The sequence below is a fragment of the Schistocerca americana genome, chromosome 1 (assembly GCF_021461395.2).
Source record: "Schistocerca americana isolate TAMUIC-IGC-003095 chromosome 1, iqSchAmer2.1, whole genome shotgun sequence".
Classification (NCBI taxonomy): domain Eukaryota; kingdom Metazoa; phylum Arthropoda; class Insecta; order Orthoptera; family Acrididae; genus Schistocerca; species Schistocerca americana.
The window spans coordinates 622,556,282-622,700,460 of record NC_060119.1 but is presented as its reverse complement, the minus strand read 5'-3'; the positions used below and the strand labels follow the sequence as shown (position 1 = coordinate 622,700,460).

At 42.2% G+C, this 144,179-nt stretch overlaps 2 protein-coding genes and 1 non-coding gene across 3 annotated transcripts; all 3 read right to left on the bottom strand.

The window, feature by feature from the left end:
- Positions 1–58,265: 58,265 nt before the first annotated feature.
- LOC124582888 lies at positions 58,266–90,448 on the bottom strand. Its single transcript, XM_047131326.1, has 3 exons — positions 90,123–90,448; positions 85,668–85,911; positions 58,266–58,559 (listed from the first exon to the last, which is right to left on the bottom strand). The coding sequence occupies exons 1-3, from the start codon at positions 90,446–90,448 to the stop codon at positions 58,266–58,268; spliced, it is 864 nt and encodes a 287-aa protein (XP_046987282.1).
- On the bottom strand, positions 90,445–91,515 carry LOC124582722. The gene has a single exon (XM_047131319.1). It carries the CDS (start codon positions 91,513–91,515, stop codon positions 90,445–90,447), a length of 1,071 nt encoding a protein of 356 aa, XP_046987275.1.
- Positions 91,516–143,429: 51,914 nt separating this feature from the next.
- Trnat-ugu lies at positions 143,430–143,504 on the bottom strand. Its single transcript has one exon. It is a non-coding gene; the product is annotated as a tRNA-Thr (tRNA).
- Positions 143,505–144,179: the final 675 nt, after the last annotated feature.

The window sequence follows — 144,179 nt, the reverse complement described above, 5'->3', positions numbered from 1 at the left end:
TTAGTTAGGTTTAAGTAGTTCCAAGTTCTAGGGGACTGATGACCTCAGATGTTAAGTCCCATAGTGCTCAGAGCCGTTTGAACCATTTTTTTTTTTGTAGTTTGTTGTACAAGCCCTACCGGTTGCAACTTGTGCTGCCTCTCAACCCCAATGACAAAGAGAAGCATCTCGCATTTTGTGGTTATGTGCTAGCAAAGATGGAGAATGACGCATTTCAACAGCGTGTAACTTTTAGCGACGAAGCGACGTTCCACATTAGTGGAAAAGTCAACAGACACAATATTCGCATATGGGGTTTGAAAAATCCACATTAACCATTGAAACACGAAAGAGACTCACCAAAGATCAACGTGTTTTGTGCCGTATCCCGTACAAAGGCTCATGGACCATTTTTCATTGCGGAAAGAACTGTAACGGTAATAACGTACCTGGACATGTTGGAACAATGGCTGTTTCCTCAAGTCATGGAAGATTCCCAGGGCTTCATTTTCCAACAGGACGGAGCTCCGCCCCATTGGCACCGTGATGTACGAGGCTTTTTGAATGACACCCTTCCTCAGCACTGGGTCGGTGGCAGGAGACTTGAGGACCTGGCTTTGCACTTCTGGCCACCGAGATCTCCTCATCTCACACCCTGCGACTATATCTTATAGGGTTATGTGAAGGAAGCTGTTTAAGTCCCGCCTCTGTCAACCACTCTGAACGATCTGCGGAACCGGATCACTGCTGCCGTTCACACAGTAACAGCAAATACGCTTTCGCGTGTGTGGGATGAGTTTGGCTACCGCGTCGATGTTTGCCGTGCAGCCAACGGTGGCCACATGAAACATTTATAACATTCATCACATTTATAATTATTAAAAACTAATTAATTGGCTCTGAGCACCATGGGACTTAACATCTGTGGTCATCAGTCCCCTAGAACTTAGAACTACTTAAACCTAACTAACCTAAGGACATCACACACATCCATGCCCGAGGCAGGATTCGAACCTGTGACCGTAGCGGTCTCGCGGTTCCAGACTGAAGCGCCTAGAAATTAATTAAGTAAAATGAAAAAAATGCTGTCTTCATTAGCTTACACATACCAAACGTAATTTGATATGCAAATTTGGTGAGTTGGTGTATTGCCTAGCAAATTAGTAAACAACGAAAAGCAGTTTGTCTGTGAGATTTTATATATTGGGTGTCACAGCCACAAAATTGTTGAAAGTAAATTCCATTTTCCACTAAGGATGTATTCTGATAACGTCATTTATTTCGTATGCTGAGGTGACATCGGAGACCTGCCACTTTTATGAGCTTACACCTATCCTGGAAATATCACACTCAACCTGTGTAAATGACAGCTGTACATTAAAGACAGCCGCATGGGAGGAGTGTGTGAAATTACGAGTAATTAGTAAGGACCTGAAAATGACACATCATCTAAATCTGGTGATCTTACGAAATAAATGAATGTCATCATAAGACACCCAAGCAATATGATAAATGGACCTGACTTTTTCATTGAGTTTAGTAGTTTTAGAGATATGGAGTTTGAAGATAATTTCCGGATGGAAAATGTCGCACATTTCAAAGAAAAAAGTGAAGATTTTTTATACGCTTCGATACACTAGAGAAAAGTACCACACACAAAAATTTCAGGTTATGTACGAGATGTCTGTAAGAGACGAAGACTTTAAAGGTGGTTTCCTATCGCAGCGGGAAACGGAGCGCTGAACCCGCTGCCCCCAGAAGGCGCTTGTGCCATAACGTCGCTACGCAGGGCCTTAAATGTCAGACGCCAAGTAATTCAAATGAGACTATATAGGAGGTGACCCGCAGATATTCCACTCTGCATGATTCGATCAGGTATCAATGTTGTGCATCCACTCGAGCTTCCATTCACGAAAGTCAGCAGAAAACAAGCATAATAACACAAGCTGCAGTATATCTCAACCCACTTGGCTCATCAGGCGAGGCAAACTGCTTACTGGTACATCTACGTCTCCTTTGGCAGTGGCTCATTTTCAAAGTCTTGAACAGTGTGCTTCAACTAGACTTAAGTGTCCAGCTACACTTGTCCAGTTTTGCACAATAATTAGTAGTGAACTTGAGGACTGCTTTCGTAAAGAGGATTATGTGAAATAACGTCCTTCCCTTCTAGCAGTAATTCATCGTATGTTATTGGGCCAACGAAGAGTGCTTAGGTATTGAGAAAAAGCGTCCGCCATTCCTATTTTCAAGAATGGTCGTCCAGAGATGGGCGTAATTATACGGCTATAACGCTGACATCTATCTGTTGCTGAATTACGGAGCATATTTTATGCTCACGCTCTAGATATTCGATCTGAGTTCACTTTTCTTGTTACATAACGACCTTAAAGAACGAAAATTTCCTTTATAAAAATCATCTTATATTCTGCAAGGAGCTCGCTTTGTTCGTCCATGAGATTTAGGGGGCCATAGACGTGCACTATTTGAAGCCGAATTTCTTGACTTTGGGAATGCCCTTAATACAGTCCCAAACTAGTTTAGTGAACAAAATACGAGCTTATCGAACATCGGTCCAGATTTGTGATTCGATGTACTACTTCCTCTCAGACGGAACTCAACACATCATTCTCAACAGAACAAAATCGAGGTTTACCAAGAGAGTACTACAAGAACGCTATATTTACAATTTATATAAATTATCTATAGTCCGATTAAAATTACTTGACAGTTGACGTCCGTCATTTACCGCTGCAGTATTGCCGCGTCTGCTGCTGGCTGCCGCTCGGTTTTAGGTGACACATAAACAAGGCGGATCACTTCACAAATGCTGTTAATGTTGGAAGCGGCCGCCGCGAGGTGTGACCGAAATGTGAGATGCTCTGTCGACAGCTGGTTTTAAGTGATCAGTGACTGAACTGCAGCGACGGCGCCTTTTGTAGCTCTGAATCCAAACTCATGTCCTAACCTAACCTCAACCTCAGGATGTGCAATATGTCTGAAAAAACAGTTGCAGCAGAACTAAAATGGCGATCGATTTGTTCAAGCCGATTAAAGCTAAACTCCACGAACAAACTAAAGACAGAAAAATTTCAGCAATTTCTAAAAGCAAACAGTAAGTTCTCGCCATCATTGGTTAGTTTAAGCTATCCGCACAATGAGTGCACGAAGTATTGCGTTAGCAGTCGATGAGCAATCCGGGTTGCCCCATGGTTGCAGATTATTCACGACACAGACAGATTATAAACGAAAACTGAATGATAGGAAAAAAATAAGATCAAATAAAAAAGTACGGAGATGAAAATGACACGCCAAGTATTAGAAATTAAAAAGATTTAAATATAAACCAGTTAACTGAATAAAAATGATAATCAAAGTCTTTTGATTAGTCAACGTAGCCAACATAATCGCCTTGAGTCATTCAGCATCTGTATTTTTACTTGAGATAAGTCCCTCTTATTTTTCCGGCGGCCGGTTGGCCGAGCGGTTCTAGGCGCTACAGTCTGGAAGCGCGCAACCTTTACGGTCGCAGGTTCGAATCCTGCCTTGGGGATGGATGTGTGTGATGTCCTTAGGTTAGTTAGGTTTAAGTAGTTCTAAGTTCCAGGGGACTGATGACCTCAGAAGTTAAGTCTCATAGTGCTCAGATCCATTTGAACCATTTTTTATTTTTCCGTCACAGCTGCACATTTTTAATTTGGTTACATATTTCGAACACTCTAGACCATCTTCAGATCTAAGTAGTACTCCGATTTGTGATTCTGAGAAGACAAGAAGGGTTGCTGAATCAACTACTTAGATCTGAAGGTGATCCAAAGTAATCGAAACGTGTAAGCTAACTACAATGTGCATCTGAGATGGAAAAATAAATGTGAATTGTCTTAAATCTTTTGATTAAATTTAAAAATTAAAAATAAGTCGGTACATTTGACGACATTCAAATCTATGACCTTCTACACACCGGGTTTATATGTAAGTTACCCGGTCACCCATTGCGCTACGCCACTACGTGCATAAGGTTATTGTATTTATTACCCTAATAACTCACTCCCCACGATAAATTGCACCACTGTAAAATTCGGCTTCACGCAATGTCGTGCAAAGCTTTCTGATGTATACCGATCTGGGTGATTATAATAACTGCGTATGTGACGCTGTATCGCGTCTTGTGCGGAAGGATGTAGTAGGGTTTGGCCAGTGCTGTGTATGAAAGGCATGTATATAGTTACCATAGTTATGCGTGTGTATTGTGAAATACGAAATGAAAGGCCCAGACCAGGATTCGGGGTCCAAACAAATCAATAAAGAAAGACGGACAATCAATCGGAAGTGAACTGAACAATTGTTGTGGCAGTTTGACAACGATGAACGATTCGGGCGTGACGTTGAGAGCTCTGACTGAAGGAAACCTGCTACAGCACTCGGTCAGCCATCAAGTAATTTTGATCGGACTGTAGTCACTAACACTGGAGGCTATGTGAGACTATTCGTGGACGATGATGTTGTCTGTAGGAAGGATACACTGCAATGAAATGTAGGGTCGACGACTGGTGCAGGGTCTTCCAGTTAACCCTGAACGTAAATAAATGTAACGGATTAGCTGGCCAGGGTGGTCGAGCGGTTCTATACGTTATCGTCTGGAACCGCGCGACCGCTACGGTCGCAGGTTCGAATCCTGCCTCGGGCATGGATGTGTGTGATGTCCTTATGTTAGTTAGAGTTAAGTAGTTCTAAGTTCCACGGGACTGATGACCTCAGAAGTTAAGTCCCATAGTGCTCAGAGCCATTTTTTGTAACGGACTGTGCATAAATAACCGATGAGTTCCACTACTGTTCGATTACACTACTGGCAACAAAACAACGGAAGCAGTACCTGCTATAAAGTACGTAAGAGTAACCATCTGGAGTAGCATAAAATGGAACAGCTATGTAAAGCAAATAGCAGGATAAGCACACGCGAGACTGAGATTCGTTGGGCGAATCTGAAGGAGATGTAATAAATCAATGTGTCTCACAAATCTCTCTTTCGATTCTTGAGTACTGTTCTGTTCATCAACCTGGGACCCTTATCAAGTTACATTAATAGAAGAGATATGGAAGACCCAACGAAGAGCGGCGCATATCGTCACGGGATCTTTTACTCGGAGCGGGAGCGTTATGGAGATGCTCAGCAAACTCAAGGGGAAAATGCTGCAAGAGGGGCATTGCCATCACGAAGAGGTTTTCTGTTGAAATTCCGAGGTTGTACGCTCCAAGAATAGTCGGGTACCATATTACTTCCTCTCAAGTGCATCTCGCCAAATGGTGATGAGCAGAAAATTACAGAAATTAGGTGTCACGCTTTTTTTTGCGTCATCAGTCATCTGGTTTAATATGTCCCTCCACGAATTCATCTCTTGTGTAACTTATTCGCCTCCGACTAGCTCTTGCACCCGACGCCAATTAGTCTGATGTATTCCAAACTCTGTTTCCATATACTTTGTATCTCTACCGGCCCTTCTAGTATCACGGAAATTATTACTTGACATCTTAACAAATCTTCTACCGTCATATCCCTTCTTGTCAGTGTTTTCGGTATCTTCATTTACTCGCCGGTTCTGCGGAGAACCTCACCTTTCTTTGCTTCATAAGACAACCTAAATTTTGTATAATCTGCTCTTGCACCATATCACAAACGCTTCTATTCTGTTCTTTTCGGGTTTTCCTACAGTCCACGATTCACTACCATACAACGCTGTACTCCAAACTTACATTTTCAGAAATTTCTTCCCCAGATTATGGTCTGTGTTTGATACAAACATCTTCTTCCCTCTTTGCCTGTGCTGTTCGCTTTTTATGTCCTCTTTGCTCCTCCCGTCCTGTGCTATTTCGTTTCCAGGATAGCAGAATTCCTTAACTTCGTCTAATTCGTGATCACCAGTTCTTTTCTTAAAATTTCTCGCTACTCTCATTCATACTACTTATCATTACTTTCGTCTTACTCTGACTTACTCCCAAGCCGTATTTTGCACTCACTACACTGATCATTCCAATGGGTTTTGTAGTTCTTCTTCATCTTCACTGAGGAGCAATGTAATGAACGAATCTTATCATTGATATCTATTCTCTCTGAATTTTAATCCCACTGTTGAACCTTTCTTTTGTTTCCATCATTGCTTCTTCTATGCACAGATTGAAAAGTAGGGGCGAATGACTGCATTCTGGTCTTACACATTTTTTAACTCCAGCAGTTCCCCCTTGCTCTTTAAGTCTTACTTTTCCCTCTCGATTCTTGTACATACTGTATATTACCCATCGCTTCCTATCGCCACTCCTATTTTACTCAGGATTTCAGTTATTTTGCACGATTTCGCATTGTCGAATGCTTTTTTCCATTATCAAGCGCAGCGTCACGACTGCCTCTGATGTCTTTACCTTTCCTGAAGCCCAGCTGAGCGTCAACTAACATATACTCAATTTTCTTTTCCATTCTTCTGTATACTAATCTTGTCAGCTCATATAGGGCATTAACAGAACGTCATTCTCCAACGCGGCATTCGTGAATGGAACAGGAAACCGGAGATAATTTATATCTACATCTACATAGATACTCTGCAAATCACAGAGCGTTCATCGATCCACCGTCCAATAATTCTCTACTATTCCAATCACCAACAGCGAGCGGAAGAAACGAACACTTATATCTTTCTGTGCGAGCTCTGTTTTCCTTTATTTTATGATCATGATCGTGTCTCCCTTTGTAGATCGGGGTTAACAATGTATTTTCGGAGTAGAAAGCTGGTGATTGAAATTTCATGAGAAGATTCCGCCGCAACGAAAAACGCCTTTGTTTTAATGATGTCCACCCTAAATCCACGTCAGTGACACTCTTTCCCGTATTTCGCGATAATACAAAACGTGATGATCTTAGAACTTTCCCGATGTACTCCGTTGATGCTACGTGGTAAGGATGACGGACAAGCGTAGTGTAGGCAGTCTCTTTAGCAGATCTGTTATATTTTCTAAGTGTTCTGGCAATAAAACGCAGTCTTTGGTGTGCCGTCCCCGCAACATTTCCTATGTGTTCTTTCCAATTTAAGTTGTTCGTAACTGTAATTCCTAGGTATTTAGTTAAATTGAAGTTAGATCTGACTGATTTATTGTGTAATCTAAGTTTAAGGATTCCTTTTAGCAGTCGTGTGGATGACTTCACACATTTCATTATTTAGCGTCAACTGCCAGTTTCCGCATCATACAGACATCTTCTCCAAATAGTTTTGTAATTTGTTTTGATCTTCTGATGACTTTACTAGACGACAAACGACAGCATCATCTGCAAACACCCTAAGACGGATGCTCAGACTATCTCCTAAGTCGTTTATATAGACAAGGAACAGCAGAGGGTCTATAATACTACCTAGGGGGACGCCAGAAATCACTTCTGTTTCACTCGATGACTTCCCGTCAGTTACTACGAACTGTGACAGGAAATCTCGAATCCAGTCACAAAACTGGGACGGTAGCTCATAAGCATGCAATTTCATTACAAGCCGCTTGTATGGTACAGTGTCAAAAGCCTTCTGGAAATCAAGAAATACGGAATCAGTTTGAAATCCCTTGTCAATATGACCCAACACTTTGTGTGAGTAAAGAGCTAGCTGTGTTTCACAAGAACGATGTTTTGTAAATCCATGTTGACTGTATGTCAATAGGCTGTTCTCTTCGAGGTAATTCAGAATGTTCGAACACAATATATGTTCCAGAAACCTGCTGCATAGTGACGTTAATGATATGGTCCTGTAATTTAGTGGATTGCTCTTGCTATCTTTCTTGAATATTCGTGTGACCTGCACAACTCTCCAGTCTTTGCGTACGGAGCTTCCGTCCTGCGAGCGTTTGTATGTGATTGTTAAGTATGGAGCTATTGTACCAGCATACTCTGTAAGGAACCTAACTGGTATATATTCTGTACCCTAAGACTCACATTTATTATGCGGTTCAAGTTGCTTCACTGCTCCGAGGATATCTACTTCTAAGTTACTCATGTTGGTGGCAATTCTTGATTCGAATTCTGGAATATTTACTTCGTCTTTTTTGGTGAAGAAATTTCGCAGGGTTGTGTTTAGCAGCTCTACTTTGGCAGAACTGTCGTCGACAGTATTTCTCGGGGTCAGGGATTTTCACTGTCTCGTGATGACTGGGTGTTGTGTGATGTCCTTAGGTTAGTTAGGTTTAAGTAGTTCTAAGTTCTAGGGGACTGATGACCGTGGATGCTAAGTCCCATAGTGCTCAGAGCCATTTGAACCATTTGACAGTATTTCTATTGCTGTCGTGCAGAGAAGGCATTGATTGTTTCCTACCGCTAACATGCTTTACATACGACCAGGATCTTTTTGCATTTTCTACCAGGTTTGGAGACAAAATTTAACTGTAGAAACTGTTATAAGCTTCTCGCATTTCTGTCCGCGTTAAATTTCCAGCTTCTGTAAAAGATCGCCTATCTTGGTACAATAAATATCGCCCGCAATACACCCTAAAGTGGGTGCGGAGTGTAGATGTAGATGCGCCAGTATTCAATTGCGGGTTGGAGTTACTCTAATCACCATTTTTAATTTGTTCCTGAGGTAGTTAGCATTAGCGATTTGGATGTGCAAAGCCTAGTTACAACTAAAATTGTTGCTTCGTGGTACGACAATGGCGTTTTATGGAGTGAACCTGTTGGCTCTTACCTCTCAGTCCTACAGTAAAGTCACGCAAGTGGCAAGAAAGTAGTTTTCGTGTTGTAATTATAAAATTCCACGGAGTATCCGCAGCAGAATTACCGGTGGAGGCCCGAGGTCTCGGGTAGCGGCGCCCGCGTCCCCTCCTTTAGCCGCGCGCGCCGCATAAACAAGTAGGCGGACGGCGGGGCGGGCGCTGCGGATGCAGGCGGAGGCGCGGCGCCTGGTTGGCCGGCTACACCGCAGCGCAGGTTTCCGCGCCAGCGGCCGTCCTCTCGCCTCGCTGCGGCGGGCGGCGTGCGGTCGCACACACGCGTAGCACGCACACAGCCGAGCGGCCACGCATAATGCGAGCCGTGCTGGGGCAGGGGAGGAGGGAGGCGACGGCAGCGTACGTGCAGCTTCCGCCGGCCGCCGCCCTAACGAACGTCGGTGAGCGCCGCCCTGCCGCATGCGCCTCAAAGGGTGTCAGCTGGGCCCAATACCACACGCACTTGACGGATTCGCTTGGCTCGCGAGAATCGTTTCGCAGCTGTAACTATTCGTTTCTTTTCCTGCGACTTTACAAGCACGTGACTTGTGCATCATCTTGCGAATAGTGGATCCACATTCCTAGCTATATGGCTTGGAAACAGATATCCACTACCCTATTCCCTACGCTGATGTGCCTACAGCACCGCATCCATCTCCTACTGCATGCGTGATTCAAAAATAGCCCTGGAGTAGGTCAGGCGTGATGACGGATTAAGGGAGGCAGGTGCTAACATGTATACTTGAGTAAGAGTCAATTACAGACTGAATTAAATGTGTATATTTCGCTAAAGACCAAGAAAAGTATAATCATAATAAACTAGCTTAGCGCTTGCTGAATCGCTTGTGTAGACTGTACGGTGTGTACAATTTTTTGTTTTACTTTAATTGAATTTTTATGTTGCTAACAAATTGTAACACCTTCTAAACTTTCCATACTAATTGAGGCCATAGACACATGGCCTTTTCGGACTATACCTCTGACCAAAATTGATTCTGATAGTTGGGAGTCCAAGGGTTTTGTTAATCATGCCTTTTGTATTATTTGCATGATATTTCCATTGGAACTACCATCCCCTAACACAGATTCCCTTAAATCTAACCAAGAAGTGAAGTACCAATTTTCATACACTCAGCTTTAAAAATTTGTTAATTTAACGAATATTTTCTTAAAAATTTTCAATCCCTGTTTCATCCCTTAAGGGTTTGAATTTTTAAGAACTGTGAAAACTGTTTTTAAATTTCTAATAGAGAAACCAAATACAAATTTTCATAGATTTAACTTTGAAAATGTTTTCATAAAGAAATAATTTCATAAAAATATTTGTAGTCTATTTCACTCCCTTTATAGGGCTGAATTTCCAAAACTACTGAAACACATATTTTTTAAAGTTTCTAAACAAAATACTTTAGTAGTTCTGTAATAATGATTGATTTCCAAAAAATCTTTCATCCACTATTTTACCTCTTAATGGCTGAATTTCCAAAAAATGCTGAAACATGTATTTTACGTTTAAGACTGAGAAACCAAATACCAGTTTTTGTAGTTCTGTCTTCAGAATTACCTTTACATTTTCAAAAAGCTTATCATGCTCTATTCCACGCCTCAGTGGAATTTCGATCAGTCGCTTCTTAAATAATACTTGAAGTATAGGTCCTTAGAGGTTTAGGTTGGGCAATGATGAATCAGTGAATCATTCTGGCGCTATTTCACCCTCTTTGTGTTTGAATGACAAAATGCAGTGATATGGATATTTATTTATTTCTGAGAAAAAAGCCAAATGCAAAATATAATAGATTTAGCTTCAAAAATGCTCGCATAATAAAATATTTCCACAAAGACCTTCATCCTCTATTTCACCCCCATAGCGGTTGAATTTCCGAAAATAATGACATGCATGTATTTTATTTCTGACCGAGAGGCCTGTAATATCCTGCCCACCCGCCTAATATAGGGTGCCTAGGAACCTCTTTTCTAGGATCGCTAGACAACAGTTCAAGCAAATCAAATTAATGGAGTTTATTATAGTAAGTTAAATTGACAATACTTAACTCTGCGTATTCACAAAGGTGTGCCGCAAGCAAATGGCGACATGTAAATAATCAGTGTCCTTCAGTATACACAATTTCAATGCAAGCAAAACAAAACAGTTCGTAAGTCACTGCTATAGCGTTTGTATGACGACTCGTATTTCACTCCGGCCATGGCTATATGGCACGGCACTTATATTCTTTTCGTATAGATGGCGCTCCTGTCTTGGTGTCGTCCTACTCAGCGTACTATTGGTAGACACCGTCTCACAGACCTCTCTGCTCTTCTTTTCTTCATATTCATGCCGGCGCTTGTAGTTACGCCGGAACATTCCCCCCCCCCCCCTCCCCCCTCCCCCCCCTCCAAAGCGACGGACCGTCGTCGTGTAGGGAGCTCGGAAACGGCAGCAGAGGCAGGAGGGTGGGTGCTTCGCTGGGCCGGAAGTTGTGGCTGCAGGGGACAGCAAGCTTCCGGTCGTACCCCTCCATCCGGCCTTCGCTCTGGTGGATACGCCCCTCGGAAAACGACCAGAAGGGTACGGGTCCACCTCCTGATGGCAATAACCAGATGTAGAAGGCACAGGCTGCTGTGATGTTGGGCCGGCCGGGGTGGCCGAGCGATTCTAGGCGCTACAGTCTGGAACTGCGCGAGCGCTACGGTCGCAGGTTCGAATCCTGCCTCGGGTATGGATGTGTGTGATGTCCTTAGGTTAGTTAGGTTTAAGTAGTTCTAAGTTATAGGGGACTGATGACCTCAGAAGTTAAGTCCCATAGTGCTCAGAGCCATTTTCCTGTGGTGTTCGTGGATCCAACTCCATTGGCAGGATGAGAGGAGGCAGAGGAGGCGAAGGCTCCGTTTCCATGGGGTTGTGCCACGATGTCCTGATGACACCTTTTGGCGGCTGCTGTGGCCGCGGCGCCCTCGGGATCCATGAATCTGGAGAAAGAGACAAAGAAGCATTACTGTGCACATGAAGTTGGCGAAGTTGATTATGAAGCCGGCGCTGCATTCCGTCCAGCGTACTACTGGCTGACGTCGTCTCACAGCCCTTTCTGCTCTTCCTTTCTTGAATTTCGTAGAGGCGCTTGTTGTTACGCCAGAACAAAGCCAAATATAAATGTTCATAGATTTACCTTTCAAAATGCGTTCATAATCAAATATTTCACAAAATATTTCATGTCCTATTTACCCACTTAGAGGTTGAATTTCCAAAAACACTGAAACATGTATTTTTTACTTGTTTCCAAGAAGTCAAATACCGATTTTTATAGACGTAGATACCGAGCGAGGTGGCGCAGTGGCTGGCCCACTGGAGTCGCATTCAAGAGGACGACGGTTCAATACCGCGTCCGGCTATCCTGATTTAGGTTTTCCGTGATTTCCCTAAATCGCCCCAGGCAGATGCTGGGATGGTTCCTTTGAAAGGGCACTGCCGACTTCCTTCCCTGTCCTTCTCTAATCCGACGATACCGATGACCTTACTGCCTGGTCTTCTCCCCCAAACAACGCAATCATAGACACAGATTTAAAAAAAACTTCAATAGTTCTTTAATAACGATTTATTTAAAAAAAACTTTCACCATAATTTCACCCCAACAGGGAGTAAGCGCCCAAAAATGCTGAAACATGGATTTGTTTACTTCTGACAGAGAAACCAAATAGCAGGCTTTTTTTTGGATGTGTGGCTTCAAAATTGTCTTAAGAGTGACATAGTTTCAGAGAAACATTTCATCTCCTATTTCTCCCCCTGAGGGCTGGAATTTCGAAGACTCCCTTCTTAAACGATGGCCACAGTACAAGAGCAATCTCCAAATTTTAAGTTTCTAGCCTTAGCGGATTGGGCTAGGCGTTGATGAGTCAATAAGTGAGTCAGTCAGTCGGAACATTGCTTTTTATATAGAGAGATAATGTAGCTGACACAATATAAAAAGGTAGAAAGGGACTGAAATAGGTGGCAAAAGTACCTGGGTAGTAAGTAGTCATTATTATACCAGTAGACAATGCTCAGTCAGTGAACAGTAATCAGAGGAAACTATATATAATAAATATAAACCTGTTTGCCTGTGCATGCCGCTATAACTCCACAACCACTCCCACATCTCTGTAGGGTTTACATAGTACGCCAGTTTCTTTATTCCACATCCGCGGAAAAAGTTTCGATTTGGAAATGCAGAGGTTGGATTCTAAGACATGTGTGTCAAAAGAGGGCATTGCACCACTGGATGTCCTCTGGGAAGTTAGTGAAGCAGTGGGAACCCAGTGCGGAACTGGCTGAGATTGGTTAGAATGCTCCTTTTAGAATATTCGACAATGTTTAAGATTGTAGTAGAATGTTTCAGAATTTTGTAATATCTTCCAGAAGATTCAAGAATGTTCTACAATGTTTCAGAATATTTTGGAATTTTTCGGAATGTCTGTGAGTGCTCAAGAATTTTAAAGATGTTCGAGAATGTTCTCGAATTTTTAATTATCCTGTTGTGGTAGGGATATGTTTCAGCTCATGAGGGTATATATAGGCAAAGGCGAGACGCATCCGTCAGTAAACTTTTAGAAATCAATTACAGAGGATCAATGAAAAGTGAAAGCGACAGGAAAGTGAAATGAATTGTAGTGAAAGGATGTCAACAGCATATTAAGTGCAATTTTAGGGTGTTAGGTAATAAATTAACATTGAGTGTAGTCCATCGAATCCATTTAGTTGTGGGAAAAATTCAAAGACAGAATGAATGATGTTGTCTTGAGTCAGATGTAAAAGTTCTTCTGGAATTAAATATCGAGTCCGTTGGAGAGATGTATAATTAAGCGCTTATTCGTTTGGAAGGTAAGTACTTAACAATAAGCAGTCAAACTTCAGCTGAACTAAGAAGCACCACGAAGATCGTAACATTGAATTCCGAAATATTGAAAGAGAAAAATTTTAATGTGCTGAACTACTGCAATACACCGCTCGAAACAGAACATTGTTAACAGAACATCAAAACACCTTATGATTTCGTCGTGGAACATGTGAACAGAGGTACCACAATGACATTTTGAAGTGTCAGTTAATGGTTCAAATACGTGCTAGAAGTGAGACTACTCTTACATTGACATATTTAGAATTGCGGCATCATTAATGCAATGAGGACGAACTGTTATTCTGCTTTGAAACTGCCGTTAACGTTTGCAAAACTGGAATTTCCATTCTGCAAAGTATTAAGAGAATATGGACGAGGTCAGCTTTTAAAACAGTGTGTATTGATCATTTGGTACGAATGTACAATGGAATATAAAAATTAATTTTTAGCGTTAGATAGAACACTACAAGATCTACGACGTAATTCAGAATTATTATGAAGGGCAGTTTTCCCAACATAATTTTTGAATTCGATACAAGGTCCAGGAAGGCCTTTACGTGATTTAAGATTAAAAATACATCACCAAATACTTTGCTGAGAAATTTAGATCCACCAAGATTATGTACTCGAAAAAGAATGGCCGCGATAATTATCAAACAATATAACTGAAGCAACAATAACAGCAGGAAAAGATACAGGAAAAAGGTATTTATCCTGAGGATTCTCCTCATACCTAGCGAAGTGCCATTTCAAAAGACTGTAATTTCCAGTAACGTTAGCATTTTGTACCACTATAAATAAGGTACAAGTATAAGCATTAAAATATTGTGGTGTTGTTAAAAAGAATAATGTGTTTCCCGAGGTTATATGTAGCCCCAAAGAATTTATGTATTTGCTCACCAAATAATAAAACGACAGATATAATTCATAAGCAGGTATGGTAACGGAGTAAGTTCTTTAAGTATGAAATAAAGTGAAAGGGAAGCCGAGCTCTCTTGCAGTGAATTAAATACGACTGTATCGAGAATATGATCATTTAGTTTAGCCATATAAGTACTGTATTTATTGGTTTGTAGGTAGTGAAGCATGGACTGTGAGAAAACCGAAACAGAAGAGAATCGAAGCATTTGAGATGAGGTACTACAGAGACGAATGTTGAAAATTAGGTGACCTGATACGGTGAGGAATGAGGAGGTGCTGCGCAGAACTGGGGAGGAAAGGAATATATGGGAAAAAATGACAAGAAAAAGGGACAGAATGGTAGGCCATCTGTTAAAACATCAGGGAATAACTTTGATGGTACTAGAGGGAGCTGTAGAGGATAAAATCTGTGTAGGAAGACACAGACCGGAATACATCTGGCAAATAATTGAGGACGTAGGTTGCACGTGCTACTCTGAGATGAAGAGGTCGTTTTCGGCCGCTTCAAACCACTCAAAAGACTGGTGAGCAAAAGAAAGTTTAGTTTTTTTAAGTCCCGTTGTCGACTTTTTACAAATATTCTAGAATTTTAATGAATGCTTTCAAATGTTCTAAAGGAATCTCGAATGTTCTAGAATACTACAGAGTACTTTAGATTATCCCAGAGGATTCTTTAACATTTTAGAGTGTTCTTGAATATTTTAGAATGATCTGAAATGTTCCAGAAAGTTCCAGGTTATCCAATATTTAAATGATTTGGACTGTTCTCGAAAGTTTTGTAATGTTCTCCGTCTTCTATAAGGAAACGAATATCTGAGTAACGCAGTATTTTATTTCGCATTAGGACATTGTTGACTACTTAAGTGGATTTAAGAGTACTTAAAAGCATTTTTGAGCATTCAAGAGTAATTTTGAGCGTGAAATGCTAAAATTTTTAAGATTTTTGAAAGTTAAATTGTATGGTGTAGTGAAATGCTCTCAACTGATCCGGTATGTTCTCAGGAAACAAATGAAAACAAAGACCAAACGAAGCGTATCTTTCATATCTAATAAAGAGATAAAACAGGTAACAGAGTGAACGAGAGAGATAACTGTTTAATGAAGATGCATAGCAGTTGAAAGCGGGGCGACGTTGGTCCGGATACGATAATAACCCCGAGTGACCATCATAATTCCGGGTGGTCTGATTGTCCCAACTAGCAAGCAACAAGATCATTAGCAGTTCATTCGGTAAACTTTGATCGACCCCACTAATGCCTGTAACACTCAATTAAACTGTCTCATCATGACGCCTAAACCCACTGAATCAAATTTTAACCGCAGAAGAGCTTAGGATCTCAGTGAGTCAGAACTCTCGCCATGGGGATTAGTCCATACCTCAAGATTCGAAGAAAACGATACATGTGCAGGGGTTCTACTTTTCAGTCAACGCAACTCTGCTCATTTGCACATTTTTGGCACGTTGCTTGCTTGCGTCAGGTTGCCAGAAACCGAATTCATGTAAAGCCAAGAACACTTCTCTGGTACCGTTCTGGAGTGTTCATGAGCGATGGATCGTTGAAATTTGGCTTAAACAGGTCCCTTACAAAACAAAACGCTATATTGGCAAAATTTTCCAACTTCTCAATTACTTGCAATTATATCCAGCAGAAATTGTGACAAACGGAGTCCCTCACAACAGAAAATTACATCTGGGCAAAATTTTGGGGAACTACCTATTTGTGTTGCAGTAATTCTGTTTAAATGAAGTTATTGAATTTATTGACTTTTGTGGAAAAACTCTGATGTCGGATTCTATCCCTCTGTAGTTCACCCACTTTTTCTCTTATCTGTATACTTTCGTGGTATAGGATTAAGATCCAAAAGGTTTTAGAATCTCTATGGGTGTTTGATTGTGTGTATAAAAAACTGAGTTATTCTCGTTTTTGTCAAGGTTTTTAGATTCATATCCAGTACCTCAGAAACCACATACGCCAGCGTTCACGCTGCGTCTTGGCAGAGTGTAAGCTTTACATCTGTTAAGGGACCATAGTTCTTTCAATATCGACTCAATAACTTTGCTTGGATATTCAGATAGCTGCAGTAAACTCCTATTTTTATCGTAATTGACCAGTGAGTATTAAAAACCATCACACATTTTTGTTCTACGTAATCTCAGGAATGGTCAGTAACTGTTTTCAAGAAACGACAGAATATATTCTCAAATATTTCTCAACGTGAATAAAACAGATTATTTCATGAGAATTGCGCCTACATGTGTTCGTACAATAACAATAGCATCACTCCGTTGGACGATTTAAATTCAGGGCTTAAAGAATATCTGCTACCAGGAATGAACGACATTGAACACATGGTAGAAGAGTGTGGTAAGCAAGAAATAAGTGAATTACTAGTTTCTCCATCTTTTGACTCTGGAAAGAACAGAAAAGCAAAAAGTGGATCTAGTAATGTCTACTAACGCAAATTAGATAATTAAAACTGGTAGAAAACAATCTGAGAAGTACACAGAGAATTTTTACTTTAAAATGCCTATTAGGAATACTAAAGATCAAATCTAGTAGGCAGCTTGTAACATCGGTTTCAAACGAAAACAGTCGGTAAACCTTAGTGGCACTAACTTTTATGGCCAGTCTAACGTGTCTAATGAAATTTAACGTTATTAAATTGTGACTTCAGTGACCAATATGGAAAACATGAGGAGCACTATACGACAGGTTGACATGTTACTTGCGTAGTATGATGCTGTTTCTAAACCATTTAACTGCCGTAAATCCACTGCATGTGGACAAGAACTTTGTGAATAAACGAGTCGCTAAGTGTGTGTTTACAGCAATTATGGAGCGTTAGCTTTCTAGACACTGGCGTCTTCTAGTGATCAACTTTACCTTACAGGTTCATCCCCGTGCATGCTCACGCAAAGACTTGGTTGTACTGGAAATCACCATTTTCAGGGTAACGAGTAACTTTTTCATACAACTAGGTATCGACTAGCAAGATTCAGAGGTAAATATCTCTGTCGTGTCATGAATATTTTCTGTTCGCTATCTATCAGCCGCTGTCAAATCGCACATAAAATTTATATGCAGATTTACAAATATAAGTGCTTCTTTTTCTTAAATCCGTGGCTCAATCAACAGCGAAAAAGAAAAGTGGATGGGAGTTTGTAACACGCCCGAGGGTACTAATGGCGAGGGTCCCTTAAACTGGAATTTTTCGCTTCTAACCGCTTTCTGGCCGTGCGCCCTGTCCACACCATGTACCTGATAATACGGCGGCGGTCGTATTCTTCTGCTCCACACTGCTGACCGACTTGCCTGAAATTATGAATCTAAATATGCAAGCGGGTTAGGGGTTCCACTGAACATCAAACACAACACTGTCCTATATCTGGTACGAACAACTATATTCTGAGACGATAATAGAAATCACAGGTTGCACTGTTTACATTCTAAGTTATAACTTCTTATCCCAGTTAACATTCTTGATGATTATCTGTCTACAATATCACTTGGACGAGCGTACGTGTAACCCACTCGACGCGGGTGATTGTTCATGATGCGGAAGCCGAATGATCGAACGAAAGTTCTTACGCTCGTCACACATACATATATCTGGTGCCAGTCCTCCTTGACACTAGTAATAATATAAAACTGCTCATAAAATTAATTTACAGTTCACAGTTCTGAATTGTACGAGCATGCGCGTAACCGTCACGGCGCGGTTGATTGTTGATGATGCGGAAACAAGATGATCGAACGCACATTCTCATGCTCGCTACAAGACACTGGCACTTAAATGCTCTCTTTTGTGGTAAATAGTATTACTGATTCATATTAGTTCATCTGGGAGACCGAACACGGCGCGGATGATTGATGCTGTGCGACACGCAACGAGAGAATACACAAATACGTTATCGGTGGCACTGCTCATTTTTAAATGCATCATTACGCACTTTTCTCTGAATCACTTCCACGTTCAACTTTACTGTATTAGCACTTGCAGCAACACTTGCATTTCCATAATAACAATTCCTGTCACATGGAGAGCTACCCACAAAACAACATAACAGTTCCGTGTGCCGTGCTCGACGCTGCAGACACGGCTGCCCGCAAAGATACTCCACAACTAAGCCAGCGATATGACACTACGCTTACAGGTTGCGTGGGTGCAAATCATTGACAGTATTTAAAATTAACCGAACAATTTCTATAACTCCTAGAGCATAATGAAAATGACCCAGGTAAGACATTCAATGTTTAGTTTACCAAAACACGAAACTTCGTATCTAACTCAATAGACCACACGATTAAAGCATCTGCTCCCTTCAATTTCAACTATTTTAAGATAAAAGGGCAAGAAATATTATACCAAAATTAATAACATAACAGTACAAGACGAATAAGTAAACATACAATAATCAGTCTTAGCACAGAATACCAAAACCTAAAATATAACCAATTAAAATCTGACTCCCTAACTACATTAAATAAACAATCAAAAAGAGAGCAAAAATTAGGAATAGAAAAACACTAGTCCACGATACCCTCTGCTCTGCAGAATAAATGAGAACAACAAACCAGTGAATGCCAGCAACATGGAGAGAATGAAATAATGAAATAAAATCTTCGAACTTTAGTGTACTGTACAGCAGCATCGCCATAGGCGAAAATGGTGGTGTCTTGGTGACTTAATTTGGCCAACCCAGATACACTCGACTGCACTACAGGAGTTAACTCATCACAACCGGCACAATTTCCTTTAACTGTCGTAGCTGAAAAGACACTACACTAACAGCTCCTTATTATCTTGTGTATATTGAAGTTCTTCTTTCTGTGCTTGCTAAGAATATTGCAGATTGGAGAGGAATTCTGTCTTGTACAAGACATCTTTATTGTTTAGTTTCCACCCAGACATGTTTCGGCGTCTTTTGTGCAATCTTCAGTGGGTTTATTTCTTTATTTTTCTTCTTCAAAACTGTGATATATTAACATTTAAAGGAACCTTTTGTAAAAATGTTTGCCGGCCAGAGTGGTCGAGCGGTTCTAGGCGCTACAGTCTGGAACCGCGCGACTGTTACGGTCGCAGGTGTGAATCCTGCCTCGGGCATGGATGTGTGTGATGTCCTTAGGTTAGTTAGGTTTAAGTGGTTGTAAGTTCTAGGGGACTGATGACCTCAGAAGTTAAGTCCCATAGTGCTCAGAGTCATTTGACCCATTTTTTTGTAAAAATGTGTACATTTGTATAATGAGCGATTACTGTCAAATATTTTTACATTAGTTTGCATACAATACGGAGTAGACACATGCGTCACTGAGTTGAGGCATACTAAGTTGTTTATTTACGCTGTGTGAAGTTTCTAGTTTTATAGCACGTTTGGCAACAAAGTGGATGTATGCATTTGTTTATACACCTCACATGAAGTTGTTGGATATTTATGCTAGTAGCTTTGGGCCTACAACGCAACCTACTGCTTGTCATCTACAAATAGTAAAACGTTGCTATTGCAGTGAGATATATACTATTTGATCGTCGGTGGATGTGGAGGAAGAAGTACAATCCTGACGTAGCTATATTGAAGAAAGAAATAGCTCAAGTAGAAAAAGGCCGTTGGTACGTCTGTCAGTGGTACTGCAGCAACGAATGAGCTCGGGGTAAGGGCCCTCATCAATTGGTTGCTGATGCATATCAAATGTGTCGCCACATCTGAACGTGTGTACTTACAAAGAGGGCTGTTGCTCGATGGTGAACGTGAGAGACTCAGGCCTCCTTTGTCCTTCAGGCGGGCGAGGGACTCATAGATGACTGTAAATAACAAGCCTTGAGTGACAAAATAAACCACTGCAGCCACCATGCGTCTGGCCATTGACGGAGGTATGGGGAAAGTCTGGGCCAAGTGCAGGATTCGCGATACTATGTAGACAGCAAAACGGTCCGTTGCAGTTAATCTAGGGATCGGAGTCGATGGTCAAGAATCTCTGCTCGGATACGGCGTCATAAGCGCCTACTGTTAAGCGCTACGGATCACTGCAACTAGGTTGTAAATTCAATACCCAGACATCGTACCATGTCGCAGATCCGCAGGGGAGCGACGCATTCACCGGGCAACCCACGGCCTATACGCAATGCGCGAGATTTGCGAATATTAAAGACGCCACCAGAAGCAGCGCTGTAGGGCTCCACTCACTCCAGCATTGCCTGTACGTCGTTGCCGTTGCGCAGGAGGAGGCCCAGGTCATCTGCATAGGCCATGCAACAAAAAGTGTGTCCGCCAAGAGTAATCCCGGTGAGACGTTGACGATGGCTGCAAAGTAGCAGTTCCATAGAGAGAGTGTACAGGATCTCAGAAAGAGGACATCTTGCTGCACGGATCGTTGTATCAGAATGGACGGCGTAAGACAGCCACTGCGCAGGATCCTTTTATGTCGCGCTCCAGAGGAGATGCATTATGACCTCCACGAAGCTGTCTGGGAGTCCTATATTCCGCATCACCGCTGTCAGACAGGAGTGATCAATAATCCTATCGAAGGCCTGACTGAAATCCAGGGAGGCCATGACCCCTGTGATGCGCCACAACTGCACATGCGCGATCATTTCACGGTACCGACATAAGGCACTCTGGATGTTCTGATCGCCTCCTAAAAAGGGCTGATCATGGGGCACCACATGCTAAGTGTTACTATCTTTTATGACCAGTTTAACGCGTCTAATGAATTTTGACATTCACAAATTGTGACTTTAGTGAACAATATTGTGATCATGAGGAGAGCTATATGACGGGTTGACATGTTACTTTAGTAGCACGACGCTGTTTCTGATGACTCACTGGTTTCGAAACAGTTAACTGTCATAAGTGCACTGCATGTGGACAGAAACTTTGTGAATAATCGAGTGGCTAATTTTGTGTTTTGCAGCAGTTCTACAACGATAGTTTGCCAGGCACTGGCATTGCTTCGTATCACAGTTTACGGGCGATAGTCACCGATGGAGGTTCCACCGCTTGGTTTATGCGTAGGAACGAGCAATCCCTCGAGGAAAGCAACAGGAAGCTGTACTTCAGTGGACAGCAAGTCGTGGCATACGTCCGTCAAGGCAGGGTCAGTAATCGGCAGTAGGTCCTGTAAAACTCTAACGGGAGACCGTCGGATGCTGGCGATCTGTGAGGCGTGCTGGCCAGTTTAGCTGCAGTGACCTCCTCCTTAGTCACGACCTCAAGTAAAGTCATCAGCGCATCGAGCGGTAGTGTGACATTTTTAAGGCATCTGGAGGATGATGGTGGTGTGGCGGTACGCCACGTGACGTGAAAAAACAATATTGAAGAATTTCACAAATATAACAAAACTGACGTTGTAATGAAATAAATATTATCGCAGAAAAATCGAAAGACTACGTAATCAACCAATATGATCGGTTCCGTTTGATAAAGGATCACACAGATTTCCCTTTTGTTTCTTGGTCGTGTAAGAAGCCATTTTGTAACGAGGCACGAAAACGTGTAAGTTTCATGTTATATCTAGACTAAATATAATCAAATGTTACTTAAAAGTGTCGCTAATGTTTTACTGTAACAGATCCTACACTCATGAAGTGAGTGACTTAAATAATTTATGCAAATTATATAGGGAACGCTAGCGCAGAGGTCAACGCCATTGTTCAAATGATAACGGCCTAGAGTCGTAAAAAATATTTTAATATTTGCTAATTTTGACAAATAATAAAAAGAAATGTAAATGTAGGCAATTTCTCTTGATTAGTGGTTCCTCCTTTGAAGCAGTATCAGTACTCAATTCTCTTTTAGTACATGAAACATATTCATATATAACGTGACTTCTGAATATTTTTATGATCTACGCTTAGTGGATATCACGAGACTCTTCTCAGTTTTGCATATACACAAAAAAATAATTGCCATAACTCAATTCTCTTTTAATACATGAAACATATTCATATATAACGTGACTTCTGAATATTTTTATGATCTATGCTTAGTGGATATCACGAGACTCTTCTCAGTTTTGCATATGCACAAAAAATAATTGCCATAACGAATGAGCAACTGCAGATCATGAACATCTTATACTGGCCGTGTTTTTTTGATATAAAAATAGCTTGTCGGACAAACTAACTGCGAGAACTACCATAACTAAGTCCATGACGTAAATAATTCCAGTTGTGAAGCAGGCAGAATAATACTAACTTCAACTTTACATAACAAACAAATACCAACGAAATACAATACGTAAAAAGAACCACGAACAGTTGACTGCAGTGAGCGTGGAGAGCACTGTGTTGTAACACAGTTATGTCACCTAAAGATAGAGCATGGAACAGCACCCGTTGCCGACGGAGGCGTTCCTCGATGACGTCATATACTGGCGGCAATTCATGGTCCATTCTATCCATGATATACACACAAACAATCATTCCTTCGAAGTGCTCTGATCCATGCCTTTGCGCGATTCTTGCTGACGGGCAGATAAGTGAGGCATTGCAGAAAAATCATGCATGCGGTAGTAAAAATCTAGTGAGTGCCGCCTCTAGAAGGCGATCTCCCTGCCACGACCAATCAATGATTTCTTAAGAGCCGGTTTGGCACATGGCAGCCACAATCAGAATGTGGTCGGGTAAGCCCCTTCCCGATGGTGGCATAACGTCCATGTTGCCTACACGAGCTGTCGGCATTCAGACTAATGTAGATGCCCCCCTTTCAATTTCCAGGCCCTCGCCCATGCCATACCATAAGGCGGCGCAAGGTGACTGTGCATCATAGCCTGCATGGTCGGAAAAAGGTGCAGGCCATATTTCAACGGCTCATGTGCCCAGAATAAGAGATAGATACGGAGGAGTGGCTGCTATAGTGCGTGAAACCAGCTCTGTCGCCGTATACATACTTCACGTGTCCACAAGTCGGAGGTTGGTTATAATGGTGGGGAGCCCCAGACATGGAACCTAGTGTGCCAGTTAGTCCTTCCGCACCTGGGTAGAGTTAAAATCCTCCACGAAGATTAAGGCACGCTGGCGTCCCACAATGAGGGGTGCGACCGCATCTGTGAAGAAAGTGCACCGTTCACGGCATCGTAACAATGTGGAGGGCGCTTAGATATTAAAGATTCTGACGCCATGGAGAACGAGCACCATTCATCTCTTGTCAGGGAGGAAAGTGACGTGCTCGGCTATTAGGACATCACGGAGAAAGATTGCCATGTCACTGCCATTGGCAGAAGCGTAAGAGATGTGTACAGTGTATTCGGAAGCGCCGACGAAATCCCGGACATAGACTTTCTGGAGGAGGACAATGTCTAATCCGCCGCATTCAGCATATCTTGTAACATTGTCAGTTTAAGGTGCGCATGGATGGGATAGATGTTGAGAGTATTGTTGGGTCTCCATATCCACCAGGAAGGTGATGTCCTCTCTGGCGGCGGCCATCAGGGGCCGACCAGCTGCAGCATCCATCACGTGTTCAGTTGCTGTGTCGTAGCTGTTCCGACACCTCCATCAGGACATGCCCTTCCACGGCACCAGGCAGTAGCATCCCGATGTCATTAGCTTAGCAGCTCGTCAGAATAGATGTGGTGTCCATCAATGGGTCGTCTGGTGTGCATGCAGGAGGAGTTGGCACAGCAGAAGGGACGTCCCCAGGACACTCGTGTGAGGGTTCCGCGCCGCCGCGTCATACGACGTGAAGCTGTTGTGGGGTCAGGTGGCGGAGCATTACCGTCCAACATTTGCGTGTCACAGGACTTCTCATCATCGGACATGTTATTGTCATCTTGTCGTCCCGTTCCTTGAAAATAATCATTTGAGGGCGCACAGTGTCGCTTCCAGCACTTCTGTGGGGCATTTTGCTTATATATATGTTGTTCTGTGTCGGAATGGGAGCGGTTGTTCGTCGCCGCCTTACCATATGGAAGGTAGGCAGAAGTCGATACATCGCCAGGCGTCAGATCCATCTCTGTGTCACAGTTAGCGGTATTAGGCAGGCCTCTGGTTGCAGTGAGGTGAAAAATGTCCGTCTAGTCTCCATGATAGTAGTCATCACCTGCGGCGGGTCACATGGGTCGTGAAGAAGATCGGCAGCTGGTGCGGTGACCATGCCGTAGGCGAAATGAAGAACCGTGGACGGCGCAGTGGAGGCGTCGTTTATGAGTGGTGTCTATACAAGCTGGCACTGCTGACAGTTTTGGCAGACGTGCCCTACCTGGTCACTGTCCGTCATACATAATGATGGCACTGCATCCCCATACAGCCAAGTAAGATGGCACATGCTTCACCAATTCCGTTTTCACTTGACGGACGCTTTTGAGTTGAGGGTAGCTCTCAAAGGTTTTCTATTTTTCGGCCAGGTGACTGAGTACAATGCCATATGATTTAAAAGCCAACCTGACGACGTTCGGCAGGATCTCGAACGGGAGTTCGAAAACCCTGGCTGTACGAAGTCCGAAACCCGCATGGTCAACCACTGCATTAGTTAATTGTCCATCAGGGTGCTTAAACTTGTGTTTTAGCGTTTTGCGGCTCCAATTTCGTTACACATTTCTTCGGTGCGCATCTTGATATATACCATTTTCCCAGAGATGGAAAAGTAAATGCCAATGACAGCTATCAGATCCAGGTGAAGAACATCCCATATAAAGGTCTCAGTTTCGTAAGGTCTTGGACATGCATATTCTGCATGGAACGCAATCTTGATCGTTGTCCAGCGGTAAGACTGTGCCGTGACTCGCTCATAAAAGGGCCACAGTACACGAAACAACGGCGAGAAGTAAACAACGCGGGCTCGAGCTCCACAACAGGCGGGACGCAGCGGACGTCTGCGCCTCATGCCTGCGCGAGACGAACTGCGTTATGTATCCATGCCCGAAGGAACTTTGCATCGTAATCAGAATAACACTGGCACTACAATATCGTATTTCTCCGTCGATACCGTGCAAGCGACTTCAAGTAAAACGTCTCACTTGTACAGGAATATACATAACAAATGTATGAGCACAGGTCGTAGATGCATGGTTGACGACATATGATAGTTTGGGTGTGGCAGTGAGTCATGCACGGATAGCCAAGGCGACCGCTCACGATAAGCGGGTAATCCGAGTTCGAGTCCTGGTCCGGCACAAATTTTCCTTGTCGTCATTCCATTCTAAAGCTGATGGTTGTCGGTATTCACAATTGCGAATAGAATGAATGTATTGCAAAGACATTACTCTCACCCTGTTGTACATCAGCGCAAAGATAGTCACAAGATATTTCGTCTGAGCTGAGACGGCTGTAATGTTGGCGGGCGTGCCACTCCACTGGCGCTAATAACTACTTGTACAGCCGATGTCAGTCCTGGTCGTATGCCAGGTCTAGGGTCTTTGGTCGAAGAATGCGTTGTGGCGTTTGGTGCGTCGTGGTACCGGCAATTTTCGGGAGTCCACGTGACTAGCGAGTTGGTTTCTGTGACACTCCTGCTGCCCGGGCGTGGAGCTCATGAGGCCGCGAGTTGTTAAGTTCGTCGCAGCCAATGTTTTCCGGCTGGATTAGGTATTGATAGCAGCTACATGCGGGAGGGGCAGCTGACGCTGCTTGCAACCTGTTCAGCAAGTACTGGGCAACTCTGGAGGCTTAAATATTATGGCAACTGTAGATCACCTGAACGGATTGGAGGCAGCAACGCCCATGTTTGTAATCCTGGAAGTCATGACTTCTTCGCACTTGAGTGGAGTCAAGTTGTAACCGAACCTGCCGATTCCTCAATGAAAAATTCGTCTTTGTGTTTCAAATGTCCGAATCGTGTTTAATCGAACCGTTTTTAACGTTACGTGGCAGGGCAAAGATTGCTTTTTAACTACTAACGTGATAATATTTAGCTGGCTGACTCGCTGATATTGCTTAATATGAAAGTAATAATGTGCAGAGTAATTTCAGTATCGTTCTGTAGCGTTGGCCGCGCTACGGAAAGTGAATCCTTTTAGCGGTCGGGCTTACTCACCCCCCCCCCCCCCCCCCCCGCCACCCCTCACGTGTACCGCTATCTGCCGAGACAGCCTTAAAAAAAGAAAAGAAGATACTTCATCCCTCCCTAACTACGCGTCGCTTCTCAGAAAAATACAGATTTTAGTTCCCACAGTAGAGCATTTTCACTAAACTGCACAACATTATACTGTTTTTATTAACATTAACAACAGTCTCTAACACAAATTTAGACATGTGTTACCTAACAGAATGCTATTATTAGCAAGAGACCTATTTATGTTTCAAACTTCTCTGCAAAGCTAGGTGCGGACAATGGGGTTCGATTTTCAGGACAGGTATGCCACACAATTTATTACACACACAAAACTTTATACAGCCTTCCTGGATTTGGTTTTATCTGCACCCAAGTAGCAAAGAGCTTGCAGCTATGTAGCCTTACCTTACGACAGATCCACTGAAAGAAAAGTATAACTACGAAGATTGCTTAGGTCGCCAGCTGTGGAGCAATTTCAATACTTTATTTGAATTTATCTTTAAAGACGTCAGAAGTAAATTTACTTTAACGACTTTAGTGGCAACAATTTTACTTGGAAACAGGATGGAGGCAGACTGAGACATTCTTACGTGACTTAAGGGCTACCATCTTTACTTTGAATAATTATGTAAAGTTAATTATTCAGATAAAGCAAAAAATTTAAAGTTAATAAATCTCACTAAATTGAACTTTACAATGATGTACCAAAGAGACCACACTTCCCGTCTCTTCAGTTTGAAATTAAACGATTGTTATTGTAAGTTACTTTTATATGACACAGCAAAAATGTTGTAACACCAATCACTACGATTATTTGACCGTAAAAAGTAACACAAAACTGAGATTTAACAAGATGGACAGGGAACTTTGGATTGGTATGTGACTTTGGGACAATGATTCTAACAAATATTTGTAACAAAACTATATTAGAACTTTGGAAAATCATGGGGGCTGACTGTAACATGGTGATACACTGCTATAGACTGTTAACATGAAAATGTGTTGCCTGGTTCGTTGCAGTCTTATCGTTTTTGAGGTTGGTGCTTGCTGTATGAAAATCTGGACAGGCTCTACACGTCTCCAGTGATGGAATTAATCAATAACTACCACCCACTTGCAGTAGCCATATTAACTTGCTCTATCATTGGGTCCATATTACGTCATATAAAACTAGTAGAATGTTCTTGCTTTTCGACAAAAAATAAACTGGAAATGACTTCAGGAACTGTAAACTACTGCCACAACAAGTATCAAACACTTTCACTCTTATAAGGTTCACATCGCTAGACATGGCACGCAACAATACATACGCTGTCAAGACTGGGCTGCACCTGCTCTGGTTCTCCATTGTTTCTCCCCTTTCGGTGCTCGCACCAATGTCATCCAAAAGACTGGTGGTCGAAAACCCGTAGTGGATTCACTACCTTTGTGATTTAATTTGGTTTAACTGAATTACATGTTCTAACGCCCTCTGAATGTAAAAATCTGTACATCTATAACTTACATTTATTTATATTTTATTTTTCATAAAATTTCTAATTTTTCACAAAATACTCTTTCTTTCCAACAGACATTTATGACAGGCACTACACTTATGCTTTTTGACATAGTTATAGAGGCTTCCTTAACACTAATCTGTTGTACAAGATCGATTATTTTACTCTGTCAATTATCGCTCGATATTGTATAAGTAAATAAACTTTTTTAGACATTGCGATTTGAATTACACTGTAGCATCACAAAGTGTTAATCTTTTGTTGGTACTTGTTATTGTAAGCCCACATCTCTGCCAATGTTCATTAAACCTCCAAGGGATTGTGTGGATGGCAACTAGTCAGTGTAACTGATTTTAATCTGTTTGTTCCATATCATATTCAATGCTTATGTATGAAGACTCTCTGTTGTAAACTGAGTTCTTGTATCCAGAATGAGATTTTCTCTCTGCAGCGGAGTGTGCGCTGATATGAAACTTCCTGGCAGATTAAAATTGTGTGCCAGACCGAGACTCGAACTCTTGTAATTGGGGCTAAAATATAGTCTGCGTCGAAGGCAATGCGCTGTTAAAAGAGGATGTACCCTATTATTTGGATTTGCAGGTGGTTGCAGTACACATCGTCAATTCTCATGTAATATTAAGGTGCATCATGTTAAAGACTTGTACATGTAGCAATTTCTGCAATAAGTTAATTTTTTCTACATCTTAGAATTTGTTACCTGTAGCCTTATTTGGGAAGATTTCTGTTTCCTTTCTGATGCATGTTGGCACGGTAGTAGCGGCAGTGGTCAACGACACATTCCTGTTCCTGGGCCTGCAGCAGAGACCCCTGCTGCAGTGACACTTCCGTCATCACATGACATCTAGGTATGCACGCTGCCTGGTGCCTCAGACATCTCCCTTGTGAGTAGACAAAAAGTACAGGTCCTAGCTCACTTAGCTCAGTACTGGCTAACACCTTGACTGACTCAAGTTACCCAGGACTGTAATATTAGTAATTTTCGCCTCACAAACATTAATACACGCTCAATAGTAAATGCCTGACGACCTAAAGTTATCGAACAATTGTAAAGTAAAAGAAATGAACCATCGCATAGCAGCGACAGACTATTATTATTCTTTATCTTTGGCATTCTTGTGCGGTGCCTGTAAATCTCTATGTACAGGTATCGATTAATGGTATAAAAAAGAATTCTGTTGTTTCAAGACAAATGAGGCTTTCGGTGCCTCACCTTTTGCTGTTGGTATTCTATGAAAGGAGGACGTGGACTTGCTGCGTTCCGCAACTGTATTTTATATTTTATGTGAGAATATTGAGTGAATATGCTAATTGTTATTTTTTTTCAATCAGAAAACATATAGTTTCTTGTAACTGATTACGAACAGACAGCATCAAGAGGACATTTTGACTGTTTTGTATAAAGTATTTAACCACAATGGTCATCTATTGTAATTTAATATGAAAAGGTACGTAGCATTAAAAAAACAGATGTGTTACAGATAAGTGTGCTTATTTTAGTAAATTAACCTTGATGATTTCCATTTCCTTATTTACCTGAAGGATAATTGTTTTGTGTTACTTCATCACCAGAAATTACGATCACGCTGATGGGCCGAACGCAGCATAAGGCAGAAGGAACATTATAGTTTTCCTATTATTTCTGAACCAACTTTTTTGTGTAGTGTTGCATTTCTTTTAAAGTCTATAAATCTTCTGGCCCCTTAGTGTTGATCCGGGTATGACTACATCGCGACTATAAAAATGCGCAGAAATGATAATGTTTCTTCCGAACGATCTCAAATCTATATATCAATATGCTCTCTTATTCAGGTATTTAATGCTCAACGTATGCTATTATAATAGTGTAATCAATCCCTGATTCTGTTGCCAAGTGGCCCACCAAAATATTCACTTTTTCGACATTTAAAAAAAAATATATAAAATAACAATTCTTTTTCTTTTCGTCCCCCAAGAGCAACGCTACACTTGGCGGCCGAACAGGGACTTGGTCAGAAATCATTTCATGTATGTGTTTAAGAATTTTTGAGTTCTTGTTCTAATAATTGTTTCATTTTTTCATGTGGATGCAATTCAACCGAGAAAGAGAAGTGGGAAAACCTTTTAATTAATTCAGAAGAACGATTGATGAAATTACGAAAAAACACGAGTATCCAGCCGTATCACCATCAAGACAGCCATAGTAAGTCAAATTTTTATACGCAGTAGGCAAGCTTTCGTAGTGACGTTGCATCTTTCGAGTTGATCAGAACGTAAACCTGTCTTTCCTCGCCTTGAAACAGCTTTATTTCAATTTGTCCATAGTCCATTCTTATGTAGTTAAATTCAGTGAAAGTGTACCATTGTTGTCAGTGCATAAAAAAATTACAATATGGCGGATAATTACGCTCAAAACTGGTAAAACGTGTAATATTTCACTTGTTTGTAATTAGTAGAAACCATCTTGTCTTCTTGGCGTACATGAACGTCAGTTGTCACCCAGAGTTAAAATTTCATCTTAGGTTCCAGTAAGCCATAGATCTACGTCACAGACAAACGACTGACGGCAGTGACAATATCTGTAGCATTTTGACGTTTGACAAATAATTCATGAACATGGCTGACGGTCAACAGCGGACACAAACAAAAGCAGACGACAGCGGTGATGCGAATGGACCTCACTATCCATTACGATCACGCGCGATAGGTACACGAGCGGAGGCAGATGCAGCCTCCAGCGAAGTTTTAGAAGCCGGTCCTAGTGTGAAAACTATTCTCGGTTTTGAAAAAAATGACTTGGCCGCAATGATCGAAGCAATAATGGAACGCAAGTTCGAAAGTCAAAGACAGAGAGAAGCGCAAAGACAGGAACGCGAAAAGCAGGAAAAATTAGATGAAAAGGGCCGCGAAGAAAAAGAGAAGGCCGAAAGACGGCATAATAAAAATCAGGCCCTTACAAATCTGTGCAATTCAGTAAAAGCAGACATAAATTCAGTAAAAGCAGATCTGCAAACGGAGATAAATGTTCTAAATACTCGGTTAAATTCGGTAAAGGCCGAACTAAAGGCAGACACAACAGCTGATTTAAATACCCTGTTGGGTAAAGTCCAAAGCCAAATCAGTAGTCAGATCACGACCATGAGGCTAGAAATTGACACACAAGTAGAATCAAAAACAGAGGATATTTGAAAACGGTTAGATGAAAAAATCGAAGCAGCCAAGGGAAAGATAAATTCAAGAGTGATGGAATATCAAAAACAAGCTGCAACCTTAAAAGAAGATTATACTGCAATCTCTGATGAGGAGTTAAAACCGCAGTAGACACGATCGAGAATGTTGTTGATGATCTTTCCAAACAGATTGAGACTCTTAATGTAGAGGATCAAATAAAGAATACTGTTAAGGCACATGCTGAAGCATTGTCTGACCACTGCCAAGAGTGGATTAAAATCAAAGACGGATTCATAGAAAACAAGGTGGAGAACGAACTCAGGGAAACTGTCAAAAACGTGACTTTTGAAATAGTGGCAGCCCCTTGAAAAACAGGAGACACGGTGATGTCAGAATTAGGCCAGATAAGACGAACGTTAGCTCAAGATTTACCTGAATGGCGTCAACTGATAGTTGATGAAGTTCGTACACTAAAATGTCAAGTTGAAAATTCTCCACCTCCCGTGTCAGGAGAGTGGAATAATTCACCACGATGTAATGAACAACAGCTGGTACATTACCGTTCACCATTTGATAACGCTCAAACTCATAGTTCTATAGAAGCACAATTTAACCAGAGTACCAGCCACCCACTTTTGTCAGTTTGATGCAGGAGGACAATATAATGAATACAGTCAAAACAGAAAGTTGTGTACCAGTTGTGATAGTCAAATTACTTTTGCAACAATGAAAATTGAAGTGTGACTATTTCCTTATAAATTTTGTAAGTATGTGTACTTATAGTCTTAATATTAAGAATCAACAAGAAAGACTGAATCCATGCAAACACTGATAGAAACACAGAACAAATCCACAAGGATCCACCGTCAGTAATTACAAATTGAAACGTTAATTCTTTTATTATGGAATGAATGTGAATTGAAACTTTTAATAACCTGTATGTTACACCTGAAAATTACAAATATTCCAATGGGCATGAGGATGAAAGTAATACCTTCGGTATTTCTTCCCTCCTCATGGGAGGCAGTGTAATATTAGTAATTTTCGCCTCACAAACATTAATATACGCTCAACAGTAAATGTCTTATGGCCTAAAGTTATCGAACAATTGTAAAGTAAAAGAAATAAGCCATCGCACAGCAGCGACAGAGACTATTATTCTTTATCTTTGCCGTTCTTGCGCGGTGCCTGTAAATCTCTATGTACATGTATCGATTAATGGTATAAAAAAGAATTCTGTTGTTTCAAGACAAATGAGGCTTTTGACGCCTCACCTTTTACTGTTGGTATTCTATGAAAGGAGGACGCGGACTTGCTGCGTTCCAAAACTGTATTTTATATTTTATGTGAGAATATTGAGTGAATATGCTAATTGTTATTTTTTTCAATCAGAAAACATATAGTTTCTTGTAACTGATTACAAACAGACAGCTTCAAGAGGACATTTTGACTGTTATGTATAAAGTATTTAACCACAATGGTCATCTATTGTAATTTAATATGAAAAGGTATGTAGCATTAAAAAACAGGTGTGTTACAGATAAGTGTGCTTATTTTAGTAAATTAATCTTGATGATTTCCATCTCCTTATTTACCTGAAGGATAATTATTTTGTCTTACTTCATCACCAGAAATTACGATCACACTGATGGGCCGAACGCAGCTTGAGGCAGAAGGAACGTTATCGTTTTCCTATTATTTCTGAACCAACTTTTTTGTGTAGTGTTGCATTTCTTTTTAAGTCTATAAATCTTCTGGTCCCTTAGTGTTGATCCAGGTATGACTACATCACAACTATAAAAATGCACAGAAATGATAATGTTTCTTCCGAACGATCTCAAATCTATATATCAATATGCTGCTCTTATTCAGGTATTTAATGCTCAACATATGTTAATATAATAGCGTAATCAATCCCTGATTCTGTTGCCAAGTGGCCCACCAAAATATTCAGTTTTTCAACATTAAAAAAAATATATAAAATAACAATTCTTTTTCTTTTCATCCCCCAAGAGCAACGCTACAGGACCCATAGATTTATCTACTATACTCACAATTATAGATCAAAAATCAAATGTTTTCATTTAAAAATCTCCCATTATAGTATAAGTTATGCAGAAAATTAATAGAAATGTTAATTTTTCTTATCACTTTCACATATTATAAAATAATTATTTTTTCTTACAAAAGATGAGGGTAATAAAATAAATTAAAATTTTTTATAAATGGTGCACATATGAAAAAAGTTTAATTCATTCTAATGAAGAATAATTCATATTAAAAATTTACCAGCTCTCCAGTTCAATGTATTTTATTATTTAACTGGGCAGTTAGAATTAATTTAAATAAAAAATTCGTTCTCAAAAAGTCCAGAAACCTTCGGCGCCACATGAAGAAAGCCCAGAGGACTTTTTCTTGATGTTTTCTTTTTATTTCTTTCCACCCTCTGTGTTTTTTCCAAGTCCAGGTAGCTGTCCTTCTTTGCATCTGTTCCTATCATCTTTAATAGAGGGGGCAGAGCTAGAACAGCAGCGATTTGATGACTAATGATTCCCACTGCTTGGGCAGTCAGCCCACTCCCAGCCTGGGGCATTCTGAGAGCAAATGTTTTCGATAGCAGGTTGTATATATAGTCGGTACGCGAGTGGCAGAGTACATTCTAGAAATGCTAATTTCATCAGTTTATTTCGGATGTAAATAAATTATTTTATTTATTTTAAGATATGAAGTGTAAATAACAAGTAATGTTTCTTTGGAACATCCAAGATAAGATTTAAAAAGAATATTATGCTTTAAAATCGAATTATATTGCCATACCGTTTTAAAGGGCGACAGCCTTAGCGCCATCTCTGAATGAAATTATGGACTACTTAGTGAACAGCATGAGAGAATGTGTGTGTGAGGCAGATGTACTGCTTCTCCTGGATGGTCTTGGGTTTAAAAAATGTGAACTAAATATTATGATAAATTTTATAAAGAACAGACAAGTTACGCCAAGGAAGAAGAAATAGAACTACAATGGACATAATATTCCATGGATTCTCGTGCTTCTGTGCATGAACTATCTTTCCTTTGTCATTCGCTAATCTTATCTGCTTGGATTTGGACCTAAGAGGACGTTCTTGTGTACCAGCTGTACCAGCTAATAATGGAAGTTGTACTTAAAACCAGAAAAATATAATGGTTATTTTGTCAAAAGAATTTGTATATGCGGTCAATCAATTTATAAAATGATACCTGAATTGTCTTAAGTAGATATGGGCCTTAACAAAGAATTTTCATTGTTAGGCGCCATCTTAGAAAATCTTTAACATTTTTCTTTTAGCTCATCTACGAGATGTGCCGTTGGTTAGGACAATTAACTTTCTTGCAAATCCTACAAGCCCAGTGGCCTTTGATAATTTAACGATTTTTACTTACAGCTTTTGTTTATATGACGAGATAACATCACAGACAGAAAAAGTCTGGTCAGACGATTCCAGTTCCATTATAGGTTTCATTTGTAGATGCTGCTCTTGTTATCTTATATTGGGGAATTGAGAAGAAACCACGATATTAAGTTATGTACTGCAGTAGTTTACATCGAACAGACTTGTGAAATATTCTCTGGTGCAATAAGCACACGACTTCTCATGAGCCTAGAATAATATCTGTGGTGTTTGGTAAAGAAGGAAAGGACAATTAACTATCGAAGATTACGTTAATACCCTAAGAACTGAGCTAGTTTATTAATTACTGATCTGTGTTGGGCTAACTTAAAATATATTGCACTATTAAGAACATTCTTGTGAGTCATTTTCAACCGCAACTATTGAGTAATTATGAAAACGATTACATTGGCAGACTGCCGTATGTATTTTTACATATAACTGTTTTTATATTTTTACATTACACTTGGCACCAGTAGTAAGTGTTCTGCAGCATATACGATTGAATATCGAAAGAATTCTTATCAGTATATATATTTGTGTTTAAACAGCTCGGTGCATATTCACCAATAACTGAAGTCACTGAACACTTACAAGTGGGGCCGAAATTGAAACTGCAATCATGGCCCATGTATATCACTTGGCTGTAATTTGATAGGCGGATGGATGCCGCCGATGTGGTTGCCATTGGCTTCAACAGACGGCGCCTAAGACGTTTGCATACAACAGCTGATCACAGGGTTTTAGTATATGATGGATATTGTTGGTTATATTTAATTTGGCGGTATTCTTTTAGAGATTTGGGAGGTTGAAAGGTTTATTCATGAAGGAACTCCCCCGCTCTATTATTTTTTTATATTGACATATGTGTTGAGTCGCACCTAGTGCCACTACTGGCTATAGGTATAGTATGGCAATGTGAAAATTTTGCAGTTTTTTAAAATTAAAAAAAATCCTCTAGTGTTAACATGTATAGAAGTACCATTCCGGCTGCTAGTCGTAATTACACCCTATTAGATGTTACATGCTGAGTATATTATTATTAAATTACATGTGAATGTATGGAGCACATGACCATACAACACCCTCTACTGAGGGCACTTTGCTGCTAGTTGACTTCTTTTGTGTCAGTATCCGCTCTGCTTAAAGACTGCTTGTGCCGCATTTATTGTCATATGTTATTGGGCACTTTTGATGAGTTGTCAAGGCAGTACACCTGGTTGGTTAGGAAGGAGTTGAACTTTGTGGTATGTAACTCATATAACCCGACCTCATTTTCTATAATGTTGAGACATGTTGAGTGTGCTGTTCACTTAAGTTTTGTACTTTTTTGTAACAGATGTTTGAAGATAGGTGTAATTCCAAAATGCATAACATGCTCTAATAAAAGAGTCTATTGAACATCTCATGACTTTAATGCGATTGTACAGCATTGGTTGCCAATTATTAATCGGATTGTCATTTTGATCAGTTATAGTAATGACTTCATTTTTGAAAAATCAGGATGTAATTAGAGAATATTTTACTAGAGGAAGACAATAGAATTGATTGTTTTTATTTAGCTCAAACTTCCTATAAAATACACAAACAATTAGCTACAGATAATCATTATTTTTTAAATATTTTCAGACAAGATGACACAAATTTAAACCATACTTTCGATGAGTTTGTTGGAATTAATTTAAATTTTCTTCATTTTAAAGAAATGTGTAGTGAATGTTGGAATGCAATTTGGATTTTTTATGATAGATACGACTACAAAACTGAATAAAGGCAAGGTCAGAAATAAAAACAGAATTTCATAACAACACAAATATGAAACACAAATGTTAAACAAGAACATTAAACGTAAATGTTAGATGTTAAAATTTTTAATTAAGGTTTTTTCATCTCTAATTAATGTTTACAAGACTTGACCTAGAAGTTGTTAAAAAGATAAATGAAACAAAAGAAAGCTGAAGAATTGAAAGAACAATTCAAGCTTTCGAAAAAACAACTAAGAACAGAATATGAAAAATATAAAAAAGATGATCAGCCATGCTATTGAACAAATAAAACAAAGACTCGGAAGTTTAGATGGTAGTGTTCTGAAAGCTACTGAAGAGAACAGAGAGGTTGAAAAGCAGATGGTACCTTATTACTATAAAAATTATGATGATTTGTTTCCTAATCCACCAACACTGTCAGAATCTTCATCTGAGTTTATTTCACACTGAAAATCCATGACTCCAAAGACAAAACAACTTGTGTAAATACTGATAAGGTAGAAGAAAAGGAGAAAGTCAAAGAAATTTTACATAAAATACCTATAATGGTCCAAAAATATCAAAGTTTTGGCCTACATTTTGATGATGGTGGACATTCTGTTAGGGTTATATTTAAAAATGATAACATTTTAAACAGAGGTAAAAATTAAGAAACAAGTGATTATTTAATGAAACTCCTGAAAAAAAGTGGTGCTGAATATAAATATTATAAGGAAGGTTTAGATAAATATGAAGACATAGAAATATCAAGAAAAGCTATATTTCAAAATAATTATCATATTAATAATAACTATAAACCAAGTAGAGGTACAAAATTCGACACATTAATGAAAACAATATGGCAAAAATAATAAAATCAACAACCCCCAAAAGAAACTGAATGAAGGTTTAGTAAGGAAATATACAAAAAAACCTGTCCAATATGTTTTGATGAATGATGTTAGAGATTTAATAGACCGACTAACAGTTATTCATGATGAAGACTTAGCTCATAATAAAAATTACCATAACAAAAAAGTTAGAATAACACAAAGGTTAACTAGTAAATTCCTTGATTTTATTATCAATAATGCCAAATGAGTTCCATATTTAATTAGATTTTTGAATAATATTCCTCACACTTTTGGAAAAGTGAAAAAAATGGTAATAGATTAATAAATACATTAACTAACAAACTTCAATTTAAAATGCATTTTCCTGGTTATGCTTACTATGTTCCTGGGACCAAATTAGATGAAAGATTATCCAGAGGTGAACCAGAAATTAATCCATGAGAGAAAGCTTATAAAAAACATGATACTGCTTATAGAGATAATATAGATTTACAAAAAGACACGAAGTAGATGAAGAACTTCAATTAGCTGCAAAAGAAAGAATGCATGTAAGTGCAGCTTCATTAGGAGAAAAAATAACTGCAAATGCAGTCAGAGGAATATTGTATGGAAAACGAAAATTAGGAATAGGCGCATCTCTGACTGTTTCAGCTGTTGCTGGTTTAGATGTTGATGAATATGGTTGCGGATTGTAAACTTATTAATAGTTATAATTTTTTCTGTATAAATGAATAACTTTATACTTCGCGACAGCGTTGATGGCCTCTCGGCCGACGATGCGCAGTAGGCAGCTGCGCAGCTGGCCAATGAGCGCTCATTCGGTTTCCATACCTCGTGCTGTCTGAAGCTCCGTCATATTTCAGAGTTCTACCGCGTTTTACGTGCGGAAATTGCGGTTGGCCGATTTATGTTGTATACTGGGTCTTCTCTGAGTTCTGTCGTAATGGCTGAATCACCTAAACATCGTCAAGAGTTTCACAAACAGGTAAGAGACCTTATTTTTAGAGTGTACTCTTTCTTCAAGAGTGAGTCAGTTTCAGACGAGCTGATCTGCGAGGTTGCCAAGGTGCAGGAACGCACTGTAGCGGCCTGAGGCGATATTGGTGTACGAATTGTCAGACAGGTTATACAGGAGGCGAAGCTGTCAGAACAGGCAGTTGACAATCTGGTGTTTCGATCTCCAGGGAAGAAACATAGCCTTCCAAAGAGGGTAACAGGAATCGAAGACTTCTATCAAAATGTGTTATGTCGCAAGGTTTTCGAATTTTATGAAAGAGGCGAGTTCCCCATAGCAGCGAAATTGTACACTGTTATGCACGAAGCAACTGGGTTTGATGGAAGTGCAAGATCAATGGAAAGAATGTTGAAGAACATCGGATTTAAATGTGTAACATCCAATGATGTGTGCAAATTTTTAATGGAGCGTAATGATATTGCTGCTGCTAGGATTACGTTTCTAAACCAAATGCATGACATCATATCAAAAGGAACGTCAACTGTCTGTTACTTGGATGAGACTTGGTTAAATCAAAACCATACTAGAAATTTAATTTGGCAAACAACATATGGACAAGGCCGTGTGAAAGTTCCAGTGGGGAGAGGCGGGTGTCTTATAATATGTCATGCAGGTTCTGCTGCTACCAGGTTTGTGCCTGAAAGTAAAGTTATTTTCAAATCAAAATCAAAAACCACATCTGACTACCAAACCTAAATGAACATTTCGAGAATGGTTTCAGAATCAGCTGTTGCCTTATTTGCATCCAGACTCTGTCATTGTTATGGACAATGCAAACTATCTCTATGTTGTTCTCAACAGGCCTCCCAATACAAGCACAAGGAAAAGTGATGTTGTTTCTTGGTTGCGAAATAATAATGTAATGCACAGTGAAACACAAACAAGAGCAGAGGTTTTGGAAATGGTGAAGATGTCAAAGACCAGCGTTAAAAACTACGAAATTGACTCCATAGCTGAGCAACATGGACACAGAGTGATACGAGTACCTCCTTATCACTGCCATTATAGTCCCATTGAACTGGTGTGGGCAAAGATGAAGAAATATGTGGCAGACAAAAATACTACATTTAAAATAGCCGACACTGAAAGACTCACCCATGAAGCAATAGAGAAAATCACCATTACTGATTGGGAAGCTTGCGTGCATCACACTGACAAACTGCAAGAAGAAGATTACCAGAAAGAAGTTGTCAGAGACGAAATAATGGATTCGTTAATCGACAGTCTAGCTCTCACATCCAGCGACTCCAGTTCCGAAGGCAGCAACAATGAAAGCTCTGTGTAAAAAGGTATGTGAATCGAATGTAAACTTACTCTGTAACTATCATGAACATTTACTTTCTATTCAAGCTGTCTGTGCCGTAGAAAGTAGTTCAGTGGAATATCTATTCTGTAATGACAATTTTATTTTACTTCGTTTTTTTCTTTAAATTAAACGCCTTTTCGTGCTGTAATCTGTTTTATTAATCCAGACGCTTTTAGAATTTTATTTTAAGCCATCATCGGTGAATATCATCTGATGTAGTACACTGTAGCTATTATATGCCGTCATGTAGATTTGAAAACAGTTTACAACCTTATTTTTGCATAAATAAATTATTACTTATGATTACATGCAAAAATAAGGGCGTGAACTGTTCTTTACCATGATGGCATATAGCCACAATGTACTATTTCAGATGATATCCACCGATAATGCCTTAAAATAAAATGTGGCACACCTCTGGATTAATAAAACAGATTGCAGCTACAAAAGGAGTTTACTTCAAAAAACAATTATTTATATGCTTGCTGTGGATAATGACCGTTCAAACAAAGTTGTTTATTTTACTTCTCTCTCCATTCTGTCTATGATATAATGTAGATTAAAATGCTTTTCGTCCTGGGATCTGGGGTGGGTATTTTAGATTTGATTCTTTCATCTCTTTAAAGCATGTGGAATGGAAGGTGTAATCTTTCTGTAAGGTGCAATTTATTATAGAATCCATACTGCAGTGAGAGAGCATGTATCACTATTTCGTAATGTAGTTATGACTGGGAAAGATTGAATAGACATTCCATTCTGTTATGTGTACGTCGCAGTTATTAGGTACATTAAATAAGTTTATCACAGAATGGGGAGTAGAGCACGATGAACCTGACAATAGCGAGACAGGTCAAACATTGACTAAAGCAGCTGACTGTAGCATAGTTGCTGTCAATTCACCCAGCGCTGAGTTGACAATGCAGCACTCCTTGGAAGACGCATGGTGTGGCGACAAGCCATTAACGCTGTCGCAGACTATAGTATTGATTATCGTCTGGTACCAAGTAGCAGAACTTTTAAAATTACATTAAATAATGAACAGTTACATAGTACTGATCAATTTTTAACTCATGCAAAAAAGAAAGAGAGATTAAAAAGCTATTGAAAATTTACTTACTATATTAGGTATTAATGTTCTGAAAAATATTGTCGAATATACAACAACAACAAAGAATGGAAGTTCTGGATTTATAAAACACGAAGGTGGTTTCTATGATTACTATTAGCTGCATTGCCATATAGCAACTATTGGTTCACTTCTGTAGCAATTGCTAATGCAGTAATAGACAAGAAAAAAGGTGATGAAGTCTCAGAAGAAGAAAAAAGACGTAATTTAGCAACGGCAAAGAAAGGAAGTGGATGTACAAAAAAATTCGAAAACCTAATCAAAACATATGATAATCCTTTATCCAATTTTGACACAGAAGAACAAGGTTAAAAATTAAATATTTTAGAGGTGTTGTTATGACTGATGAATTACCTAAAGAACCAACGAATTTAGAATGTGGAATAGTAAACTTAGATGAATCTGATCATCCTGTTACCCATTGCATTTATTATTGTAAATCAAAGAACTCAAAATTTGTTTTCGATTGGAGGGAATATGCTGAAAGAAGCTGATAGTTAACTATAGCAGAAAAAATAATTTATACTACAATATTGAGAGAATACAAATTTTCGATGTAGTGATTTGTGGTCGTTTATGTCTGTTTGTTTTAATACCATGGTCAGATAATTATAAGTTTAATGACATTTTCAATCTAATAAATACGAATTTTTGTATATAACTTACATTTTATATTTTATACTCCATCTTAAGACACTGATTCACTACAACAAAAAAATAAAAATAAAAATAAAGAGAGAATTAACTTCAAAACTGGAAGATTTTCAAACGAAAAACGAAGATATTCAATCAACATTATATAGAAAAACTAACGAAGAATTAGATTCAGAATTTAAGAAAATAGCCCTCTGGAGTTGTTGTGTGGTTCTAGGCGCTACAGTCTGGAACTGGAGACCGTTATGGTCACAGGTTCGAATCCTACCTCAGGCATAGATGTGTGTGATGTCCTTAGGTTAGTTAGGTTTAAGTAGTTCTAAGTTCTAGGGGACTGATGACCTCAGAAGTTGAGTCCCATAGTGTTCAGAGCCATTTGAAACATTTTAAGAAAATAAACCATTACTAGAATTACTTCTTATTTGAATTGAAGATTAGAAATACTCAGCGATCAACAGATGAAAAAATAAAACCATTATTAGAGCCATTAAGAGAGAATTACAGAAATCTAATATTTTCAATCATCAGGAAATCGAAAAATAAAAGGTACATCAAGCAAGTTGATAGTGAACTGAAAGAAAATTCAGTCTTCTTGGTAGAAAAATAGTGAATGTGAGTGATCCAATCAACAAAAAAGATGTAGTTAATAAACAATACTTAGAAAAACAATTAAAAAGTCTTGTTTCAAAAAATTAATATAGAAGTATTGTAAAACAATTCAGTAATGCTGTCAACAAAAAAGAATTAATAGGTCTTATTAATAAAGACGACTTTAATGGAAAGATTTGTTATTTTAATAAGACTGATCTAACTAATTACTTCAGTAAAAAGAACCTGAAAATGCTTTTTCAGATTATTTCTCAAAAACAGATTTAACTCCATACTTAAATGAGTCAAGTATTCTTAAAGATAAAGTATCCAATAACCAAACAATTGAATTTACTTTTATAACTGTGAGGGAACAAAAAATATATCATTTTGAGTATGTATTTATCCTTAGCAAGGTTGTTGTTACAGATAAATATGTAGGAAAAGGCTTATCATTTAATGATTTCAATTTTTGTTTTAGATGTGTTTGATAATAAGTAGAAAATAACTAATGCTAGCAAATAAATGAAAATATTACATAAATAAAATGTTATAACAATGAAATTAAAGAATAAACTAGAATCTCATCCAGTAGATCCAACATTAGTTATATTTAGTGAAATAATTTAAATCTTATTAAATTTGTGATCTATATAAATGGAGAATCATCGTTCACTGCAGTCCTTCAGGACAATCACATTTACTATTTGAAGTGTAAAACATTTACTGAAACATCTAATCTTTGTCGAGTAATGACTAACCATAGAAGGTTAAGAATCATAGGTTTTTGTGCAGTATGTGAAATGGAAGACTAAACTCATTAAAAGATTTTCTAGGTGAATGTCTAAATATTCATGAAGAAATTATTAATGACTTACATAACCAATGAGAAAATATTTTAAAAGATGACATGTAATCACACTTGGTATTGATGATTTATGGCAAGCAGATCTAGTAGAAATGGACTGACATGATCTGAAAGGAATGACAAAAATAAGTAATAGATATAAATATTTATTTACTATTGTACACGTTTTTTTCAAAATTTGCTTGGGCTATTAAAGTTATGGATAAAATCTAGTAAGAATGTAGTTGCTGTTTTTGAAAAAATATTTAGAGATAGAAATCCAAAAATTTACAAATAGATAGTGGTGCACAATTCCATAATAAAGGATTTCAAGAACTAATGACGACTAATGACCTCAGCAGTTGAGTCCCATAGTGCTCAGAGCCATTTTTTGAACTGATGAAGAAATATAGTATTAATCATTATTCAACTTTTACAGAATTAAAAGCACCCATTGTTGAAATATTTAACAGAACACTTAAAGAAAACAATTGAAATAATTTGACTTACAAGGAAATTATAAAAGACTGATCCAGTTTCGAAATTAGCTGATGAATAACATAACACAAAACATTCAGTTATAAGAATGGAAGTAATAGAAACTATTAAAAAGCATTATAAACCATTTACTGGTGTATCTAAAAAGAAAGATAACATTGAAAAAAGGTGGTAAGGTTAGAATAAGTAAATTGAATGGATTTTATGAGAAAGGATATATAGCCAATTGGTCAACACAAATTTTTGAAGTTGAATCTGTTATTCATTCTAGTACAATAACATATAAACTAAGTGATTAAATGGTGAAGAAGTAAAAGGAAATTTTCATGCTTATGAGTTACAGAAAACAAAATATCCTTATGTATATCACGTTGAAAAGTATTAAAAGAAAAAGCAGATAAGGTAAATGCTAACTGGTTAGGATTTGATAATTGGGTAAATAAAGATAAAATTGTTTTACAAATATTACATAGAAATTTCATGTATAAATTATCTAACAGTACAAATGAGAAAACTGGCTCTTTCGTATTTTCTATCTGTATGTTATCCTGATGACAGTGAAGTTATAGTCTCTAGATTCGTAAATCAATTAACTGACGAAAATGTGAATTATTTAAACACTCTAAATGGGGAAGAAATTTGAATTGTTTTGAAAACTTTGAAAAAACACACTACCTGTGTATGAAATTATGTTAATTCAGTCTGATGAAGATTTATCATCATTAATCAACTTTATACGCATGTCTCAATATTTCTTCACAGTTTGGATGTCTATCTAAAATTACATATAACTTTATTTGCAAGTTTCTTCTTTGTATTCTAATGGCACAGTAATCACATTCATTGTCATCAATGAATAATTTTAAAAGAACAAACAATGTCCCATATGTCATATTAAATACATAACTGAACATCATAATAATCATATTGTTTATACAGGGCCAGATAGGAAGAAATAGGAAGAATTTATTCTCACAGTGAAGAAATGAGGCCAGAAGAACAATCAAGTTATATAAGATCCAAAAAAACATACATTTTGTAAGTGTCTTTATTCAGAGGAAAATAAAAACCTTCATCATCATGATCAGTTAACTTGAAAATTTATCAATCCATTATGGAATAAATGTAGTTTACAATTAAAACATCAAAGTTTTGTACCAATTTATTTACATATCTTATTGGGATATTATTCACAAATGTTTGTAGAAGAACTTGGTTATGATAAAATAGAAATAGATTTAATATAAAGTAATGAAGATGGATATATTTATTTTATTGTAAGGAGACAGAGAGTTTGAAAATTAGGTTTACTGACACATTTAATTTTATGGCTTCATAAGTTAACAAACCTTAAAAAAGTTTGAAAACGGATCAAATAAAAGATTAAAAATGTTTTTCTCAGAAGTGATATTCACTCTAGTGACTGGAGAGGAGTATATCCATATGTCTACATGGATTCTTGGAAAGAATTTGAAGAGACACAATTACCAGCAAAGGAAGAATTTTACAGTAAACTGAAAGACTCTGAAATAAGTGATGAAAATTATAAACATGCACAATTAGATTGGGAAAATTTTAACATTAAAAATCTTGGTGAGCATCATGACCTGTATTTAAAACTGATGTTTTATTATTGGGTGATGCGTTTGAAAGGTTCAGAAAAACTTGTATAAAAGCATATTATCTATATCCATCTTGGCATTTCAGTGCAACTGGTTTACCTTGGGATGTAATGCTGAAAATTACCAAACAACCATTTGATTTATTGCATGATTATGATATGATTGTAATGGTTGAAAAGGGAATAAGAGGAAGAATATCTCACTGTTGTTAAAGATATGTTAAAGCAAACAGTAAACATATGATGGATTTTGATAGTAAAAAGATATCAAGTATCTGACATATTGAGACGCAAATAATCTATTTGATTATGCTATGAGTCAATTTTTACTATACGGAGGATATGAATGGGATGAGCCAAATGATTTTGACTGTGCAAAAAGGAGTGAAATATCAGATACTTCTAAAATGCGATAAATCTTTGAAGTAGATTTAGAATATATAAAAGAACTACATTAATTTAGAAGATTTACCATTAGCTCCTAAAAATGAACGTATACCAGGAACTAAAGTAAACAGTTTGTAAGTACTCTGAATGGCAAATATGATCATGTAGTTCACTATAGAAATCTTAAACAGTATCTGTCTCTAGAAATGAAAATGACAAAAATACATAGAGTTTTTAAAATTTAAACAATCACATTGATTGGAGAAATATAAATATTTAATTATGAATATGAGATTAAAGCCAAAAGTAATTTTGAGACAGATTACCAAGAATTGTTGAATAATTCAATGTTTGGAAAAACGATGGAATACACAAGAAACAGAGTAGATAAAAAGTTAGTATCAGATGGCGATATATGTGAATATGTTATAGCTAAACCAAACTTTGAAGGAAGAATTATGTTTAATGAAAGTCTTGTAGCTATTCATATTAATAAACTCAGAAGTTGTGTTTAATTAACTATCTACATTGGTATGGGTAGGCCTATAACCTAATTTATCTAAAGAACTGATGTATGATTTTCACTAGAGAATAATTTATTTATTTATTTTATTTATTTATGCATTTATTTTACCTGGCAAGATTAGGGCCTTCAGGCCCTCTCTTACACCTAACCAGGCATACTCAGATTCAACAAATTTCAGTGTCTACAGAAAATTAGGACATATAACATGTTATACAGTATTAATGTTAAAGAAAAAAAATAGAGATTATAAAAGTAGTACAATGATAATTATAACAATCAAAAAATAATTATAACAATCAAGAATAATAAAAATAATAATAATAATGATAATAATAATAATAATAATAATAATGACTATGTATATGAAAGTAAACATATTTTTCTTATATGAGTGTCAGTCCTATTGCTAGTTGGGAATTTTCTCGTTATATTCTTGCAGCTTGTAAGTTATTCTCATCAAGCAGAGACATAAGACGATGGAATGGGGTGAAAGAGATATAGAAGAGGTAGATAGGTTAGAGGAAGAGAAATAGAATGGTAAAATTCGAAGCTATGATGGAGAGGAGAAAGAAAAAGATGAGGGGGGGGGGCACAACAATGGTGGCTATACCGTCCCTAATATGTAAGTCTTAAGTTCCCTCTTGAATGTTGAATGGTTTTGGATAAGACGCAGATCACAGGGGAGCGCGTTCCATAGTCGTATGGCTGAGATGGAGAATGACACGGAGAAAGATTTTGTGTTATGTAAAGGTACAGCCAAGATGCTAGACGTATCCGATCTGGTATTGCGGTTGTGGAATGATGATAGGTGTTTAATGTGAGAAGATAAGTATTGGGGGCGCCAGTGGCTAAGAAATCGATGAAGTAAGCACATCGTGTGGAGATCGCGTGCCTTATGTGGGCGTATCCAACCTAGCTGGGAGTATGAAGGACTGATATGATCATACAACCGTATGTTGCATACGTATCTAACGCAAGCATTCATCACTAGCTCGAGGCATCTCGAATTTTCATTATTTGTGCCATGTTGAACTACATCACAGTAGTAAAGATTAGGCAAGACTAGTGTTTGGACTAATTTTTGTTTAACGTGGGATGGAAATATTTTTCTAAACTTTTGAATTGCATGTAGGGAGGAGAGCGATTTCCGGCAAGCTGTGACTGTTTGTTCTTCCCAGTTTAGGTGTTCATCCAAGATTATTCCAAGGTCTTTTACTGTTTTTTGGTATGGTAGTTGGGTACCATTGAGGAGTATTTGAGGGACTGTTTCGCGAAAGTACCGACTGATTAACTTTGGATGAGATATAAGTATGACCTGGGATTTCTTGGGGTTTAGTTTCAGACCTAGGTTCTGTGCCCATCGAGAAACAGAGCAAAGATCTGCGTTCATACTCGCTACTGCGTCAGCAATGTTCTTGGGGCTTGCACTTATGTACAGTTGGATGTCGTCGGCATATAGATGGTAGTTGCAGGAGTGAATCACTGAAGAAATATCATTGATGTACAGTGAGAAGAGTAATGGACCAAGGACGGAGCCTTGGGGAACTCCAGAGCGCACGTTTTTCCATGATGACTTTTCCGATCCACAAATGACTTGTTGACTTCTGTTTTTGAGGTAGCTGTCGAACCAGTGTATTGCGCTGTTTGAGAAATTCAACTGCTTCATTTTAATTAGTAATATATCAAAGTCAACTGTATCAAAAGCCTTGCTAAAGTCAAGCAGTGTTAGGATGGTAGCTTCACGTCTGTCCATAGCATGTTTAATGTCATCAGTTACTTTGATTAATGCAGTTGCTGTACTATGGTGCTTTCGAAAACACGACTGATATTTGTCGTGGATGTTATGAGTTTTGAGGTAATCTGTCAGCTGTTCATGGACGATGTGTTCTAGGGCTTTAGATATTGCAGGAAGTATGCTGATCGGCCTGTAGTCACCTGGCGACTTAGGGTTGTCAGTCTTGGGTATAGGTTGAATTAAGCTTTGCTTCCACTCAGTAGGATATGTACTACTGACAAGAGACAGGTTGAAGATGTCTGTGATAACTGGAGTAATAGTGTTTACGACGTTCTTAATCATGCCAATGCTCACTCCATCATTTCCTACTGCCTCGGAAGAGATTCTCATAATTGCCTTGTGTACTGTGCCGGTAGTGACATGTTTTAGGAAAAACTTGTCTCTCGAGAGATTGATATCTTGGGGCTGGTAATTTGTCGCTGCGTGGCAGTTTACGGCTGTTGAGAAGAAATCGTTTAATTCTTCTGCAGACGCTTGATAAACAGCGTCAGATCTTCGCTTCCCTATACCGAAAATGCGCAGCTTTTTCCACAGTGCGGCAGGTTTTGATATGCCGCATACGACAGAGCGGGCATGTCTGATTTTGGCATTCCTCACGCTTTGCTTGGTTCTATTTCGGAGTTTCCTATAAGCTTCGTACGCCTCGGGAGTTGGGTTACGCTTGAAGGCCCTATGTGCAGCATCACGTTCATTCATTAACTGGCGTAATGCAGTGGTGAGCCACGGAGCGGGAGCTCTCTTTACCTTGACAGTGCGTTGAGGAGCATGTTTATCATACAGTGCAATAATTTTGCGACATAATTCCCGAATTTTTCCGTCTAAAGTCGGTTCATTGCTTATATCATGCCAAGGGATGTCTGAGCAATCCTTTTGAAGAGCGTCATGGTTAACATTTTTTAGGTTTCTGTAGGTTACCAGGTGAGATTTTTCTTTGGTAGTATGTACTGAGTAATTTAAGAAAATCACGTCATGAGCAGAGAGTCCTGGAGCGGATGTCTGATTGGCGCGAATTATTTTATCTGGTCGCTTTGTTGCTATTATATCTATGAGTGTATGGCTGTGTGGCGTGTGATGAGTTGGGTCCAGCGGTGCTAAACTCATATCATTGGAGTGGAACAGTCTCCTAAGTTTTTCTGCAGAGGGAGATTTTAACTGTAAGTCGATGTTTGTGTCGCCCATAATGATTATGTGTTCATACAGTGTCACGAGCGAGGACAGGGCAGACTGAAAGGAGGACATAGCACCGACGTTTGGAGGTTTATAGATTACTCCAATTAGCAGTTTCTGATTTGATGTATTTATTTCGAAAAACAAGAACTCTGCTTCTCCTTCGCCCTTTGCATCCGATGTGCATAGTATAGTAGGTCTCAGATCAGAGCGAACATAGGCACCCACACCACCCCCGCGTCTTGTTTCACGATCTGCCCTTAGGAGAGAGTAACCAGTGATTCGGATAGCGTCGGAAGAAATGTTTGGTTTCAACCAAGTTTCAGAGACGAGGATAATATGGAACAGCGATTGGCAGAACAGGTCACAGAACTCGTCGAAGTGAGCCGTTAGCGACTGAGCGTTCGCGTGGGCCACAAAGAGCCCGCCGCCGGAACCGGTCCGTCCCATTGTGGCCGCCTGTAGGACCGAGCGCGCTCCGTCTACCTGCTGGCCGGAAGAGGGACAAAAGCTGGATTTCGCGGGGGAAGACATATTTACAGGTGTGTCCAAGGTCGTGACTGACTCAAGCGTCTGTGGGCTAAAGGTGAAAGACAGGCTGGTGGTATCGGAGAAGGGAGCGAAAAGAAAGATGGAAAGTGGCAGTAGTGGTTACGATAAAGATAATAGTAGTAGTAGTGGTAGTGACGAGGATGAAAATAACAGATATAGAAAGGCAGTTTTAAGGAGATTCCTGTTAATGGAGAATGTTAATTCCCATTTGACTGACAATATGAATATAAATGAGCACTTATGATAGGCAACTAAAGAAGCAATATTTATGTGAAACAATTGACTGATTTTAAAAAGAGTACTTATGGTACATATAGAAATAACGAAGCAATATTTACGTAAAAAAAATGAAAAGAAAGAATAAAAATTAACTTATATTAGACAGAGTAAAATATGAGACTTTGTGTCTCGCGAGATTTCGCTCAGTCTTTCAGTTCGGACATGTTCGTCACCGTTTTCCTCCCTCCTTCCGTCTTGACTACGATCCTGCCATCCTGGGTCCATACATTTTGAAGACCGAACTGTGTGATCGCAGTGTTCAAAACTTTTAGTCTTTCGCGCGTCAGATCTTCCCTCAGGGTAACCCCACTCTTGGCAAGTTTTCTTTTCTGAGCAAACACTTCAGCTCTTTTCCGGTATGACACAAATTTAATTATTATGGGCCTGGGTTTCATCGCACCTGGTATCCTGCGCCCAACACGGTGGCTTCTGTCAATATCGGCCACGTCGATCTGCACGCCAAGTTTCTCACGCACGAGGCTAATGGCCAGGTCGTCGGTGTTTTCTCGATCGTTTTCAGCTACCCCGAACAAGCGCAAGCTGTTCCTTCGCTGATACTGCTCAATTTCATCGGTGGCCGCAGACAGTTTAGCTTCTAGGTCGGCGGCTTTTTTCTCTTGTGCGGCCAGGGACTTTTTAAGAGACTGGATTTCGGTGCTGTTGCGCCCGACAGACTCTTGCAGTTTGTCCATGACCGCGGCCGTCACAGAGTCCGTGATGGATTGCACTATTACGTCTAGCGTGTCTTTACTGTGCAGCGCCGCACTCACCTGGGACCGGACGAGCTCCCCGATGTCGGGAAGCGAGGCCTCACCTGCCGCCGGAGACCGGGCGCCCGCGCTGCCTGCGCCCCTGTAGCCTCGCCTGCTGCCGCTTACTCGTGCTCTTCCCATTTTTCACTCACTTATCACTTATCACTTGTGGTAATCAACGGAGAACAACACACCACGGCAAGTAACACTTGTTTAGTCGGATGTACACGTTGTGGACTGCCGCACTTCTCTGTAACACCTTCAATGAGCGGAAAAACTCGCGAGCCAAAGAAACGCGCGTCACTCAGTGGCCGCCATAATAATGACACTGAAACATGGAGAAAATATAAAATGTAAATGTAAAATCTGAAGATTTTTATGAAGACATGAAAACAATGATTGATAAATTTGGTACTAGTGATTATCTTGAAGATAATATTTACAACAAGCAAACAAGGAAGTTTTAGAAAAATTAAAGACGAATACATAGGAAAAATAGTGGAAGAATTTGTAATTTGAGAGCAAAAATGTATGCTTATAACGCTGGCAATACTACAGAGAAAAAAATCTATAGGAGTTAAGTAATGCATTTCTAAAAATAGAATAAGCATAGAAGATTATAAAGAGTGTTTGTTTACAATAGGGAAGAGTACAAAATAACTTTTATGTTTTGAAGTGGAAAACATGAAGTCCAAACAGCTGAAATAAACAAGAAAGCACTGAGTCTTCATGATGACAAAATATGTGTTTTGGAAAATAAAATAGATACATTACCATATGGACATCAGTAATTATAAAAAATCTAATAAAACTTTTTTCTGTATAAATGGTGACTGTAATCAAGAAGATCAACAATGCAAGTGTCTCTTACAAGATTCAAAAACTAAATGAGTTAGAGACATATATTTTATACAATATTAATGGATCTGAGCATTTAAATACTAGATATGGAGAAAGAATTTGTATGGAATGAGTTTAAGATTATTTTACTAGCTAGATATAACAATTTAATCAGTGACTGTCGTTTTCAATTAATTGGCAAAGAACAGATTAAAGTAAAATATGAAGGAATGAAGAAACTTAAAAGTAGAAGTAATGAATTTCGTGATCTTGAATTCACTTTGTGAAAAGTTTTGAAAATTTTGTTCCTTCCTTTTAAAGTTTATGTCTTTTAAATGGACAGTACTAAACAGCTAAAGCAGTGTGTAGAAAAAAAGAATATTAATGAATTTTATGATAGACATCGAAAAGATGGAGTTGTAAAGAACGTAAAAATATTATGAGAAAGTTAAAGCTACTTATGAATTTGTTAGTACTGTAAATAAGTCTTCTCTCAAAAAACATTTATGAGTAACTATTCATAAAGAGCCCATGTCTGTTCAGGAAGAAAGAATTAGAAAAATTTTAGGTCAAGAATGGAACTAATAAAAGCATTCTTTATTAATTTTTTCTTACATTCACCTTATTTCAGAATATATTGAATTTGTTTTCACATGTTCATCTTTTATATGAAAGAAATTCTTATTTTATAATAGGTGAATGTGATAAGAAAAAATATTCAGTTTTGTTAACTTTCTAATTAATTCATAGTAAAACTGGTGTTTTTGAAATGAAAATATGTGAATTTTGACATAGGTTTATGAGTGTAGTAGATAAAAAGTATCTGTCCTGGGTAACTTGGGTGGTCCTGGTGTGGGCCAGAGCTCAGCTAAGTGACCTAGGACACATACTTTTTACCTACTCTCATGGTAACTCAAGTTAAGTAACTTTCATCATTTCTGTGTGCAAAGGTAGCGTCGCTCAGTTAGTTCCAGAACCCTTGATATATTTAAATATTGGGAGTTATGCAAGCACACAAACTGTGAGGTGAGTTCTTCAAGTCCAAAGTTTCTTATAGTTGTATTTGCCCTTTAACAACTTGTTTAAATCTTGCAAGCCATACTTGGTAGTTGTGGAGAGTATTAAGTTTTAAAGGTTTTTACTTATGAGTATGAACTGTTGAGTATTTTATCTGATATCATTAAATAATTCCATTCATTGTCAAACTTGTGTTGTTGCTGCCAGTTTGCTGTGTTAATTAATTGCTTTAATTTGCCACTTTTCTTGAGTTTTGAGAAATTGTATATTTATTTGGGGTCATTATATATGCTTCTGTTAGTGTGCACTTGTTGGGAGTCACATTCAAATTGTATGTCATTCCAGGTTTTCTTGTATTTCAGGGGACTGTGTATTTATTTAAGTATCATTATTATTGTTTCTGCTGGTGTTTACCACTTGAAAGTCACATTTAAATTGTATTATTATTCATATTTTCTTGAATATGCGGTATTGTGTATTTGTTTAAGGGTCATTATTAATGTTTCTGCTTGTGTGTACCAGCTGGATGTCATGTTTAAATTGTATGCCTTCTCAAATTTTCTTGTATTTTGGGGAGTAGCATATTTTATTGCTTAAAAGATTTTATTAAGGTTTATAAATTGTTAAGGGCTTTCCAACAGCCACAATCAGGGGTGTGGCTTGTTATAATTTCTGCATTTGGGTTGGGCATTGTCTATGTGCTTGAAGTTTTATTTGTGCTTGGGAATTGTTAGTGCTTCTAGTGGCAATAAATTCATTTTACTGTAAAGCTTAGTTTATTGAACCATCTTGCAGTCACACCTAGTTTGTGTGCCTTCCTCCTTATATTTGGGGACTTACATATATCCCTGGTCTTAAGCCCTGTTCTTAATCATATAACTTGTTAAATTTTCTATTAATGAACTGGTCCTGTTCATGTTCTTTAAATTATTGTGAGTGTTGTTATTCGTTTTTTATAAATTTGTAATCAAAATAATTGCTGTTAATCAGTTAAGTGTATTCCATGAAATGACAAATGACGAAGTATGTGCGTCCACCTTCTTTGTGTTTTTCCTCAAAATTATTCGAACCCTTGTTGTGTGGTATCATCATCGATTATCTCATGCACACATTAGAGGAATTTACACTTAGTAATGAAACGAGGTGAAATAGGATCCTAGATTTATCTATAAAACACAAACTTTCTGACGGAATTAGAATAAACATGGGCTATATTCATAGGCCTCTAACCACACAGCTTGGTACTCATCCGCCCTACAAATTTGGCTGCAGATCTCTTTCACTTCTGGCTATGTGTTGCAAAATGCAGTGGATTACCTTCAGAATTATCGTTCATGGAACCGAACAAACGTGTAAAGAAGAAAGTGCATAAATTCTTTATATGGTCACTTTCTCTAACTGAATTGTCGTACTGGAGTGGTTTATTGACGAAATGCATGTCCGACAACGTACATTATGGATATGTTCAGCCTGATGTTGTACACAGAATCGGGATTCGTCTCAAAACGATGGCACTGTACCACTCCAACGTCCAGAGTCGTCATTGGCGCACTACTGTCAGCATATAATACACTGCTGCCGCGTCCAGGGAAGCCATAAGGATGGTCGCCCGTGTTAAAGGTCATTCATACGCACTGTTCGCGTATGTAGCGCTCTTTTTGCAAAGGAGCTCATATCCTAATTAAATGGTCGTGATGTGACTACGATCCTACATGAATGAGTGAACAATGTCTTTGTCCTCTAGGGCGCTAATCGCATGGGGCCTTTGAGATCGTGGATGGCGTTGAGCATGCCCCTCCTGAAGCCTTTGATTCCGTATCGACAAGACAGTCGTGGAATTCTGACCAACCGCCGAGCAGCTTTGCCGTGGAACGGCAAACCGGAGTCTCAATTCACCACGATCCTTGTACTGTCAAATCCCGATTACACTGAGCACAACACTATCTTCCCACAAAACAACGATCAAATGCAATTTCTGAGTGAGACACCTGCTAAGTAACCATTCTTTTTCTATAGAATGTCGATAGTTTTTCTCCTGTCTAAGTTGTGTGACGACGCTGAATATTACTTTTTTCCACATCCAAACACTCCAATCATGTAGTATACTTAATGCCTATTTGACGTTCGTTGCCTTTAAAGGTCAGAAGTGTAAATTTGGAGTATTTCTTTTGCAGCAGCATTCTTATGAAATCTATTACTTATTTCATACTAGACAAACCGGGGCTGTCATTCTGCAGTAGGGGCCAACAATCTCCCTACCTGGTACCTCGCTCACACAAGGTGGCTTTCGCCAATAGTACCCAGAGCCTTTCCCTGTTCGCACATCTTGCGTCGCTGCTGCACGCGGCATCTGCGCCGAGCAGTATCTCCTCCCAAGACTGGCGCCACTTAAATTTCATCGGCGCTGCCGGGTTAAGTACGGAAGTTGGAAGGCGGTGGCGGCGACGCGGAGGAGGCGCTAACTGGTTTATGACTGTGGTAACGGCCCTCTCGAGCGGAACTCGTCCCGTTCGAGCACTGACCACGCGAGCTCGAGTGGGCTGGGGAGGGGTTTCCCGACAGCTATAAAAGGCCGGCGGCAGCGATTACTCGGCGATTGTCGGCCACAGCTGCCGGCGCGAGTTGCGCTATCGCGCCCCGCGATCTGTCTCGCGAGCACGCCCCCACACCCCCCGACAGTGGGTCTGGCGCGCGACAAATGCCACACAACTTATTGCCGCATTTGTCTCGTCCTGCTGGCTTCCGACTTGCCGGATACAGGAGCAGACGGAAAAAAACGGCAAACTTCGGCCTTCGAAAACTTGTTTTAAGCGGTGGGCAACCATAGTACAAAAGCACTTCTCAACAGCATTTCATCGTGCTCGTAGAAGTGCTAAACACACACACACACACACACACACACACACACACACACACACAAGCTCGTTCGGGCACACGGAGACGAAACATTTAATCTCTGTATGGTATAATAGTTAACACTACCCCAGAAATAAATTATTATTAATCATCCCTGGAATACTATACCAATTTCAAATTCTCCATTCGACAGTATATGAGACGTGGTACTTACTGGAATTAAGAAAAGCGTGGAACTTTCTTTTTACACAGGCTGTTTATCTAACAACATACAACTTTTTTTTCTTACGAAATGAAAGAAAATTGTTGACCTTAAATCTTAAGATGAATAAACTGTTGCAAAAGAAATGCACACAATATGACAATGATTACAAGACGGCCGGACCTGCAGCCCGCCCATTATCGGGTGAAACAGCGATGTTTAATACTGCGCTGGACACAGTCTCTCTTAATAAATGTTCTTCTGTAATACATGAAAACTATATAAGCACCATGGATGACAAGAGTGATTCAACTGCTGAAAACAGATGACCTAACTTTTAACTTGAAAGCTGTATGTCGAAAGGTTCGGGTTTAAGATGCACTCCTGCGACTGAGCAAAACTCTGAGGGCAGGTAGACAATGACACAAATCACCACGAGGATTAGAGTATGGTACTCTCCTTTATCAACAAGCAGTTCCATTGATCCACGGTGCGTCGCAGCGGTTACTGAGTGGTGCCGTTGAAAGCCAGGTAGAAGGATGCAGCCAGACCACGAGGTTACACAGATTAGGAAACAATATGACCATGATACGGCTTACTTCAAAGCAACCAACTGCTTAATTTCAATCTACAACCAAATTGTCACTGGATCCCAACCCGCCGGCCTGTGTGGCCGTGCGGTTCTAGGTGCTTCAGTCTGGAACCGCGTGACCGCTACGGTCGCAGGTTCGAATCCTGCCTCGGGCATGGATGTGTGTGATGTCCTTAGGTTAGTTAGGCTTAAGTAGTTCTAAGTTCTAGGGGACTGATGACCACAGATGTTAAGTCCCATAGTGCTCAGAGCCATTTTTGATCCCAACCCATCCCTTTTGAAAATCGTATTTTGACTAAAGCCTTGGTGTCAGTTGGCTGTTAATATTTTCGCAGTTAAACTGATTGTCAGTTGCTAAGAGAGCTCTGAAGGAACGACTTAAAACATTAATTGTGAACACTTATTACAAGAGAGCTCACCTGGCGCAGCCACAAAATCCAGCTAAAATACACCAATAATGACCCGGTCTTTCAAACACAGCAACGAACAGCTTAGTATAACAGGTTGTTCAGATTATAGCTATTGATTGAGAAATGCAATTACAATAAAAGAATAGAACCGATTAACATCTAAATCTAGCCACAAGGTCCCTCTTTGTTTAACGGCAACCTGTACTTTAATACAATTGTTCCGGCTGTATTTACGACCAGGGGCTGATTAATTAGAACATTAATGATCGGATACAAACCAGAAAGGAAAGGCAATATAATAAAGGGACAAATTTTCAAGCGACAACTAGTGTCTTAGTAGAATACTACGGCCTATATTTACGACCAAAGAGCCGACTGAGCAAAACTCTGACGGCCGGCTACAAACCAGAAAATAATAGGGAGGGCAGGTAGACAGTGACACAAATCACCACGCGGATTACAGTATGTTACTCTCCTTTATCAGCAAGCAGTTACATGGATCCACAGTGCGTCGCAGCGGTTACTGAGTGGTGCCAATGAAAGCCAGGTAGAAGGGGGCAGCCAGGCCACGAGCAGTCGTCCGACACGAATGTTGCCAACCAACCGACGGGATGTCGGCCTGCTACTTATAGTCGACGCTGCCCCTGGTGAAGTACTCCGGTATCTTCGCTCTGTGCAGACCCTCCTTGCGCAGCCCGTGGATTAGATTAGATCAGATTAGTTTTTCGTTCCATAGATCCGTTCTGAGGAGATCCTCGTGGATGTGGAACATGTGGCTTCGGACGCTCGGACCTCGTGACCACATCTGGCCGCGACGCTACCACCAATCCTCAAACTTGGTGCCTCCCTCCCGGACTGGAGAACCCCGTGTATATATCGGCAAACAAAGACCTTCTAAGGACACAACCCACAGATACCAATTCTCCCTCATAGATATTGGCAATGAGGTAGCAAAAGGGACAGTCGATACTACACCTGAGCCAGTTTCACCAAACAGAACAGTCTACTGATTCAGTGGCGCCACTGCTGAATATAATTATAAACTCTTTATTGAAGGTAACTTGAAGAAAAATACAGTCCCAGATTTACACGGTCTTTTCATTGCAATAAAACACAAAACTCGCACTGCACAGCTTCACAAACAAAAGGGCCGTTGATACATATTCACCCAGCGGAAACGCTATGGAATAGGTATCTAAAAAAAAACTGCATCAACTCTTGCACGATAATCGAATGATCACGTGCCAAGAGTTTCGAATACAAATAACAGTTTCACAAGGAATAGAAGGAGAAAAATATTTGATCAGTTTATCTAATGAATCAAAAGTAACTTGACAAAATGTGTAATGACAGAAAGTACGTATACCCAACGAAATAATTAGTATATCCGAAATAAAAACGAATGCAACATCCAAAAAGATATAAAAAATTAATCAAAGCTGCCCCTGACTACAGGATATGGCAACATGTCGGAGTTGGCCTCTTGACTACAAATGTTATGTTGAGGAACTGTACAAAATCAATCTCAAAGGAGAAACCTTCTTGGACAATGCAAATTTCTTCAGGCTTCATGAGCGTTGCTGATGGCACGTGTTGCAAACAGTCTTGTGATGATACCCAAACACAGCTGAATCACACATTGCACAGTTGATTTTCGTCATTCTTCTCAGCTTATAGCTGCAGTCTTTGCAAATGCGGGTTTTTCTAGACTGAGAGGGCTGGATTGGGGTGTGGCTCGTTGACCTGCTTTGGAAACTGCTGGGGGAGGGATGGAGTTCGTCTTGCTTTTGTTTCGAGCACCCTTCAAAGATGTTTGTAACCTCAATATGTTTGCTGTTTCTGCTTTATCTGCCCTAAAATATCTTTCCTTTCAATGAGCCATTCTTACGAAAAAGGGTCTGCGAGGGAGAACATGAAATTCAGCCGATACAGGCATTCAAGACCGTTCCTGTCTTCGACATTCGCTCGCATTTAGATGCCAACAAGATGTTCTGGAAGTTGTTTCCAGAGGACTAAATTGTGGCTAACGACTGAGAAGCTGCTGAGGAACCTTTCTTCCTTCAACCGTTCTCATTACTTGTATTCGGCACATTTTTCAGGCCTGTATTTTTCGGACGAATAGTTGACTGTTTTGCTTTCTTCTTGTTTTTCCTAACAAAATCATCATACTCAATTTGAGTCACGGTTGTATTGATTATTTCTTTAACTGAATCTGATGCAGAGTGGATAGTGTCATCGGAAACAATGTCTCCTTCTTCCACATTGTAGTCTTCGTGAGAATAATCAGATGATGGTATGTCAAGATCTGATTCTATTGCATCCTTATGTCTCTGTCTTGAGTAATTCGCCAGGATCTAAAAAGAAAATGAATGTTATGGAGTAGGTACCACTGTAAGTAGGCTGTTTAGGTTTTTATGTTGGTAACGCAACGTAGCGCTCTGTATGAAAATCAATGACTGTGCTGTGTGCAGTCTGTGGCTGGTTGGCATTGTTGAAATATTCTCTATTGTAGCGTTGGGCAGTTGGATGTGAACAGCGAGTATCGATGCGCAGTTGGAGGTGAGCCGCCAGCAGTGGTGGATGTGGGGAGAGAGATGGCAGAATTTTAAAAGCGGACGATCTGGACGTGTGTCCACCAGAAAGAGTAAATTTGTAATACTGGATATCATGAACTACTGATATATATATATATATATATATATATATATATATATATATATATATATATATGACTTTTGAACACTATTAAAGTATATACATTGTTTGTTCTCTATCAAAATCTTTCATTTGCTAACTATGCCTATCAGTAGTTAGTGCCTTCAGTAGTTTGAATCTTATTCAGCTGGCAGTATTGGCGCACGCTGTATTGCAGTAGTTTGAGTAAGGAAGATTTTTGTGAGGTAAGTGATTCATGAAAGGTATAGGTTATTGTTAGTCAGGGCCATTCTTTTGTAGGGGTTTTTGAAAGTCAGATTGCGTTGCGCTAAAAATATTGTGTATTAGTTTAAGCCAGTCATTTATAATATTTCTAAGGGGACGTTTCACCACAACCAACTTGAAAGCAAACCGTTCTTTTGAACAAACATTCAATCAGACACCTACCGCAAATTGGCCGCTCATTACTAAACGTCGTCGAATCGACGAGTCCATTTTGTTCGTGAATATTACAAGTTAGTCGTTTCGACGAGCCAATATTTACATACACACCTATACCTTCGTCGATACGACGCTGAACTTCGGGACGAAATATGGTTTACCTGACCGAAGAGCGGCGTAGGTCACTTCCGCCGGCGGAATCACCGAGCCAACTAGACTCCCCAGGCACATCTGTGAGGACGGCGTGCCCGTCCCGTCCGCATCAAGAGGGGAGCTCATTGAAGGTAAATGTGTTCGTTGAATCGACTACCAAAGGTTAAGGACAATCAGTACTTTTTGCAGACATACTAGTCTCATTACATAGAAAGCAACAAAAGAAAACGTTTTTCACAGGATTATTAGGTGGTTCTTGGGAATGGACTTAATCCAAATTTCGAGAGAAGAACACTACATTCGGTTATGAACAACATGAACAGGAGACAGTAAACAGGGTAGAACACTCCAGGATTTTGGATGTATATATCGATCAGACCTTATCCTGGAAGAAACTGTTGCACCACGACTCCGCTGGGTGCGATGAATTGGTCTTGCGACGCTCAGAATAAACGACTTCATAAAAAACGACTTCAAACAGAGCGAAGCGAGCATTAGCGTGACGTCCAGCACAGAAAGTATATTGAGAGAGAGAGAGAGAGAGAGAGAGAGAGAGAGGAATAGGGAAAAAAACGCTTTTTCAGGAAGCTGACGAAGTGGAACAAGCTAGACAGCGCCTCTGAAGGCTGAAGTAGGGCAGTACTACAGCCAGATTCCTTCGAAGTTCGCTAAATAAGAAAAGCTGAACGAATGAAGTCATTGCCACCTCTTGGCAATGTTCGGGTGCTGCAGCATGTTGTCTCCTCTGGAGTGGATATGCTGCTGTGGGAGATGTACTGGTCAGAAGACTCTCAGAAATATCCCCCAAATCAGATTCCCGCCGATGACCTATTTCCAAGACCCTATCGAGGTGTGTACGTGGTGCAGAACACCACCATCTCCAACAGCTGCTGAGTTCGAAGTGGAGACCACTGCAGCACCAGACGAAGTATCCATTCACCTGCCAATGATTTCGTTTCCAATAGCAGCCGGCAGCTGCCTGAGCTGGAGACAGTACGTAGACGACTTGAAGCGTTTACACTTATGTGTCTTCCTTTGAGTGAGTGCCTCCTGCTGGCAGCAACATCTCTAATGTGTCGCATGTTCGAGCGCGGGCTGAGAGTAGTGCCGGTCTCTCGCTTGCTGTACATCGGTTCTGAAAAGCTTCCATCGTCACTAACCACCGTCCAGTGTGAGCATAAGCCTTCGACTTCGGTCGTGCTGAATGTTATATCGGCGATCACAACTTAGGTGTGCTGCTGCACTCCAGAGACATCTGCTGGCGCCACTGTCCGTCGCCGCCTGCGTGTGGTGTGTTGGCTCCAGAGCCGGCAGTTGCCGGCTACGGCACGCCGTGCACAGTGATGCATCTACATCTACATCTACATCTACATTCATAATCCGCAAGCAACCTGACGGTGTGTGGCGGGGGGTACCTTGAGTACCTCTGTCGTTTCTCCCTTCTATTCCAGTCTCGTATTGTTCGTGGAAAGAAGGATTGTCGGTATGCCACTGTGTGGGCTCTAATCTCTCTGATTTTATCCTCATGGTCTCTTCGCGAGATATACGTAGCAGGGAGCAATATACTGCTTCCTTGACTCCTCGGTGAAGGTATGTTCTCGAAACTTCAACAAAAGCCCGTACCGAGCTACTGAGCGTCTCTCCTGCAGAGTCTTCCACTGGACTTTATCTATCATCTCCGTAACGCTTTCGCGATTACTAAATGATCCTGTAACGAAGCGCGCTGCTCTCCGTTGGATCTTCTCTATCTCCTCCATCAACCCCATCTGGTGCGGATCCCACACTGCTGAGCAGTATTAAAGCAGTGGGCGATCAAGCGTACTGTAACCTACTTCTCTTGTTTTCGGATTGCATTTCCTTAGGATTCTTCCGATGAATCTCAGTCTGGCATCTGCCTTACCGACAATCAACTTCATATAATCATACCATTTTAAATCACTCCTAATGCCTACTCCCAGATAATTTATGGAATTAACTGCTTCCACTTGCTGACCTCCTATATTGTAGCTAAATGATAAGGGATCTTTCTTTCTGTGTATTCGCAGCACATTACACTTGTCTACATTGAGATTGAATTGCCATTCCCTGCATCATGCGTCAATTCGCTGCAGTTCCTCCTGCATTTCAGCACAATTTTCCATTGTTACAACCTCTCGATATACCACAGCATCATCCGCAAAAAGCCTCAGTGAACTTCCGATGTCATCCACAAGGTCATTTATGTATATTGTTAATAGCAACGGTCCTACGACACTCCCCTGCGGCACACCTGAAATCACTCTTACTTCGGAGGACTTCTCTCCATTGGGAATGACATGCTGCGTTCTGTTATCTAGGGACTCTTCAATCCAATCACACAATTGGTCTGATAGTCCATATGCTCTTACTTTGTTCATTAAACGACTGTGGGGAACTGTATCGAACGCCTTGCGGAAGTCAAGAAACACGGCATCTACCTGGGAACCCGTGTCTATGGCCCTCTGAGTCTCGTGGACGAATAGCGCGAGTTGGGTTTCACACGATCGTCTTTTTCGAAACCCATGCTGATTCCTACAAAGTAGATTTCTAGTCTCCAGAAAAGTCATTATACTCGAACATAATACGTGTTCCAAAATTCCAACTCCCTTGTGGTTCCCTTTTTAGGTACTCCATGTCGACGTCTGCCCGTAAATGCGTATCGTAGGTAGGTTTTCCGGCTTTATTTCCCGACGCCCGGCATAGGTTCGAGTCCTCCCTCGGGTATGTGTGTGTGTGTTTGTCCTTAGGATAATTTAGGTTAAGTAATGTGTAAGCTTAGGGACTAATGACCTTAGCAGTTAAGTCCCATAAGATTTCACACACATTTGAACATTTGAACTTCCCGACGTGACAGCGACGACTCTCCGATGAAGTGCGGGCCTTGTGTTTTGCTATTACTGCGAGTCTTGTAAATATCGCTTTTATTTAGTAATTTGCCAGGCTAAAACTCTCCCCTTTTATGATTAAGACAGCCTGTGCCCCCTTTCAGAGGGAGTGGGGGACGTCAAAGAGTCACAAAAGTTCATATTAAGCAGTCCGCAAAACACGTAAACGTTCACTTGAGTTACGCTTTCCTCTAGATGGTGCTGACTTACTGCTGAATAGCTTTGGTTCCGTAAAACCTTCACTGATTAGTACTAGGTAAATGACATAAGTACAACACTCTTGTATTTCACTTTCACTCTATATTCAAGGACTAAGATGGTGATGGATGATGGTCTATTTAAAAGGTTCCTAGCCTGGAGAAATCTAAATAGTCCGCAAATGCTGATATGCACACGCTCTACGTCCAGATTCGCAACTAACGGCACACGACACTCAAAAGTCCACACGTTAATATCTGAATACCGGTACCTCTGAATTCATTCGTACCAGCAGATAATTTGAGTTTTTGTCGTCTATATGTCCGTAAAGTTCCAATCTAGCACTAAAGTCCTAAGATTCCCTTACTCCGTTGCTGCCAACAGTCAGAGATCGTACACTACATCACTCTTAATCTCCGTAATATTCTAACAGTTTATCGTGAATCTTAACACGATAAAGTCCAATCTAATTATTGTCTCGCTGACTGACACGGGTTCCCCGCCCTTTAATGAAATAATCAAGGAAAAAACGCGGCAATAATGACGATCAAGCCTTTTTATAGGTTTTTCATCAAAAGAGTTTAACGTCACTGCCTTCTCCATGACGGAGCTTCCGTGGCTTTGCTGTACTTAGACGTTAAAATACTTGCTGTAGTCCTGTCTAGGTATTACACTGAATAAGGGATTACTGTAAACAGGGATGTTTCACTAACGGCTCACCAAACGGTTTCAGCCACCACTACCTCTGTAGTCCATGTCCCGAAGAGGAAGCGGCGCTGATCTCTCCACCGCTTTGGGGTCACATCCAGAACCAAACAAAACATATTATTGTGCTGCTCAAACAATTAAGTTAGCTAATTTCACTCTTTGTAGAATTGCTACAGAATAACTTTTTGGGGTAACTCAGCATTTAGAAAGAAAGTACCGACTGTACAAAAGCAAACAGCAAGAATATATGTGGTATTCAGCCGCAGTCATCTTGTGGGTACCTCTTCAAGATGTTAGCCATGTTAACTGCACCTTCGCAAAACATAATGTCGACAGTGAAATTTATCATAAATACAACATCACAATTAGGAAAGAATAGTGATATCTGTGGCTATAATACTAGAAGAGAAATGCACTTTTACTGCTCATTATTTAATCTGGCCATGGCTGAAATAAGATTTCAGTAAGCGCCAACAAAAGCTTTTATTGATTTGTCCAACATCATAAAATGTTTAACAGATACTAAAGTAAATTTTAAATCTAACCTATAATGTCTTGTGGAAAACACCATCTATTCGATACACGAATTTTTGTTTAAAAATTGGCAGCCAGTAGAAAGAAAGCTTGCCTCAAGTGTAGCTGGATGACTTCTTTAATGTTAAATTAGGTCAGTGTGCCATTTAGAAGCTTGTGTACACATAGTCGCCCATTGAAACCATTCATGTATATACATCTTGTAAACTAACTTGTTCCATTCCATTGGGTCAAGGTGCTACAGCAATCAGTTTCGAATTATTTCAGAATAAAAACAGTCTTGGTTGGAAAATGTGTTTAATATCAATAACGCGGTTCACCCTCTTGAGGTATCATCAGATTGTCTCAAAGTAGCTGGATTTGCAACCCATCAGCCAGAGCCATATGAAATGAAAATGAATGCGTCCGTAACTTGTTCCAAATAATTTTGATAAAAAATCTTTTAAATGATATATCAAACATGTAATTAACTAACTTAAAATTGTTCCTATCTCCAGGTTCCGACCAACATTTTCCGAAAGTTTCCCTTGATTACCAGGCGAATGTTTTAAATTTAACGTGAGATTGACTGCGGTCGCTGATGTTAGGGAATTTTTAGAAGCTTATGCCACAACTTGTTACCGTTGTGTACAGCCAGGAATTTTGTAGTGAGAGAGGTGATAATATTATTAGCATCAAAGTGATGAGCTTAACACACTGATTCGATGAAGCAGATAACTATCCACACAGACCCCGTACTTAGACGAAGGCATTGCTTTTATTTAGACGAATCCGATATGTGCACTACCAAGGAAACTGTGGAGTTCTGTGTACTCGTCCAACGAACGAAACATTATCAATAGTGTCGTGGGCCTTGTTTCGTGACGTACTATTGACAAGCTTGATATTTAATCAAGGACTCTGTTACATAGTTTGGAGAATAGGATCTTACGCTACTAGTACTTCTCCCGTGTACCCCCCTCGCTGGCCAAAGAAGTCTCATGTAACAGAAAGTCTTTCAGAAGAGTGATATCTACCACCACGGCAGTATGATCTGTTACCATTGGGGTACGGAAATGGGTATTCTGTCACGCAGAACAAAGCAATATAAATTACATCACTGATATATTTTAGTTTGCATGGCTCCTATAAATATTTGCCTGAATCATATAATATTTCGTCAGTAAACATTTCGTGTTTCAAACAAGAGGCGTGAAATATCTTCTTTTCTCTGTTGGAGAAAATGTTCTCAGTTGTACCAAACTGTCACCTATAACGTTAACCTCATTCACAGCTATCTTGGTTCCTTATAAATACCCCGAGTATTGATAATGGGACCGAGCTTACGTCCGACCCGGTCCCATGCTCGTTCTGTCGGGGACACATCTTTGGATGTTGCTGTCGACGGGAGTACATTAGCAGACAAACATGTGTGGACGAGCATTGTCTCTTTGAAGTGTGGAACCATTGTACTGTGACATGAGAGATACCACGTGAGGATGTTCGTGATGTACTGCTACGCCTTCAGAGTTTCCGCAATGACGTTGAGCTGTGACCTGAACTCATACCTGATAGCTCCTCAAACAATGACATCAGGAGTAACAACACTGTGTCTCCAGAATATTGTTAAAAATGGGATCTCTTCCAGCGTCGCCGCAGTACTCGTCTACGGTGGCCGTCCGATATAGTGCTGATCGGCAGTTCATCGCTGGACACAATGTGACTCTATTAATCATTAGTCCATGCTTCCTGGTCATGGAACAACTCCTGACACTGCCGTGTGTGTTATGGTGTTGACGAAAGGCTATTCCCTAGTATGGCTGCTGATAGTCTCTGACCTATTGTGTGGGATGACGCAGAATGTTGCAAGGAGCCAATTATTTGTTCTCAGATGATAGATCCAGATACGAAGGAGTTACGATGTGCTTGGTGCATGGTGTGGCGTTCCTACTTTGTGGTGGTCAGACGTGATTGACTGGAACCTTGACGACGAGTATCCCGCCATTACATGATGATGCAGTTCAGCACCGGGTAGCTGTCACGCATATCTGGATATTGTAATATTCGACCCACAATTAGGCCCCTTTCAGATTTTGTCAGGAGCCGATAATGCTTTTTCACAAGGGAACGTGGCATCTCTGTGTTCTCCATAGTGATCACGCTAGACATGACGACCAGCTGGTCAAGTGGAGACCGACAATGAGGCTCCATATAGACTCTGTTAGAAGCTGATATCGCTATATCATGCGTGTATGTGGCATCTCCATGTGCTTCACAGTGGTCACCCAAGATATGACGATGCCGGCTGGAGTGGCCGAGCTGTTCTAGGCGCTACAGTCTGGAACCGTGCGACCGCTACGGTCGCAGGTTCGAATCCTGCCTCGGGCATGGATGTGTGTGATGTCCTTAGGTTAGATAGGTTTAAGTAGTTCTAAGTTCTAGGGGACTGATGACCACAGCAGTTAAGTCCCATAGCGCTCAGAGCCATTTGAACCAAGATATGACGACCAGGTGGTCATATGGAGACCCCACAATGAGACTCCTTTTGGACCCTATCAGGAGCTGATAACGCAGTCTCATACGAGAACACGGCATCTCTTTGTGCTTCACTCAAGGTGTAATGCTGTTCACGCTCCTTATATACCGTACCAGGCCTGGCAACAACAATAAAAGCGAACGACACTAATGTTCTCTGCTGGCCATTCTGTCACAGAGAATTACAACTAATCATTCACATCCCCTTTGATAGTGTATACATATATAGAGCTGCACTGACATTCTACCAAGTGGTTTGAGTGCCAGGCAATATACAAACATGAAAAAAGTCTTACATCACCCTGGTTCCCAGAACTCCAGAAGATATATGTTGACTGTGGTGGATATTGTATCAGAGACAAAGTTCCTGTGATTCTCTTAGATATGTCACTAAACTCGCCCAAAGATGTTAACAGCCATGCACGAGCAACGCCTATTAGACGGAGGGGGTCCGACAGCCGATCAGTTCCAGTCATTCCACCAGGAAGGAGGTACACAGTTCATGTTGTCTGTAGTTCAGCCATGCCTAGACGGTCAATACCGCCGGTCGATCGCGTCCGCGTTGTTACTTTGTGCCAGGAAGGGCTCTCAACAGGGTAAGTGTCCAGCCGTCTCAGAGCGAACCAAAGCGATGTTGTTCGGATATGGAGGAGATACAGAGAGACAGGAACTGTCGATGACATGCCTCGCTCACGCCGCCCAAGGGCTACTACTGCAGTGAGTGACTGCTACCAACGGATTAAGGCTCGGATCAACCCTGACAACAAGGCCACCATGTTGAATAATGCTTTTCGTGCAGCCACAGAACGTCGTATAACGTCTCAAACTGTGCGCAGTAGACTGCATGATGTGCAACTTCACTCCCGAATGGCGAGGTCCATCTTTGCAACCACGCCACCATGCAGCGCGGTACAGATGAGCCCAACAACATGCCGTATGGACCCTTCAGGATTCGCACCACGTTCTCTTCACCGATGAGTGTCGCATATGCTTTCAACCAGACGATCGTCGGAGACGTGTTTGGAGGCAACCCGGTTAGGCTGAACGCCTTAGACAACCTGTCCAGCTAGTGCAGCGAGTCGGAGGTTCCCTGATGTTTTGGGGCGGCATTATGTGAGGCCGACGTACACCGCTGGTGGTCATGGAAGGAGCCGTAACGGCTGTACGATATGTGAATGCTATCCTCCGACTGATAGTGCAACCATATCGGCAGCATATTTGCGAGGCATTCGTCTTCATGGACGACAATTCGCACCACCATCGTGCACATCTCGTGATTGACTTCCTTCAGGATAACGACATCGGTCGACCAGAGTGGCCAGCATGTTCTCCAGACATGAACCCTATCGAACATGCGTGGGACAGATTGAAAAGGGCTGTTTATATACGACATGATCCACCAACCACTCTGAGGGATCTACACCGAATCGTCGTTGAGGAGTGGGACAATCTGGATCAACAGTGCCTTGATGAACTTGTGGAGAGGATGCCACGACGAATACAGGCATGCATCAATGCAAGGGGACGTGCTGTTGGGTATTAGAGGTACCGGTGTGTACAGCAATCTGAACCACCACTTCTGAAGGTCTTGCTGTATGGTGGTACAACATGCAATGTGTGGTTTTCAAGAGCAATAAAAGGGCGGAAATGTTGATTATGTTGATCTCTATTCCAAGTTTCTGTACAGGTTCCGGAACTCTCAGAACCGAGGTGATGAAAACTTTTTTTTGATGTGCGTATATAATGAGCTACTGTGAGGCCGCGCACGTGATCCTACTGGTGCCACTTGTGCGCGCGATGCGTCGATTCTGGCCCTCGTCGTATCACCTTTGCTTGTTTGTGTGTTCCCTTTGGGGCTGTGTGGTAGAGAGTGGTGTGTGGGACACGGTGCTGGACGGGTGTGCCTGAGTACCCGGCGTCCTGGCAACTGCAGCGAGCTGAGACCGTTGACGTTGGGCTCTCGTTTTCCTGCAGTGTTGACCGCTGCTACCGGCGAGTTTAGCGGACAAGGAGCGGTTCTGGTCGCATGCAACCTTGTTACGAAATGCTTCACTTAATTGTGGAGTGCTAAACACTCCGAGATGTATTGTACAACTTGTTGGCAGCTACGAGCAGGACGGCAGTATTATTCTGTGCCTACCTGAAATCCTGAAGCTATTGGCCTCCTTGCCATTTATTTGAAATAATGTATCAAGACTGTTTAGTAAGTAATGTGCTTAAAAATTGTTAATTCTGCCCCGGTGTGAGCTGGCCAGGAATCCGCTTCCTTTATGCCTTTCAGTGACCCATTTTTGGACTGAGTATGTCAGTCTGGAGGTATCTGTAAGCACCAAGCTCGTATTTTGCAATGTTAATCTGGTACTCGAAATCATTGTTTGTTATCGTTGACTGTTTGATACTACTGATTGTAATTTCTGTCTGTTGTAGACTTTATGGCTCTTCCTGGGGCGAGTTATTGGTTTTGGCTTATAATTAAAATTGTGTGCGCTTAGCCTAAAGGTACGCGCGTATGTATCGTGTGTGTGTGTGTGTGTGTGTGTGTGTGTGTGTGTGTGTGTGTGTATGCTTCTATTTGCACACTCTCTTACTCATTTCGAGGAGCCCTCCGGGCTATGGGTGTACATTTTAACCTGTCATCTGCCGTCTGCTGCGTATCCAAACTACAGTGTGTGTTAGCTGAAAAATGGTTCAAATGGCTCTGAGCACTATGGGACTTAACATCTGTGGTCATCAGTCCCCTAGAACTTAGAACTACTTAAACCTAACTAACCTAGGGACATCACACACATCCATGCCCGAGGCAGGATTCGAACCTGCGACCGTAGCGGTCACGCGGTTCCAGACTGAAGCGCCTAGAACTGCACGGCCACACCGTGTCTGTCAGTCCCTAAGAGGCCTCAGTAAATATATACCTCGATTTCTTCGATTTGGTTTGATTTATTATGTAGTTATTCTTTTAAATGACCTCGTACATTCTTTCTTGTTACTGCTAGGAAGGTAATGTGCGATGTTTATGAGCGGTCCGCTCCTACACTGAAGTTCTAATGGTTTCCTTGAAAACAATGTTTAATTGCCCGTTTAAGCATTGATTTGTAGGTTAGTTTCTATCAAATTCGTCTGCTATTTGTTGTTTGATACGTGTATGTTGGCATCCTTGAATCGGCAGCGGTTGAAGCTTTGCTGCTCTGCTGTCCCGGGTATAGGGAGGCGTTCCCCTTCTGCTTCGGCGGCTTTCCCGTCATCACACGAGGCCTAGGTTTTGGCAGGTCACACGCACTTCTGCGGATTTCCCGTTCCAATCTCAATTTGAGTAGTTTATTGCCGTACTTTGGATATCGTGTCGCGGCGGGGGGTGTCACCGGATTATGACGTGACTTTAGTGATTTTGTAGAAGTAATTTATTCAGTGTTTCTGTTATTGTAAGGTCCTTGAGGGCGCGTGAGAAAGCCTTTGGCCAAACTGAGCACTGAGCTTCTTGATTCATTAAAAAAAAAGCTTGGGTTTCATGGTCATTCTCATTTTAATAGTGTTTTAGCGGCCCGGTAGTTTATTTAAGTACTTGACTTGTTTTATGTGTAAAAGCGTCGTGGGCAGTCAGTGAAGTATTACTGTTTTCTTCGGTTTTTACACGTCGTTAGCGTTTGCCAAGCTGGGCCTTATCTCGTCTGTATGGAGGCAGAATAACATTGTCTTGAGACACCAAAGTGTCGTTCATTTGCCTTAATCTTATAGTATTGTTAGTAAAAGGAAAATTTAACGTGACTGTATACCTTCTAGTGGTGAGGCGGCTAATGGACTGTGGATACCAACATTATGTGTACTTGTATCTAGTTTCTTACCTGGGAGTAGCCTGCAGCTTACTGTTACAGCGGAGATGTCTTTTATGTTGAACTCACATTCAAGTCGTGCTGTGGGAGTAGCCCACAGTTGTGACGATAGTCGCGCGGACAGAGTGCCGCCGCGGGTTTATTTAATCAATTAACTGTTTCTAATCGGGCCACCATTGTAATGCACAGTTGACATGTTCTTCGAGTACCATTCGTAACTTACGTTTAATGCAAACTATCGTATGCATGGTGATATCAATTTAAAAATCTTAACTATGTGTATGAATTTGGCAAGAATCTTGGTAACAGTTAGTTAGCTTATGACAGAATTGTTATTAAACAAAAATATTTGTTGGGAATGATAAATGACGCACCAAGCTGGGCCACACATCGACGCATTTTGCTTAAATTAATCCCGATCCTTGTTTAGGATCTCAGTAATATTCCTCACATAATCTTTCAAACTTCAGTGAGCTTTCCTCATTACTTTTTCAGTAATACGTTCCTTCCACGTTTTTGGATGAATTTCTTGGTATGTACAGTGCTTGTTGGAGAACATAGCCGGCTGTCGTCGTTTTCGTTGATATCTGACACTGAACTTGGTAAGTCGAGGAGAGTAATCTCTTCTCTCTCGCTCTGGAGACTGGTGCTTCCGGAAACAGGTCACTCTCTAGATATATCTTACACACTGATGGGGTCGTTATGTCACTCGTAATTTGAGTACACTGAGCAGCCGCAGGCTGGAGCGGTGTCGAGTGACACATCTGTCTTGCCCGCGGCCAGAGAGTCGTGCTCGGCGGATGTCGCGCTGGCTCCGCGACAGGGGCGGCTGCGCGCGCACGTGACTACCGCGAGCACCGCTGGGACCGAGCTGGAGACTGATGGGCAAGTGAAAGGCAGTTGGCGCCTGGGCAAAAATGGGAAGCCTTCTTCGAGCTGGATCGCCGAGGAGCTGTCTACAGGACATCGCTAATGGTCAGCATGGGGTATGACCACTGTATGGATGTGGGGCGGTTATTGTCTTTTCCCGGGCCAGAGGATAGCGATTCCAATGCAGGCGAAGTAATGGGCTCCTGTGTTTCAAGCTGAGCGCCAGCTACATGCTTTAGTAGGGGATGGCTGCAGCTTGGCGTTAAGTGATCCAACACGGAATGTCCCAGGACAAATCGACAGTATTAAGGGACGTGACAGAAACGATCATTCAAAGCAAAAAGGTACCGTAAACACCGGCTCTAAAATGCGTGAGCACTCCATCTTCGACATTGTTAAATATATTATACTAAAAGCCTTTGCCTTCCATATTTTGAGGTGACAGTATGGGCCAAAACAAGGAAAAAAGTCCAGTAAACATGGAGTATAAAGCGCATACCTTACGAGCTACGAGCACTTGTTCATCTTCACTAGGGTGAGACCCATCTCTTCCACTCAACAACTGCTCGCACGTATGTGTTTTAGAGCTCATTTTTTTCTTGTCTTGCTCCATACTACCCCCTCCCAAAACAGGGAAAACAAAGACCTTGCAGTAGAAGAGATTTGTCTGCCATTAGCAAGGATGAAGAAATGTTCATAGCTTTTAAGATATGCATTATAGAGCCCATGTTTACTAAAGATTTTAGCTTCCAGTGATCATTCGTATCATATCCGTTGGATATTGACCCTTCCTCCTGCGACATTCGGTGTAGTGTACAACCGGTGCATTGATTGTACGGGAGTGCATGGGAAGTCTGTGGTTATACTGTAACGTGGCATGGTTGTTATGTGATGGCACGTTGGGTGTGCAACTGCGTTCTCTAAAGGCCGCAGTCGTTTTGAATGTGTCAATTAAATGCCATGAGCATGATTGATTTAACTATTTTATTGTAAAAAAGGTGGTATTGTTTTTATTAGGCTATGAGCGTTCCTGACTTGGTTTATACCATTTGTACAAAGAAAGTTACTCGTTGTTATTCCCTATGAAAGTGATTTACTTATATGTTTTATTGTACAGTCGATTGTATGGACATATATGTTTAGGTAGTTCTGTTCGTAATTGATATTAGCTTGTTATAGTGACAAGTTGCTGACGGGTTAGTTCTAGACCATTGTTCAGCTGCGTGCTATGTCGGTGATCTTACTTAAGTTAGTTAGTTGTTTTTGTTTCTCTTGCTTAACTGCAGGAGCTATGTTTTTCATCTTTTGCGGTCTGTGGCTAACGGCCATAAATTGTATTTATTATTGTTGTTCCCGGATTCTGTGTGCCGGAGAAAAGTTGATTTTTAATTCCGTTTCTTTGTGATGAAGGCATTTGAATTTTTATTCTCTTGTTTAAGCTTACTTTCAAGAACTATGTTGGGTTGCAAATTAAGTTACCTTTGATCTGATTAGCGCAGAGTAACAAAAACAACAGCGGTCTTAGTCCACTGTTGCCATCACCAAAACTGAGTTTATTATGTGGGTACGTTCGCTGGGATTCTCGCAAAGCCAACTGATACCCTTAAAGATTAACAAGAGACTTTTTATTAGTTCCTTATTTCACTCGATTTCTTAGGGCAATGACCATAATAATCTGTTTCTTTTGCTCCCTATGCTTTGCACTGAAATATTATGCAGTTTCATCCACCCCAGCACGTTGTCTACACTCAGGGGCTTCCTACGCTATACCCATGACGTGCAGGTGCTTCTTGAGTCCTACCATGAGTTTAATGTCTCCCTTTCAAGTCTAGGATTACCGATCTTCTCTTCAAAGGTGGCTTCGGCATCATTAGGTTGCCATGTTTTTGTTCGTGTAACATAGTCCAACAATCTACACTCCTGGAAATGGAAAAAAGAACACATTGACACCGGTGTGTCAGACCCACCATACTTGCTCCGGACACTGCGAGAGGGCTGTACAAGCAATGATCACACGCACGGCACAGCGGACACACCAGGAACCGCGGTGTTGGCCGTCGAATGGCGCTAGCTGCGCAGCATTTGTGCACCGCCGCCGTCAGTGTCAGCCAGTTTGCCGTGGCATACGGAGCTCCATCGCAGTCTTTAACACTGGTAGCATGCCGCGACAGCGTGGACGTGAACCGTATGTGCAGTTGACGGACTTTGAGCGAGGGCGTATAGTGGGCATGCGGGAGGCCGGGTGGACGTACCGCCGAATTGCTCAACACGTGGGGCGTGAGGTCTCCACAGTACATCGATGTTGTCGCCAGTGGTCGGCGGAAGGTGCACGTGCCCGACGACCTGGGACCGGACCGCAGCGACGCACGGATGCACGCCAAGACCGTAGGATCCTACGCAGTGCCGTAGGGCCCGCATCTCGTGGTCGTGCGGTAGCGTTCTCGCTTCCCACGCCCGGGTTCCCGGGTTCGATTCCCGGCGGGGTCAGGGATTTTCTCTGCCTCGTGATGGCTGGGTGTTGTGTGATGTCCTTAGGTTAGTTAGGTTTAAGTAGTTCTAAGTTCTAGGGGACTGATGACTTAAGATGTTAAGTCCCATAGTGCTCAGAGCCATTTGAACCATTTTTGAACCAGTGCCGTAGGGGACCGCACCGCCACTTCCCAGCAAATTAGGGACACTGTTGCTCCTGGGGTATCGGCGAGGACCATTCGCAACCGTCTCCATGAAGCTGGGCTACGGTCCCGCACACCGTTAGGCCGTCTTCCGCTCACGCCCCAACATCGTGCAGCCCGCCTCCAGTGGTGTCGCGACAGGCGTGAATGGAGGGACGATTGGAGACGTGTCGTCTTCAGCGATGAGAGTCGCTTCTGCCTTGGTGCCAATGATGGTCGTATGCGTGTTTGGCGCCGTGCAGGTGAGCGCCACAATCAGGACTGCATACGGCCGAGGCACACAGGGCCAACACCCGGCATCATGGTGTGGGGAGCGATCTCCTACACTGGCCGTACACCACTGGTGATCGTCGAGGGGACACTGAATAGTGCACGGTACATCCAAACCGTCATCGAACCCATCGTTCTACCATTCCTAGACCGGCAAGGGAACTTGCTGTTCCAACAGGACAATGCACGTCCGCATGTATCCCGTGCCACCAAACGTGCTCTAGAAGGTGTAAGTCAACTACCCTGGCCAGCAAGATCTCCGGATCTGTCCCCCATTGAGCATGTTTGGGACTGGATGAAGCGTCGTCTCACGCGGTCTGCACGTCCAGCACGACGCTGGTCCAACTGAGGCGCCACGTGGAAATGGCATGGCAAGCCGTTCCACAGGACTACATCCAGCATCTCTACGATCGTCTCCATGGGAGAATAGCAGCCTGCATTGCTGCGAAAGGTGGATATACACTGTACTAGTGCCGACATTGTGCATGCTCTGTTGCCTGTGTCTATGTGCCTGTGGTTCTGTCAGTGTGATCATGTGATGTATCTGACCCCAGGAATGTGTCAATAAAGTTTCCCTTCCTGGGACAATGAATTCACGGTGTTCTTATTTCAATTTCCAGGAGTGTATGTGCTACCTTCTGATGCAACTAAGCAGTTCTGATTTTACCAACGCTTTAGTGATGATTAGGACAGGTTCCAACACAATAAAAAGGATTCATAATGCATGTTCTGGCTATCTTATCAACTTGTACGTTGCCACTGGTTTCTGAATGACTATGGGCCCACAGAAAGTTTACCCTGTTGTTTTCCCCTGTCGCTCAAGAGATTTATGGCATTCTGCAATGATCTTTGATCTCTTATAGAGGATCACAGATGCTTGGTTATCTGGATAAATGTAGATGCTTCATTCGTAGTAGCGCCATCGCCAGTTCTCGTCCGCGCATACTGGAGTAGAGGATTGTTTTTGTAGTAAGGTCTTATCGGACCAAACTGATGAGGTCATCGGTCCCTAAGCTTACATACTATTTGATCTATCTTAAGCTAACTTACGCTAAGGGCGACACACACACCCATGCCCAAGGGAGGACTCGAACCTCCGACGCGGGGAGCCGCGTGGACCGTAACAAGACGCCATAGACCGCGCGGCTACCCCGCGCGGCACGAATAGACGGTATTTCCTTCTGGAATACCGGGAGCATCTTTTGCCTTGAAACATACAGGTATATTCCTAATGTTAGGGGTCCATTATAGTTTCACATCAAGGGTTAACCATAGATACTTAATTACTCCCTTAAATGGTAGAGTTTCGTCGAAGAGTATGATATTCTAGTACGTGTGCTGGATGTAAATGTCACGACGACAATTTTATTGCGGCTCACCATTTGATCTTGTTTTCTGCGCCAGATTTGCAAAATGTTCAGTGCCTATTGTTCTTATGCTTATCCTTGGCAAACGTACCCCGTAATGTTAAACTCCTCAATGGGTTCTTTAATAGTTGGGACGAAACCTCTCGTTGTGGTATTTTATCATTTGTCATTGTGTCTTCCGTATTTCTTCTACGAAGCATGGTCTAAATTCACCTGCATAAGGCACTCCTCCGCATCTCTCACCATGGGTTCCAAGGTCGTACTGTTAAAACATCCAGGAAGATGCACAGAGAGTACTGTGCAGTTTTTCAGCACATTGGCGAAATGCTGTTTCACATGATATACCTGTTTGATTTGCTTATGATTTACGTGTAGAGGAAACTCAATTAACCTCTTGTCCTTAACGTGCACAGTAACCAGTTATACTGATATTTTTACAAGAAAGTACAGGTTGGTCGGTCTCATATCCCAGTCTTGATATGATTTTCCCTGGATTCAGAATGAAAACAACCCTGACCTCCAAGGATTAGGAATGATTCCTGTTGCTAAGCGGAAACTAAATAGTCTACATAGTACGGTATTTTACACTACTGACCATTAAAATTGGTACCCCAAGAAGAAATGCAGATGATAAACAGGTATTCATTGGACAAATACATTATGCTAGAACTAACATGTGATTACATTTTCACGTAATTTGGAAGTATAGATACTGAGAAATCAGTACCCAGAACAACCACCTCTGGCCGTAATAACGGCCTTGATACGCCTGGGCATTGAGTCAAACAGAGCTTGGATGACGTGTACAGATACAGCTGCCCATGCAGCTTCAGAAAGATACCACAGTTCATCAAGAGTAGTGACTGGTGTATTGTGACGAGCCAGTTGCTCGACCATCATAGACCAGACGTTTCCATTTGGTGAGAGATCTGGAGAATGTGCTGGCCAGGGCAGCAGACGAACATTTCCTATATCCAGAAAGGCCCGTACAGGACCTGCAACAAGCGGTCGTGCATTATCCTGCTGAAATGTAGGGTTTCGCAGGAATCGAATGAAGGGTAGAGCCACGGGGCCTTGACACATCTGAAATGTAACGTCCACTGTTTAAAGTGCCGTCAATGCGAACAAGAGGTGACCGAGACGTGTAATCAATGGCACCCCATACCATCACGCCGGGTGATACGCCAGTATGGCGATGACGAATATACGCTTCCAATGTGCGTCCACCGTGATGTCGTCAAACACGGATGCGACCATCATGATGCTGTAAACAGAACCTGGATTCGTCCGAAGAAATGACGTTTTGCCATTAGTGCACCCCTGTTCGTCGTTGAGTACACCATCGCAGGCGCTCCTGTTTGTGATGCACAGTCAAGGGTAACCGCAGCCATGGTCTCCGAGATGATGGTCCATGCTGCTGCAAGCGTCGTCGAACTGTTCGTGCAGATCGTTGTTGTCTTGCAAACGTCCCCATCTGTTGACTCAGGGATCGAGACGTGGCTGCACGATCCGTTTACAGCCATGCGGATAAGATGCCGGTCATCTCGACTGCTAGTGATACAAGGGCGTTGGGATCCAGCACGGCGTTCCATATTACCCTCCTGAACCCACCGATTCCATATTCTACTAACAGTCATTGGATCTCGACCAAAGCAAGCAGCAATGTCGCGATACGATAAACCTCAATCGCGATAGGCTACAATCCGACCTTTACCAAAGTCAGTAACGTAATGGTACGTATTTATCCTCCTTACACGGGACATCACAACAACGTTTCACCAGGCAACGCAGGTCAGCTGAATTTTGTGTATGAGAAATCGGTTGGAAAAATTCCTCATGTCAGCACGTCGTAGGCGTCGCCACCGTCGCCAACCTTGTGTGAATGCTCTGAAAAGCTTATCACTTGCATATCGCAGCATCTTCTTCCTGTCGGTTAAATTTCGCGTCTGTAGCACGTCATCTTCGTGGTGTAGCAATTTTAATGACCAGTAGTGTATTCATCTTCAGCAACTCAGGTTGTATATATCAAAACAGCCAGCAACCAGTTGCATAAAAGGTACTTTATGTCCGTAACAGGTTTCAGGCGTTTTGTGCCCTTTTTCAGAAGGTTATAATCATCACATTATCAGCGAGTGTCAACAGTAAGATGTATGCTGCATATTGCTGTGATATCATGTGGTCCATAGTGCCTGTAGAAAAGTTATATAAATATACGTTTACTATGAATCACATGACTACAGCAATATGCTGTGTACATCTTGTCGTTGACACTCGCAAAGGGAGTAAGTGGCTCAAACCGGTTAAGGAGATAAAATTTTTAAGCAAGTAGTTGCTGATTATTTAGATATGTGGTCTACATAGGAATCTAATTAAACCATTTTCTCCTTGTTGTAGTAGAGTTAGGAAGATTCCATCTGATCCTGGTCACATGAAATGTTGAAATGTTCCCACTTCCCACCGGATCTTTTTGAAATCAACACATGCTGTGGCAGGTTTCCAGTTTTCTCTGTGATTACTCTTAGCAATTGACTACTAGTCTGTGTTGTCTGTCAGAGTGTCCTGACCGAAGTGAGTCTTGAAGAGCACATCCAGCGTCTCATTCGCTGCCCTTGTATACCTTGTACAGCCAACAACCTCCTTCCTGAAGGTACCTGCTGGTATTCTAGTGAGGATTTCATGATGTCTTGTGCAAGCAGCTGTGCCTTCTGCGTTCTCACACAATGCCTTCCAGGGTGATATCTTGGACTGGTTGATCGCAAGGTTGCTTTGACAAGTGTGTCCAGATATTTTGCCCATTGTCCTTTTTTCTTGCAAGGTTGAAAAGTTCTACTTCCTTTACAATTCCAGAGTGCTTTTCTACCAAGATAGATTATTGTTTATGCACTTGTTGGTGATTGGGCAGTTTACTAAATATTATGTCGGAATTGCAGATGTCACTGCGCCTGTCACTTCATCAAAATCTACTGGATTCCTCATCGAGTGTTCTGACTACAGGCAAGAGTGAGTTTAGGTCCTCTGTATATGAGTCTGTTTAACACCCAATACATTTTCGAACTTAATAAACATGTGGTCAGATAATGATGGCCACATGCCATTGTTTGACATACCTGGCAACATTACTTCTTCCCTTCTTCTATTTCTAAAAGTAAGTTTTGTACCTCTATTCAAGATTTCCAAATTACTCTCTAGCAAATACTCGAGAGGGTGCTCACTTCTGCTGTTGGTGTCACTTCTTCTCCACACCACGCTGTGGTCATTGAGCCGGCCGAAGCGGCCATGTGGTTAAAGGCGCTGCAGTCTGGAACCGCGAGACCGCTACGGTCGCAGGTTCGAATCCTGCCTCGGGCATGGATGTTTGTGATGTCCTTAGGTTAGTTAGGTTTAACTAGTTCTAAGTTCTAGGGGACTAATGACCTCAGCAGTTGAGTCCCATAGTGCTCAGAGCCATTTGTGGTCATTGACATCACACTCAATCAACAGTTGTTCATTCTGCTATGTCCAGGTGTCTACCAGTCTTCTTACACCCTGGGAAGAGGAAGTTGTGTCCTTTTACGGAAGGTAAGCTGAGGACAGTACAGTTCCCCTTGTGTTTTCCTCCTGATGCTGTTTCATCCTGGGGATCGCAAAGTCCATGGAACAGAAGTCTGTCATCAGCCTGAGTGAAACACTGTTATTAACATAATTCATGGTCTGGAGTTGTTTAGATTTCTGACATAAATCGACTTACCCCTAGTTGCTCTAAGAACTGAAACGTCCAGTTTATATGGTTACAATTCCTGAAAAACGTCCAGCCGTTTTTTTTGACAGGCAGCTTCGCTACCTCCCACGGAGTTACTTTAGGGACTATCCTCTAAAGTCAATCCATTGTTCCTATCCTATAAGAGACAATGATAAGAGCACCCTTGTCCAGACAGATCATCGTAAATTTGAGGATTTGGCTTGCGTCATCTTCTGAAAGAGAGCCATCTGAACAAGCTCCACGTGCTGAGACATTATGTTAGCCAATGGATATCCCTGCTCGGAAGACGCCGTCCTAAAAAGCGAGACTGATATAGTATAGATCTGTTCACTACATCTCGCCTCAACTATCCTGAGAAGTGTATCTATTGCTCAGTCCAATTGAGGAAACAGCTTCCATCACTTCTAACCCCGATGCTTCGATGTTTTAGGTCTCATCAAGTCCCAATTTTTATTTTGTTTTGTTCCGCGTTCTCAGTTTTGCTCCTAAGGAAATTGGCGACTTACCTGGTCGACACCACGGAACCCCACGGTGTGCATTCCTATTTACTCAGATAGGTAGCTTCTGTATCTCTGAGGCTGCGTTAGTGATACATCTGCCATGTGCCGTGCACCCTTCGAAGCGGATCGCACCGCACCTAGGGCTGGGCATCTGGGGAACTGAAGAACGTATGTCCGAAGGGACATTACAATCATTCTTCTTAACAATATAGGCACTGCAGCGTCGTATTTATCCGCCGATACCGGGCACTGACTTTGAATTAAAATGTCCTCCCGTGTGGCGAGTTACATATACAAGTTTCGGTTTGACCTCTAATCGTGCCCAGATAGGTAAAGCGGTTAAGGGGACAACCGGCGGCAAGAGAGACATACGGGTTCGAATCCCAGTCCAGCACAAATTTTCGACCTCCCGCATTAATTTAAATCAATGCCCACTCGTAGCCAATGTCTGTAATTCCTTTGTGTGTACTGTTATTTATATTTGGTCACTTTAAAAACAAAAGCGTTCAAAGAAAATTCTTTTTTTCTTTTAGTTAGGTACTACACTACTGGGCATTAAAATTGCTGCACCAAGAAGAAATGCAGATAATAAACGGGTATTCATTGGACAAATATATTATACTAGAACTGACATGTGATTATATTTTCACGCAATTTGGGTGCATAGATCCTGAGAAACCAGTACTAAGAACAACAATCACTGGCCGTAATAACGGCCTTGATACGCCTGGGCATTGAGTCAAACAGAGCTGGGATGGCGTGTACAGGTACAGCTGCCCATGCAGCTTCAACACGATACCGCAGTTCATCAAGAGTAGCGACTGGCGTATTCTGAGGAGCCAGTTGCTCCGCCACCATTGACCAGAAGTTTTGAATTGGTGAGAGATCTGGAGAATGTGCTGGCCAGGGCAGCAGTCGAACGTTTTCTGTATCCAGAAAGTCGCTCACAAGACCTGCAACATGCGGTCGTGCATTGTCCTGCTGAAATGTAGGGTTTCGCAGGGATCGAACGAAGGGTAGAGCCACGGGGCGTTAACACATCTGAAATGTAACGTCCACTGTTCAAAGTGCCGTCAATGCGAACAAGAGGTGATCGAGACGTGTAACCAATGGCACCCCATACCATCACGCCGGGTGATACTCCAGTATGGCGATGACGAATATACGCTTCCAATGTGCGTCCACCGTGATGTCGTCAAACACGGATGCGACCATCATGATGCTGTAAACAGAACCTGGATTCGTCCGAAGAAATGACGTTTTGCCATTAGTGCACCCCTGTTCGTCGTTGAGTACACCATCGCAGGCGCTCCTGTTTGTGATGCACAGTCAAGGGTAACCGCAGCCATGGTCTCCGAGATGATAGTCCATGCTGCTGCAAGCGTCGTCGAACTGTTCGTGCAGATGGTTGTTGTCTTGCAAACGTCCCCATCTGTTGACTCAGGGATCGAGACGTGGCTGCACGATCCGTTTACAGCCATGCGGATAAGATGCCTGTCATCTCGACTGCTAGTGATACAAGGGCGTTGGGATCCAGCACGGCGTTCCATATTACCCTCCTGAACCCACCGATTCCATATTCTACTAACAGTCATTGGATCTCGACCAAAGCGAGCAGCAATATCGCGATACGATAAACCTCAATCGCGATAGGCTACAATCCGACCTTTATCAAAGTCAGAAACGTAATGGTACGTATTTATCCTCCTTACACGGGACATCACAACAACGTTTCACCAGGCAACGCAGGTCAGCTGAATTTTGTGTATGAGAAATCGGTTGAAAAAATTCCTCATGTCAGCACGTCGTAGGCGTCGCCACCGTCGCCAACCTTGTGTGAATGCTCTGAAAAGCTTATCACTTGCATATCGCAGCATCTTCTTCCTGTCGGTTAAATTTCGCGTCTGTAGCACGTCATCTTCGTGGTGTAGCAATTTTAATGACCAGTAGTGTATTCATCTTCAGCAACTCAGGTTGCATATATCAAAACAGTCAGCAACCAGTTGCATAAAAGGTACTTTATGTCCGTAACAGGTTTCAGGCGTTTTGTGCCCTTCTTCAGAAGGTTATAATTATCACATTATCAGCGAGTGTCAACAATAAGAAGCATGCTGCATATTGCTGCGATATCATGTGGTTCATAGTGTCTGTACAAAAATTATATAAATATACGGTTACGATGGATCACATGACTACAGCAATATGCTGTGTACATCTTGTCGTGGACACTCGCAAAATAATGCGGTAGTTATAACCTTCTGCGGAAAGGGAGTAAGTGGCTCAAACCGGTTAAGGAGATAAAATTTTTAAGCAAGTAGTTGCTGACTATTTAGATATGTAGTCTACATAGGAATCTAATTAAACCATTTTCTCCTTGTTGTAGTAGAGTTAGGAAGATTCCATCTGATCCTGGTCACATGAAATGTTGAAATGTTCCCACTTCCCACCGGATCTTTTTGAAATCAACGCATGCTGTGGCAGGTTTCCAGTTTTCTCTGTGATTACTCTTAGCGATTGACTACTAGTCTGTGTTGTCTGTCAGAGTGTCCTGACCGAAGTGAGTCTTGAAGAGCACATCCAGCGTCTCATTCGCTGCCCTTGTATACCTTGTACAGCCAACAACCTCCTTCCTTAAGGTACCTGCTGGTATTCTAGTGAGGATTTCATGATGTCTTGTGCAAGCAGCTGTTCAAATGGTTCAAATGGCTCTGAGCACTATGGGACTTAACATCTTAGGTCATCAGTCCCCTAGAACTTAGAACTACTTAAACCTAACTAACCTAAGGACATCACACAACACCCAGCCATCACGAGGCAGAGAAAATCCCTGAACCCGCCGGGAATCGAACCCGGGAACCCGGGCGTGGGAAGCGAGAACGCTACCGCACGACCACGAGATGCGGGCGCAAGCAGCTGTGCCTTCTGCGTTCTCACACAATGCCTTCCAGGGTGATATCTTGGACTGGTTGATCGCAAGGCTGCTTTGACAAGTGTAGCCAGATATTTTGCCCATTGTCCTTTTTTTCTTGCAAGGTTGAAAAGTTCTACTTCCTTTACAATTCCAGAGTGCTTTTCTACCAAGATAGATTATTGTTTATGCACTTGTTGGTGATTGGGCAGTTTACTAAATATTATGTCGGAATTGCAGATGTCACTGCGCCTGTCACTTCATCAAAATCTACTGGATTCCTCATCGAGTGTTCTGACTACAGGCAAGAGTGAGTTTAGGTCCTCTGTATATGAGTCTGTTTAACACCCAATACATTTTCGAACTTAATAAACATGTGGTCAGATAATGATGGCCACATGCCATTGTTTGACATACCTGGCAACTATGATTGGCCCCTAAAGTAATGTTAATTACTTCTTCCCTTCTTCTATTTCTAAAAGTAAGTTTTGTACCTCTATTCAAGATTTCCAAATTACTCTCTAGCAAATACTCGAGAGGGTGCTCACTTCTGCTGTTGGTGTCACTTCTTCTCCACACCACGCTGTGGTCATTGAGCCGGCCGAAGTGGCCATGTGGTTAAAGGCGCTGCAGTCTGGAACCGCGAGACCGCTACGGTCGCAGGTTCGAATCCTGCCTCGGGCATGGATGTTTGTGATGTCCTTAGGTTAGTTAGGTTTAACTAGTTCTAAGTTCTAGGGGACTAATGACCTCAGCAGTTGAGTCCCATAGTGCTCAGAGCCATTTGTGGTCATTGACATCACACTCAATCAACAGTTGTTCATTCTGCTATGTCCAGGTGTCTACCAGTCTTCTTACACCCTGGGAAGAGGAAGTTGTGTCCTTTTACGGAAGGTAAGCTGAGGACAGTACAGTTCCCCTTGTGTTTTCCTCCTGATGCTGTTTCATCCTGGGGATCGCAAAGTCCATGGAACAGAAGTCTGTCATCAGCCTGAGTGAAACACTGTTATTAACATAATTCATGGTCTGGAGTTGTTTGGATTTCTGACATAAATCGACTTACCCCTAGTTGCTCTAAGAACTGAAACGTCCAGTTTATATGGTTACAATTCCTGAAAAACGTCCAGCCGTTTTTTTTGACAGGCAGCTTCGCTACCTCCCACGGAGTTACTTTAGGGACTATCCTCTAAAGTCAATCCATTGTTCCTATCCTATAAGAGACAATGATAAGAGCACCCTTGTCCAGACAGATCATCGTAAATTTGAGGATTTGGCTTGCGTCATCTTCTGAAAGAGAGCCATCTGAACAAGCTCCACGTGCTGAGACATTATGTTAGCCAATGGATATCCCTGCTCGGAAGACGCCGTCCTAAAAAGCGAGACTGATATAGTATAGATCTGTTCACTACATCTCGCCTCAACTATCCTGAGAAGTGTATCTATTGCTCAGTCCAATTGAGGAAACAGCTTCCATCACTTCTAACCCCGATGCTTCGATGTTTTAGGTCTCATCAAGTCCCAATTTTTATTTTGTTTTGTTCCGCGTTCTCAGTTTTGCTCCTAAGGAAATTGGCGACTTACCTGGTCGACACCACGGAACCCCACGGTGTGCATTCCTATTTACTCAGATAGGTAGCTTCTGTATCTCTGAGGCTGCGTTAGTGATACATCTGCCATGTGCCGTGCACCCTTCGAGGCGGATCGCACCGCACCTAGGGCTGGGCATCTGGGGAACTGGAGAACGTATGTCCGAAGGGACATTACAATCATTCTTCTTAACAACATAGGCACTGCAATGTCGTATTTATCCGCCGATACCGGGCACTGACTTTGAATTAAAATGTCCTCCCGTGTGGCGAGTTACATATACAAGTTTCGGTTTGACCACGAATCGTGCGCAGATAGCTAGAGCGGTTAAGGCGACAACTGGCGGAAAGAGGGTTCGAATCAGAGTCCAGCTCAAATTTTCAACGTCCCTCATTAAGGGGGGGGGAGGGGGTAGGACGTCAAACGGGCCGACTTGGAGCAGGAGAGGCACCACATGACATTTTAATTTCCACTGTCTATACTTTTACAAGTAAATTCATAAAAAATTGTCAGCATGACCAGGAAGGATTTAGGATTCACACTCGTAGCAGCGGAAGTTCAAAAACATAACAAAATAATTTTTTTTACATGTGTAATTTCATCAATTTTTCACTTACTATTGGCTGCATTTGTTACTATAGGTACACTTTTCTTCATAAGTAAGAGAGACTGTTCGATGAATTTTGCACAGCATACAAACCATACTTACAGGTGTCTGAAACTCTAGAATCTATTTAATTTATGAAAAAATGAATGAGCTGTTACGTTTTAAACTTTATGTATAAAAAAATCATATTTTGTAGTTAATTATCTCAATTTTTACCACAGTTTTTAATACGGTTTGAATGCTGCGCAAAATTCATCAAAGAATCTCTCTTACTTGTGAGGAAAAATGTACCTATAGCAACAAATGCAGGCAACTGTAAGTGAAAAGACGATGAAATTTCATATCTAAAAAAAATTATTTTGTTATGTTTTTGCACTTCCACTGCTATGAGTGTGAATCCTGAATCCTTCCTGGTCATGCTGTCAAAGTTTTATGAATTTATTTGTAAAAGTATATAAGTAGAAAATAAAATGTCCTGTGGTGCCTCTCCTGATCCAAGTCGGCCCGTTTGACGTCCTACCTCCCTTAATTTAAATCAATGCCCACTCGTAGCCAATGTCTGTAATTCGTTAGTGTGTACTATTATTTATATTTCGTCAGTTTAAAAATTAAAGTGTTCAAAGGAAATTCTTTTTATCTTTCAGTTAGGTACTAATATTGTTGACGCTGACGGTGAGAGGGGTGGTAGGTGGGGTGGGGAATGCCAGCTAACATCTGATTGCAATGAGGGAGAATTGTGTTAGAAAGGTTGGGAAGCACTGGTTTAGGTGCTCTACGATGAGAGGCGCCCTTCCCAGCTGTGCAGCGAGACGGAAGGCGGCGGGTTGTCGGTGTGCGCCGCGCGATGGTTTGGCCGGCGTGACCGGAGGCAGCGGTCGGCGTCCGGCGTAACGAGGGCGCGCGGGCTGCCGGCTGGTGGCGGTGCGTGTGATGGATGGAGGCGCCGCGCCGCGCCTCGCCCGCGGGTCGTTAGCTGCCCGCGTGCCGCCCGCCGCCCAGAGCCTCCCGCCGCGCCGCTACGTGACTTTTCGCTGTGCGCCGCGCCGTAACGAGGTGTGCGCGCCGGCGCCACCGGTGGCCGGCGCCGGCCGACGCGTGGCGCCGCAGAGTGGGTGGCGCGCCCCACCGCGCCGCTGCACGCCGCGGCCACGCCGCAGCGCACGGCTCGCGCAATCAGCGCCGCTTCTCGTTTGTTCTGCGCCCTCGCAGCGCCGCCTCCGCGGCTCTTCGAGAGGCGGCACGGCTTTCGATCTCTCAGAGGTCACAATTTGCAAGTTTTCAAAGTGCGTCCAAAATAAACTCGACAATGGGAGTTAGGAGTCGCGTTATCGAGCATTGTAGACAGACTTGCTCCATGCGAAACACCAGAATTCATGGGCAGATGCGGATCCAACGGGTGACACGGGGGGGAGGGGGGGGGGGGGAGGGAGGGGGGATGAGTTCATAACGCAAAGTCTCTCAACAAAAGTATTTTGGGAATGGCCTAACCCTTTTACATATTCTTTCTTCTTTCTTTATCGTCGCCTCGTCCCACGTCACGTAGCGTCGGCGTTGCTCTTCCGGATCCTTCTCCTCCATAGTACTCTCTGCATTGCCTCTTCCTTCTTCCATCCTTTCTCCCTTACGTCCCCGGATATCTTATCCTTCCACCTCATCTTCGGTCTTCCTCTCCTTTTCGCTCCTTCAATCTTTATATCTTCAATCCTGTTTCCGATATACTCTTCCCATTTTCTCTGTAAGTGTCCATACCACCTTAGCCTGCTCTCTTGTATCTTTTTCCCCATGGGTCTCACTTTCACAGCTCCTCTAACAAATTCATTTGCAATCCTGTCCTTCCTTGCTAACCCACACGTCCACCTCAGCATCCTCATTTCCGCCACTTCCATCTTCCTTTCCTGGGCTACTGTGATTGGCCACGTCTGTGCCCTGTATATCATAGCAGGCCTTACCACCGACTTGTACACTTTCCCTTTCAACCCAATGCTCACCTTCTTGTCACACAACACTCTACTCATTTTCCTCCAGTTGTTCCAACCGCAATTTATTCGGTGTTGTATCACGCTTTCCAGTCCTCCGTCCCTCTGTATGAACGACCCCAGGTATTTACATTTGCAGATCGATTTCACCTCATCATCCTGGATCTTGCAAGACCTCATCTGCACGTCCTTGTTGTTGTTGTTGTTGTTGTGGTATTCAGTCCTGAGACTGGTTTGATGCAGCTCTCCATGCTACTCAGTCCTGTGCAAGGTTCTTCATCTCCCGGTACCTATTGCAGCCTACATCCTTCTGAATTTGCTTAGTATATTCATCTCTTGGTCTCCCTCTACGATTATTACCCTCCACGCTGCCCTCCAATACTAAATTGTTGATCCCTCGATGTCTCAGAACATGTCCTACCAACCGATCCCTTCTTCTAATCAAGTTGTGCCACAAGCTCCTCTTCTCCCCAATTCTATTCAATACCTCCTCATTAGTTATGTGATCTACCCATCTAATCTTCAGCGTTCTTCTGTAGCACCACATTTCGAAAGCTTCAATTCTTTTCTTGTCTAAACTATTTATCGTCCACGTTTCACTTCCATACATGGCTACACTCCATACAAATACTTTCAGAAACGACTTCCTGACACTTAAATCTATACTCGATGTTAACAAATTTCTCTTCTTCAGAAACGCTTTCCTTGTCATAGTCAGTCTACATTTTATATCCTCTCTACTTCGGCCATCATCAGTTATTTTGCTCCCCAAATAGCAAAACTCCTTTACTACTTTAAATGTCTCATTTCCTAATCTAATTCCCTGAGCATCACCTGAGTTAATTCGACTACATTCCATTATCCTCGTTTTGCTTTTGTTGATGTTCATCTTACACCCTCCTTTCAAGACGCTGTCCATTCCGTTCAACTTTCTTCCAAGTCCTTTGCTGTCCCTGACAGAATTAAAATGTCATCGGCGAACCTCAAAGTTTTTATTTCTTCTCCATGGATTTTAATACCTACTCCGAATTTTTCTTTTGTTTCCTTCACTGCTTGCTCAATATACAGATTGAATAACATCGGGGAGAGGCTACAACCCTGTCTCACTCCCTTCCCAACTACAGCTTCCCTTTCATACCCCTCGACTCTTATAACTGCCATCTGCTTTCTGTACAAATTGTAAATAGCCTTTCGCTCGCTGTATTTTACCCCTGCCACCTTCAGAATTTGAAAGAGAGTATTCCAGTCAACATTGTCAAAAGCTTTCTCTAAGTCTACAAACGCTAGAAACGTAAGTTTGCCTTTCCTTAATCTTTCTTCTAAGACAAGTCGTAGGGTCAGTATTGCCTCACGTGTTCCAACGTTTCTACGGAATCCAAACTGATCTTCCCCGAGGTCGGCTTCTACTAGTTTTTCCATTCGTCTGTAAAGAATTCGCGTTAGTATTTTGCAGCCGTGACTTATTAAACTGATAGTTCGGTAATTTTCACATCTGTCAACACCTGCTTTCTTTGGGATTGGAATTATTATATTCTTCTTGAAGTCTGAGCGTATTTCGCCTGTCTCATACATCTCGCTCACTAGATGGTATAGTTTTGTCAGGACTGGCTCTCCCAAGGCTGTCAGTAGTTCTAATGGAATGTTGTCTACTCCTGGGGCCTTGTTTCGACTCTGGCCTTTCAGTGCTCTGTCAAACTCTTCACGCAGTATCATATCTCCCATTTCATCTTCATCTACATCCTCTTCCATTTCCATAATATTGTCCTCAAGCACATCGCCCTTGTATAGACCCTCTATATACTCCTTCCACCTTTATGCTTTCCCTTCTTTGCTTAGAACAGGTTTCCATCAAAGCTCTTGATATTCATGCAAGTGGTTCTCCTTTCTCCAAAGGTCTCTTTAACTTTTCTGTACGCAGTATCTATCTTACCACTAGTGAGATAAGCCTCTACATCCTTACATTTATCCTCTAGGCATCCCTGCTTAGCCATTTTGCACTTCCTGTCGATATCATTTTTGAGACATTTGTATTCCTTTTTGCCTGCTTCATTTACTGCATTTTTATATTTTCTCCTTTCATCAATTGAATTCAATATTTCTTCTGTTACCCAAGGGTTTCTACTAGCCCTCGTCCTTTTACCTATTTGATCCTCTGCTGCCTTCACTATTTCATCCCTCAAAGCTACCCATTCTTCTTCCACTGTATTTCTTTCCCCCATTCCTGTCAATTGTTCCCTTATGCTCTCCCTGAAACCCTGTACAACCTCTGGTTCTTTCAGTTTATCCAGGTCCCACCACCTTAAATTCCCACCTTTTTGCAGTTTCTTCAGTTTTAATCTACAGTTCATAACCAATAGATTGTGGTCAGAGTCCACATCTGCCCCTGAAAATATCTTACAATTTAAAACCTGGTTCCTAAATCTCTGTCTTACCATTATATAATCTATCTGATACCTTTTAGTATCTCCAGGGTTCTTCCATGTATACAGCCATCTTTCATAATTCTTGAACCAAGTGTCAGCTGTGATTAAGTTATGCTCTGCGCAAAATTCTACCAGGCGGCTTCCTCTTTCATTTCTTAGCCCCAATCCATATTCACCTACTACATTTCCTTCTCTCCCTTTTCCTACTGTCGAATTCTAGTCACCCATGACTATTAAATTTTCGTCTCCCTTCACTACCTGAATAATTTCTTTTATCTCGTCATACATTTCATCAATTTCTTCGTCACCTGCAGAGCTAGTTGGCTTATAAACTAGTACTACTGTAGTAGGCGTGGGCTCCGTGTCTATCTTGGCCACAATAATGCGTTCACTATGCTGTTTGTAGTAGCTTACCCGTACTCCCATTTTTTATGCATTTTTAAACCTACTACTGCATTACCCCTATTTGATTTAGTATTTATAACCCTGTATTCACCTGACCAAAAGTCTTGTTCCTCCTGCCACCGAACTTCACTAATTCCCACTATATCTAACTTTAACCTATCCATTTCTCTTTTTAAATTTTCTAACCTACCTGCCACATTAAGGGATCTGACGTTCCAAGCTCCGATCCGTAAAACGCCAGGTTTCTTTCTCCTGAGTAGTCCCCGCCCGGAGATCCGAATGGGGGACTATTTTACCTCCGGAATATTTTACCCAAGAGGACACCATCATCATTTAATTATACAGTAAAGCTGCATGCCCTCGGGAAAAATTATGGCTGTAGTTTCCCCTTGCTTTCAGCCGTTCGCAGTACCAGAACAGCAAGGCCATTTTGGTTAGTGTTACAAGGCCAGATCAGTCAATCATCCAGACTGTTGCTCCTGTAACTACTGAAAAGGCTGCTGCCCCTCTTCAGGAACCACACATTTGTCTGGCCTCTCAACAGATACCCCTCCGTTGTGGTTGCACCTACGGTACGGCTATCTGTATCATTGAAGCACGCAAGCATCCCCACCAACGGCAAGGTCCATTGTTCATGGGGGGAGTGCTAAATATTCTGACTTTGTCCTGCTAATTTTCATCCCTCTTTCTTCTACTGCCTTCCTCCATTCCTCCAGCTTTTCCTCAAGTTTGTCGATACTCTGCTCACAAAGAACCACATCATCCGCAAACATCATGTTCCACGGCGCTTCCTTCTTCACATCTTTCACCAGCACATCCATAATCAGGTCAAAGGGGTGGAGACTAAGCGCAGACCCTTGATGTAAGCCTACTTTTACTGGACACTCCTTTGTCATGCCCACACTACTTCTCACCTGTGTCATTGCTCCTCTGTACATTTCCTTCACTGACCTCACATACTTCTCTGGCACGCACTGCCCTCTCATGCTTGTCCATATTTCGTCCCTTGTAGCTCCCCGTGTTTCTCCACTATCCGCCTTAAAGCATGTATTGCATCAGTCGTTCCTCTTCCAGGCATGAACCCAAACTGTTCTTCACACACCACAGTCTCCTTGCGTAATCTTGCTTCTATAGATCTTTCCCAAATTTTCATCGTGGGTGCCATCAGTTTAATACCTCTATAGTTACTGCAGTCCTGCACATCACCTTTCTCCTTAAATATTGGGATCAGTACACAAGTTCTCCACTCGTCTGCCATCTCCTCCTGACGCCAAATCTTCTTCATTAAGTCCCAAAGGAGTTCAACTCCCTTTTTACCGAGACACTTCCATACCTCAGCGAGGATCTCATCTGCGCCAACTGCCTTCCCATTTTTCATCTTTTCAACTGCCCGTTCGACTTCACCTCTACTTATATCCATCGTTAATCCTTCGTTTGCCCCTCCTTCCTCAGTTTTCACTCTTACATTTTCTTCATTCAGCAATTTCTCAAAATAATTCAACCACCTATGGATTATTTTTCCATGGTCATGCAGAATTATTCCTGTTTCATGTTTCATTTGTTTTATTGCTGTTAGATCCTTAGAAGCTTTATCTCTTGGTTTGCCTATCCGTATCAGTTGTCTCATATCCTGATTTTTCTGTAGTTGTTCGTACGCCTCCCTTACTGATTCAGATTTAGCTTTAGCCACGGCTCGTTTTGCCTCCTTCTTTGCACTTTTGTATGCTTGCCCATCCTCAGCACTTCCGGACATACCCCCTTTCCTCTTAGGGTCTTTCTTTTCCTTCACAACCTTCTGCACCTCTTCATTCCACCACCATGCTTCCTTATCTTTTGGCAGCCCTCTCCCAGATGTTAACCCAAACACTTCCTCCCCGGTCTTCCTTATAACAGCACTATTTATTTTCCACCACTCCTGAACACTCTCTGCCAATTTTACCTTTTCCAGTACTTTTTCACTAAACTTCTCTCTCAGATTTTTATCCTTTAATCTCCACAACTTAATTTTCCTTTCACATTGATTTATGTGCCTCTGTCTTTTACATACTTTCATCTCACAATCCACTACAAACACTTTTACATACATCATCAGATTTCAAAATTGGTCCTCAGACTTTGAAAGAACAAATCATCATGAAAACTAAGTCTCTAAAATTGCAGGGGATTCTAGAAATTACAAACTACGTTTAAAACAGGAGTCTTTTGAGTTGTTTGGTTGGCAGCTTGCCCAAGGGACTGGGCGTGCTGCCTGGCCCGCGACAGACAGTTTTCCATTCAGGAAGAGCAGCCTTTCATAGACGGAGCGTGTCTGTTGGCAACAACAAATATTCCATGACTCGCAAGTCTGTAGGTACAATCTACACTAAGAGGAACAAATTAATTACTGAAATATACATTAATTTTTAACACGCCACGTTTTCAAACCGTACTAAAAAGTATAAAATAATTTCTACTAGCCCCATACACTTCTGTAGTTCCATACAGACAGCCCTGAGAACTTGTGGCTGTTAATCTTTAACAGCTACGAAATACTTGTAAGGTTTAAAACGAAAAACGTGGGGCGCACGCAATAGCTAATAGTAAGGAGATGAACTCTTCATGCATCAATTTTGTGTTGCTTGCGCCAAACGTCTTTCGGTTTCAATTTAATAAATATTTCATAGCCATTCACAATTCACATTCACAAGTTTTTCGAGCTCACACGGAGGCTTACCAACCGTTATTCTTCCCGTGAACCATTTATGACGGGAACAGGGCAAGAAAGCGAGTTATTACTGCATTGTCACCCATTTTTGAGCTGTGTGGAAACATTTCATTCTCTTGTTCATTGTGAAATGTCAGTGGTAGGCAAAGCACCCTCCACCATACACCAGACAAGAAAGCACCTTAATACTGCTTTGCCAGTCAGTTCTGAATTATGTGTAAAATTTCAAGACGCTATCTCATTCGGATGTTAGTTTTCAATAAATTGCAAAATTTATACTGAGCAGATGCACAGACAAGAGAGCAATATGTACCTCCTCTTTCCCTCCAACCCCAACATCATCTGTCTGCTCAGCCATACACGTCCACTAACATATCACGTGGAACGTATTTCGCTACTACCCACACAATATGTGGGTCCTATAGTGCAGCAGAAACATTAGGTGTTGCAAGTAATGAGGTGTATCAGAAAGGAACTTAGTGAAGCGGAACATCAGAATCCTCCTCGCGGACTACCGCCTTGACAAGGTGAGGAGATTTGTGTGTGTCAGTTCCCCGTCCCCATTCCCACCCGTACCGAACAGACCCACAAGAAAACGGGTTAATATTGCATTCTCGTCGAGTTCTGAGCTGTGTTTGAAATTTCAAATCTCTAGCTCAACATCAAAAGACTCAGCATTACACTCATTTACTCATCTGCGTAGCTGTAGTCTCTAGACCTGTGTCCACAATGTAGCCCTTACTGAAATACTGATAATGGTGAGTGCACACTGAGATTTTGTATCGTGCAAAATAACACGTTGTGAGAGCCTGTTACTACGATTCTTAAAGCAGTTTTGCGCCTCAGGAACTTGTCAAATTTTCGAACAAATGCTTTTCAAATAATGTATACTGTGAACTTCAATTCCTTGGAAGTTATGCAAAGTAAAACACTAAGCATGGATGTTAATAAGTTATCACTGTTATAAGGAGAGATCAAAAATTTTCCTTTCGAAGGCCACACTAACCCCTTGCTTACATCTTGGTGCTGACAGACCTGCATCGTTGTCGCGCTGGGTTTCGCATATACGCTATTTGTACAGCTCCAGCAATGCATGCAAACGGAAACTTTTGTACCGCCTCTTATATTACGTTAAAACATTTTGCATATTTTATTGTAATTATTGTTATTAAAATAGTATAATAGCATTTATCTGTTGCAAATTGCAAGTGTGGTTGACGGCAATTTATGATTTAAATGGGGGAGGGGTGGTGGAGGCAGTGATAGTATGTGGCTCTTCCCCAGAAATGAAGCGTGGGTCCGCACCTCACAGTGGGAATTCAGTACCAAGGTGTATTCATTTGATTGATGAGAAGGAAAATATGTAAATGTTGAGGATTCTAAAACTCAGGTGGCTATTGTTATACGTGAGTTAACTGGCCAATTTTATACAGGCACCGCCCTGTTAAAAGTAGCTCGTAGACTACCCTTGAGGAGGTGCCACTGTGTCTGATACCTCGTAAAAGCAACGTAATGCACTGATTACTGGTCACTTTCCCTCACACATCTTCTCGAAGATGATCACCCGTATCCTCACCAGACAACATATATGTCGCACCTCTTGAAAGAAGCACTATAGCAATTGTGGAACACTGAGGTGGTTCAGCTGACGTGTGATATATGGAAGCAAGGCGAGAGAAAAATAAATACACGTTCATATGATTCGTCGAACAAGAATAAGCTTCGCAATGTAAAACTTTGCAAGGTATTCGAAATTGTCAGAAAAGGGGTGTATGTCACAGGAAAGGAAGGTAATATTCAGAATGTACAAGAACCAAGAAGGATCAATAAGAAAAGAAGGCCAAGAACGAAGTGGTCAGATTAAAAAGGATGCAAGACGGGGATGCAGCCTTTCCTTCTACTGTTCAATACATTCATCGAAGAAGCAATGATGGACATAAAAGGATCAGGAGTGAGATTAAAATTCAGGGTGAAAGAATGTAAGTGGTAAGATTCGCTGATGACATAGATAGCCTAAATGAAAGGTAGAACATTATAGAACATACCGAATAAAATAAACAGTCTGATGAGCATTGAACATGGACTCAGAGTAACTTGACCAAAGACGCAAGTAATGAGGTGTATCAGAAAGGAATTTAGTGAAGCGGAACATCAGAATCCTCCTCGCGGACTACCGCCTTGACAAGGTGAGGAGATTTGTGTGTGTCAGGGATCCACAGAGCTGTGCTATCAGGAGCAGTGCTCCTGGTTGGGTCACGCCAGTTTGGTTAGTAGGTGAGAGATCATTCAGAGCCCTTCTTGGAAGCATGTGGGCGACAGTTACATGGGTCCTTAGCTATACCTGACATTACTTCCACTTGCTTAGGCCAGACTTCTATTCTCATTCCTGTCATGGACGATGACCAGGCAAGGGAAGTGCTAAGAATTGCAGGATAAAGGACACATTCGTTGTTGTCACATGGAACATACAGCACCTGGGGACAAACGAGACAAAGTGCTCAAAGATTATAATATCAATATAGTGGTGATCATAGAAATAAAAAAAAAGTTGAAAGGTACTAGATATTTAGAAGCCCACTTTATGGTATGCAGTGGAATAACACCTGAGTAAGTGGAGTGGAAATTATGATAGACAGAAAATGGGAATATAACTTACGGCAGTTACACGCTAATAAATAAAACGATAATCACAGTAAGAGTAAAATTTGATAGATGAAAACTAATAGTTATACGGATCCACGCACCAGACCAAGGGAAGAGAGAAAAAACAGACCAGGACTACGAGGAACTACTTAAACACTTGAATGATTAAACAACACTGACCATGGCGTCTTGGCAGCAGACCTAAATGCAGGAACAGGTAAAGAATCCAACCACCAGTTGATCGGCGGCAGTGGAGAAGGTACCATTAAAAACAATGGAATAAAACTGATCGAGTTTGTTGCTTTAACCACTATACATACAAATGGTCTGCATGAGGCCACAGAGCTCTTCTTCGTTACGTAACAACAGTAAAAGTCCAGTTTCAAAGTTGGTAGACACCCAAGTATATAAGGGGGGGGGGGGCGTGATTAAGGATCATGATCTTGTTAAATCAAAGATCAAGCTGTGGGAAAGATTGAAAAAAGTAGAACAAGAGGAAAAATGAAAGAAACTCAGACAAAACTTTTAAAGTGCATCTGCTCCAATAAGAGTGTTTAAGGACTCTATATCGTTGCTGGTTAACTAAGCTACACCAAAAAAGTGAAAATAAAACTGAAGAATGTCCAAACGTTAAAAATATCATAGTACAGGTCGCTAAAGAAGTATTAGATGAAAAACCCAAAACGAACCGAAAAAGAGGACATAAAATTTGGAACGAAGAGTTAGAAGAAGTCACAGGAAATAAAATTAAAACAAATAATGAGTTCAGAAACAGGTTGAGGAACCTAAAGAGAAATATAATAGAATCAGAAATAAAACCAAAAAAGTAGTAAGGCAGGCACACGGGTATTCATACCGGTGAGGTGACAGAGGAATGGAAATGAGGCATGCAGGTGAAATAGCAAGAATGGAGATGCACTAAAGTTATTTCACTGTTTAGAGTAGGAGACAAAAGTAACACAAACAGTTAAAGGAAGAAGAGTCTTCTGAGTGTTTCTTTCCATATCTACAGCAAAATAATTAAAGAATTCGAATCACTGATTCAATTTTATTAGAGCAGCAAGCAGGCGTCTGAAATGATTAGGATGTGGGGATCCAGGAATGGTAAACAACTGGACCCAGACTCAGCAAAATCGTTTTCACAGTTATATTGTAGCACAGTCGAATTTACATAAAGCATACGTTGCTTAGTCGTATAAATACTGAATTTTAAGGGCATCAAAATCAAAACGGTTAAAAATCGGATATTTAAACAGAAAACACCACCAAGTAAATTCGATTTGAGAGGATTAAATAGTTTAAGGTGCCCATCACCAATAACATCAAAAATATTTAAAGCACCAATAATAAGGAGATATTTTAGCAAGAAAAAAAACCTTTAGAACACCAAAGACCAAATTAAACAATGGAATATCAAAATTTATTTTACAGACGCCACTAATTAGAACAAACACCGTACCACTGTACAAACAGACCCCAATGATGCAGGTCAAATGACATCACAGGTTTTATGCCAATAAAGAACGCCCTGGGAACTTAGTCTTGAAGCAGGCATTTATATTCGACATCGCTCGCAATAGGTGGTCCCACAAGTTTTAGACAGATGGAATAGAAATATTTAAGTTTTAGATCTCTAAACCAGATAAAATAACATTGCCGCACATACTACAGCATCTCAAAACTATTATATGTCAACTAAGAGAAGTAATTAGTTTTGTATCTTTCCTATCAGTTACGACATCAATGAATTCCGAAAATGAATAATCAGTTATCGAGTGCCACAGTCCGGGCGATTAAAGACCAAGCAGTCTATAACAGAATACAGCACTGGCGGCGTAGTAGTTACAGACGAAATCAAATCATCTAAAACAGGCCCAATTTACCGTTGACACTCCCACTAGAATTTTGAACAAAAGGAGTATGTAAATGAATGGGCAGCCGAACTCCCCCGTTGACCAGTAAATACACTCGCCTTTTGTGCAACTGAGTTGTTTCACATTACAGCAGACGGCAGCTCACTTTTAACTTCCGTTGTATGCTGGCAATAACTATGACACATCTTCGCAGAAGGTACTCTGCGATGAAGTACTTTCGTGGTTGAATTAAAAACTGGCTCCATCGCATTGAATGTTCCACAACAGGTGTGGAAGTGTCAGGAAAGATGGATTACCATGTAGACACATCGAAACAAGAAAACATACCACATTTCAAAATCAACACTCTCCACTGTCCTAGGCGACCATTACATATTCCTTGCCGCAAGTAGACTGGCCGACAATGTATCGCCCAAGCCCTTCTCTTCTCTTTGGCGTTTGTAAACGGTCTTGAGGCCACCCATCTGCAAGTAGAGTGCTCCCGCGGCGTGCTAAAAAACAAGTCAAAGTACGGTCGATAGCTTACCCAAAATATATTGTACAAACGTATCGGCTTCCTTAAAGGAAGGTCCTGGGTAATTTCCAAGAATGTTTGTCTATCGAAGCCGCGAGCTCTAAAAGATAGATATCGAACGTGCGCTTGTAAATCGGTCACGCGACTTTGGTGGCGGGCGTTATGATAAATTATTTGTGAGTTGCTAGGAAAACCCAAACGATTTATGTCGGTAGTGAGTAGGATGTCTGGTATTGTAGGGTAATACCTGATGACGAAAGGAGGGACTGTGCAAACTGCGGTGGGGCGAGCTCTCTACAAGTTCGTAAGAAGAGTTCTGATAGTGAAATACCTTCACAATTTCATTGCGCGAACTGTGGTAGACGAACGACTATCAGGGTTTGACTATTCCAAATTATCGATCCAGACCAGCATAATTCTTGTACCTTGCTTGATTAGGAACTACATCCTGCAAGCAACAGCACCGGAAACTGACTTATCTACCAATACCGTGTGCGACTACTTCGGGTTTTGTATGTAATAATGACGAACGACACCGTACCGATCAGCGGGCCAAATAAAGTTGTTGAAGTGCACTAATCACACGTAGCAACAAAGAAAAACTAGGGAGGACGACCTTTAAAGAATGAAATAAAACATATTTGGGTATTCGGTGCTTTAGAACGAGAGCCCTTGAAGTACTTTGTACTTTGTGTTCACCAGAGACAAGGTAGCTTTAGTCGATTTGATAAAGGAATTTGTACTGCCAGTACCAGAGTGACTACAGACAGCTTTTAGTCCTACAAGACACTGACACCAAAAGGATTCAACCACAAGTTAGTCAACCATTGTGTAGAGTTCGTGTCTTCCGACGACCCCAGTGTGCACACGCAGATCATCGAGCGGCTGTGGAAATCAGTGAAGTCTTCCATTAAAAGAGAAGGGCGCCCAGGAGAACGAGACCAACTGTACTTGTTTCAGTATCTGTATTTCTATAAGTTGCGGTTGCAAGGAAAAGTTGACGCATGTGATACTCTACCCATATTTTTGTGGGACATTAACAGAGTCTAGCCATGTTATGGCAAAAGGAGATTGCTTCCCGTAGCATACATATAAAATGGATTTTCTTATGACGACAACGTCAACGTCGAGTGAAGTAAGTCATTTCCTTTGTAATTAGAAGTATTTTAGTAACGCTCTTCTTTTGTCGTTGCTATGGTGACCACTATAAACATGCGCTCAACGCCCGCTACCGCAGTCGCGTGATCGATTTACAATCACACATTCGCTATCTATCTTTTTGAGCCTGCGGCTTCGATAGGCAATCATTCATGGAAATTACCAGGTGCTGCGCCGACGACATTTTCATACAGAAAAAAATTACACAAGAAAGGCGAAAATTCAGTTTGACCACACACCCCCAGGCATTTATCGGTTATGAAGAAGCATTTCACCGCATCCACAGAATAAAAGCTCTGGTCAATAATGGAGAAAAACGGTGACCCCAGGCATTTGACAAAAGAAAGCTAAGGTTTTATAAATCACCAAAACAGGAATAGGTAGTGGGAAAGAGATGACACCAGAAATAGAAATAAATCAGAGAGTAAGACAACGCCATAATACGTCCCCTATACGTCGACAACCTGGTGAGGCAATGGATGAAGGAAAAGATACCTCAAGGCATATGAATTGGGACAGATTAATTTCTAAATACAACGCTTTTTGCCGACGACTATGTAAATGTATGCCTAAATTATAGCCTGGTGGTATCGACAACTAAAACGAAACAATGGCGTTTTTATGAAAATACTCCATAAGGGCCAACATAACCGTCAGTAATATAATAGCAGACCAGGCGTCCCATTTTCATTATGTAGAATGTGACAAAACTTTTGAGTCAGAGAAAGGCATAAAAAATTAATGTATAAAAAATAAATAACGCTTTTAAAAAATAAAAAATTAGAAAAATAAAAATGTAATAAACATATAAAGATAATGAAAGTTAATATGTCTGGGGGGGGAAATAATGAAAGAGGAAGCCACGTGGTTGAGTTTTGCACAGAGCATAATTTAATCATCGCTAACACGTGTTTAAGAATCATGAAGGGAGGTTGTATATGTGGAAGGCAACTGGAGGCGCCAGACAGTTTCAGATAGATATTTCGGAACCAGATCTTAAATTGTGAGACACTTCCAATGGCAGATGGGGATTATGACCACAATTTATAGGTTATGAACTGCAAAAACTAAAGAAATTGCAAAAAGGTTGTAAATTAAGGAGATGGAACGTGGATAGCTTTGAGATATGGAATAGTGAAGGCATCAAAGGATCAAATAGGTACAGAGACAAGGCCTAGTAGAAATCCTTGAATAACAAGGAAGATAATGAATGTAACTGATGAAAGTAGAAAATTTAAAAATGCAGCAAATGAAGTAGGTGAAAGGAAATACAAATGTCTAAAGAATGAGATTGACAGGAAGTGAAAATGGCTAAGCAGAAATGGCTAAGCAGAAATGGCTAGAAGACAAATCTAAGGATTTACAAGCAGATTTCATTAAAGGAACGATAGATACCAATTACTGGAAAATAGAAGACGCCTTTGGAGAAAAGAGAAGCAGTATATGAACATCAAGAGCTCAGATAGAAGACCATCCAAAGGGAAAGAAGGGAAAACTGAAACGGGCCGGATTATACACGAGAAGATGAGCTTTAAGGCAGTATTATAGAAATGGGAGGAGACGTAGACGAAGAGAAGATGGGCGACATGATACTGCGAGAAGATTTTTACAGAGCACTGAAAGAGTTGCAACAAGGCCCTGGGAGTAGACGACATTCCGTCAGAAATGCTAATAGCCTTGGGAGAGCCAGCCATGACAAAACACTTCCGTCTGGTGTGCAAGTTGTATGATCAGGTGAAACAGCAATAGGCTTAAAGAAGAATATAATAATTCCAATTCCAAAGAAAGCAGGTGCTGACTGTGAATATTATTGAACTATCAGTTTAATAGTTCACGGTTGCAAAATACTAACACTAATTGTCTACAGAAGAATGCAATAACCGGTAGAAGCCGACTTTGGTGACGATCAGTTTGGATTTTGGAGAAAAGTAGGAACGTGGGGAGCAATACTGATACTACGACTCATCTTAAAAGACATGTTAAGGAAAAGCAAACCTACGTTTATAGTATTTGTAGACTTAGAGAAATGTTTTGACAATGCTGGCTGAATGCTCGCTTTGAAATTCTAAAGGTAGCAGTGTAAACAGGGAGCTAAAGGCTATTTACTGCTTGTACAGAAATCAGACGGCAGTTATAAGAGTCGAGGGGCATGAAAGGGAAGCAGTGGTTGAGAAGGGAGGGAGACAGGGTTGTAGCCAATTCCTTATCTTATTCAGTCTGTACACTGAGCAAGCAGCCAAGGAAATCAAAGAAAACTTTTCAGTATGAATTAACGTTTAGAGAGAAGAAATAAAAACTTTGAGGTTTGCTGATGACGTTGTAAGTCTGTCAGAGGTAGCAGAGGATTTGGAAGAGAAGTCGGAATGAATGGACAGTGCTGGAAAGGAGGGGATAAGATGAATACGAACAAAAGCAAAACAAGCGTAACGAAATATAGTCGAATTAAATCAGGTGATGCTGAGGAATTTAGATTAGGAAGCGACTGAAGGGTAGTGTGGGGGTAAAGTTGTAGAGCAGGGCGGGCCACTGTTCTCACAGAGTTGTGCCCGAGCTGTTAAGTGTCTGCCAAACAAAGGACAGTAAGAAAATGTAACTGAACTGACCAATGTTTAAAACTCAAGAGTTCCTAAGGATGCCAAGGCACCTCTTCGAAGTGGCTGTGTCCTTCGTTTTCAAAGACAGGAGAACACACTAAAACGCTTCCTCGAAGTTGTGGAAACAAACAATCCCTGCTGTTATTCCAGAAGAGTTTCGTAACTCCAGTAAACTTTATCTTTGAATTTTTTATTGACATTAAGAATATAGGAGCTTCATACATCTTGATTTCCAGCATAAACCAAGACTGCTTGTAGAAATGCTGTCTAAATTTCGTGGTCTGGGCGGTCTGGGCGCGTTTTACAACAAATTTGTTCCTTTCAAAGTCAAAAATAGAATGACTGACTGGAAAGAAATAAGACTCCCCTTGTCGGCAAGTACATCCGTTATGGAGAGTTCCAGTGAAGTGCCGTCACATGTTTCTCTAACAGAAGAAATGTTCATCGCAAGCGTTATGCATTGTCATTACTGGAAATATGACAGCTGATTTGGACTGCTCTAATTTCAGCGAACAACAACTGTATCTGTTGCAATTTCGTACTGATGAACCAACAGCCAGTGATGACAGCGAGTCCAAAGATGCACTAAAATATCTTGCGGGTTACATGACATTTAAATGCAACAGTGCCTTGGGTTCAGTCCCAGAGAAACTTCTGGATTCAAATTACATCAGCGGTAATGAGCACAGCTCACTTCTCCTTCAGATGGCTCGTTAAATAAAAGAGTCAGAAGTGAGATTTTTGCAGCTTTCATGGGGGACTTGTAGCTGAGTTTGTCGGAGTAATGCAAAAGTTAATTTACATAATGAACTCAAAGTCTCCCGGAATGCACCACAAAGCGGTTTCTCTCTATGAAAGTCTAGTACCTCCCGCCGCGGAAGTCGAACACGCGGCAGAACAAATGGACGTGGTGAGCCCTTAGAGGGCTCCGCATCCGCGGCGGCTATTCCGCGCAGCGGCTCTCGCGCAGCCAGGCCGCCACCGCTACGCCACGTGCAGACAGCGGCCAATAGCCGCTCCCTCCGGTTTCGTATATAGGGCCCCCCCTACCCTAGTCCAGCCTCGACCGTCGCCTCTCCTGGACTCCCCATCTCCAGACGATCCAAGCCAGGGCACGTTCCCGACTCCGTCTCCTCAAGCTCCTTTCCGGCCGCACGTGGGGTCTGGACCCCTCCACAATCCTCCACACCTATAAATCCCTCATCCGCCCTATCCTTTGTTACGCCCATCCAGCCTGGATCTCCGCCCCCCCCCCCTACCTTCTATAAATCCCTCCAAATCCTTGAACGCCATGCTCTCCTCCTAGCCTATCGCATCCGTCTCCCCTCCCCCACGCGGATCCTGTATGATCTCATCCCCTTCCCCCACCTCCTCCTTTTCCTTGAAAGGATACGGATCCTGTACACCTCCTGTAAACTTGATCCTCCTCACCCGCTCGTGTCCCCGATCCTCTCCCACCCCCGTCCGCTGCCGCGCCTGTATTCCCACGTCCCACCCGGTCTCCATCTCTCCACCCTCCTTACCCTCTCCCAAGGTGGCTTCCGCCAGCTCCCCCTCCCTGATGATGTCCTCGTCCCCTCCATCTACCCCTCTTATCAACTTTGATCCTCCCCCCCACCTCCTGTGTCCTTTCCTTTAGGCACCCTCCCTCCCTCCCTTCCCTTCCCTCCTCTTTCCTTTCCCCCCTCCCTCCTCCCCTCTCCGCCGGGCTTCCCCTCCCCCTTCCTCCCTCCCCCTCTCTCCTTTGCCCATGGCATCTCTGCTCCCCCCTCTCCCATTCCCCTTCCCATTCCTCCTCCTCCACCTCCTCTCTTGGCAGGTCCCCGGACTCGTACACGCTCAGTGAAAATTCGCGCGCCGGAGATCATCGCCGTCAGTGTTTCGTGTGTGTGCCTTCGTTTGTGTGTAGTGTTGTTCGCCGTCACGCCCCCACCGTTCACGTGCCGTCGCCATCATCCATGTTCTGTGCATCGTGTCGCCCAGTGCTAGTGATGTTTCTCGTCCAGCGTGAACGGCTCCATGTTTTTTTCGATTTTTAGTGTCTACATTTTTATTGCCCACCGTTTTTACTGTCTACTCTGTGCCACCTTTATGTACTCCTTGTTGTAACACTCAAGGCTGAAGAGCGGCGTATTGTGCTGCTGCCAGCCCGCCTTTGTATAAGGTGTTAAAATAACAATAAAGAAAAAAAAAACCCTAGTCCAGTCAGTCTGGTACTCGCTCTGGATTGCGTTTCTATCTCGGCGGTACTGCGTTCTGGTCGTTGCTCGTTGTTGACATTTGCCTGGCTCTGGTTCCGAGTGGATTTACTGTTGGTGTTTGGTGTTGTGGTTTCTACAAGCCTCCGTTGTTTATCTCTTTCTTGTTCTGTCGGTCATAGTCGGTCATTGTCGGTTGTCGTTGGTCTGTCGTCCGACTCGTCCTTGTTTTTACCCGGTGGTGCGTGCTCCACCGCTGGCGGCTTGCCCGCCTGGCGGCTCCGATCCGCAGCCCAAGGCGTTCCCGCAGTTGGTTTTGGTTACTACAGAAAGGACAAGAACCTTCATTAGAATAAGGCATCTGAACACAAAATCTAAAACAAAAAACTTACCGTGAAGAAAAATCTTCAGTGGGTTGCTCGTCACCTTCCTGAGCTTCAGTGGGCAGTGGATTTTTATAAATGCAATAAGACGTTCTGCAGCATCCAGTCACGTTACTGTGACCACCACCTATGTTCGACGTCAACGTGCAATAACCATTCGCAGGCTGTAGGTGTCAGCACTAACTGTGTAGGATATATGAAACGTGTCAGAGGGAAAGCAGGAAACAGTGCAGTCATTGTCGCATTGTGATTTATGTGACGTCCAAAAGGGCATGATCATTAGCCCCAGAACCAAGGGCGGAAGCATTTCAGAAACGGCTGTTTGTAAACTGTACACGTGTCGCTATGGTTAAAGTACACCGTGCATGGCAAAATCTCAAAACTGGAGCCGAGGCACCTGTGGTGCACCACGGGCCATAAATGACAGTGCTGAACGTCGGCTGGGAAGATGCATGTGGGCAAATAGACAGGCAGTTCTTGAGCAACTCATCGCTCAGATGACCAAGGGGATGCAAAGAACGCTGCTGCCTATGGGTCTCCGCAGCGGGCGCCTGGTTCATGTACACTTGTTGACTAATGTTCATCGGCGACGAAGGCTGGAATTCATACGCTAGTACGGGAACTGGACGTCCACTGAGTGGCGACAGGTGGCCTGTACAGATCAATCACGTTTTATGCTTCATCGGTCGAAGCGGCTCTGAGCACTATGGGACTTAACATCTGAGGTCATCAGTCCCCTAGAACTTAGAACTGCTTAAACCTAACTAACCTAAGGACATCACACACATCCATACCCGAGGCAGGATTCGAACCTGCGACCGTAGCAGCCGCGTGGTTCCGGACTGAAGCGCCTAGAACCGCTGGGCCACAACGGCAGGCTCTTGTGTTTTGGTTCGAAACGGCTGCATGGGGGTTGGGGCCTTGATTTCTGCCCATATCCTTTTGAGCTCCTGGTAGCTCGGTGCTTCCATACTGACAGTGTCCACAAAGGCTCTGTCCCATTTCGAACTGGACTTGCTTTCCAGTCCCATGTGTATTTATTAAAACCACTTCTGGATAAGTGGTATGGAACCATGCGTTAACACACGCCTTAGTGTGTTCTAGTTTAGCCTGAGTGTGGGCCACGCCTCGTGGAAGACGGTGCCGGTCTAACAGGGAGGAACGACGTTAGGACCTTTGACAAAAGGGGGGGGGGGAGAGGTGGGAGGGGGGGCCACGGTTCTGTAAACGACTCAAAGAATCAAGAGATAAGTAAAGCAGGTTGAGTCGAAAGTTGTGTTCTCAAATGGTTAACACCTTTTGTTAAAAAAAATTCTGTTGCTTGTTTAGCTGACAAAAAAGTGTAAGATTTTGCTAAATATTGTGCACTCTTTGGGATGTTAATACCTTCAAGGATTTGATACATATTATCAATAACGTGTGTATCCTTAAACCCCACCCTTAAACTGGGCAAGTTATAGTCTTCTCCGGAGCTGACCTAAGTTGGTTTAACCTTCTATCTGTCGGCTACCTCTTGAGTTGTTCTGGGCGTCCGGACCGTCTCTCTTGTGTTTTGGTTCGATATGGCCGCGTGCGGGTTGCGGTCCTTGATCTCCCCTTTGCATTTTGAGTCCCTGTAGCTGGATGATTCCTTATTGACTGTGGTTTCACAAACGACCTGTCCTGTTTCAGACCGGACTAGTGTTTCCATATCGTGTGTATTTATTAAAACTGCTTCTGGAGAAGTGGCACAGAACTCATAGTTAACACACGCTTTATCCGCGGCGTGGGTCACGCCCTCTGGAAGAAGACGCTGTTTTGAGGGGAGGAAGGACGCCCGGGCCTGTGACAAATGAGGGAAGATGGTTCTGCAAACGGCTGAGCGAATGTAAGTTTACATAAAGCAATATACAGGGTGTTACAAAAAGGTACGGCCAAACTTTCAGGAAACATTCCTCACACACAAATAAAGAAAATATGTTATGTGGACATGTGTCCGGAAACGCTTAATTTCCATGTTAGAGCTCATTTTAGTTTTCCGTGCAGTTGACGATAACCCTAATGTCAGCGTCAGAGAAGTTGCTGCTGTACAAGGTAACGTTGACCACATCACTGTATGGAGAGTGCTACGGGAGAACCAGTTGTTTCCGTACCATGTACAGCGTGTGCAGGCACTATCAGCAGCTGATTGGCCTCCACGGGTACACTTCTGCGAATGGTTCATCCAACAATGTGTCAATCCTCATTTCAGTGCAAATGTTGTCTTTACGGATGTGGCTTCATTCCAACGTGATCAAATTGTAAATTTTCACAATCAACATGTGTGGGCTGACGAGAATCCGCACGCAATTGTGCAATCACGTCATCAACACAGATTTTCTGTGAACGTTTGGGCAGGTATTGTTGGTGATGTCTTGATTGGGCCCCATGTTCTCCCACCTACGCTCAATGGAGCACGTTATCATGATTTCATACGGGATACTCTACCTGTGATGCTAGAACATGTGCCTTTACAAGTACGACACAACATGTGGTTCATGCACGATGGAGCTCCTGCACATTTCAGTCGAAGTGTTCGTACGCTTCTCAACAACAGAGTCGGTGAGCGATGGATTGGTAGAGGCGGACCAATTCCATGGCCTCCACGCTCTCCTGACCTCAACCCTCTCGACTTTCATTTATAGGGGCATTTGAAAGCTCTTGTCTACGCAACCCCGGTACCAAATGTAGAGAGTCTTTGTGCTCGTCTTGTGGACGGCTGTGATACAATACGCCATTCTTCAGGGCTGCATCAGCGCTTCAGGGATTCCATGCGACGGAGGGTGGATGCATGTATCCTCGCTAACGGAGGACGTTTTGAACATTTCCTGTAACAAAGTGTTTGAAGTCACGCTGGTACGTTCTGTTGCTGTGTGTTTCCATTCCATGATTAATGTGATTTGAAGAGAAGTAATAAAATGAGCTCTAACATGGAAAGTAAGCGTTTCCGGACACCTGTCCACATAACATATTTTCTTTCTTTGTTTGTGAGGAATGTTTCCTGAAAGTTTGGCCGTACCTTTGTGTAACACCCTGTATACGCATTTGTCAAGTTAAGTCGAAAGCACATTCTGGGGGTGTCTCTTAAATGATTGTTTCTTTATATGGTTAATATCCTTTGCTGAAAAAATTTCTTATTGCTTGTTTAACTGAAAGAAATTGTAAGATTTTATTAGGCATAGTGGACCTACCGAGACTTCAATATTTTAAAAGAAAATTATACACATTTGGAAATATGGGTTGAAGCACATTTTGGGGGTATCTCTAAAATGGTTGCTATCTGAAATGATTAATACCTTTTTTTAAGTAAATTTTTCCTGTTGGCTGTTTAACTGAGAAAAATGTAAGATTTTGCTAACCATTGTCCATTTATTTAAAGATTAATATCTTAAAGTATTTGATGCATTTTAGCAAAGTTGAATTGAAAGCACAGTTCTGTGGTGTTTCTTAAATTGTTTTTTATCTTGAGTGGTTAACATTTCTTCTAAAAATTGGGCAACTGTAAATCTTCTTTAAGTGCTTGAATATGCATATAGTTTACACTCAGCTTTTTTTAGTATAAATGCTTTAAACTTTGTTGTTATATTTTCTAAATCTCCGGACATCATTTCTTATTTAAAAAATTGGGGTGTGTTTAGATAAAGTGTGTAAGCCAAAGAGCAAAAGATGTTTTCCATGAACCTTGCCTGGACCTTCCACGTTCCTATGGCCTTATTTCAAAAACTGTTTTTACGGTTTGATTAGCCTTGCCAGATTCAACAGACGCATCACTGTCGTAACGACATCTCTGTATGTCCCGAAGAAAGACGACAGTAAACAATAGGAGCATCAACAGTTAGCATCAAAATTGGTGACAATTAAGTATATGAAATTGAAGAATTATGGCACCTCGGAAGCAAAATAACACAGACGGCTGAAGCAAGGACGACTTAAAAAGTAGACTAGTACGGGCAAAGCAGCTATTTCCTCCCAAGAAAAGTGTAGTGGTATCAAACATAGATCTTAACTTGAGGAAGAAATTTCTGAGAATCTTCGTTTGGAACACAGCAATGCGTGGTAGGGAGACATGGACTAGGAAAACCATGCTGCTAGAGACAAAATGTTGAAAATTTGGTGGACTGATAAGGTAAGGAATGAGGGGATTCTCCGTAAAATTGGTGAAGAAAGGACTATATGGAAAACTCTGACAAGAAGAAAGGACAGTATGATAGGACATCTGTTAAGACATTAGGGAATAGCTTCCATGGTGCTAGATGGAGCTGTAGAGGATAAACACTGTATTGGAGGACATAATGGAACACATCCAACAAGTAACTGAGGACACCGAGCACAAGTACTACTCTGCGATGAAGAGGTTGTCACAGGAGACAAATTCGTGGCGCGCCTCGTCAAACGAGTGTCCTATTCGAACTCAGTTGTATGCCGATGTTAGTCTTACGTCACTGAGAAAATGTAGCACTAACTTTTACGTATGAAATTAGTTTATCGGTTTGCTGTCGGACCTTGGCGGGCCACTGACATTTCTGGTAATAAAAGAGAGGGTACTGGTGGTCTAATGTGTTGCAAAATCATTGCTAACGTGAACACTTATTGTGTATCTTGAAGCATCTTTTCGATATTTCACATAATTTGCTTGAAATCTATTTATTCTGCTATTCTTTTCGAATTCACTTAACGTAGGCTGGACTTTTTATGTTATCCAGATGATAAGCTAAGGCAAAAGTCAAGCAGAATAACAAAATCTTAAATTTATCTTTAGTTGCCTTACTTGAAAACAACTTGAGGCTTTGGAAGTGGGACTCTTTTACTTTCATTACTTGGTGGAGAAATACGTCAATGGTGGAGAAAGGCGAACATTCATATATAGCACAACTTTGAAATATGATCGCTCGTGCCACATTTTTAGTGGGCTGCCTACATTCAGCGCTGTACAGTTCAGTGGCAATGCATATCCAGTTGATTGAGTTTCTTCTTTCGCACAAGAGTTTAATCGTTACAACAGTTTTATGACTGCAAAAAAATGAAATCTAGGAAAAGAAAAAAAAAGATATCTGGTGTTTTCAGACGAATACAGTCATCAGTGTTGTGACTAGTTTGATGTGGCCTGCCACGATTTCCTCTCCTTTGGCAACATGTTGACCCCAGAGTAGCACTTACACCAAATTACTTAGTTCAACCACATAATTTTGGTGTCCTGCAATTTCTGAAATTAACTTTTAGCTAATTAGAGGACAATAGAACAGCATGTTCGAGTTTAAACGCTCATATAATTTGAACGTATACGTCCTGCGAAGGTAGCGACGCCAACGGGACGTAATTGCAAACCCACCGCAACCAGCGCTGCCAGCGTTCCGGGCTGTAAGCGGGAGACATGGGGATGAAAACGGCAGGGGCTCCGCTGGACAGAAATTACGCTCGGCAACGTTTGCACAGATTTATCAAAACAACTGCCGACGCCTGACCGGATTTGCCCCACATCGACCGATCGGCCCGCCTGGTCATCCGACAGCGCGCCGCGGAAACGGCGTGCGATTACAGCGCCGTCTGCCGCGTCGGGTAGCGCCGGCGCCGGCGCCGGATTCAATACAGCGGGCGCCGCTGCAGTGTGCTGTCTGCTGTTACTTCCGAAACACTGTGCCGCGGCCAATCACAGGAGAGCCCACCGCGTAGAACAACGGACTGCGCTGCCAGGCTACGTATCACCGGCTCTGCGTTGGCGTTTCGCCGAGCTGTACAATCTGCTCCTGCCACACGTTGCGACTCATGACCGCCCCTTCACCACCAATCTGCTCTTTAGCTACCGAAGTGCTCCCTGATTACCAAAGTGTCCAGAAGGAAAGCATAACACGGAAGCTAAAGATTCCTTGGCTATGTGGTCCTCAGTTCGATGACTAGTTTGATGCACCTCTCCACGTTAATCCATCATGTGCAAGCTTCTTCGTCCCTGAATAACTGCTGATATCTGCAACCTGCTTAAGGGGGGTAGGACGTCAAACGGGCCGACTTGGAGCAGGAGAAGCATCACAGGATACATTAATTTCCAGTGTCTATAGTTATACAAATAAATTCATAAAACTTTGTCAGCTTCACCAGGAAGGATTCAGGGTTCACACTCGTAGCAGCGGAAGTTAAAAAACGTAACAAAATAATTTTTTTTACACGTGAAATTTCATCAATTTTTCACTTACTATTGGCTGCATTTGTTGCTATAGGTACACTTTTCTTCATAAGTAAGAGAGACTGTTCGATGAGATTTGCACAGCATACAAACCATACTTACAGGTGTATGAAACTCTAGAATTTATTTAATTTATGAAAAAAAGAATGAGCTGTTATATTTTTAACTTCATGTTTAGAAAAAAACACAAATTTTATAGTTAATTACCTCAATTTTAACCACAGTTTTTAATAGATTTGAAAAATTCTGGAGTTTCATACACCTTTAAGTATGGTTTGTATGCTGTGCATAATTCATCGAAGCATCTCTCTTACTTATGAAGAAAACTGTACCTATAGCAACAAATGTTCCCATTAGTAAGTGAAAAAAAAGTGATGAAATTTCACATGTAAAAAAAATTACTTCGCTTTGTTTTCGAACATCCACTGCTATGAGTGTGAATTCTGAATCCTTCCTGGTCATGCTGACCAAGTTTTATGAATTTATTTGTAAAAGTATAGACAGTGGAAATTAAAATGTCCTGTGGTGCCTCTTCCTGCTGCAAGTCGGTCCGTTTGACGTCCTGCCCCCCTTAATGTATTCGCCTTGGTCTTTCTCTACGGTTTTTATCCCGTACGCTTCCATTACCAGAATTACGATTCCTTGATGCCCTATCAACTGATCCTTTTGTTGAATAAAATTGTGCAACAAATCTCTTTTTTCTCCAGTTTGATGCATTTATAGAATAAAAACCTCTTCAGTTGCCAGTAATTTTCTATTATTTATTCCACGACCAGTTTCGAAGCTTAAAGCTTTGTCTTCAGGTGCCACCAAATAATTTTGGGAAAATAAATGTGTAGCGATCGGTCCAGACAGTGATGGGGGTGACACACGCGTGAAAGAAACACATGGGAGCGCAGGACCAGCAACAATAGCACCCGCCTGGACAGTATATAGCGTATAATGACCTTAAATTTAGACGTACCTGGAACAAATTAGTCTGATAAGATAGGAAATAGTTGTACTCTCTCAAAATGAATCAGTGCACACACCATACGACCACACCGACACGCCTGTGTTACATCTCCATGTCTTCCCTTCTGCCTTTCTATAGAGCTGAATCAGTATACCCTCATGATAATAGAGATGGTGAGACATTACTGTTATGCACTACAGATCTCTGGTGTATTAATTTCACTTAAAAAGGGCATTACATTGAGGAGTATGCCTACATAGCTGCGTGGTAACGTGCTCGCCTCCCATGCAAGCGGGCCCGGGTTCGATTCCCGGCTGGGTTGGAGATTTTCTCCGCTCGTGTACTGGGTGTTGTGTTGTCCTCATCATAATCTCCGGCGCGCAAGTCGCCCAATGTGGCGTCGAATGTAATAAGACTGGCATTTGGCGGCCGAACTTCCCCGAATAGGGGCCTCCTGGCCAACGATGCCATATGCTCATCTCATTTTTTACATTGAGGACATACTCGTATATTATTATGTGTGAGAGAGTCATCCTTTTGTTTTTCGTTATCCCTTTTCTGAATTCTCTAAGAAACCATTAAAAGTGCGGTGTGCGTTTCGTAAAGTTTCGTTTTGACACCTTTTAAAATAGATGTTTATATCTAGGCCCTATCTCAACCCATGTGTCTACAAGCGCAGCTGAGCGTTGGAGGATATTCCATCCGCAATTGCTTTGCGGAGATAGCCAAGATAACAGACAGGCGACGTACACACAACGTTTGGTACATAAGCCCACAGGAAGATATACAGAGGGACTATGTCTAGAGATCGTAGTGGCTACTGTGTTGGTCCCTCCATCGGTGTAGTAATGTTCAGTCCAGGAAGTCAAGAACGTGTAAGTTCCCCTGCCGTGGTGTACTAGCCTGCTAGATGAACACATTTAGCTCAAGGAGAAGTAGCTAAGGGATAACAAATTGCTGAGGCATGTCCAGATAAATAGTTTCTGTTACTGTTTGCCCAATGAGGAATAACGGTCCAGCCATGTTGATTTTCGTCAGAGCACGCCACACATTCACCTTCATTGCTGTCTCTGACATGCTCCCGAGGACTGTATTGGGAATGTTACGCCGATTATCTTTCCTGCATATGTGGAAGGTTGCTTAGTAGCAGAAAAAGATATTTCCTACGTAGGTGAGAGGTTACTCGGTCAAACATCTCAGCAGCGAACTCGTGGTGAAGCAGCAAGTCGTTTCGCTTTAGTGCACCCACTATCTGAGGTTTGTAAGGTTGCAAGAGAAGCCGTTCATGAAGTAACATGTGAACTGTTGACCGAGGGATGCTTAGGCCTCGTGATGCTAGGCGGACTGACTTTGAGGGGTGTCTTTGGAAGATCTGTTTGATATCCGTTACAGTTTAATCTGATATATGTTTTGTGATAGAACCTGCTTGTCCCCTACACACCCAGTGGCTAGGCACTAATCACACCAAGCCTTAACCCTCTTAACTTCTGGTGGCTCTCCTTGAAATTCACTTCGGAAATTTCTTTCGACAGCAATGACTGATTCCGTTCCAGCATGCCATCCAAAGAATTGGACTCTCTCTTGAGGTACAGCTATTTCCGGTAAATATTGGGTTGGTACATTAGTTGTTAGCGTTTTTAAACAAGTTTAATAAACACAACAAAGACACATAATAGAAACTTTAGCCAACAATAGTATATTCTCCTTCACTATCTGCAACAGTCTGCCCACGCTGGGATAACTTTTCGATTACGTATTGTAGAAAATACGTGGTTTTGAGACGAAAAACTCGTCGAGTCACGTTGAGAGCACATTTTCATTCGGAAAGGAAGTTCCTTGATGGTTGTTCGATAGAGAGTGGAAAAGCTGAAAATTTAAGGGCGCAAGATAAGGTGAATGAGTCACGTAGTCTTCCTGGTCGTTGTTCTTGAACTGCGTCTGCAGGACGTTTCAGTTGTTGGTAATAAATGTAAACAGTGATGGTTACACTTCGGGAAGCAGTTCGTGGTACACCACATCGTAACTGTTCCACCAGACGCATTACATTATCTTTTGTGAATGTGCATCAGGTCTTTGTGATCGGAGTTGCTGCCTTGTTTATGCTCAAATATTCCTTTCCTGTACTTATGTTACCTTAAAGACACAATTTCTCATCGCCAGTAACGATATAGGATTGGAATGGTCGGTGTTATTCAAGAGCCAATTGATGACGAGTAAGCAGACATGCACACACGGCCACTTGCTAATTTTTGTGCTTTTGGCTTAGAGCATGCGGTACCCATACATCCGATTTTTGAACATTCCCATTGCATGCAAATGTCGCTCCTTGGTGGAATGATCACATTTCATCACATTTGCCAGTTCTCGAGTACATTGATGGAGGAGTGTTCATTGTGAATTAATCCATTTAAACGATCTTCATCAAACCCCAAATGTCTTCCTGAACGTGGAGAGTCACTAACGTCAAAATAATCCTCCTTAAAACGAAAAAACAACGTTTTTGCCGTGCTCTGTCCAATAGCATTATCCTCCATACATGGCGCAAATATTTATGGCTGCCTCCGGTGCAGTCACCCCTCTATTGAACTAAACAGAAAAATACGTCAAAAATGTTCCGATTTCTCCACTCAGCACCCTAGTTCGTAGGGTCCACAGCTCCACTCACTTTATTCAAACGACAAAATGGCAAGATGTAAACTCAAATAGCAACAGTGAACTACAAATAAAAAATGACAATGGATGAAAATAAACCCATATCAACCAGAATACCAACATGCAAAACAAAAATACTAGGAACTTGTGCACCAAAGTAATATTTAGAACCTGAAACAAAACAAAAGAAATCCATCAGAAAAAAAAATCTTCACAAAACTTTCTGAACTGCTTTACATGATGCCGCTAACTGCAATTACCAATGTCTTGTAGCTTTTCAACTGCACTTGGAAATTGGAGAAGTTTCATATGAAAATTCTGTATATTTGTGAAATCTTACTAAAATAATTATCTGGTAACGGTGGTTGACATCTGTTTTAATACCTGTACGGTGGCGCCGACTCGGCGATAGCCGGCGATGGTAACAGAGGTGTCAGAAATGTTCGTCCTCAGTAAGTTTCCGGCAAGGGGAGCAGGTGGGGTGGCGTAAATTTCCTGATCATTAGACTTTGACCTAATTTCCTGGATTAAATTTCAAACCTCCCTGCAGCATCATGTCGAGTGTGGGCACGTGATATTGTTGCTGCTGATATGTCTGGGGGTCTTCGTGCCCTTTTGTTACTAAAAATGGTTCAAATGGCTCTGAGCACTATGGGACTTAACATCTGAGGTCATCAGTCCACTAGAACTTAGAACTACTTAAACCTAACTAACCTAAGGACAGCACACACATCCATGACCGAGGCAGGGTTCGAACCTACGACCGTAGCGGTCGCACGGTTCCACACTGAAAAGCCTAGAACCGATCACCCACTGCGGCCGGCTTTTGTTACTACTCTAAAAAGAGTTGGCTGTATGCAGGCACCAACTTTCTCCTTTTCTCATCGTCATACAACGCAAAACTAACACCACATTATACACACATGCATTACACTGAAGTGGAACAAGTCTTAGGTTAGCTATATCCACGTACACAGATGGCGGTAGTATCGCGTACACAAGGTATAAAACCGCACTGCATTGGCGGAGCTGTCATTTGTAGCGATGTGGTCACATGAAAAGGTTTCCGACGTGATTATGGCAGCACGATAGGAATTAGCAGACACTGAAAGCAGAATGACAGTTGGAGATAGACGCATGGGACTTTCCATTTCAGAAATCGTTAGTTAATTCAGTATTCCGAGACACAGAGTGTCAAGAAAGTGTCGAGAATACCAAATTTCAGACATCTCACCATGGACAAACCAGTGACCGACCGAGAGCAGCGGCGTTTGTGTAGAGTCATCGGCGCTGACAGACAAGCAACAATGCGTGGCATAATCGCAGAAATGAATATGAGACGTACGACGAACGAATGGGCTGTGGCAGCAGATGATTTAAGCGAGTGCCTTTGCTAACAGCACGTCATCGCCTGCAGCGTCTCTCCCGGGCTCGTGATCATACAGGTTGGACTCTAGACGACTGGGAAACAGTGGCCTGGTCAGACGTGTGCCGATTTCAATTGGTAATAATTTACGGTAGGGTTAGAGTGTGGCGTAGACCCCACGAAGCCATGGACCCAAGTTGTCAACAAGGCACCGTGCAAGCTGGTGGTGACTCAGTAATGATGTAGGTTGTGATTACATGGAATGAACTGGGTCCTCTGGTCAAACTGAACCGATCACTGACAGGAAATGATTATGTTCGGTTACCTGGAGACGTGAAATGCAACCATCCATGGACTTGTTGTTCCCAAACAATGATGGTATCTTTATGGATGCCAATGCGCCATCTCACCGGATTGGTTTGAGGAACATTCCAGTCCATTCCGGTCATTTTGAGAGAATGATTTGGCCACCCAGATTGTCCGACGTGAATTCCACCGAACATTTGTGGGACGTAATCTAGAGGTCAGTTAGTTTACATCCTGCGCCGGCAACACTTTCGCAATAATGGACGTCTATAGGGGCAGCATGGTTCAGTATTTCTGCAGAGGACTTCCAGCGTCTTGTTGTGTCAACGTCGCTGCACTACACAATATTAGGAGGTATCCCATGAATTTTGTTACCTCAGTGCATAGCCGTGTTCACTCGACAGGTATCTTTACAGCTCTCACATGTCGCTAGGAAAGGCGTCTTTGGGCGCTAAGGAAGAAAACCGTTTTTGATCAGAGTGTGAACGAACCACTCGGGGTTCCAAGCCAAGAATGCCGTACGACTGTTTCATCCTTTCACTGAAAGACTTTGTTTGGAGTGCAGGTCTGTATGGAAATGAAAAATGAACAATAAATTGAACTGTTATTGTAGTACTATAGAAGGAAGTTTAAGAGAAGTTGGGTGGATCAGATAACCAATGAAGATGTGGTGAATCGATTCGGGAGAGAAAAAAATATTAATCGAATAACTACGCTCATATGAGATATGTCGATAGGACACTTTCTAGAAAATGAGAAATTAATTAATTTGTAGATGAGCGGAACGGGGGGGGGGGGGGAGGGAGGCGGTAAAAGGCTTAACAACCACAAGCAATTTATGACGGACGGTGGTTGTTGCAGTAACTATGCCTAGATGAGGAGATTTGTGGAGCATAGAATATCGTGTGGAACAGCATCGAACCGGCCTTCGGTCTGAAGATAGCAACAACAACGATTCTGTCTTACTACATTACCATCTGAATATAATTCATAACGATTTATTACTGGGTACATATTTCACAAGTAAAAATTGATAAATGATAAAAAGAACCACGCAATGGGACAAGCCTGTGAGTTAAAAACAATTTTGCGGCAAGAAGGTAAACGGCAGAGAAAGTTAAACATTGAATATTAAAGTCTTATCTTGGGGACAAAGAGGTAAGGAAAGGCTTCGCTATGAATTCTTTAAACAATATAGCATTAATGTCAAACCTTTTCTCCAAAGGTTTGTTTCATTTTCCTGTAGGCAGTATTTATCTTACCCCTAGTGATTTATGCCTCTACATCCTTACATTTATCCTATAGCCATACATGCTTAGCCATCTTGCACTTCCTGCCGATTTCATTTTTGAGACACTTGTATTCCTTTTTGACTGCTTCATTTACTGTATTTTTATATTTTCCCCCTTCATAAATTAAATTCAATGTATCTTCTGTTACCCACGGATTTCTACTAGTCCTCGTCTGTTTAAATACTTGATCCTCTGCTGCCTTCACTGTTTCATCTCTCAAAGCTACCCATTCTTCTTCTACTGTATTTCCTTCCCCCAATCTTGTCAATCGATTCCTAATGCTCTCCCTGATACTCTCTACAAACTCTCGTTCTTTCATTTTATCCAGGTCCCATCTCCTTATACTCCCACCTTTTTGCAGTTTCTTCTGTTTTAATCAACAGTTCACAACCTATAGATTGTGGTCAGGGTCCACATCTGCCCCTGGAAATGTCTTACAATTTAAAACCTGGTTCCTAAATCTCTGTCTTACCATTATATAATCTATCTGAAACCTTCCAGTGTCTCCAGGCTTCTTGGCTTCTTCCATGTATACAACGATTCTTGAACCAAGTGTTAGCTGTGACTAAGTTACGCTCTGTGCAAAATTCTACCAGGCGGCTTCCTCTTTCATTCCTTACCCCCATTTCATATTCAGCTACTACTTTTCCTTCTCTTCCTTTTCCTACTATTGAATTCCGGTCACCCATGACTATTAAATTTTCGTTTCCCTTCACTATCTGAATAATTTCGTTTATCTCATCATACGTTTCATCAATCTCTTCGTCATCTGCGGAGCTAACTGGCATATAACGTTGCACAACTGTGATAGGCGTGGGCTTCGTGTCTGTCTTGGCTACAATAATGCGTTCACTATGGTGTTCGTAGTACCCTACCCGCACTCCTATTTTTTATTCATTACTAAATCTACTCCTGGATTACCCCTATTTGATTTTGTACTTATAACCCTTTATTCACCTGACCAGAAGTCTTGTTCCACCGAACTTCGCTAATTCCCACTGTGTCAAACTTTAACTTATCGATTTCCCTTTTTAAATTTTCTAACCTACCTGCTCGATTAAGGAATCTGACATTCCACGCTCGATACGTAGAACGCCAGTTTTCTTTCTCCTGATAACGACATCCGCCTGAGTAATCCACGCCCGGAGATCCGAATGTTTCCCCTTCCTTTCAGCCGTTCATAATACCAGCACAGCAAGGCCGTTTTGGTTAATGTTACAAGCCCATATCAGTCAATCATCCAGACTGTTGCCCCTGCAACCACTGAAAAGGCTGCTACCCCTCTTCAGGAACCACACATTTGTCTGGCCTCTCAACAGATACCCTCCGTTGTGGTTGCACGTACGGTACAGTTGTCTGTATCGCTGAGGCACGCAAGCCTCCCCACCATCGGCAAAGTCCGTGGTTCATGGGGAGGAAGAAAACGTTATAATACCAGAAATGGTAGTCTATATACATCTGCCAGAAATGAAGAAGAATTCAATATGACCTTTAAACGGGAACAGACACGGAAAGCGGATATGAATTATGTTTCTTGAGTAGCGGCGGAGGCTGTTATGATTTTTGTTACAAAAAAGTGGCATTAATGCCACATGGTAAAAACATGTTTTATTAAATGAAGGCAGTCGATTTGAATATTATAGTGATTCGTTGAAAAATGATGTATTTGAGAAAATATTTATTATAAAATGACACTAATAATATATTCCTCAGAGGCATCTTTGTACGGAATACTAATAAGCCTCAGAAATGTGAAAATGCACCCCTCAAATGATGTTCGCCAACGCAGATATCTTTGACGTTTTACAAACGTCGGCTTCCCCATCAGTCATCAATAGCATATGAGACGTATTCTCTTCTGACCTGTACCAGTTATTTCAAATAAGTGCAAAATATTTTTAAATGTTAACAGTATCCGTTCCACACAAGTAAAATCGTAGGTGTTTCTGGTAGAGGAGGGTATTTACGAGGTGGACTGCTTCCACGCTGAGAATGAACTGTTAATATTTGCTTTGTGAGCTGAGTGAGCTTGTTCTGCTTGTGCTTTCACCGTTATTTAAAGGAGCATCGTTTGCGGCTGGAGGGATAAAGTTTGCGAACTGCGTCTCAGACTGCGTCAGCGCCCTCAGAGACCTGGGGGCCCTTTCGGAGAGCCGGAGCGTAATTCACGTTTAAGCCGAGACGCCGAAACTTGTCAGGCAACGCCGACAGCGCCTGCCGCGCCGAGTTTGGCGTCGCAAACCCCGCCAGCTCCGGCGGCGCTTGACGTTCGGCGAGGCAGGCGCACGCACGCAACCCGCAGCGCGCAATTAGAGCCACCGCTACTGTGCCCTGACACGTAAGCTGTAGCGTCTCAATCTGATCTCCGGTATTGTGTGCTGCAACACTGGCGTGATCTTATGATGGAGGTAGCATTGAAAAGCCTGTAGATATACATCAATAAACTCCGCAGTTTTGGCAGATCAGTTTGGTTTCCCGCTCTACATGCAATAGGTTCCCATGGTTATGGAATAGCCTGAAGGGCAGCACATCTCATTTATGTTACCAAAGGACAAATTTTATCAGGTCACACTGCCCTTTGCTAGATGAAGTGTCTTTTGTGAGGACTCGGCAATTAATTTCTTCTAAAATGTTGCGATTTTTATCGCAACAATATTGCATAGCGAGCTGATGACGATCAAGCGAAAATGAAGTAGTCTCCCTTTGAATTTTGTTGCTTATAACGACTTTTGGACATTGCCTATTGAATATATGTGTCATACTTTTATAAAGGGAAGGCAATTTAAATTTCCATTTACTTTAATGAATGTTAAACTTAAAATGTTAAAGTTGCAATCAATGTTGCCTGAAAGTTAAGTTAAATGTTAATGTGCTTCACGAAGAAGTTTTTCCTCTTATTTAAGAATGCCTTTAAATGGATCTAAGCTTTCAGTACTCTCTAGCTATGCCTATGTTTAGTAAGTTTACTTGTATGATGTAGGTTCGTACTGTCACCGTAATGATCAAATTAGGACTAATAATTAAGAACCCTATTGAAAGAATAAATATTAAAACAATAATAATAAAACGATTTATATTTTTTTCACCCGACATATGACAAATGGCAGCGATACAAAGCTGTAGCCTCCGCTCTCCTCACCGCTGCTGTTGCACGCTGCTACCTGAAAAGCTTATTTAAGTTTATTTCTCATGTTAGACATGCTTGACCACGTACACTCGTAGCATACTCTGAGATCTATAAATGAAGTCGTCTCAGGTTTTGAGGGAGAAAATGTTCGTAAATTACAGATCAAATGCAGAGATGGCCTATTGCGATGGAATCGGACCAGGTTTAGGCCCAAACTAACACTCATAAAGCCGCAGAAACGAAAGTCTAATCGTGCGTATTTGTAAATTTGAAGCACACGTTTGGGAAGTTGTTCAAATGATGAACTTACCTTTGAATAAATATTTATTTATACGGTAGTTCTCTTTAACAAAACAACCAAGGAGGAGGAGGAGATTTAGTGTTTAACGTCCCGTCGACAACGAGGTCATTAGAGAAAACAACCAATTTCGTATTTCTATTTACAAGATATTGCGCTTTGCCGTTTAAATAGAATGAGCACTCTAATTCAGCAACGGCTGCGGTGCAACAATACAATTAAATCCGCTCTGATAACACATCTTTCTATTGCAGTGTCTCAAGCCATAGTAAGAAGTATTATCAACCCACTGTCATGGATACTGTATCAACAGAGTTGCATCGCTTACACAAAGCTCATTTTAGCAGTCACTTTCTTTCGCTGCCGGAAAAAGTTAACTGTCAAGTGCGCATAGCGCGGAGTTGCTTAATTTACAGTCAGTGTCGTAAAACACTGTGAACATAGCTGATATACACAATCCATCTCAAAATGAGCACATTTATCATCGCTTAAGTCGATCTGTGTCATTACAGTATGCAGGTTAAAAGCCACAGTTCATCACATATGTCAACTATCCATACTTCCTAAATTTGGGAGATCATTCATTCCAAAATAATCTTTCTTTAAAAAATATCCTTACCTGTCTCGATTTTTCCGACAGCACTAGCCCCACACACGATACAAATTTTTCGAGCCCCCCCTCCTCTGTCTTCACCTCCCTATTAAACACAAAATGAGCAATACTTCACAAATAAAAAGCGAAAATTGATACACACACACTCATAACAACATACGTATGTTGGATTACTACACGGTGTTCAGTAAGTTATCGAAGTTGTCCCACCAGGAAAATCAAAGTACAAAATGAGAGAGCAAAAACGTGCCCAAGATGGACATGTCGCAATAGTCTGTATGGAGGGTGGCTGGCGTCAAGCAGGCAGTGGCTGCTGTATAGGGAGGAAACTCTTGAGCATAAACTATTCTGATTTTCTCGGAGCCATCAGATCGTTTGCGAAAACATTTCTGGAAGATTATTCTATTTTTGGTGTATTAGAAAGCGAAGCATATTACCTTTGAGGTTACAGCAAACTGATACTTTTGGCAGATAAATGAAGAGGAGTGTCTTTGCATTTACACTACGCGAAGTTAGCCCCAGGCAACACGTAGATACAGCGCTGCAACACCTCGAGCCCAAGGCAACACTTCTTTCAGCAATTAATGTATCCTGCAATCTAGCCAGATCGTGCTGACGGCCAAACTGAGAACTGTGACGGGTGTCCACTTTCATTGGCACGTTAAGTGGAAGACATGGGCTTAGTCTCTTCGGGTGCCAAAGGCTTCATCCCGGATACCTGACCTTTCTGCTAGCTGAGGCGAAAGTCAGTTTTGTGTTAAGTGTTGAAACCGTCGTGTTTATGCGAATCGTACGATGTGATATTTTTTGAACAGGTCTTGATGGAGGAAGCGGATTACTAAGGAGAAAACATAAAGGGTGCTACTAAAAAAGATGCACTGCTGTTCTTACCTTTTTACTGAACAAAGTTGCAACAAAGGCAATCACGCTGGTTGATACCTCCTGATAGCTAAGCAGCATCTTTTATTTCGGACAGAAAGTTATTGGGGATGGTCAAGATAAATTGGACACCCTGTATAACGATGATAGTTTATCACTATAGACCGTTTATAGAATGGAAAAGCTAACAGATCTGCAAATACTGGGCAATTAATATTTTTTCTTTCATAATCTACGCATCGAAGATAATCAACAGCTGTATAACTAAGCAGAAACTAGTTGGTGGCGCCCACAACTGCAGCTGCAGAAGGACCGTTAGCTTGCTCAAAACCAAGTTTTCTGCTCTTTCGATGTATTGTTCTTCTCATACTACGTGTTTCGTGAAACTAATATCCTAGGTTTCAATTCAACATAAATGGAAAGAAAACTAAAACGGGAAGCTACTTATGACGAGTGAAGAATCAACGAGAAGTCCCACACTACTAAAACAAAACCCAACAATAAAAAAGCAGCAAAACAGGCACCAATAAACGAGTCTAGTCTCAATTTGTGGCACTACTTTTGACGGCATTTCAGTAAAAAAGATATTACTATTACTAGACCATGTCGAACATATAAGGCTTCATCGATTCCGATAGCACCTCAAGAATATGAAGATTAATAAAACCGCCAACTGTAGGGACGAATTCTCGACTGAAAATGGAGGAAAAAAGTTCCTATGACAATGTATCCGGAAATGCATCGGGTGTTACAGTAGATGGCGCTGACCGGGTGTCGTGTGTTCCTTGTGTGTTCCTTGTGTGTTCCAGGCTGTATGACTGATGCAGAGTACTGCAAGCAGCAGAATCGTCTGGTATTGATGCAGGAACAAGCCGAGATGGTGTCTGTGTGCAGCCAAGCAGATGGAAACGGTCGAGAGGCAGAACCCGGTCCTCCACATCTGCTGTAGGCACAGTCCGCCATCTCCCTGCACGTTCATCTGTCTGTCGGTGATTGTACTTGTTTTGGTATAGCCGTGCTGCCCCACGACCGTTTTCATCCTCTTGGCCGTGCGCAAACACCATCTCGGCTTGTCTCCGACATGAATATCACACTATACTGCTGCTTACAGCATGGTGCGTCAGTCACACAGCCTGCAACACATAGGGACCACACGGCACATGGTCAGAGGAACTTTAATTCGTCAGCGCTATACACGTTTCAACGATGCATTTCCGGACACATGCTCATATGATCTTTTTTCCTCTATTACAATCAGGAATCCGTCCTTGCAGTTTGTCGGTTTTATCAATACTCACCTTGTATAAATAAATCGATCTTGTTACTGCCCACACTGGGTGCGAATCACAAAAGAAGATCCAAGAGACCTTCACTGCAAGGAAATTTACAAAGACATCAGAGGAAGAAGTAGTTTCTCCTGAAACGATACATCAGTAATTGTCACGTGAGATAAGCAGAATTTTCGCGCTGATATTTTGTAAGAAAAATGAAATTCGCGGTTTGCTTGTATTTTTGAGGAAAGAAAATTAGGAATCTGTAATACTGTTATATGTACTTAACAGTTTATTTAAGGGTTGGACTAGATTCAACAAACACTATATATATATATATATATATATATATATATATATATATATATATATATATATATATATATATATATATTTACAGCTCGTACAAAATAGATACGTGTTTCAATGTTTTACTCACCTACATAGTAGTCACCAGCATTGTGTATAGCCCGTTACCAGCGATGTGGAAGTCGTAGGATACTCTTAGCAGTGCCAGTTGTGTCGACAGTTCGAGAGGCGCGGTCTATTGCCAGACGATTTTGTAGCAGTTCTGAAGCGAATGCCGTGAAGTGTTTCCTTCAGTTCAGAAATCGAGTTGAACTCACGATGGCTTAAGTCAGCGGAGTGCAGTATGAGGTATAGCACTTAGCAGCCCCATCAGTCAAACAGATCAGTAACAGCTTGCACTGTACGTGCTTGAGCATTGTCCTGCAAGATGATGGTCAGGTCCTGCAGAAAGTGTCATAACTTCTGTCTCTGTGCTGTTCATTTTTGGAGCACATCCTACGACCAGCAGAAAGTCAGTAAAACTTTGAAACACGTATCTACTTTGTACGAGCTGTAAATAAAAGTTGTCACTATTAAAGTTCCAACCCTCGTATATATATAAAATTACTATTGACAGGTCATATAGAACGTAGAAGAAGATTAAGGAATCATCATCTGTCCAATTACACGTTATTGTGTAGCGTACTTACTGGTATATTTTTTGATAAAAATAGTAAAACGTCCGTTTCGTGTGTTGTTTTTCAAAAATTGCTCCTGAAAATACTCATCGTTCTCAGAAGGTACAAATTAAATAAATAAACGATCTGTTTAAATTCTTATCGCCAGCTGCCTTTTTCGCTCCATTGGAAAAAAGGTTGGAATTTTGATAAATTAGCTTTTCCACTCCCCATATATTGGCTGTAATTATTTTTTATTCTCATACGTGGAATGCTTTTGCATGATGAAGATAAATTTCGTCTCCGTTTATAAGTATACGTGCGACAAACTCAGCTGTCTGAGCTATACTGAATTTTGTTATGACAACCCACCAAGGTGGTTTTGCTCTTAACTTCGGTGACTTACAGAACGCTGGGAATGTGTAATTTTCTAACTACAGTATGAAAAGATTACCATGTGAGTACTTGGCATGGTTAAGATTGACTGCGGTATCATTCTTGACTGGAGACCGGAGCGGAAACTGCAGTTACACCATGTGACTGGTATAATTTCCTTCAACAGAATCGCAACTAAGGTAACTCAAGATGTACAGGCTGTTTGTTTTAACTTGAGACGACTAAATATCTCGAAAACGTTGCACCGCACGAAAAAAACTGCTCTAGGTGAAACCTTCTGCGTAGGCGGGGTTAAGTCTGTATTTTCGAAAGGGAATTCTCCAATTTTATTTCAGTTACGGCGGTTGGATGGAAGCACACTCAGAAATCAGTCTATCTGGTGGTGGGGCTCGAGAGGCACCACCGAAACCAAGCATTCCAATGGTTTGGGGACTCACCAGAAACAGAAAGTTTAGTCACCATATAAGTAGCTTATTTGCCAGAAATGTCAATATTACTCACATTATTTGTGCTGTACAATCATATTTCCAACACTAAAGTAAATTTTGAACATAAATAGCAACCATAAGAATACAAATGTATACATTTATATCGCAAATGAAATGTAGAGTCAAGTGCGTCGGTTTTTAACTGCGGAGACAAGCACAACTGATATTTCTGGATTACAGCACCATCTGCCACGAATGGGAAACAATGGTTTGAGTAAATTGTACGTATTTTTTGGAGTGGAATCCAAAGATGCAATAGAATTGGGGGTGGGGGAGGGGGTGGTTCCCAGTTGAAAATACAAAATTGATTAGAAGGTGGCCAGTTGTGGCACTGACAAATGTCCCCTTTGCTAATATTTTTTCAAATGTTCAGATGTATGTGAAATATTATGGGACATAACTGCTAAGGTCATCAGTCCCTAAGCTTACACACTACTTAACCTAAATTACCCTCCGGACAAACACACACACCCATGCCCGATGGAGGACTCGAACCTCCGCCGGAACAAGCCGCACAGTCCATGACTGCAGCGCCTAAGACCGCTCGGCTCTTCCCACGCGGCAATATTTTTTCACCTAGAACATTTATCTCGTACGATGCGCCGTTTAAGAGATATTTAGTTATCTAAAATTAAAACAGGCACCCTGTATAGTGATTGCTAAAGTTGCAGTATTTCTGGTCACGGTCGGAAAAGGTGTATCTGGAAATTAGCGGAATCGCAGACAATGATCGCTAGAAATTCTAGAAGGTTCTGTAGCGAATAAAAATGCTGTACCCAGATTTCAGGAGGAGGAAAGTGTCATCCCCCTATCCCCTTGCGGACGCCTATTGGCATGCCTAACAGGAGACGAACTTCGGGTTCGGAAAATGAAATAAAATGAGCGAAAGGCATTGCTGCCCGTGAGGCCCTGACTGGGGAAGTTCGGCAGCCAAGTGCATGTCAGTAGACGCCACATTGGACGACTTGCGTGCCGGTGACGAGGATGAAACGATGACGAGGACAACACAACACCCAGTCCACGAGCGGGAAAAGAAGCCGGTCCCGCTTGCATGGGAGGCAATCACGTTACCACTCAGCTAAACGGCGGACTTCGGGTTCGGAGAACTGTGGATGGCATGCATCATTCAGGCAGGAAGAAAAGGTTGACTCTGAGATGAAAACTGTAGGAAGCAAGATCACAGCGCATATGTGAAGAGACATCTGCCAGACTACGGCAAGCATAGAGGAGGCAGTCACGAGAGAGATGCCAAGAAAAATGCTGGCGTAGGTGGCGAGTGGGGAGCGGGTTTTTAATATTTGCTGCGCCTGAGGTGGCAGCGCTGCAGGTAGAGTTGTCTCGCCCCGTGCCTCCAGGTCTGGAGGGCTCAGCTTCCCCAGGTGCTCTTGCTACTGACTCGAGCCAGTCGGTAGGGGAACGCACTTTTCGTTCCGCTGTGTACACTCACCGCATATAGGCACGGAAACATTACAATGTTACGCGTTAGAAAGGCCCAAGGTCGAGATAATAAACGAAAAACTACGCCACCACGCATGAAATCTGTATCACCCATCACCATGGACGACGCCAATAGCTGTTTAAAGCTTGATCTTATAAGTAACAATAAATTCGCAAAATATTTAATTAGTGGAAGTGAGGTTTGATACCACCCTTCAGGTATTTCGATCTGGTGCTGATCTTTTCTACTGAATATAACACATCTTTGATAATATGATATACCAATTCTGCCCTTTATATGACCAAGTAATTCATTCTCTGTCCCCTTATGCATGCCCTAGCTTTTTCATCTTCAAGAACGACTTTTTTGTATGAGAAAAATGTATAAAGTTTCCCCGCCACAATTCAACGAAAGTTTTCACGGTAGTGATGCTCAGAGACGGTATTCAAACTGCAGCGTCTTGAATGTTGTTTTAGAGATGTTGGAAACACTACAAAACACAAACAACAACACATACTTGAAGTACCAAAACAAACAGAATGCAGTGATGTGCATAAAAGTGTGTTGTGAAAAACATAGGAAATGGATAGTACTGCAGAAAATCTAAAAATTAGACGAAAATTATCAGAGTCTAACGCAGAAAAACAACGATGTGTTAGCAGACGGCATTTCACAATGTAAGCGAGAAATCGGCCCAAAAATCACCGTAAGTACAAATCAAGCTATTCTTAACGAACTGGTTTTCGATCTAAAAGCAAATCAAAATGTAAAAACTTAATTACAGACCACTGATGATGCTTTACCACAATAAAGCGAAACGCGTCTGGTGAAAAAATCACGCATTTTCGTAGTTGCAACGACAGAACAAAAATATCCTCAAGAATTATAAAATAACTACGGACACTATGGCCACACAAATGAAGAACATTAGCTGATTTTGCAGTTGCGAAGTTATAGTTTGATTTTATTAAATTTTCCGTCTATGAACACAGTCACAAGGAGACTAACTGTTTATTGCAATTAGTTTGTCCTTAACTTGTAAGTCATTCTACTACTTCGATCCCAGATCTTCGCCTTCCTTATGCAAATCACTTCTCATGTGACCATAAGCAGTTTTTTTGACCGTTCTTTATTCCAACTGTCTTGGTTGCTGACTTCAGAATTTTAAAACATTCTGGCTTGCTGTGATTCTTTGATTGGTGTATCTTCTCATTATAAAATTTTAGTCGTTTTTAACAAACTGTTGTGTAAATGTACGTTAGTTTGTGGTCCCAGTACCTTTCCGTTCATCAACCAGCTCCCTATCGCTTCACTGGTGAGCCGTCAGTTTTCCTTTCTTACACTCTACAGAAGCCTGTCTTATTATTTACTTTCCTTTTCTAGACGAAGCAGAAAATAAAAACTGTAAGTAATACACGGCCGAAAAAAAATTTCAACACCCTCAAGGACTGTGTTCAGTGGAACCACGGTAAGATATGTGCACATTGTGGGGTTGCGGTGTTAGTGAGTCACTTGTCACGCTCATCGGCGATCAGAAGTCCCGTGTGTACACCTTATGTTTGGACTCTGCGGACAGTAACTGTACTGAGTTTAGAGGGTAACAGTGTGTGCAACATTCATTCCAGTCAGTAACCATGCCCCATAAACGAATACGTATCCCTGCTGAAGAGCTTCAACCATTTAAATGAGTTCGCATTAGAAGGCCTGAGGGATGCTGGATGGACGTATCGACGGATCACTGCACACACTGGGCGAAATGCAACGGTGGTGTGTACTCCTCTCAACAGTGATCTGTGGAAAATCCTGACACGTGTAGACGAAGCTCTGGACCTCAGCGTACCACAGACGTGCGTCAAGATTGACACATTGTGCGAGCAGCAGCGGCCTACCGAACGTCACCCAGGGACCAAATCTGGGTACACGTTGCAACTTCTGTGTCGTCAGAGGCCGTTCTGTCTCCAGCTTCATTAACATCACTTTCGCCTCTCTGATACCACGTCACCACCAAGCACGGCTACTGCTGCGTCGTGAATGAGATGACTGGAGAATGTGCAGCGGTACTTTCGCGTTCTTGTCAATACGATACCAGAACGTATAAGTTCTACCACTGTAACGACGGAAGATCCGCGATTCGGAATGTCAGAACTGTGTAGTAAGTAGCGGCACGAACACCACCACAAAATTACGTAGCACTAATACTTCAAACCATCGAGAGAGATTTTAATCGTGTTCAACCTAATGGTAAAGTATCGCACTAATTTTCTCCGAATCATACAGTTTGTGGGAAAAGCAGTGAGAATAATTACTTTTGGAAACCTTTAATCAGACAAAGCCTGTTATAACAATAAACTGTTTCGCTTAATAAAACGGCCGCCAGCCCAAATCGGGCACAGTGTCTACACAAAACGATGAAGTCAATTTTCGACACTGAATAAATAACTACTTTCACTTACTACGTAATTTAAACACAACCACTCAAAAAAAATGGTTCAAATGGCTCTGAGCACTATGGGACTCAACTGCTGTGGTCATAAGTCCCCTAGAACTTAGAACTACTTAATCCTAACTAACCTAAGGACAGCACACAACACCCAGCCATCACGAGGCAGAGAAAATCCCTGACCCCGCCGGGAATCGAACCCGGGAACCCGGGCGTGGGAAGCGAGAACGCTACCGCACGACCACGAGATGCGGGCTGCACACAACCACTCAATTTCCATTTACAACGGTCACTTGGCAGTAAGTACTATTAATCCCACTTTCTGTGACTTATGGAATTTATCACTATACTTCAGTAATTATTTATAGAAGACACACATATGTTTCAACAAGGATACAAAAAATATTTAACTTATAGCTATCATTCATATGACCAAAAGTATCATTTAACACGATTAAATTTCATTTCTTTAGGACTGTTATTTGTTAACGTCTTACTAACACCAATATTTGTCTGGCTTTCTTTGACATGGAGAAGCAACACGAAAAATTACCGTTAAGATTGTTGCAGTTAAACAATTATGTTACTTTTCATTCAGAATTGCTATTGAAAAATTATCCTCATGGTCACGCAAAGCGGTGCCCCTTAAACTGATACATGCAAACTTTAGTATTTAATAATGATTTTCAGAATTTACTACCAAAACAGTACTATTGCCAGTAATTTACTATTATTCAAGCTTCAATAAACATCAAGATACTCGGAATAAATTCGTTTAGGTAAGGACCCTACTGAGGTAAATGAAATAGGAAAATTACGGTTAAACACAAAGGTACATTTAACACTTACATTCCACTGATTGAAGATGGATGGTTCATACTGTGATACATTTCTAAATAAAGTACTTTACCTGTTACTGATGTCGAAGGTGGCGTGAGGCGGTGCTGCGTAGTAACATTGCGCAGGTACGGCTCTTGATGTACATAGCTCTGTCATTCTCTTGGTGGCGACGATAAAATTGCAAATTTCTGAGCTATTAATTTATTGCCGTACTGCGCCAATCATGTAGAACACGTCCGAGGCCAAAACCCAGTCTTGCAGGTAAATTCGGGTCCTCTAGTGCTTGACCAACGTAATGCGTGTTCACCACTTGCAGGGCAGCTACCGACTGACTGAGTCACTTGCGCGCCAATTCTCACTCGCGCGCCCCACCACCTTTTCCATTCCACCACAGAACGGAGTTCCGTTCTACCTATGATCCCTACACCTTATCAATATACACTCATGCTTACAAAAACCCTGAGTATCAACCATCTACAATTGCGTGGCAACATATACACACAAAATTGACATAATTAATTACAGTAGTACTTGAAATATTTTAATTATTTACAAAATATGTTTTAATACATTTATTCCACCTAAGTCAAAGAGGTTATTTTAAATAGATAAACTGCACTTAACAAAAGCTTACTCTCGTTATAGTATTTGCTTAATTTTTCAAAATTATTAAGGAGCAAAAAATTTTAAAATATACAGATTAATGGCAGTATTATATTTACAACAACATTACAAATGGAATGCCGCTCTGTTGTCTTCAGTGATGGTACTAGCCTCTCTGTATGTGAGTGATGGGCAGACACGTGCATAGCGGAGCAAAGTTGAGCTGCCTATTCCAAAGCGCATCCGCCCACGACACACATGTCCGATCCCGGAATTCGTGGTGTGGGGGGCATCAGTTACAACTCGCGATCACATTTTGTGTTTCTACAGGATAGGGTAACTAGTGCCCGTTACATATGGTGTCATTCCACGAATTCTGCTACCAAACGGGCTACATCGGATAAGTACACCGTAAAAATGAAATAGTGCGTTACATTGCATATGCTGTTATACTCGTGGTACTGCCATTTCTTCGGCAGGAAGGTGACATACTTTCTCAGCAGGACAATTAACGTTCACGTACGATATTTGAGACACAACGTGCTCATCGTGCACAACAACTGCCATGGCCAGCAAGATCAACGCATCTCAGGCCCGTTGAGCACGTATGGGATATGATGAAGCGGGAATTTACTCATTATCCAGGGCTTGGAAGAGCCAGTGATTCTCCCGAACTGCAACAAGAGGTGTAAAATACTTGAATAAGTCTATCGCACGAGGCCGTTCGGCAGCTTTGTGACCATTACCGTGAGAGAATACACGCCTGCAACGCTGCCAGAGGAGGGCACGTTGTACGTTGATGCAATTGTGTGGGCATTGTTTACTGTGACAAGAGCGCTTCATTTGGTCTGAATTTGCTGTCATACACTCCTACAATGATGATCTACCTGTCACTTCACTTAGTAAAATGACCTCGTTCTTGAGGTTGTTGCACTTCTTTTTCCGGCAGTTTATACACGCGAGTCCGAATGACTCGCACGACGTTAGAGTTTGTAACTTAAACATTTATTATTATTATTAATACTAGTTCGACATTAATTTCTTTTTCCATGAAATACATAGTTATACCGTATTTCAGAAGCTGGTCCACCGTTATCAATAACTCTTCAGTAGAGATGTGATCGCGACTGAGACAGGAAGTGCCGTATTCATTCAGCCATTACTTAACGGCCGGAAATTGTGCTTAATCTCTAAAGTCAAGCTGCGTTCGTGCAGAACGAGACAGATCCAAAAAAAGCTGTATGTCTCCCGGAAGGCTCAAAGCCCGTAGCCGCTGTGGTAAAGCGCCATCTGCCGTTCCGCCAGAAGGTTTAAAGCGGGTCTGCGGCAGTTTCTGTCAGTGTGGCAGTACACTACCGGTCACGGCCTCGCTCTGTCTTTCTCTCCGGCACCCCCTCACTCTCTTTCTCGCTCTCAGATTAAGTATCAGCCAAGCGGAGCTATCCGGATGGACAGATTAAAAACTCAGCGGTGCGAGTGAAATGTGGCTGGTGGCGGCTCCCATTGCGCTCCGAATTGGTGTGCTGGGACGCAGCGGCACGTGCTTCGCGATCCGTAAACGAGTTTAATTAAAAGAAATTACTTCCCTGGCCGCGCGGCCGTGCAGCGACGTCCCCGTTCTGTAGCCCCAGCCTGCGACACGCAGGCGTCGTTCAGCCCAGAGATCGCCGCATGACAAGTGCTGCTACTATGTTTCTAGGGGTAAACCTATGAAAATAGACCAAACTAAGAATATGCACCGCATTTATGATTGTGAAAAATTACTTCGTCAATCCGACAGGTAGGATAAAATGAATAGCAGGTAGTACACTGAGGTGATGATGATGATGATGATGTTTGGTTTGTGGGACGCTCAACTGTGGGGTCATCAGCGCCTGTAGAAAGTCCAAATTTTTTCACACTCCAATTTTTTTCACACTCCAATCTAGCCACTGTCGTTACGTACTACTTAATCTAGCTTAAACTAACTTACGCTACGGGCAGCACACACACCCATGCCCGAGGGAGGACTCGAACCTCCGACGGGGGAACCGCCCGGACCGTGACAATACGCCCTAGACCGCGCGGGTACCCCGCGCAGCTCTGTCACGAATGATGAGGGTGATAATGAAATGATAAGGATAAGACAAACACCCAGACCCAAGGCAGAGAAAATCGCCAATCCGGCAGGGTATCGAACCCGGGACTCCGTGATCCAGAGGCGGCAATGGTTGCCACTAGACCACGAGCTGCGGACGTACGCTGAGGTGACGGAAGTCATGGGATAGCGGTGCGCACATGGCGGTGGTACCACGTACACGAGGTACAAAAGGGCAGTGCACTGGATGAGCTGTCATTTGTAGTCATGTGATTCACATGAAAAGGTTTGCGACGTGAAATGGTAGTTGGAGCTAGACGCATGGGACGTTCCATTTCGGAAATCGTTAGGAAATTCAGTATTCCGACATCCATCACGTCAAGAGTGTGCCGAGGAAATCATATCTCATGCAACGTAGAGGCTGACGGCATTCACTTAACGACCGAGAGCAGCGGCGTCTATGTAACGTTGTCAGTGCTATTAGGCAAGCAACACTGCGCGAAACAGCCGCAGAAATCAGTGTGGGACGTACGACGAACGTGCGGCGAATCTGGTGTTAATAGACTTGGCAGCAGACGACCGACGCAGATACCTTTGCTATCATCACGGCATCACCTGCATCATTTCTCCTGAGCCCGTGACGGTATCGGTTGGACTCAACTGCGTAATTGTGGCGTGATCAGATGAATCCCGGTGTCATTGGTAAGAGCTGATGGCAGGTTTCGAGTGTGACGCAGACCTCACTAAGCCGTGGACCCAAGTTGTCAACAAGGCGCTGTGCAACCTGGTGGTGGCTCGATAACAGTGTGGGCTGAGTTTACATGGAATGGACTCGTTCCTCTGGTCAAACTGAACCAATCATTGACTGGAAATGGTTATGATAAGCTACTTGACGACCATTTGCAGCAAATAAAGATGATAATGCGCCATGTCATTTGTCAACAATTATTCGCGTTTGGTTGGAAGACCATACAAGACAATTCGAGGGAATGATTTGGCCACCCAGATCGCCCGATACGAACCACATTAAACATTTATGGGACGTAATCGAGACGTCAGTTTGTGCAAAAAATCCTGCACGGCCAACACTTTCGCGATTATGGACGGCTATAGAGGCAGCACGACTCAACATTTCTGCAGGGGGCATCGAAGGACTTGCTGGGTCCACACCATGGCGAGTTGCTGCACATTCATCCTATTTGACATCTTCTACAGGAATGAGAATAGAAACAGGCAGGAAATATTAACTTAGGCAAAGAACTAAGAAGTTTTCATGGAAACCATCTGATTTCACAAGGGTGCATACAGAGGATGTACAAAAGCATGGAAACACCCAAAGCACAACAGATTACCATTCCTAACACGGTGTAGAAATTCCGTTAGTAATCGAAACAGCTTGCAGTCGTTGCGAAATAGATAAATTCAGGACATGTAAGGCTTTCAAGGGAATCGCATCGTTCTTCCTGGAAAATACTGCGATTTCAGGTAATGCCTCATGGAGGTGGATAACAACCACGCACACTTCCCTGCAATGCAGACAAAAAAGGCTGGTGAACAGGGGAGATGCGACAATGCATCCACGCCCTCCACAAAACCCGTAGGGAACGATTTGAGCTGTGTGAACAGGGGCCCCGTCTTCTTGGAAAACAGCATCACTACTGGGGAACAAACATTGTACCGTGTGATGGACTTGATCAACCAAAAGGGTCGCGTAATCCTTCTAAGTAAAGCAACAGTAAAAAATCATGGAGTCCATAGAATACCACGACTGGCTACCCAAATCATCATCAAACCCCGCCATGTTTCATGTTTTTCTCGTAGGACGTAAATGCTGAAAGAAGTTACTAAGAGTGTGAAACAAGACTAACCCACCAAATGATTCTTTTCCAATGATGCATTGTCCAGGTCTTAGGGTTTCGTTTTTCTGATACCGGCCTTTGCATCACTGGTGAGTGGGGTTTGAAATTCCAGTCTGCCCTGAAAAACTCCAGTTTCAGCTCTGGGGTGGTTCGCGAGTGAGGCATTCAGTTCTGCAGTGAGTATTACAACTGTAGTCCTCTTATTTTTGTCACAATTGTTTTAAATGATCGTCTGTCGCAAACACACACTGGGCGCACGGGAAAGCGGTCTGCGTGGCGCCACCTGGGGAAGGTGTGTTGCCTTCCGAAACTGGGTTAAAACCGCCAGGAGACCCTCTGATTCCCGGAAATCTTCAGACTGTCTGAAGTGCTCTGTGGCTCAGAGGAACCTGAGTGGGGCGGGGACCGTAATGTCCTATCCCGTGGCCTTGACGTGGCCCCGGCGCTCAGTAACCCCCTTAGATGGGGTGAAGCTAACACGGGAAGGGCCGTCTATGCATGACGTTAAACGGCTAGCCCTCAACTGGGTGCAATCCTCACTGAACCGCACTGACCCACCGTGAATTATCAAAAGCGGTGGGTGAGACATGGTCGGCCATGATCCCCCAGTACGTGTGGAGACCCTCCGGGGAACGTAACTCGGGTTTGAGTGCCGCACCGTCTCAATGATGTAAAACTCCACAACATAAGACCCGGGCCATACCATCATTTTATCACATCATCACTCTCATAACACCTCCGGGCTGTGGAACGGTGAGGGTTGTCGTTGTGTCAAGGAAGGACGTTAAACTCCCGTCATGGTAGGGCGTTAAACGCCCCCAACCCAAGGCGAAAGCGAAGGGTGCGTGGCACAGGGGGAGCTGTGTCTGAGGGACTAACCATCTGTCCCTCAACTCGCAGGGCACAAGACCAGCTGGTGCTCTGCATGCCAGCGACCTCGATTGTCGGCGTGGGACCTCGGCGCGAGTCGGCAAGTGCACTTCGCCGCGCCCGTGGTTAACCGGGGCGTGTTCTGCCAAACCCAGGGGGTGGTGACATCGCCTGGGCCAGGTTAGCTGGGTCCAGACCGTAGAACGACTGGGTGACCGGCCCGCCACCTGAGTAGGAGCGGGTCCTTGGCCTGTAGGTGGGAGCTCGGGCTAGTAGGCGGCGAAGGGCGAGAAGTGCATCCGCTTCTCCGGAGTGCGGGATGCACTTGCCGAGGAACACTGGGAGAAATCGTCGGTGACGGGGCCACTGAAGGGGACCAGGACACTGGCAACGGTGTGCTGAACTCGGCGGCTCAGAGATGCCCTTGACCTAGGGACAAGGTTGGTGGGCGAGCTGCATCATAGTCCCCCCCCCCCCCCCCCCCATGCCAGAGGAGCCGGTCCGGGGTTAGAGATGGGCTCCCAACCCCTCTTTTTTTTCGCTTGTCAATCATGGCTGAACCTGAGACAAGCGAATCGTGTGCTTCCGCGAGAGCTTCGATGCTTTCTGCTCCCGACCCATCGGGGCAAATGGAGGATATTGACGAGAGTGTGACAGAGAGACACAACAGAATTACACAGCTGTTGGAGTCCAACGTTAAGAACGGAAAGATTAGTCAAACCGCTATCTTGGCCATAAAGAATGAACTTGCCTCCTGGGCGATTGCTCATGCAAGGCTTGAGGGGCGAGTGGTGGAGCTGCAACGGGAAAATTTTACCCTTAGAATACAACCAGCTAGGACATGGGCAGGTGTAGTGGCTCAGGCTGCCCCCAAGTCCCAAACAACGAGAGAGACGATAGCGAAAGTGGCACAAAAGCCGGACACGGCGGTCTTTTTAAGACCCCTGCCCGGCCAAGACACAAAAAAGGTTCAAGAAATTTTCACGACTGTAGTTAACCCAGTTAAGGATAAAATAAAAGTAAACAAAGTAAAGCCAACAAAAAATGTAGTGATTGTGGACGTAGCGACCGAAGAAGATAGAAACAAGATCCTAAATAATCAAAATTTGTGCAAGGCAGTCAGGTGTGAACCCCCAAAGAAAAGGAATCCACTCGTAATCATGTACGATGTACCGGTTACAATGGACAATAATGAATTGTGCAACACGATTAGGAATCAAAATTTCGATGACATGACTGATGAACAATTTAAAAATGACTTCAAATTAAAATTTAAGACAGGACCACGTGACAGGCAGACAGTACATCACGTAGCAGAAGTAACAGGATCTATGTGGAAAAAGCTTACATCTATGGGAAGGATATACGTTGGGTTTCACGCTATCAACGTTAGGGGCTACTTGGTGGTGCCTCGCTGCCACAATTGTGGAGATCTAGATCACATCCACAAGTACTGTGAAAGGAAGCCGGCTTGCTCCAGAGGTGGAGCAGAAGACAGAAGATCATATAAGAAAAAATTGTACAAAATCTGGAATCTGTATTCCATGTACAAAGAGAGGCAAGAAGACCTGCAATGCCTCAGGTAGGAATTGCCCAACTTATAGGATGTTGGAGCAAAGATTAATTTCAAGAATTGATTATGGCTGAAACCGCAGCTGTGAGCAGGATGCCAAAAAGGAAGTCTCCGGGGAAGAGGCGTAGGGACGCAGCTAGGGCTGCCAAATTCAGGCAATTCTTAACCTTCGTTGAAGGAAGTAAAACAGAAAGAACAAGTATGGTAGATGTGTCCGTCCAGACGGATCTATGTGAACGGGTAGCTACCGCTCTCCCCCCCCCCCCCCCCCCCCCCGGAACTCGAGACCGCCAGAAGATCGGGCACCCATAGTCAGGTGTCCTGCAATAGCGGGCCAAATTAAAAGTAGCTCCACATCCGAAGGAACAGTTCAAGTCAACACGATTAGTAGTACAATGGTTACCCCTACCTGTGACCAACCGCTAGTTAAACGTCTAGAGGTGGATGCCATCAGGATGTACCCCAATCTAGAACACGCTTTGCAACTTTCGCGTCTGGAGGAGCCGGCTGCCCTGACCACAGCTTTAAGGCATATAGTGCGGGTGGGACACCACTATAGTCTTAAATAAAGCCATACGAGTCACAGTGCTCGCTCATTTCTCAAATGAACACTGTATCGTAACCGAACTCCAGACTCCAGTCGGGGTCATTCACTTAGTCAATATGTACTACCAATATGGCGAGGACATCGAGGCCTATCTAGACCAACTATCAAGAGTCGCAACAGTATTAAGAGGTAGAAAGATAGTGGTGGTGGCAGATGTCAATGCGAAGTCCCCCCTGTGGTACAGTGGCACCCGGGACGGCAGAGGGGAGAAGATGGAGGAAACACTAATGTCATTACAGTACATGGTCGCAAACAGAGCCGGGAATCCCCCCACCTACACAGGCGGTGGAGGAGAAGGAACTAACATAGATATAACATTAGTATCACCAAATTTTGCTGGTCATTTGAATAACTGGAGAGTAAGAGACCAAGTAACGACAAGTGACCATAACCTAATAACATTTGAGCTTACAGATAGGGAATGCAACTGGGACATAGGGTGGGAATTTCAATTAAACTATAGCAAAACCGATTGGGAGCGCCTTGCAAGAGAGTTTGTTCTTCCGATATGGCCGGAGGGTGATGAAGACGTCGACAGGCATGCTGTAGAACTGATTAGTGCCATCACAAGAGCGGTAAAGGCTGCAGTACCAACTAGGAGGAGGGCTGTCGCGGCCTCCTCGGCACCATGGTCAGCTGAACTAGGGCAGATGCGTCAGTCGGTCAGGAGGGTGAAAAGGTACTACCAGCGAAGTGTCGTCTGGGAAGAAAAACAGAGATGGCTGGAAATCTATAGGAATGCCAAGGAGGAGTTCCAGAGGGAGCTCAAAAGGGTCAGGCTAGTAAGCTGGGAGAAGTACGTCCAAAGCCAATTGGCTATAGATCCCTGGGGTATTCCATATAAAATAGTCAGGGAAAAAATTAGGTCACCTATGGTACTATCAACCATCTGGGATGGGAATTGGATGACAGGGACATAGCACGAAACTGCTGAAGTCCTTCTCCGGTCCCTGCTTCCGGATGACATGGAAACTGAGGACACAGAAGAACAAGGCCTAATTAGGCAAACTCAGCTAGAAGAGTACCAAAACAACACCTTGGTGTACCCTTTTTCGGAGAACGAGGTGGCGGAGCACATTAAAGCACTTAAGAGAGGAAAGGCCCCAGGACCAGACGGCATTATAGCTGAGGTGGTACAATACCTCGCTCCTCAACTAGTAGCACCTCTAGCCAGAATCTATAACGAGGCCCTAAGCCTCAAAAAGTTTCCTACCATCTGGAAACAAGGAAACGTCGTAATAATAAAAAAGGGACTGGATAAGGACCCAAAAGAGGTCAAGTCCTACAGACCCATTTGCCTGTTGGATCTGTTGGGAAAATTGCTGGAGAGGCTGCTGGCTGACAGGCTGATGGCACACCGAGTGCTTTGTGGAATGAGCAGCAGGCAGTTCGGCTTTAGGCCGGGGCGTTCTGCGTCTGACGCAGTCGCCATAGCGGCTGAGGTCTGCGGGTCGTCCACACATAAGTACATAGTTGGCATCATGGTGGACATCAGTGGCGCCTTTGACAGTCTGTGGCCTTTGCTTTTCTCTCGCTTGCGAGAGAAGGAGTGCCCAGGGCCGCTATATGGCTGTCTTAGGAGCTATTGTGAGGACAGGGAGGTTTGGCTATCATCCCCTAGCGGAAGAGTGGGTAAAAAGATAACAAAGGGGTGTCCACAGGGCTCTGTCATGGGGCTACTCTTTTGGATGTCAATATGGAGCCTCTTCTTGAGACCTTGGAGAGCTGTGCAAATGTGCTAGAGGTGATAGCCTATGCAGATGACCTCCTCCTGTTGGTTGGTGGTCGGAGCCGAGAGGAACTGGAACCGAAGATAGAGAGAACCATGACATTACTCTCACAATGGTGCCATAGAACTAAGCAAAAAATAGCACCGAACAAATCCACTTATCTACTCTTAAAGGGCCAAGTGGTCAGAAGCCCTACAGTTAGGATGGATGGCACGCCAGTTATACGTCGTCGAGAAGCTAGATACTTAGGATTAATATTAGATGAAAAATGGAGTTTTGCCAGGCATATCGAGGCAACTACACATAGGGCATTAGAGGTGTTAAATAATCTTATCAACATCGGCCATAGACGATTTCATCTTCCACCAAATCTCATTAAGTTGTACCATAATACCTTTCTAGTTTCCTTCGTGGGCTACGGGTCCGGGGTCTGGGCCCACAGGCTCACGAGGGTCGTTCCTGCCATGGCCGTGCGGAGGGTGCAGCGAAACATGATACTTCGATCAGTGGGGGCATATAGAACGTCACCAGGGGGAGCATTACTAATACTCATGGGTCTATGCCCCCTTGATGTAAAAATCAGGGAGCAGGCTGCATGGTATTGGGTAAAAAAGGGGAAAATTGAAAAAACTATGGATATAATGGGGGTCAGAGTGGGGGACAAAATTACAGTTAAAAGAAGGGGAATGGAACTTTGGCAGGAAATTTGGGATGGGGAAGAGACCGGAAGAAGAACGCACCAACTATTACCAAACGTACAGGAAAGACTAGAGATGAAACACTTCCAACCAAGTAAGGGACTGCTGCACTTCCTCACTGGGCATGGCCCGCACCCGGCATATCTTTGCCGGTTCGGGAAAAGAGCGACACCGTCGTGTGACTGTGGTGCCGAACTGGGCACACCGGATCATGTGGTCTACGAGTGTCCGCTTTTCGACGACGTTGCAATGGACTTACGAAACTCACTGCCTAATAGAGACACCTTCTATCTCATTAGGGACGCTACCACCTTCACCATCATTGATAAACTGGCTGGCGAGGTATCCGCCAAGATCCTAAGGGAATATAGAAGGGAGATTGAGTAGATAGGATCCAAAATTATCTAGACATAACGCATCATCCCATTCCGCCAGGGTGCGTACTGGCCGACCGTCAACGACGATCGGGATCCGACACATCCAGGATTAGGGGGAGGGTGCGACCATACCGGCTAAGACTACAGCACACCAATTATGATTCATAATAATTGTTACTATGATTGTAGAAGTAGATTGTAGAAAATTTTGTCTTAGACCTGCAGCGATTGTTGGAAGGCCAGCCCAGTGCCAGGGGCACGCCCACTGGGGTTAGCTCGGTGGGCATGGCCACAAATAGTAGGTTATATTACATACTGGCACACCTGTAACGCTGCAGGATGTAGATATTAGTAGTAAAGTAGATTAGAGTTGATAGGATGATTGCCTAACAGTAATCCACATAGATACCTGTAGATAATGTAGATACCCGTAGACTGAACTAACTTCCTGCAGCTAATACTAACAACAGAATATAACAGATAAAGTAAATGCTGCTGAAATGTAATTTATAGCTAAGTTCGACCCACTAATGATTTCAGGTGGTGGGTTAATTATGTATGATATTGAGTTTTAATAAATAAAGATTCTTTAAAAAAAAAAAAAAAAACCACACACTTTCGTCCGCTTCCCCTCTATGCAGAATAAACTTGAAGAAGTTGCCTCTTGAAACACCAGACACTTCGACTCCTACGGTTACGGAAGCAAAAACCAACAATTTGTCCACGTTCGAAAACACTTAGCTCCGACATATTGCAGTCACAACTACACAGAACATTGCTCTGACCGGAACTGACAGTTACAACGTATTGAGGACGTGGCCAGATACAACAGGCAACTTGCAAGCTCGCTAGAATACGGACTTATGTTCAAGTATGCATTTCTCGCCGTGTCTCCCTATTGCTGTCCAACCCACGTACAACCATGAGATACATTTGAATTACTTTTACAATGAAAGATTCCGTCCGCCTTTCACAATTGTTCAATGTGTCCACTGGACTAACGACCAACACTTGGACGATAGTCAAACTCGTCCACAACGCGAAAGCCTAACTGTTACTATGCGACGTCGCGGCTCAGTTCACCCAAAGTTTCTGAAAGGAGACGCATGTGCAAGCAGCTATTCACAAATCCTCACAAACAAAAATTACGAGGGCGGTTCAGAAAGTAACCTCCGATTGGTCACAGTGCGGGTTGTGGGGGGAGTAGCGACGCCATCTGTGCATTCACGCACTCAACAGGTCAGTCGGCATCAAGCCGTGGTCGAGTGAACGTCGTACCTGCGCTAGTTTAGTTTTTGTGGCAGTTTGAAATGTGTGCTGCAATAGAAAACCCCGCCAAATGTGAAGTGCGTGCTGTCATAAGGTTTTTTACAGCCAAAGGATATTCTGCAGCAGCTATTCATCGTGAGCTTTGTGCCGTGTACGGACCAAGAGTTATGAGTGAAGGAGTTGTCCGTGAATGGGTACGTTTATTTAAAAGTGGACGAGAAAACGTTCATGATGAAGAGAGGAGTGGTAGACCATCATTGGTAACTGACGAACTCGTACAGACAGTTGATGCAAAAGTTCGTGAAAATCGACGTTTCTCAATGTCGGAGTTGTCTACTGGTTTTCCACAGATTTCTAAGACTCTCTTGTACGAGATAGTGACAGCAAGATTGGGTTACCGTAAGTTCTGTGCACGATGGGTGCCCAAAATTCTTACCGACCACCACAAAACTCAAAGAATGGCCTCTGCATTAGACTTTCTGTCACGTTATGAGGACGAAGGAGAACCATTGTTAAACAGAATCGTGACCGGTGACGAAACCTGGATTAAGTACGTGAACCCTGAGACAAAAGAACAATCAAAGATGTGGGCACATTCAAATTCGCCTACCAAACCAAGAAAAGCCTCGCAAGATTTTTCTGCCAGAAAACTGATGGCAACGGTGTTTTGGGATGCCAAAGGGGTGTTGTTGGTTGAATTCATGGAACGTGGTACGACCATTAATCAAGACGTGTACTGTGAAACAATAAAAAAGTTACGACGGGCTATACAGAACAAACGCCGTGGTATGCTGACTTCCGGTATCGTTTTTTTGCACGATAACGCCCGTCCTCACTCTGCTCGCAGAACAACGGCCCTTCTTGAGTCCTTCAAGTGGGACGTTATCAACCATCCACCTTACAGCCCAGACCTGGCGCCAAGTGATTATCACCTCTTCATGCATTTGAAGATATGGCTTGGGTCACAGCGGTTTGATGACGACGAAGAGCTCAAAGATGCGGTCACAGGCTGGCTCCAGGCACAAGCGGGTGATTTTTATGCAGAAGGAATTTCAAAGCTTGTGAAGAGATACGATAAGTGCCTCAATCGCTATGGAGACTATGTAGAAAAATAGTGCAAAGATGTAGTTGTAAGATGTATATATTAAAATATTTTTATTTAACTTGGTGTATTTTTTTAAATCAACCGGAGGTTACTTTCTGAACGGCCCTCGTACATATTATGGGATTGGGCAGCCTTGGAGGACGGTGGTGCAATGTGATATCACCACGACCATTGCAACGGAGGAAGCTCACTGCTGATATGCACTTGCGGTGCGGTGGTGCCAGTGGTGCTCGGTGTTGTTGAAAAATCCGATTTGTGACAGCTGGATGGTGTGGCCAAGCGGTTCTGGGCGCTTTAGTCTGAAACCGCTCGACCGCTCCGGTCGCATGTTCGAATCCTGCCTAGGGCATGGAAGTGTTTGATGTCCTTAGGTTAATTAGGTTTAAGTATTTATAAGTTCTAGGGGATTGATGACCTCAGATGTTAAGTCCCATAGTGCTCAGAGCCATTTTTTTTCGATTTGTGACACTTTCTCGTAATTGTAGAAAACGTAGTGTCTCTAACATACGCTGCTGTATAAAAGTTTAGGACGACAGTAGCTTTCGCGTGGTGTGTCACTGCCAAGTACCACAGCGCGATGAAACTTGAACCATACATAGAAAGAACTGCTACAGAATATGTATGAGAAGGCTTCCGCAGCCGTTGACACTGTCAGCTCAGCACAAAGCCCTGAGGAAGGCCACTTGCAACAGTGGTCGAAACATCGTACAATTTTATATGTCAACAATGCGATCAACAGCCCAGAAGAATTTCATTGACAGCTACAGGATAGTACAGAAGGTAAGTGAAGAAGATTCGCAATGAGACGAAGAAAAATAACTCTTTTATTCAAAGTCAGTAATTACAGTGAATTTACCGCATTTCATGATGGTCTCCTGGACATCAGACAAGGCTTGATGTAGTTCTCAATTAAAGATTTCTTGTGGGAGTTCGTTCCAGACCTATTCGCGCTCCAATATTTTTTCTGTACACTGATTGTATATGCTAAAATATTTTTCTACGAACAAATGAGATTAATAATTATTGTACTGGAACTGGCTTCTTACTAAATGAACACTGTTTTGTTACTGTAACTCAATAGAATGCACAACATATCCATCTCTGCTACAACAATCGTAAAAATATTCTGAAATTATTTCTGTTATCAAAAATAATGAAGTTACCGTACGCAATGCTTAAAGAACCTCAAACCTTGCAGTGGATTTTTCGTCAACATTAAATATTAATCAGTAACACTAGAGCATGAGACTATCATTATTAACCAGAAAACGATTTTTCTATAACTTTTACCAGTCCAGAATTTTGTACAGCAAGATTTCCTTTTGAAACATGAAAGTATTTTAACTTTCACATTGTTAAACTTTACAATATAAGCAGCCCGCGTCCGACTTTGAAACACAACATAAAGTCTGCTGCTATGCACTCCGATCTCGAACTGCCGTAAGAAACAATTTTAAATTCAACTATATATGACGGCAGTATCCGTTCCCGAAAGAACAGTTACCGTGGATGACCATGCAGCTTTGCTAGAAATGAAATGATAATTAAATGGACACCCTAGCTGCAAACAGGCGTTGATGTACTTCATTGGGGACATGTTGAAAATGTGTGCCCCGACCGGGACTCGAACCCGGGATCTCCTGCTTACATGGCAGACGCTCTATCCATCTGAGCCACCGTGGGCACAGAGGATAGTGCGTCTGCAGGGACTTATCCCTTGCACGCTCCCCGTGAGATCCACATTTCCAACCTGCCCGCCCCTGTCTCCTGCCGCAATGGTGACAGGAGAGTGCATGTGTACTGAAGCACGGTGGTTAAAGCAGGCCAGCTTGGGTTTTCGCAGACTTGGCAAGCTTCACGGGGTCCTTTGAGCCTGCTGCTCCTCACAACAGATCGCATTATCACTCTGACGTGACTGCATAATAGCCAGGTAAATGTCTGCGTAGATAGTTTCTCTACAGCTCAGCTGTCATAACGATGGGAGCTGCAAAATGAACAAATCAAACTCAAAGGATATTGAGGAGAAATTAAAAGTCTGGAAATATATACCAGTCAAGAAATAGAGGCCAAGTATATAAATATTTGAAAGAGGACAACGACTTAGCGGCTTGAAGGACTTGATGCCATACAGCAATAGTTGGGTTTTCCAAATTTAGGATAAACATTAACTGAAATAGCAAAAAATGTGGATATTAATAACCTCAATCTGGAGGTAAGCAGCGTAGTGCGAAGAAAGCTTAATGCGAAAGCTTAATGTGAAAGCTTAATGTGAAAGATTGATGTGAAAGAAAAGCATCTTCTTTCAGATGTATACTTTTTAGATCAGCAGAATACGAAAAACTAGCTTCATGTTTCATAA

Excerpts from the sequence above, each read along its gene's own strand:
- LOC124582722 (XM_047131319.1), bottom strand. The coding sequence starts at position 91,515 with ATGAAAGTATGTAAAAGACAGAGGCACATAAATCAATGTGAAAGGAAA.
- LOC124582888 (XM_047131326.1), bottom strand. The coding sequence starts at position 90,448 with ATGAGAGGGCAGTGCGTGCCAGAGAAGTATGTGAGGTCAGTGAAGGAA. Across the intron at positions 85,912-90,122 it reads ATGAAAATTAGCAGGACAAA|AGATCGAAAGCCGTGCCGCC; the intron begins GTCAGAATATTT and ends GTGACCTCTGAG. Across the intron at positions 58,560-85,667 it reads AAAAGTCACGTAGCGGCGCG|ATCCTGGCGAATTACTCAAG; the intron begins GCGGGAGGCTCT and ends TTTTCTTTTTAG.